The sequence below is a fragment of the Diplotaxodon limnothrissa genome, linkage group LG11 (genome assembly GCF_057381915.1).
Source record: "Diplotaxodon limnothrissa isolate DT_005_m linkage group LG11, D_limnothrissa_male_GT1.1, whole genome shotgun sequence".
Taxonomy (NCBI): Eukaryota; Metazoa; Chordata; class Actinopteri; order Cichliformes; family Cichlidae; genus Diplotaxodon; species Diplotaxodon limnothrissa.
Window position 1 is genome coordinate 25,341,117 of NC_140606.1, and position 103,468 is coordinate 25,444,584.

The following is a 103,468-nucleotide window of genomic DNA, read 5'->3' on the forward strand; positions in this document are numbered from 1 at the left end:
CGATCTGTAGGCGGGCAGATTTTGTTAACTAGGTATAAAGCTGAGTGAGATGTTCCCACCTGCCTACAGTGTACACTAAGCTGACTTCTCATTGGTTTAACTTCATATTTACCATACAAACAAGGAGCGCTTTTAATGGTGTCGTGTAACTTTTGGCATGAAAGCCGATAAGTGTTTTTTGAAACATTCGAGTGTTCCTTAAAAATACAGTTTATGGAAACAAAAATAGCCTGAAGCTGGATAAAGAGGTGAATATGGTTTTAAGAACAGTTGACGGAGATCTAACGGCTGTTTGCTTGCAGAGCGCTCAGCAAGGCATCCAGACCTTGCGTGTGTGGTACGTCAGCAGCAGGAACTGCAGTGCTGTGGTCTAACCAGATGTGTTGCTTTGTGTGGCTGTGTGTGTCCTCATTCTGTTCCGGGTGAGAAAAGGAGTGTTTGCACGTGTGCATGTGTGTCTCCGTGCGTGCATGTAGAAGACAGATGGCATAAAAGGCACCAAGAGCAGAGAGTATGAAGTGACGTGTGGGACTGTATATGTCAGCATATTTCTGCATGGATCATGAGCATGTGTGTGTGTGCTGCTGTTCCCAATGAGTCAGTGTGATGGAGTGCTATGCCAGTTAGGCAACCTCAGCAGTGTTTTCATTATTGCTGCTCCCGGTCGCGTCAGACAGTGGCCTACCGGACCAATCGAGTGATGAACACACTCGTACGCACATACACATGTACACACGAATATAATAAAAAGGTAAAGATACTGTAGAAAAAGAAATACATCTCCACTCTGCTTGCTAATTTTGGAAGTTCATTTGTCTTGTGAGTGTGTGTCAGATGTGTGCATATCTATGTGTGTGCTCTTCTGTGTCTTCTGTCCCTTAGGCTTGTCCACTGGATGTGTATCTGTGCCCTTATCCCGAGCATGGTTTTGACAGAAAGAGGCTGCCGTGTACTCATTATGGACTCTCTCAGATATTGTTCTCTCAGTAGGGTTGTGTGTTTGTGTCTGCATCCACACAAGATGTGTAGGCTAAATGGGCATTCATAATATATACAAGAAAGAGCTTGTGTGATATAGAAATGTAACAGGCATGCCAGACCTTAAATTAGACTAACCATGATGTCACCAACTGGAAAAGAGGGAATACAAGAGCAACAATATGTTCAAACCTTCTCCTCAAGAACGTTGCCTTTGAGCAAAGCTCTTAACCCTAAATGGTCCAGGAGTGCAGTGTTGTGGCTGACTGTGTGCTCTGACCCCGGCTTCCTGATGTTTTATTTATGGTACTGCGGTTTTGTCTGTTTGTGCATGCATTTGCCCACAGAGAGAGGCTTTTAAGCAGCACAAACATGCTCCCATGTAGTCCTCAAAATCTCAATATGGATGACACCGTGTGCCGGGTGAATGCCGATTTGTTGACTGTGGCTGGAACGGGGAAGGGAGTGACAGCGGCGGAGTTCATCGGCAATGGGAGACGCGTGAAAAACATGTCAAAGATAAAAAAATACAGCATGAATCCCCCCACCACCACACACACACCTCCACCCACAAAAACAGACATGACGTGTGCAGTTCCATGAAGGAACTATTGCCTCCTGCGAAACTACACGGCTCACAGAGGTCACCCTCATGACAGGAAAATAGGATGTAAACTTTAATGACATCCCCCTGAGCTGAACAGTAACGTTTCTTTTGTGATTGTGGTTCGATTGTTAAAAAAAATTGTTCTAACTTCACAGTATTTTTGAATTTATTTGATAAGGTTATGATCTCTGAATAGGGATGCTGCTGCTGGGTCTTTTGGCCCTTTTGGCGCTACAAGACAACTTTAATTCCATTATATTCACGACACACCAAAATGATCAGGACAGATAAAGAGCACTACAGCCCAGAAGAAAAACGTCTATATTTAACTTTGGGGTGAGCTGTGCCTTTAAGCTTAGCTGTCTTCCAACCACTGAGACTTTTCGATGCCTATAAATAGCACTCGTTTTGAAACAGGTTTTGGGACAATTTGTTTAGGTTATGTTAATTTACCCTGAATTATTAAATCACACACTTACAGGCAGGAGGAGTGTTCAGTTGGGCAGAAACACAGATGCTAATGCTGCAAAAGAGCTTAAGTTTGCACTTTTCCCCTTAAATGTCACCTGTCTTGTCCTCCACAGACTCCTTCTTTTTTCTTTATCCTCAACTCTGTTTCACGTTGCTCTTTCTTTCTTCCTCCCTTGCTGCTGTGCTCTTGGTGAGTCTAATTTAAGCTGTAACACGTCAGTTACACTCGACTTTAATTGCCCTAGTTATACTGTATGTGTCTTCGGCACGCATTTACACATCAAACACTCTGCGTGGATGTGCGTATGAACCGATGACTAATGTGATGGGGAGAGAGGAGATGAAAAGGGTGGTGTAGGGGGTGGGAGGCAGCGAGTCTCTAGAGTCATTTGACTGGGGTGACCCTAACGGCTGATTGGATAATTCCCCGTCCATCCCATGATGCTTAGAGGAAGGATAGTTCCCAAGGTTATGCATGACAGTGCGCAGGAGAACATGCAGTTGGCAACTTAACTGCACACATGCGCACAAACACACACAAGCATAAACAAGTGAAGCGGAACGTTATCCTGCAGGCAAAGCTGAAGGGATTGTCAGATTTCCATTTAAACTTCCACAGATATTTTACAGTGGCAAATCTGAGGTCATCATCATCCACTGACGACCAAGGTGAGACACAGAGGGCAGTGTGGCCCTTGGAGGCAAACTTGTGGAAGAAAGTATTTTTTGGTTTTATACAGTACTGTGCAAAAGTTCAGACTTTCTTGAAATTTTGTAAAATTTATATTGAGTAATAGATCTCCAGGCTTTTTTGAATCATAAACATAACTCAGCCTGATAGAAATAAAATAATATTTTCACTAAACAGCTCCCAATGTCATGGTACTGGGTCTGCGACCCAGTGTTGTGTGTCGCAGACCCAGTACCTAAAAAATATCTACAGTAGATGAACAGTAAGGAAAATAAAATTAAAAAACACTGCAAAGATGTGACACAGGACTTGAGAAGTGCAGTTTACTGAAGCCTCATCAGAAATGGTCTCAATGGAAAGGTGACCAAATTACAACATACAATACTATCTGGAAATTATCTGATTGGCAACAGCTACATTTTTCAACATAAAAACAACAACATAATGATCCCAAACACACTGCCAATGCACTAAAAGCATAACTGGATAGGAAAACAATTAGTCATAAATTGGCTTCTGCAGAGCCAGGACGCCAACATTATGGAAGCAGTGTGGGATCATCTTGAAAAAGAATGGAACAAAAGGCAGCTGAGATCCAAAGAACAGCTTTGAATGTCCTTCAAGAAGGCTTGAGAGCTATTCCTGAAGATAATAAGAAACCCAAATGTTTAAACAAAACACTTATTTTCTATTTTCTTAGCAAGATACAGAGAAATGACGGGGGCAAGGCTCAAGACTTTTTCACAATACTGTCCCAGGAACCAGCGATTTTAAAATTCTATTACTTTTGTACTTTTGTTTGTGTGGATCTATTAATCTCAATCTCATCTTCTTAATATTATGTGTTAAAGGGGAAAAATGCATCATAAAGTTGGATTTTCATTGTGTCAAACATGCTTTCAGCAGCAGATAATGGCATACAGCCCACATTGAAATTCCAGTAACAATCTCTGCAGCAAGATAAGATCGAGATCAATATATGAATATAATGGGATAGATGTCTTTGTGTTCTTTGGAGCTAACTGTGCTTGAGGATTATATTGATAAATTCAAGCCCTGGTAATCTGTTTCCATGAGGATTATGGAGTACTTCGGGCATGGCTGCGGGCTTGATCAAATTGACACGAACATCTGGACACACCCTGGCAGGCTAATAGGGACACACACATACACACACAAACGCACACCTCATCAACGTAAGTAGCTCTAACCCTCAAATAAATCATGATTCATTAGATTATGTCATGTCAGCTCGCACATGCTAACATGTTGTGCTGCTAAATCAAGGCTTGTTTCCTCTGACTGAATGAGCGGTTTAGCCATTCATGTGTCATTATTCAAGTATTTCCCTGGCAGCCATTTGAATGTATTAGTGTGTCTGTGTGTATGTGTATGGGAAGACAAGGTTGCGCGACTGCCCAGAAATGTGATTTTGGATTGAATGAAATTAGGGATGATAAAGGGGAGGGAGTCTGGATGAGAACCCAAGAGGCACTCAGTTGTTCAAATGTTGTGCCATCACGGGGGAATAAAACATCTGGCACTGCGCTGTGTTGACTTCACTGGCTGGTTTTACTCGTTCACTCTGTCAAACATAGAGTGAAGCAAAGTGTAACCCAGGCTGATTAGGGAGCCAGTGTGTCTCAGTGCAGGAGTAGCTCTATTGTAAATAATACTCATAACTGAAAGGCCAAACTATTGTGGGTTCATTTTATTTAAACAGCCAACTCTTATTTATGTCTAAGTACAAGCTTTGTTTTTGTGTGCTTCAAGGAGCTTTTGTCTTGATGATTTAAAAAGATAATAAATTGAAAGATGTCTTAATAAACTACAGACACATTAAAAATTTAGATGGAGACAATGAGAGCTCATGAATGGTTTAATGAGTATGTTTAATCAAGCCTCAGATAATCTAGACTATGCAAAGAATCACTCAAGTGCTGTGATAGCCCAATTCACTGCAACTTACCATAATGACAAGCTGTTGTTTGTATCCAAGAAGCACAAGGACCTTAAGCTCTGAACATCTGCCAATCATCTGCCCATCATTGCTTACCTGTCTGAGCTATGGGCAGATTCTTGGTTAGTTTAGTGGAGTTTATTAACTCAGCTGAACATGAACAGATCGAGAGGGATATTTTGGCATGCAGACTAAAACACCCAGGGATCGTCCAACCAGCCGCTGAATTGGTAGATGGTATCCTGCTCCTGCGCTAAAGCACTCCACTGGGCAGTTTTGTTGAACCTCATGCTAAATCGAAACATTTTCAGAAACTTTATAAAGCCACCTCTAAAACAAATTCAGCAAACAGAGTTAACCAAAACCTAACCGTACCTTTAAGCCAAGTTGAGGTTACCAGTGACCTGGCGGGTGTCAAGCAGGTGGCTTGAAAGTAAAAAATTGGGGGCTAAAGATGTCAGTAAAAAACTACAATACCATTATGAAGGTTAGGTAGAGCACAGGAAAGGATCAAATTCAACTTTACACTTAAAGTTGTCACTGCAAACAATTTACAAGTGTCATTTTTCTGATAAGAACCCTCCATAAAGTATTTCATGACAGTATATTCATGTATACTGATGATTCACATTTTCTCTGATAACAACAACATTTGAGTCGCGCACTTCAAAACCTTTAATTGCTTTATGACACAAGCGCTAGTTTTTCAAATAAGCTTGAGCTTTGCTGCAGAGCCTTTTTTAGAATTTCTTACTGGAGATTTATTTCTAGCATTTGTTACTGAAGACTTGATGACATTTTAGAAAAATATTACACAGCAGAGGGAGTTATATAACACAGAATAAAGGGCACTTCCCAGAGTCTGCATACATTTATGTGGTAAATGGAAACCCCATAATTAATGTCATTAATAAACATTGTATTAGCAAATAAAACTTTGGAAAATCTAAAGACTGACAAACCTCAACACGTCAGTTACACAAAGGCTGTGACAAACACTGTTCCTGTAGAAGATGCTTTGTTGTAGATATTAATTCTTGATGTAAGGAAAGAACCTCAATCCTTAAAGAGGAGCGCATTATCTAGTAAGCATTATTAAAGCTATTAGTTACTACTTACGAAGCCTTTACAGAGAGCATCTGGATACAAGTGATCCATTGTTTAATTTATGCAGCAACTTATAAAATTTTTTCCACATCTAACTTGTCATTCATGGAGAATCATCTGATTAACCATAAATCATTAAATGTCAGCAGTGTTCGTGGCATCATCACTTGTGATTGACACTTTTAGTTGTAGTTTTAACCTAAAGGCTGAAGGCCTTTCTCATCTCATCCTGCTGAGTGAAGCTTATCGTAACATATTCAGATATGCCAAAGGACTTCCTTCTATATCGAATAAAGCCAATAAAACGTGACTTTTCTCTCTCTCTGCTCTGTCTCTCGCCCTCATCTTATCCAGGTGGAGCACCTGCTTTAGATAAAGAGAACATGCACGTCCGTGCACACCCACCGTCCCGCCTGCAGCTGCAGTGCAGGCCGAACGGCTGCGATTGGAGAGAGGAAACCCGCCCCTGTTTGATTGGACCAGAGCTGGGACTCAACATAATATCACCTGCATAAGAGGAGGACTCTTGTGTTGCTAGGCTTGTTGAAAATGAATATTTCTTCAGTTTACACAAGGAAAAAATAAATAGATACATAGATAAAGGATCAATAAAAAGACAAAATATGAAAGGAGGGGAAAGACGTGTCATGAGGACAGAGCTACAGATCAGCAGTGAGGCTCAGATGAATGTGTAGTGTAACAGCCACTTCTCAATGCATCACTCTCACATACTAAATATTTTAGCAGAGGCTGGATAACATCCTGTCAACAGCTCATTGCTGATAATAACTGAGTAAGTACTTATGACATGATAACATCATTCATGGAAAAGCATAAGAGAAGCAGGGAGACTTGAGCTCACTCGGGGAGATATTTAAAGGGCATGTTGGACATCCCACCTATTTAAATGAAAAAATGTGGTGACAGTTAAAGGGAGACATTCAGTAAGTACAGAGTGAAGGGAACCACTGTTTAACCGTTAGAGATCAGGACTTCCCCAGGAAACACAGTTGCACATATCGCACACAGAGAGGCTATTCACCCAATGTACAATGGGCAATATTGAGGTTACTGCTACTATTTTTCTCTGTACGAGATACACCCCTCCACTCACACATATTCATACAGTGTTTTATTGTTTCTTTCAAGTGTTGCTGACATGTTACTGCCTCGGTGAGCACAGTAAGCTTTTCTAAATACAGATACTTTCATTTGGAAGAACATTGTTTGGTTTTTCTAGGTCTCTAAGCCCGAAGCATGAAATAATTTCCATAATTTTCTATTTTTTTTATTTGTTTTGAAAAATGAAGTGTTTATTGAACCTCCTGGCAGATAAAATAAATAAAAAAGATTAAATATGAATTTGCATATATGGGTTTTAATTTGTATCATATTTACTACATCCAGCATTATTTTTATTATATTATTATACATCCAGCTTTCCTGTTTTCTCCTATCACAATAAAAGCTGAACAGTCCACAAATGAGTTGTGATTCATGTCACTATGTAGACTGGTCCAGGACCAGTGTTACTATATGATATTTATAAATGATGGTAATACACACGTGCATATTGTCTTAATGCACATATCATATATTATTGTAAATATCTGACTAGTTGTTCTTTTTCATGCTTTTTGGACAGCCATGCATGCAGACAGCTCATTTGCCTGTAAAGACAATACAGATGTTGTGATAACATTGTTGCCATTAATTAATTTGTCCACAATAATTGGTTCAAATCTGTGACAATCTTTTGTAGCCTTACAGGAAGATTAAAGCAAAAATAACAGCCTCCAGTTGTTACAATCAGAAGGCTTTTGTTTTTCCTGATACAAAGCATGTGTGGAACAGCAACAACCAGCCAATCAGATAATCTGGTCACTCGACACTGCAGCACCTACAATCTTTGGGGAATTATTTATAGTCTCACTTGACCCTGCATTAAATGTCTTTTAAGGTTAATACATTTTCTTCAAGAACAATCTGTCACTGGTCATTTTTTTTCTTGAACGTTCACAGATTCACATACGTTTTTTTAATAGTAAAGCATGTAACTAAACCATTTCAATAACCCTGTCTGTGGGTTCAAAGGAAGCCCATCTGCGAAACAAAGTTAAAATTTGAACCAATCTGATGTGATCCAGGCCTCCCCCAGCTGCTGTCTGCTGGCCTCGTCTGCCCTCCAAATTCAGCTCCCCCGTTAATCCTCCAAAGCTCCTCTTTCTCTTTCACGGCCTGTGCCCCTTATCTACATCACCCTCTCTATCAGTTTCTCCCTCTTTCCACTCCCCTCTTGACTCACATGCCTTCCCTTTTGCGCAGGCGTCTCGACAGTGTCACTCACCACGGGGCCGGTGTTGAATCCTCCCTCGCCCTCTTGCTCTCTCCTCAGACATCGTGTTCTTCTGGCCTGGTGTTTACAGAATTGAGAAGTGAAGGCGTTTAGAATGGGGAAAAATATAAGAGTGAAAGCTGGAGAGAGAAATGGGAACAGATAATTCCTGGAAGTTTTCTTTTGAAAAGACAGGACTTTTCAGGTATAATGTACTTGAAAAACTTGCTCACATGGCCTTTAGTTTTTACTGTTGATAACATATGAGCACAGATCCTGTGCACATGGAGATGGGGAGCTCGTTTCATTTCATTCTCCTGTAGCTGCTTTAAGGTTCAGTTCTAAGTAGCAGGACTAAATCAAATCTCTTTCCTCTTTTATGATCTTTTCCTTTCAGTCTGCTGCTTAAATGCTACTGCTAGCTTTAATCTGCACTCCTAAAATAGATACTCAAGATCCTTCAAGATGTTCTGTGAGTAATCCCTGTCAGGCCTGTACTTATAAATGTGTCTTTACTCACCAACCAAGCTATCAGCATGCAACCAAACATGCTCATCATTGTCATGCACATGATGAGCCCAGGCAGTGTTTGTCCATCGGATGAGGCAGCTGGTGGCTTGCAAAGAGCACTCAGGATCACTGTAGCTGCATGAAGTGAGTTTCTTTCTGAGCCTTTAACATCTTGCCACACATTTGCTTTACTTCGCAGCCAAGGTCACCCGGTAATTCCCTGCTTACCTACTTTACTGGGAGTCAAATTAGTAGTCTCCTCCCCCCCCCCATCTTCTCTGTCCACCCCGATTCTTTCAATCCCTCTCTTCTGCCTCTATTTTTAACCAGCTTAGCAGCACTGAAGGCATGGAAGGTTTATTCTCTGCCTTCTTCACTCATTACCTAAATGCCAGTTCACGAAGTCTAGTTATGAGAACCCTGCTAGCACACAATAAAATCCCAGGTACCACTTGAGCTTTCACTGCTTCTGCAGAGTGAGCTGACCTTGACGTTAAGTTTTGAATGGCCCTCCGAAAAAGAATATATTATGTCGGGAGTAATCCCATTACACACCGAGTACTTCCTAGAATCACCATGTACCTGTGTGATCAGAATTTCAGGCAGGGAACAGATTGCAGAGTCATGGTGAGTGCTAGTCAGGCCTCACCTTCATCTGCAGCACCTCAGGCTAATCTGCAGCAGACCCGCTCAGTCAGGACACTGCTGCACACCGTGCCAATTAATACAGATAAGCTGCAAGACACAAGTAGTTTATACATATGAGTCAGTGGTGCACGAAAGTGATGCATGTAATCCTTATAGTCAGTTGGAACACATATTTGGCCCCTTTTGGTGTAGTCACAGTGCTGCAAGTGAACCATGCGGATCCAAAAACGATGCTCTTAGGTAACAGTGCACGTAGAGTTTAAATACAGGATTGGAGGGAATACAGCTGGAGATAGAAAGAGATGAGTCAGACAAGAGGGGGGGGGGGGGGGGGGGGGGGGAAGCACAGAGTGTGCCTACCACCGTATCAGGTGAGCTAGAGCTTGCTGCAGTCCTTAAATAGACATTTTTCACTTTGCTAAAAAAGCATGCTGCTGTTTGACTTGAAATATTGGAGAGGGTAAAAGCGGGGGGAAGATGATGCACAGTGAAAATTCACAAGCGGGACAATCCCGCAGCATTACTGCCACATGGCCAAGGCTACGTCAAGCTGAGCCAACAAGCAGCCTCGGGCTTTGGATATTTTGGTCAACTGTCTCTTTTTTGTTTCTTGTTTTCTTTTTAAAGGCAAGCCAACCCATTAGGAATGAATCTGATCATTAGCTACACTAGGATTGTTTTTCTAGTAACAAATCTGTTAAGCCAAAACCAACTGTATTTTTATCTAAATCTTTTCTTCAGTGGATATGAAGGATTTCAAGGTTGGTTAGCAGGCACTCAGTGAAGTAAAACTTGTGTAGGTGTGTGTTTGGTGTGCCTGTGTTGCACCGATTCTCTGAACAGGTCAGGGAGGGTAATAAAAACAGGCTTATCTCTACTCGTTAGGCACAGGAGATAAGAGATGCAGAGGGAGACGCTGCAGATTTGTGCTGTCGTAATACAGGGCCAGACGAGCGAATCCCAAATTGCGCCGCCAATGGAGCAGGATGACAGGAAAGGGGGGATGATGGGAGTGAAGGATGGATGGAAGGAGAGGAGGCACAGATAAATGCAACAAAAGCCCAGCCTGTGTGGGGAAGTGGAGGATAGGCCAGCATGTTAACCTTAATCCCTTCAGGGAGAGGCGTAAACACACAGGAAGAGAACAAGGGATTGAGTGGAAAAGAGAGGGATGTGAGATCTTTGTCTTCCTGCTCTCCCCTTTATCCCCTCTGTGTGTGATCAGCCAGTTGCAGGCAGCAGTCGGGAAATCCCTCTGTACTTATCTGAAGCCAGCCTCTTAATCACAGCCCTCATCTCACTTGGCTCTTCCTGCTCCCTCTTTCTCTTTTCCTTTTTATTCCCCTCTCCTCACCTTCTCACTGTCATTCTCCCATACTCCACTTTTTGGACTCCGCCATCTCTCCTTGACTCATCTCTCACTGAATCCTCTTTTGCTGACGACTCGCTCCACATTTCAGCTTTCCAGACAGTGACTCACTTGGACTAAGTTTTTAAGGAGAGCTCATCTGCCTCCCGAATTTTTTGTCGCACACACTCCAAAGCATTTTAAAATGGAAATGCGAAAAGAACAAAGGTGGAGCTGGAAAAAAAATCAAATCTAGCCACTAGCTGCAGAGCTGCAGCTGGGACTCATCCATGCATCCTAAAGCTCAAGAGATTCTGGTGGTATTTTCAACTTGCTGAAGTAGGTCTGCAGTAATTTCAGGCAGCTCCAGCGAACCATCCAGCCACATCTCCTCTTCCGTCACTCCTACTCCTCCCCCTCCTCCCGTGTGCCCAGTGGGAGAGTGGTGGTCTATGGTTGAGTGGCTGGCCAGGCAGGCATCTGTGAGCAATGGAGGGCTCACATATAGGAAAGGGATAGATGTCTATACGACTGGATGGTCCCTGAATTGATCCGCTCACAGGAATGGAGCTGACCTTTAACTGAGTTTGCATCTCGCTCAACAAAACAAACAACAAAAAAACACCACATGGTTTGTTGGATGAGCTCTTCTCTACCTCGGGGCTCCTCTCCACTCAAATTAATTTGATCATATTTTGTGCGCGCTGGGTTTTTGTGTCTAATTTTATTTTAAAATATGTATGTTGATGTGTTTCTGTGTACGTGTGTGATGTTTGTTTGGAAAGAAAAGCGAGGGGGGCCAAAGGGCAAATGGCAGACCAGCGTCTCAGTGTAAATACATCATCCTGAGTGACAAGAATGCAACACAGGATGTCAACTGTTTCTTAAAACAATGCCTTGTGTCGGTACAGTTTTGTGTGCATGGGCGTGCGCCCTATTTGTGTGGGTAATAGCTTGTCTGGTTGGATGTCCTTGGCGAAGAACTGCACAGATTTAAACAGGGCCAGCAGAAGTACGGTGTATATGTGCACACACACACTCTCTCTGGCGTTCTCGCTGTCTCTGTCTGCAATATTTCATTAGCGCAAGACATGGATGGTGTCCAGGGCCAACACAGAGGGCACGCTCTCAAGTCAACTCATTCACACACAAACACTGCACCTCAATCCTTACAATTGGCCTTTTCCTGCAGCTTTTTCGCCTCCATCTAAGGTTATCTGAAAGGAAGGAACAGGCTCCTACCTGAAACCTGCTGAGTAAAAATGGCATTGGTGGGATAATGACGCCTGTGAGATAATGCAAGGCAAAGCAGAAAGAGGCGGTTCTATAGAGGTTTGAAGGAGCGGAGGAAAAAAATATCCCAGCAACCAAAAATGTGGAGGGAGGTGTGACAAAGAAAACCAGATACGGCAGTGGAATGAGGAAGGACTAACACAAAATACTGGGAAGACGAGGCAGGTTTCAGGTTTTAAATGATTAGATGAGAGTCTGTGCTTTGGTGTTACAGAGACACAGCACCACCATGTGGCAGTCTGAATGCACTGCGTCGAGGTGATTTTTATGCAATTAGCTGAGCAATTAGTTTCCTGCAAAGATGTCAGCTGCAGCAGCTGAACCCCGGTAAGACCTGAATGCCTGCCAGTATGCCACATCCAGTCCCCATCTGTGTTGTCTGAGATTTCATCAAGGCTCCCTCGTCTTTTTATTGTTCTGCGCAAATCATTTCTCCTTTCCCATTAAATGAGAAATATTCCCACTGACTTTGAAAGTGTCACAGTACAATGTTCCCTTTCTCCTTTGTTCAGCCCTCATAAAATGAAAAAAAAATTGAAGTAATTATTTAGCATTGTTAATTTTACTGGTATAAAATCTGTTATATGGCTGAGCTAAAGCAAAAGTATGTTTTACAAGCTTGGGACACTTTTAAGATTCCGAGTATTGCATGAATAATTAGGTTTAATTTCCCGCAGCCTGTCCTAAATTGTCTCTCCAGCATAGTAGCTCATTGTTCTTTTCTCTGTATTACAGAAGAACCCTTTTTTGTGTGTGTGAATTTGAGTAATAAATACAAAAATTGAAATATTTCTTTTCAGTGCATTTTAAGGTACAGGGATGAATAGACTTCTTAATGCTTGTAGGGAATGAAACACGTTTCCCTCTTCATGTGTGAGCACTGTGGAATTTTGTCCCCTCCAGAAGGAGAACAACTACTTTAGATGCATTGAGGCCACCACATGTTCGTTTTGCTCCCAAGATGTGAGGAGTAGGAGTCTTTGCTCCAGAAGTAATTACAAACAATAGAAAACTTTGTACCCAGCAGAATAAATCCAAACAACATAATTAACTGATTGTATTTATTATTTCGTTAGAACCCGTTTGTTTCATCTTTAAAGGGCTTGCTGCACTTACTGATTGCTGTGCTTTGGATACTGCAGGTCCAGCGCTCATATTTAATTTGACACTGTAAACTATGCTATCCGTTTAAAAGAGAAAGACGCGCCAAAAGCAGGACTGCAAACTGTGTCGATGGCGCGCTGATTTATTTCTTTTAAATGGAAATCTGCTGGTATTGCAGCTTCAGTTTGCCCCACACTCCACCCATCATTCACTCGTAAATGCTACAAAGTGACAGTATTCAATCAAAGCTGAAGCACTCCCCAGTACAATATCTGTATTATTTGGATTACACATTAGCAGGTGGGAATCAAGACTCCCTCTGCTGTGCTAAACACTAGTGATGGGTCGTTCGCGAACGAAATGGCTCTTAGAGCCGGCTCTTTGACGCGAGCCGTCACGTGGGTTTTTTTTTTTTTTTTTCTTTCTCTCAGCCTCTCTCTCGCACTTTTTTTCCGCTTCACTCTGCACGCGAGCCTTGTGCTTTACGCTGGGCAGAGGGGGGAGGGGCGGTAGTTACACTCAGTAGCACAGGAACAGAGCCAGAGAGAGAGAAAGAGACGCAGGGACAACAACATTAGAAAGGTATAGTAATCATCCACAACTATTTTCGGTTGCAGATGATAAAGGATTGAGAAAGTTTATTCATGCAGGTCCATATGACAGAGAATATGCATGTTCTTTTAGTTTTCATATTATAATTTATATTTAATTGTGTTGTGGTTTGCAGTGTTTTGTGTTCTTTTCACTTTAAATTTGTGAAAGGAAAAAGCTGAAAATTTAAATAGTTAAAACTTGAAATGTGAATAGTTGATTTTTGTATTATATGATTTATTTATTACATTTTATGTGGAGTGAATAAATAAAAGTATATTTACGGTGGCCCCTAGAGACAAAGCACATACAAACTTCAAATCACGTACGAACTCTGAAGCATGTACAAACTCCAAAACACGTAAAAACACGTACAAACTCCAAAACACGTAAAAACTCCAAAACACGTAAAAACACGTACAAACTCCGAAGCACGTAAAAACTCAGAAGCACATAAAAACTCAAAACACGTACAAAAGACAACAGAAGTGCTCCAGGATGCTGGGCGCAGTGTTGAGCCTTTGTTATCTTGTGGCTACACAAGCCAGCAAGTACCAACGACCGGATTTGGTGTGTGGTAATAACAGGTAAATGAACTTTTTTTTAAATTATTTGAATATATATATGAGTGCCTGTGTATAAATACACAAACAATACACACATGCTTTCAATTGTGTAATTTAAGTGATCTAGTAGCTCTGCTTTGGAAGTTCAGTTCATGCTAGAAATGTGTTTTGGAGTTTGTACGTGTTTTGTCTCTAGGGGCCACCGCATATATTTATATATAAACATATATAAATAAAACCACTTGTTTTTACGTTAGTAATTCCTTTTGTGCATAATTTTATATTATTGTTAATAATAAATTAATTAAAGCAACAAAACAACCTGAAGAGCCGGTTCGGAGCCGAAAGAGCCGGAAATCCCATCACTACTAAACACTCAGGGATTTTCAGTCCACACTGCTCCCATCTGGTGAAATGGAGGAATAACAACTGAGGGCAATAGAATGAATTGTTTGCAATGAAGACCAACACCACAAAGTCAAATTTATGTTTTTTAATAAGATCAGAGTTTACAGTTTACTTTATTAAATGGAAAAACAGTCAGAATGACTGAGATAATACAATGCAAAAAGGAGTAAAACAGATTTAAGCCAACTTTATTTCAGAAAGTACTTCAATTTTAACAAAAGTCGGTTAAATAAAATAAACCCCTGGTTGGCACCAACACAAAGAGACATATTCTGACTAAGCACAATTGACCTTTTTAACCCTTGAGCCTGATAATGGACGGCGATATGAGAATACAAACAGGCTCTTTGCAAACCTCTGTTTCAACTTCATAATTTAATCCTCCACTAGAGAGATAAACAATGTAGACTTCATAGACATAATCCAGATTTGCCCTCAACCAAATTCAGCATGCTAGTTTATATTATGATGCTACGACTAATAAAAATAGGTACAAAATGCATTTTTGGTTCTTCATTTTTTAGTAAGAAATATCCCTCATATTGCACTGCCAGTGCTGAGAAAAGCTATGGTTTAAATATTGAGGGATGGATCCACTTTAAAAAAAAAAAGAAAGAAAAGAAAGGATCACTCTCAGTTTGATTCCAAAGGAGATGAATGACATTACATTTGCAAAAGAAAGGCAAAATCCAGATGCACAAAAAATAAGAAAGAAAAAAGTCGGTAAAAAGAAAATATTTAAATCAAAACATAAAGTGCTGCAGCAGCAGTAAACCCCCACTGACTGCAGTTTAAAACCTAATGTCGTCACGGTCTGCTGGTGTCTTCTAAGCACCACCTGATTAACTGCTGCTAATTGCTTCTCCGCGGGGCGCCTGTTTTATTGAGACTGAAACCAACAACGTGAGACATAAGACTAAACAGAGGTATCGCGTAAAAACCCACATACTGTGCTTCTTTTAACCATGCCGCCTCAGTAAAATATGTATGACAGCAATGCAAACAGATTCAGTATCAACATCTGCTCCTTTCAACAGTGTTCATGAGCTGAATATGAAAAAACAACAACAGCGTTTGCTTTATGTACAGTTTAAGAATAAAAATCTCATTACATTCCTGCAGCTGTGCTCTACAGCTGTGTGCACTGGCGACAGTTTGTGTCTTGCTGGCTCAAGTTGATGGACGTTTGCAACCAGCAACACAAGGCTGGACGTGATTGCGTCACAATAAAGACTACCTGTAACCTGAAAATTCACAATTAAAGCATCAAATGTTCACATTCCCACGTACCTACAGAAATATGAATTCATTCATTCAATCATTCGCATACGCTCATATTTACACACATTAGCAACTTTCTGTGGCTTTTGACAGCCCTCACACAAACATGGCAGACGACACGAAGCTTTCACCACGGCTGATGTTGGGGACGGGGTGGTAGTCCTGGCGGTCGTCCTGGCGGTCAACGTCTACGTGCAGATAAGGAGGAAGGACCTCATTATTCCCTGGATCATCCCAGCCAGAGGGGGCACCAGACACGTAATGCATTCTGTTGTTTAAACCACCGTTGTCATAATCGTCATCCTCATCTTGATAGGCATCCAGGTCCTGCCAACAATAAGGAAAGATAAGCATATCATACAACTACGAATTACGAGAGTTTACCGAGTATGTATTTGTATTAGTGAAATAGGAGGTGGTTTCTATCATCACCTTCTAAAAAAGATGAAACATTAAGTTAGACTCAGATAGCATCATCAATGAGATTTCTTTCAGTTCTTTCAGATAATAAATACTTTCCAGAAAACCAGACTATCACCAGCAACGATAAAAATAACAGGTTTTTATGGCATTGATCAAAACCAGCACAGCAAGTGTTTCACCTCTAGTCTTCTAGTTAATAATAACTGGGGACCAAAAGCTTATCACAAGTATCAGAGGCATATACAGGATTTTAGGGTGGCACAGGAGGAAGCAAAAACAAAGCAGGGGTAGGAAGGGTGGGGTGGGGAGCCCAGGAAGTCAGAATATTTAAACAGAAATAAAATCAGTGAATTAAACAGGCTGCTCATGTGCAGCCCTGTGAACTATTACAGATTAATTATCGGAGCTGCACAACAATCTAAATCTAATCTTGTGCCAGATAACTGTTTTACAAAGGGGAAAATAACCAAAATATATTGGAAATATTGAAAATAAACATACTAATTTTGTGAAAAAACATTTTTCAGAATCATAAAAATGATCATTTTAAAATATCATTATTGATTTATTAATATTTATATCATTTTTGTTATCTGTTGATGATTTTAACCACTTAGCTATAATAATGCAGTTAATCTGCACAATAACATCACTAAGGGGTTTGTACCTTACACTATTTATTTGAAAGTGCAATAATTGCAATAAGTTTTACAAAGAAAAAATACAATTGCTGTTTGATTGTTGTAAAGTACAATGTGCATGCAATGACTGAGTACACTAAATACATTGAACATATTTTTCTTGGGACATCTCAGGCTGTTTATCATCTGCTTTTCAAATGCAGTGGTTTTACTGCAACCGTGTTAAAAAATGTATGCATTCGTTTTACTGCTCCTGAGATCAAACTGGGATTTATGTAGCCAATTATCTAAAATGGTCCTGAACATTTGTTTTGGTTTGTTTTTTTTACCAAACCAAAAACAGATGCTGAAAAAAGAGAGTACTCTGAGGAGATTCTGTTTTGATAGGATCTCGAAAAATATGCATTTAAGTGTCATTTTCACATATGTACTCAGCATGCATCCTTACCGTGACTGGCTCTTGACTCTGGGTGGAGTGGAAGTCGTTTTGCACCACTGGGGCATTGCTTGAGTTCAGCAGCTGTCGACACACAATTAAACAATCATTATACAGCACGAGAACAAAACTGTTAGTTGTGATATGTGCCGAGTGACCTGACAGATGTCAGGATAGTGATACTTTTGTCCTTCCAAGGACTTTTCAATTAGCGACTCACCATGTTAGCAGAGTTGGTGGAATTAAATGTCTTATTTGGGGGAGGGGGCTTGTACTTTGGTGGACGACTGCACAAAAACACACAATTCACACATTTAATGACTCACAAAAGCATGAGACACGCTGCATGGCATTTCATCTAATGGAATCATTTGCAAATAACAAAAAAAAAAAAAAAAAAAAAAAGAGCAAACACTCATTGAAATCAGCAACAGTGAACTGAAGTGAAACTCAGTCACTCACAGAGATACTTACTCTCCAAGTACTTTGGCTTTGCGTTTGCGGTACAGGGCAATGACAGTTCCAATGATGGCTATGAGTATAATGACCCCTATGATGGCTCCAATGATGATCCCTGTAGTAGGCCCCCTCTCTGGAAGACGGGTCTCTGGAAAAATATTATTAATATGTCAAATACGATTAGACCAGACTACAGATGGCATGAACGCCCTCTTTCTCTCAATAATGCCGCCTTCTAACAGTTGCACCAGAGATTGAGATTGTTCACCCCCAAATCAAATTTGCACATTTTCCCAGTAGACTATATTCCTATTTATCCATCTAGCATCTTTTTGTTTTTGCTAATTGCCCACTTGTGTGTGCAAAAAAAACCCCCAAAACATTTCTATTCTTAAAGAAATAAAATAAAATAAAATAAAACCACTTTGTTATGGGGTCCACAAATTGCTCCTAGTGAAATTCAGCAGCAGTGTCTCTTTCCAGAAATCAGCAGCATTTACTTAAAGAATCTTTTTGTGGTCTTTTTTATGCACAAACTATTTTCTACCTCTAGTCTACATCCAGTAATCAAAAGAAGTGTGCAGCTAACTAGCATTACAGCCCAGTTGAAGGGGGGCAGACAGCATCAGTGTTTACATCTTGTCACGGTGTGTTGAACACGAACCTCTCCTAATGACTAGATGAGTGCTTTATTCTGCACAGTGATGAGGTTAAGGGGGTTTGATACAATAAAAATAGTTCCTGCGTGAAACTGCAGGTCATGAGTTGTATAGAGAGACACGGCAGCTGAGTTTTTCCAAATTTGAGTACTGCAAGGTGAGTGCTATTTATTTCCATTATATTTAAGAGAAGGCAGACATTTTTATCGCTGATATTTTCCAGACTGTCCAAAATTATATAGATGGGTTTGATATTTGGGCTCACTGCCCCTTTAAATAGCTTGTAAAGAGAACAAAACAGGTAAAGAATTTTACAAGAGAAAAACGAGGAGTAAATCTCTGGCTTTGTGTTAGATTAGCACTCCATGATTTTTGAATGACTATTAAGTCAATGAAAGCAACTTGATAGCTTAACATAGCACAAACACACACACACAAATACACCCCACCACCTCACAAAAAAGTATTGGAATAGTAAAGCCAGTCAAGTTGATCATTCTGGAGCTGAGAAAACCAGTAATTCAAGGAAAAACAACAAGTAATGGCAGAAAAACACTCCACTCAGTCCATAACATTGTTAACGACCTGCAGCGAGCAGGGATGGAAATATCACAATCTGCTGTGAGAAGGAGACTCTGAGAACAGCAGTGCAAAACACTCATCAAGATTAAAGAAAGTGGAAACTGGAATTTGTAAAGAAGGTACAGAGATGAGTTACAATAATTCTGCAACAAAGCTTCTATGGACCAATGAGACGGAGATTAACCTCTACCAAAGCGATGGAAAGGTCAAAGGGATCTGCTCATACATACAAGCTCATCTGAGAAGCATGGTGGAAGTTGAACCATGGCTTGGGCTCGCTTCGATTATGGCCGTTCACCCACCATGTTGAGCTTTACCATTTCTTTATTTGTTTTCCGTTTAGAAGTGGTTAATGTTCCTAGATTATTTTAATCGTACTTTGTGCTGTTCTTACAGTTAATACCGAGTTTATGTTCCTCTATGCTTCCTCACTGCGACCCGTATATTTATATATAGTCCCTATTTACTTATTTCCCCATTTTATTTTGGTAGCCTTGTAGTTGTATTTTCCCCAGTAAATTTCCGCTGTATGTGATGTGATGGTTACTTTACCTCGTGTGTGTTTATAACCTATTCCTCTCTGTAGCCTTTTGTCTCGTCACCTGTTTCTTTTGCCTTTTTTTCTGTGGTCCTTGGTTTCCAATAGTTCCCTGTAGCCTAGCATTATGATTTCTGTAGTTTCCTTAGTTTCCAGTGTTTCCTGTTGATTCAGATTGCCTTCAATAAAGAGTTGGTTTCATAAAATCCCTGCATACCCACGAGTCTCCATCTGGGATCTTTTTCCACCACCATTAAATGCAACAGCCTCCGGAAGAGGCTCAATCATTTGTATTGATGATGGTAGCAGCAGAATAAATGTAAAAGTTTACATTTGTCATTTTGTCTGTCAGTTTACAGAGAAATGCATCCAAATGAATCAGGAGAAACTTTATTTTGCAGCAAGACAGTGATCCAAAACATGCTGCCGCCTCAACTCAAAACTTCATTAGGGTTAACAAATTAAAGGTTTAAGACAAGACCAGTCAATCACCAGATCTTAAAACCAACCGAATACATATTTCACCCCCTGAAGGGAACTACTGCACTACTGAAAGATCCCCTTGAAAGGCATAATCAGTGTCTGTGGGTCGTAGGCTTGATGGACAGATTAATTGGTCTTGCTCTTGTCATACTTTTGGAGGGTGCTATGGCTACACTCTCATAGAAAACAAACAAACAAACAAATCAACCAACCAATCAGCACCTGTGGCTCTCATATTTTATTTTGAGATTGCTATTACTACAACTACAACAACAACAACAACAACAACAAAAATTATGACCCACAGTTAATTTTCAATTTTCAAAATGTTGTGAAATATCAAAACAATTGTCTCAGCACAACATGCGTTTATGCTAAAGTAACAAAGCACATGAGCAGCCATAGAAATCATGATAGGAGAAAGATCTAAACCTACCCAAACCTCAGCCACCATAAAACTATTATTTAAGCTTCTAGACTAGAAGCTGCCTACTGCAGGAGCATGCATACAAATATGGAAAAATGGAGGTTAAGGGGTGTTTTAGATTAAAATGAAAGAGAACAAGTTGTTCAAACTGAAAAAAGAAAAAACAACAATTGTCATTATACTTGTGTTGTTCTGTTTCTGGGATGGTAACCTCCTGGTGTTCTCACTTGCTGTCTGGCAGCTGCTCAGAGCCAATAAATAGATGTGAGAAGAAGGCATTGGCTACGAAGCAGCTAAGAGCGGCGGGAATAGTAAAGTCAGTGACCCTGTAATTTATTCAAGGCTGAAAACAAGCGTCAAAGACTCAACATTGATTAGATGAAGCGTTTTTAAAACCTCTATAGCAGCTTGATTGTTATAATATGCATGTACACTGATGGGTTAGTCTGGGTGTTGGATATATGTGTGAGTGTTGTATGATGTGTGTTTGTGGGATGGGAGTAGGGCCAGGGGGTTGTTGAGCTGCGTGCGGATGCTTCATCATATCACGCTAATTTGTATCTAGTACCTTGGACATGATTTGTATTTCAGATTTAGCATCGTGTCTACCTGCCTGGAGACTTGGAGACTTGCAGATGGAAATTAGCTGGTAGCTAAATCCGGCACAATGTATCCCTTCTCCTCTGAGATTAATGTTTTTGTTCATGGTCCCTGACAAATAAATAAACTTTTTTTTAAAAAGGCCAGAAATATTTTTGTGCAACGATCTGTGCGCTCCCCCCACTCTAATATTTCTCCTCCTATTTGTTTTCAACGAGTCCCACCTCTCAGTTTGGGAACAACTGACTTAACAACATTACCATTAATTAGAACTCGTGTACTACAAGGCTGTAAGTAAGATAAATGAAGTTGTTTCACATTGTCAACCCGATCACTAAGAGTGGCTTTATAATTAAAAAAAAAAAAAAAAAAAGAGACGGAGAGACTAATCAGTGAAGAAGAGTTTAGAGATGCGTGTGTGTCTGTGTCTAGATGTAACACTGTAAAGTACAGACGGGGTCTTGATTAGAGTGTCGAGTCACATGGCTGATTAAGTCGAACCAGCGGAGTCGTGCAGAGGTTCCTCTAATGAACCATGACCACGCTGAGCATGAACCACGAAGTGCGCACACGCAGCGCGTGTTTACTGAAGGTGCAGCCCAGCTCATTATCCCTCGCATTCCCAGGGGATTATGCTAATGAGGAGGTGGTAAAGGGCAAAGAGGATCTGAAGCTCATTTGATGAGAACAAACTCTAGTCTTAATAATTGGAAGGGTCATGATTGAACGTCTAATTACGATTCACTTCTAACAATAGTCTACTTTGAATACCTCGTCAAATAATTCCTCATTCTTTCACGCGTACAAATGTGACCTGATAATCATGTCTCGTCCTGTTATTCATTACACATCATCTGAAAAATCACTGACCCCACACGTTCTTTGGGTTTCCTCCCTCTTAATACTCTTTAATTGTGGTGAACATTTAATAGGCTGTCATTTATTAAAAGAAATAAATCAGCGCGCCATCGACACAGTTTGCAGTCCTGCTTTTGGCGCGTCTTTCTCTTTTAAACGGATAGCATAGTTTACAGTGTCAAATTAAATATGAGCGCTGGACCTGCAGTATCCAAAGCACAGCAATCAGTAAGTGCAGCAAGCCCTTTAAAGATGAAACAAACGGGTTCTAACGAAATAATAAATACAATCAGTTAATTATGTTGTTTGGATTTATTCTGCTGGGTACAAAGTTTTCTATTGTTTGTAATTACTTCTGGAGCAAAGACTCCTACTCCTCACATCTTGGGAGCAAAACGAACATGTGGTGGCCTCAATGCATCTAAAGTAGTTGTTCTCCTTCTGGAGGGGACAAAATTCCACGGTGCTCACACATGAAGAGGGAAACGTGTTTCATTCCCTACAAGCATTAAGAAGTCTATTCATCCCTGTACCTTAAAATGCACTGAAAAGAAATATTTCAATTTTTGTATTTATTACTCAAATTCACACACACAAAAAAAGGGTTCTTCTGTAATACAGAGAAAAGAACAATGAGCTACTATGCTGGAGAGACAATTTAGGACAGGCTGCGGGAAATTAAACCTAATTATTCATGCAATACTCGGAATCTTAAAAGTGTCCCAAGCTTGTAAAACATACTTTTGCTTTAGCTCAGCCATATAACAGATTTTATACCAGTAAAATTAACAATGCTAAATAATTACTTCAATTTTTTTTTCATTTTATGAGGGCTGAACAAAGGAGAAAGGGAACATTGTACTGTGACACTTTCAAAGTCAGTGGGAATATTTCTCATTTAATGGGAAAGGAGAAATGATTTGCGCAGAACAATAAAAAGACGAGGGAGCCTTGATGAAATCTCAGACAACACAGATGGGGACTGGATGTGGCATACTGGCAGGCATTCAGGTCTTACCGGGGTTCAGCTGCTGCAGCTGACATCTTTGCAGGAAACATCTCAGCTAATTGCATAAAAATCACCTCGACGCAGTGCATTCAGACTGCCACATGGTGGTGCTGTGTCTCTGTAACACCAAAGCACAGACTCTCATCTAATCATTTAAAACCTGAAACCTGCCTCGTCTTCCCAGTATTTTGTGTTAGTCCTTCCTCATTCCACTGCCGTATCTGGTTTTCTTTGTCACACCTCCCTCCACATTTTTGGTTGCTGGGATATTTTTTTCCTCCGCTCCTTCAAACCTCTATAGAACCGCCTCTTTCTGCTTTGCCTTGCATTATCTCACAGGCGTCATTATCCCACCAATGCCATTTTTACTCAGCAGGTTTCAGGTAGGAGCCTGTTCCTTCCTTTCAGATAACCTTAGATGGAGGCGAAAAAGCTGCAGGAAAAGGCCAATTGTAAGGATTGAGGTGCAGTGTTTGTGTGTGAATGAGTTGACTTGAGAGCGTGCCCTCTGTGTTGGCCCTGGACACCATCCATGTCTTGCGCTAATGAAATATTGCAGACAGAGACAGCGAGAACGCCAGAGAGAGTGTGTGTGTGCACATATACACCGTACTTCTGCTGGCCCTGTTTAAATCTGTGCAGTTCTTCGCCAAGGACATCCAACCAGACAAGCTATTACCCACACAAATAGGGCGCACGCCCATGCACACAAAACTGTACCGACACAAGGCATTGTTTTAAGAAACAGTTGACATCCTGTGTTGCATTCTTGTCACTCAGGATGATGTATTTACACTGAGACGCTGGTCTGCCATTTGCCCTTTGGCCCCCCTCGCTTTTCTTTCCAAACAAACATCACACACGCACACAGAAACACATCAACATACATATTTTAAAATAAAATTAGACACAAAAACCCAGCGCGCACAAAATATGATCAAATTAATTTGAGTGGAGAGGAGCCCCGAGGTAGAGAAGAGCTCATCCAACAAACCATGTGGTGTTTTTTTGTTGTTTGTTTTGTTGAGCGAGATGCAAACTCAGTTAAAGGTCAGCTCCATTCCTGTGAGCGGATCAATTCAGGGACCATCCAGTCGTATAGACATCTATCCCTTTCCTATATGTGAGCCCTCCATTGCTCACAGATGCCTGCCTGGCCAGCCACTCAACCATAGACCACCACTCTCCCACTGGGCACACGGGAGGAGGGGGAGGAGTAGGAGTGACGGAAGAGGAGATGTGGCTGGATGGTTCGCTGGAGCTGCCTGAAATTACTGCAGACCTACTTCAGCAAGTTGAAAATACCACCAGAATCTCTTGAGCTTTAGGATGCATGGATGAGTCCCAGCTGCAGCTCTGCAGCTAGTGGCTAGATTTGATTTTTTTTCCAGCTCCACCTTTGTTCTTTTCTCATTTCCATTTTAAAATGCTTTGGAGTGTGTGCGACAAAAAATTCGGGAGGCAGATGAGCTCTCCTTAAAAACTTAGTCCAAGTGAGTCACTGTCTGGAAAGCTGAAATGTGGAGCGAGTCGTCAGCAAAAGAGGATTCAGTGAGAGATGAGTCAAGGAGAGATGGCGGAGTCCAAAAAGTGGAGTATGGGAGAATGACAGTGAGAAGGTGAGGAGAGGGGAATAAAAAGGAAAAGAGAAAGAGGGAGCAGGAAGAGCCAAGTGAGATGAGGGCTGTGATTAAGAGGCTGGCTTCAGATAAGTACAGAGGGATTTCCCGACTGCTGCCTGCAACTGGCTGATCACACACAGAGGGGATAAAGGGGAGAGCAGGAAGACAAAGATCTCACATCCCTCTCTTTTCCACTCAATCCCTTGTTCTCTTCCTGTGTGTTTACGCCTCTCCCTGAAGGGATTAAGGTTAACATGCTGGCCTATCCTCCACTTCCCCACACAGGCTGGGCTTTTGTTGCATTTATCTGTGCCTCCTCTCCTTCCATCCTTCACTCCCATCATCCCCCCTTTCCTGTCATCCTGCTCCATTGGCAGCGCAATTTGGGATTCGCTCGTCTGGCCCTGTATTACGACAGCACAAATCTGCAGCGTCTCCCTCTGCATCTCTTATCTCCTGTGCCTAACGAGTAGAGATAAGCCTGTTTTTATTACCCTCCCTGACCTGTTCAGAGAATCGGTGCAACACAGGCACACCAAACACACACCTACACAAGTTTTACTTCACTGAGTGCCTGCTAACCAACCTTGAAATCCTTCATATCCACTGAAGAAAAGATTTAGATAAAAATACAGTTGGTTTTGGCTTAACAGATGTGTCACTAGAAAAACAATCCTAGTGTAGCTAATGATCAGATTCATTCCTAATGGGTTGGCTTGCCTTTAAAAAGAAAACAAGAAACAAAAAAGAGACAGTTGACCAAAATATCCAAAGCCCGAGGCTGCTTGTTGGCTCAGCTTGACGTAGCCTTGGCCATGTGGCAGTAATGCTGCGGGATTGTCCCGCTTGTGAATTTTCACTGTGCATCATCTTCCCCCCGCTTTTACCCTCTCCAATATTTCAAGTCAAACAGCAGCATGCTTTTTTAGCAAAGTGAAAAATGTCTATTTAATTATATAAATTCTCAGCGTTTGATCACCGCGCCACCATTAATGCCTTTGAAGGAGAAAACATTTGATTTAGAATTCTCTTTTCTGCAAGTTCGCCTTTGTTGTTTTTAAGATGTCAGTGGAAACTTACGTTTCAGGAAAAAGCTTGCCCTTAATGCAAAGTTTCAGCGTAATGAGACAAACGGGTATCGGCTGAAATTCGACCCTTTTGAACTCAGATGAGACACAGGGCTATAGTCCCAGCAGGCACAGAAAAACACAAGGCTACCACGGTCAGAGCAGAGAGCCTGGAGATGAGATTAGGATGGAATGAATGGATGGCCTCTGAAAGAGATTAAGATAAAGAACAGTGCATGTAATCTCATTGCTCACTAAGAGAAAAGTGAAATCCTACCCTTTAGATTCTGGGGCAGGGGTGCCCAATCCCGGTCCTCGAGAGCTACTATCCTGCAGCTTTTAGATGCATCCCTACTCCAACACAGCTGAATCAAATGGTTTGATCTCTTCAGCATGCCATCATGTTTGGCAAATGCCTGATAACAAGCCATTCATTTGATTCAGGTGTGTGGGAACAAGGATGCATCTAAAAGCTGCAGGACGGTAGCTCTCGAGGACCGGGATTGGGCACCCCTGTTCTGGGGTAACTTGGTAAAACACACGCCCTATCCATCTATCGGGCGTTCATTCAGCCTGATCTGTGTATACACTTGGTAATACAGTAACCTAACGATCAGGTGCACAGATAACTGCAGAATTGAGGGAGATGAAGACAAGAAGAGGAGGAGGAGGGGCAGGAGCAGAATGAGGCAAAGAGGTGAAACAACAAAGGTGGAGAATAAAGTACAGCTAGTGGCTATGCTAAAAGGGCACATGCATGAGCTGCAGGCCTGAACACACACACACAAACGCGCACACCCACTTAGACCTGCACACACGCACTTAAATTATTCACAATCAATGCAAGTGCTACAGTGTTGAGTGTTGCAGCTACCTCTGACATGAATTTTCCAGCAGTTGAAGACCTACTACACCCACCACCACAATCACCATCACTGTCATTTGCTATTCACTGCACTCATGATGCCATTACAACTCATTTCAACACAAAAGAAATCACATCAAATTGATTGTGCTTGTTCGGACAACACAACCAGCCGAATGGCTCAGGGAGGACAGACCTTACTGATTTGACTGAAGGAAACGCTGACTGAATTTTATGTGTGTGTGTGTGTGTGTGTGTGTGTGTGTGTGTGTGTGTGTGTGTGTGCGTGCACGTCTGCAATGCTGTTGCCAGGGGTTTTTGGATTGGGCAAATCAGTAATGCTGGTCATTTCTAATCTCCCGTGATTCCCAGAGCTCAACCTTGCGCATTTAGACTGTCTGAGGATTAAATTCACGTCACTGACGTACATTAAGTGTACACATTGTGTTTGTGTGTATGTGTAAGCGTCTTCTAAGTGTGCCTGTGCATTTTGACATTTTAAAAAGCTGTGTCGTGGTTAATGTGATAACTCTGCATGGTGTGTGTGTTTTGTGTGTGTGTGAGAGAGATGCTCTCCCTCTCTGGGGACACAGTGTGTTCCCTGCCACAGTGCATCAAAGCACACTCGGTTGCCTTGGGAGAAGGCATCTCCATCTCTTCTTTCTGTCGCTCCCTCTCTCTCCACCCCGCTCGCTTTCTTCCCGCGCCTCAATCATTCCCTCTGCCTCTCCTTCCTTGCTTCTCTTCCTGACAAGGTCGCCGCTCTACTCTTGCCATCTCCCCGTCAATATTTACAGTCCACTTTGCGCTGGCACCGAGGTGGTCGACTCCAGCCAGCAGAGAAAGCAGGGCTGCATTAGCCAAATGTTGCTGTCCACTCAGAACATGAATGATATGTTGTACTACAAACACACCGTTTCTCCCGCACACACACACGCGCTCTCTCTCTCTCTCTCTCGCTCATACACATATACACACAGAAAAGGTGGGAGGTAAAAGGTAGAGCTGGAAACAGCAAGCAGATACTTAACAGAAGAGTAACAAGTGCTCTAAAAGCACAGGTCAGTTTGCCATTACGTCGATTGGAGCACATAATTTTGTAGATTTTAGCACTCTCAAAAATCCAACACATTAAAGCAATTATGATACATTACACTGCTGTCTCAAAAACAAAGTGGCCCTATTAAAATTCTACATGTTGGATATTTAACATACCATTAGTTTTAGCGCTTGCACTTTCATTAGAAGTTTTGCAGCGCAATTATAATGATATCATGATATCTGCTGTAACTCAGATTACATCTCAGCATTTACATTCTGCATCACTTCAGAAGAGGAAAAAAAGATACATTTATACAACAAAAAGGAACACAAGTGACCACAATCACTAAACTGGCCTTCTGATATTCACTTTAAAGGAACGGTTTAATCAGTTTTTGCTTTCTGGCTGATGTTAAGATGAGTAGATCAATACCACTGTCATGTCTGCGTGTTACTTGTAGAGCTGGGTAGCGATTAGCATAAAGACCGGAGGAAGCATGAAATCATCTCCGTCTGAAGGTTAAAAAAAGAATCTGATTACACCTCTGAAGACTTACTAATTACTATGAACAGCGCTAGGTGACACAAAAGAAAAATGGTACAAAAGTACTTTTAGAAACAGTCAGGGGCTTTTCTTTTTTTTTGATAGTAAACCATAGTGATACCTGACACTTTAATGAGCGATCAGGAGCATCGGATGCAGAGGGGAAAGCAGCTACTCATATACATCCACATACATATCTGCCTATGAGACCACAACAATGGTGAGTTTATGTGAACTGAGGCCAATCTTTATCCTTGTCCAGTGGCAACACTGTGACAACACTTTTGAGCAATAAAGGGGTGGTGTACACACACCTGTATGCCCACTTTAAAAAGATAACTAAGAAAACAAATACCATTAAAACAAGACATCCAATTTTAATTTAAAAACCGGGGACAACAGATGCAAATTAGTCTGGAAGGCTGCGCCTAATTTATATTTATTCTTCGTTAACAAATAAACACAGTCGCCTACACATACTGACCGACACTTCTGTTCATTACCCGATGATGAGACTTCGAGAAATGCTTCAGCGTTGCATGAAAAATCAAAACAAACTAACATTTGAGCATGTTATATGTCCTACCGGTTTTGCTAGTAGGAGGACTGTTCAGGTTATTTCTCCCCTTTCTACGCTAAGCACATCACATCCTGTCCCTGCAGCTCCAGGCTTGGCACAGATTCTTGAAATCTGTTTGATCCTGATGTTTAATTTGCAGCAAGGAAGCAAATAAACATATTTGACCAAAAAAAAAAAAAAAAAAAAAAGTCCAAATATTCCTGAAAGTGAGACAATCTAAATAAACAGCTGCAGGTTTCCTGCATTTTTATTAAATGTGACACACAAAAATGTGCGTTTCCTGAATGTGAACGCAACCAGGATATTAACTACCTCTTACATTACATAATATTATATATTACAAAGAGAAGGGGACATAAGCATCAGCTGTGATAGAAACAGACGCCTGGAAGGGAACCCATCAAGCCTGAGAATATACTGTAACTTACAGTAAATGTTGCAATCTGAGAATATCCAGCCACCTAGTTTGCCTCACGATGCCTTTAGGCTTCCCATCCATCTTCCTGGCCTGCTTTTTCTGCTCTCCACCCTCCAAACCCCACTCTCACTTCCTCCGCCAGTGTCACCGTGGCCTTGAGGCCAGGCAGTCAGAAGCAGCTGGTATGTTTACCTGCCCTCGTAACCACTGCTAACCTCTGGCTAGAAGGGACTCTCACCTCATTACCCACCCCACTCAGCCACACATAAAACCTCAAACTATCCTCTTAGATTTCTCCCCTGCAGCCAGGATGCTTCACTGTAATAGCCTCTGTGTACTGCAATCCATTCAGCAGCCCGCTGTGCAAAAGTGGAACATATAACAAGGGGGAATGTAACGTCGAGGACTTGGCTACTGCTCCTTTCCCTCCATCTCTCTCTAAAGTATTGGGAGAGTCAGTTCGTTCAATTCTCTCAACTCTCGCTGACTCACAAGCGAGTGCGCTTCATGTCGCCCTCCTACCAAGTTCCTCACACAGACTCCCAGAAAGGAAACAATGCTCAGAGAAGAAGAGACAGAGATGGAGAAGGAGGGAGGAGAGTGTAGAACATATAGGAAAAAACACAGAGCTCTGAGAGAATAGAAGATTCAATCTGGAGGGTGGAGAAGCAGTTGCTGAGAACGTGTAGGAGGAAAAAGAAAATATGCGTGGAACAAGAAAAGTTCCAAACGTTCTCCTCTTTTCAGCTTGATAACATAGAAAAGTAATGATCCCTTTGCAGAATTTGTTGTATTTTTTTTTTTCTTTTGGGCTGGAATAATGATTTCCTTTCGAGTGTTGTTTACAGTGTTTGTACCTGGTGTATTGTTGACCGCAAAATAGGCAGGCTAAAAGAGCCTCGTGCACAGTCCTGAGAGTGCCATAGCAGTAATAGGCTCCATCTCTCCCTCAAACGGCCTCTCATCAGCTCCTGATTAATGACACACAGAGCCATAATGGTTCTGCGTGCTCTCCACATTCATTCACTTTCCTCTTCATCCAGCGCCCCTGGAGAGAAACCACAACAATGCGAGGTGTCGAGACACACAAAAACAGCGCTCTCGACGAACCCGAATTCAAATGCTCATTAAGAAAGACGTTTCCCCACTTTGCCATTCAGTTATGCATTGCCACTGGGAGCCAGTGGACACAGAAACAATAGAACACAGAAGAGATGGAAGGTGGAGAAGAAAACATTCACAGTTCAATTTGGCAATAAAGAATGGTTTCATTAGTGTTTAAATGTGGTTGATTGGCTGTTTGGCATAGAGTGCTACTGATTCATGCATGGTAAAAAGGACGCAACAAATATTCTGGCACAAAGCCTACGTGCGCACACACGCTCACTCGGTGCATCCATGCACTTCCAAGAAAGTCTAAGCTTCTGTGTAAATCTGTGAAAATAAACTGTGACTGGAAACCAGAAATGTGTACCTCCTTTGATTTCTGCCACTGCAGGGAGAATCCTCAAAGGTCATCATCGCTGTGTCTAGTGTTTAGAGCTCAGTCAATAGTAAGTCGCACAGCAGCACAGCTGTAATTCACTGTCCTGCATCTTTTAACATGCAAATACAAATAAACGTAGGCAAGCATGCTGGGAGGCACACGTGTCAAAGCTCTGTATGAGGGGGGGGGAAAAAAAGACAAACAAGTGCCAACAGCCAACATCTAAATTGATGCACTCTCTAATGCATGAGCAGAGATCAAAACATTTACATTACAGACACGCTTTAACCCTCACATGTCATGGATGAAAGATACAAACGGCTCTACATACATCAAACAACATTACACCAAGTAGCCACTATTAAAAAACATAAAAAACAAAAACAAAAAAACCCTCGCAGCATCGGTAATGAATAAATCATTCTCATCTGCCACGCACTGAACACACAGAAGACTATGATGCTGAGCTCATCGTTCCAAATCCAGAATGGTTGCAGGCACAGGTTAGTTACTGGAAATGCTCTTTTGTCTGAATATTCATACGCGTGTAAAACTCCCCCATCGCAGAATGTCGCCTGTTAAGATGCTCCTGCTCCCCCCCCCTCCCCCTTCTCTGTGGGGGTGTCTGTTGATCCGCGTGTTTGTGTGTTTCACATCAGCAGAATTTATGTTCGCTGTTTGAGCACGCGTGGGGGTAATCAATAGTGTTTCAGTGAAGGACACTTAGGAGCAGATTGGAGCCCAAATTCAAGCTAGCATGAAAGACAACATGACAGAAACACTTGCTGCTCGACCTGAAGAGGCTCAGTGTGACATCAGCTCTGGCTGTCAAGACACACACACACAGATTTTACACACACATTTAGACATGCTTGTAAACTCTTAAGAGTGTCTTCAAATACAGTTAAAACATTTACACAGGGCCACATCAAAGAAGCCAAACTAATGAGTTATTGACCGCTGAGCCTGCGCACACACATACTACTGCATGCACTCTGCAAATGCACCTACTCCATGCAGAACAGACGTGACCAGCGTCCTTTTCAATACTAGGAAGGGTGTGCTATAATGGGAGCACGTGCGAGCCTGCCGGTGTGTGCGTGGTTGCGTGTGCAGGGCTGACTGTGTGTACACAAGTCATTATTAGAGGTTTAGTGTGTGCTCACCAGTCAGTCAGGCTCCAGTCAGAGGAGTCAGCTTAAGGGCTCATAGCAGCTCCCTGAGGAGACACTAAATACCATCAGCCGTTTAAATCCATCCATGACCATTTTAAATATGCAGCACACACTCGCTCCATTTTTAATAAGGGCTCGGAGCAAGAAAGGAAGAGGAAAAAAAAAAAAAGAAAGAAAGAAAGGCGAGAGCAAAGACAGAGACGGACAGAAAGAGGGGGGCAGACTCGGGGAGCAGCAAGAGGGAGGAAGATGAGGGAAGAGGAGGAGAGTGGAGTCTGTTGCATTGATTTCTTGGCAGTTTGGCACCGGCCCTTATTCGCCTGGAAAAGCCACAGATGTGTCAAAGCCAGTTAGGCACGCAACAAGAGAGGGGGGACGCGTACACACCCAACACAGTCACATGCGTGTACGCACACAGCACATGTGCAAACGACGAACACACAAACACTCACAAATGAAATGCTCGTAAATAGAGAGAAGAGACAGTGTGTTCTCCGAGTGTCTGTGAGTGTGCGTGGATTACAAAAGCACCTGTGTGAAATGAGGGAGTGAGAGCCAGGGATGATGCAAGGGGTTTTGATGCTTTTCTGAGGAAAACCAGGCATTTCTCTCTGAAGGCAGAGTCAAAAATAGATATCTTTACACACACCTAGATGGGCAGTAAATTTCTCCTTAATCCCTGGCTTAACTTAGCTCAAAAATGTGTCTGCCCTGCTTAGCTTTCAAAGCACACCTGACTGTGTGCGGGTGTATGCACACCGCAGCGGAACAGCAGGGGAAAGTCGGATGTACATTTTGATCTGAAGGCGGATGAGACATTAGGATCAAAGTCTGGGACTGGGGAGAATCAACTGATCTTAGCTGTGAATCCACGAGCAATCTCCAGACAGACTACCTGATTAGCTAGGCATTTGAGGCCCATATCTAGCAAGAAAAGTGGAGGGAATACCAATAACAAACTCCAAGTCTGGTCTGTGTGTACAGTCGCAAGGAAAAGTTTGGGAGCTTTTCGAATTACCAGAGTTTCTGTATTCACTAGTGGGAAAATGTGGTCATCTATATAACTATTTTAGACAAACACAGCTTGACTAAACCATGAGATGTACTTTTCATGACTATATATATAACACAGTGAGAAATGATTTACTGTGCAAGCTGAAAAACTGAGCCTCTTTTGCAGAACGTCTGCAAAAAGCGACTTTGAGTTAGGAATTATAATTAAGGAGATTGAAAGTGTGGGTTACAGAGGTGCTATAAATAATGGCACACAAAGACAAAGTCTGCCCTTCTGAACAAAGATTCGTTGTTTGTTACCTTTGTTCCACTCATACCTTTTATAGGGCCTCAGAAAAACAGCCTATATAGATGTTTGTCCTTTTGTAGATTAAGGACTGTTGCTATTGAACAAGAAAGGTAAGAAGAAGCCACCACTTACAGCAGAATCTACAGAAATCCTTACATTTTCCTCAAATCTGTGTTCATGTTTCCTTTATGAAACTTCCGTGTGGTCCTCAACATTTCAGGAAAGATGTACTGTCGACAAAACTTCAGCTTTTTTGGGGGAAAAAAATGCCCCCTGTGCCATGTGTGAAGCAGAAAAGGCACTACAGACTTGAATCTTAGTGATGCATGGTGGAGGGAGCATTGTGGTTCAGTGCTGCCTCAGGGCAGCCCTGAAACTGCAGAAAGTGACCCAAAGCACACAAGTAAATCCACAAACAATAGCAAAAAAAGTTTGGGATGCTCAAGTCAACAAAACTGCCCTTAACACATCTGTGAAGCGGTGCATGACCTGCAGAGGGCAGGTCACTCAAGACAGCCTATAATATTGATGTACATTTCTTGTAGCTGCTTACAAGATGGAGGCTGTTGCCGTTTAAAAAAAGAAGAAGAAAAAAGGTCTGCAAAAGATGAGTCTCCAAGTTACAAAATTATTCAAGGGATTGTTGCTTTTTCCAGCAAGTTCTGTTCTTTAAGTGTGACTTGGCTCTGATTCAGACTGAATTTCATCGCTAACGAGTGCAAAAATCCAGATTATTTCAAAAGGCTCAAAGATTTCTTCTGGCAACTTTAAAATCACATTAATCAATGTCAAGTTTAGAGAATTGATTATTATTGCAATCATCTTTTACAACTGAACTCAGAAGACACTGAAACACAGACGTTAGCTCTATTAACCCTTTCTAGCCCAAAGCCTTTTAATTTTTCTCATCTCCATTTTCGTTGTACTAGAGTAATTAAAGAGGGATAAAACAATGCGTCCACTGCCCTGATATTACTAAAGCTGTTATTCCTGAACATTATACCTAAATGGCCAGTGTGGTTATCTAAGGTATATACTCTCCCTGGTCACTTCACAAGTAGACCTTGTGAGTATTAAGGTTTCATCAACCTTCGTCTTCAGAGCTGTTTTAATTCTTCGTGGCACAGATTCAACAAGGTGTTGCAAACATTCCTCAGGGATTTTGATCCAAACTGACATGGCAGCATCATACGGTTGCTGCGGATTTCTCAGCGGCGCATCCATGATCAGATCATTCCACCACATTCCAGACGTGCTCTACTGGACTGAGATCTAGAAACTGTGGAGGTCATTTGAGTACTTGATACAACTTCACCGATATGCTTAAGAAACCAATTAAGATGATTTGAATTTTGTGATATAGTGAGTTTTCCTGCTGGAGGCAGCCATTAGAAGATGAGTACACTGGTCATATACAGGGATGGACATAATCAGAGACAATACTCAGGTAAGCTGTGGTCTTTAAATGATGCTCAGTTGGTGCATCGGGGCCCAGAGAGTGCCAAGAAAATATGCTCTGCACCATTACACCGCCAGCAGCAGCCTGAACTGCTGATACAAGTTAGACTGAATCTATGCTTTCATGTTTACGATCCTGGAAGTCCAGTTCTGATGAATCTATGCGAGCTGTAGCCACAGTTTCCTCTTCTTAGCCGACACTGAAGGCCGGGGTAGTCTTCCACTGCAGTAGCCCATCTGCTTCAAGCTTCAGCATGTTGTGCATTGAGAGACTTGCAACAAGTGGTTATTTGAGCTACTGTTTTTCTTCGCATCAGCTTGAAGCAGTCTGGCTGTTCTCCTCTGACCTTTGGCATCAATAAGGCGTTTTTGCCGAGAGAACGGCTACACACAGAATATTTTCTATTTTTTGGACTACTCCCTGTAAAGTCAAGAGATGGTTGTGTGGGAAAAGTTTCAAAAATGCTCAGACCCGGTCGTTTGGCACCAGCCATGCTAAATTCAGAATCGCCTTTGTTCCCCATTCTGACGCTCAATTTGAAGTTCAGCAGGTTGACTTGAATGCATCTTCATGCCTGAATGCTTTGAGTTGTTGACGTGTGATTGGCTGTAATGAACAATAGTTGAGTGTACCAGTGAAAAACAGGTATGTCATCGATGAACACAGGAAGTGTTCATCAGTGAATCCTAACTATGAACAGGTAACTAGTTTGTTAAAGTTTAAAATAGTAATTTGAATATTTGGTCCTAATGGACTAATAAGGAACCCTCTGAGCTTAGACTAAACTTTAATGTTTTTAACCCTTAAACACCTACTATGTCATATTTGATACAAGTTTTTGAGACCTCTACATAATCAGTGTTTTTCTTTCCGACAAATCAAAAAAAAAATAATTTGTTAAATACATTTTTAAGCAATAAACAAAAAATAACATTAAAAACTCAGATGTGCCAAATATGATGCATATATGCAAATTCAGAATGCAAATTAATATTCAATGAATTTTAAAAAAAACTGTCAGAAGGCTCAATAACCACTCCATTTTCAAAAAAAAAAATCTAAATTTTCTGGCAATTATGTCACGTTTCAGGCTTTAAAGGGTCAGCCAGTTTCAAAACCAAACCAAACAAAAACTATTAATTCACTCTATTTTGTTAGTTTATGTGAGATAATATATATATATTTTTTTTATGTATTTCTGCTATTAGAACCACTATTGTCCTGATTAATGCCTGGCACCGTAAAATGTAATTAAATACTGATGATGCAAATTAAGTTGACCAAACATCTATAGTTTCTGATGATAAATATATGACTTGACTGAGTAATCGCTGTTGTGTCATTTTAAAGCGATATCACGGATAACAGCGCAAGCGAAGCAGGGGTCACGGATATATTTTGACTGAGTGTTTAAGAGGTTGATGGAGTCACTTATGAACGCTGCTGTAGGTTTTTCTCTGCCTCCCGAACCAATAATGAAAAACAACACTTGCAAGCCGAACCTTTCTGCAAGGCACTTCACAACACTTCAGTGATGCCTACATGTCAACAGCTTTCACTCAGCGGGAATAATGTCAGTTCTAATGGAACAGTGGCTTGCCGAACCCCGTTTCCTGTTTTGGTTAAACGCACCTATAGGTCGGGCTCCTCTCGCTCCGGGTGACAGGTGTGTCACAGCGGCGTGGCGGGAACCCGGTGATCCCAAATGACAGAATGAATGACCGGTTAGTCAGCTCGCCGTCTGACTCACCGGGCGAGAGAATGAGAGCTCACTCACCGTCACGCTGACTGCATCTTATAAATGTGGCTCTGTTCTCAAAAGATGAAAAGGGTGGATGTGTCACTCTCAGTTTACACAGAGATACACACGGAGATGCTCAGACTTACAGAGACACCCCGGCACCCGAGATGTAGATTAGACATGGTATGTTTATTACCCTGTGAGCCACAGAAGAAACCAGCGCCGAGACCTCCCTTCATTCGTCTGTCAGTAAAGGCACAATAGGACAGTCACACTTTCTTTGATGCAGCACTCTGGAATGTTAATCACCACAGAAACCCATTATCTTCACATCCTCTCGGTCCCTCCCTCCATTTGTCTTCTTCTTCTTCTTTTTAAAACCTGACAAACTCCATGCTCGTTACTAGAAAGTACCATTGTTTCATTGAGCGCACATGTAGAGGGAGACAGAGACATGAGGCAGAGGAGATAAGAGGAGAGGCAGCAGAGAGGGAAGGCCTGCCTGCCTGACTGCTGACATAAATTGGGGATCGTAAAAAGTGTCGTCCCGGAATTAATCTGCGAAGAATGAATAAAGTGAAGTACCTCAGGGAGAGGTGTGCGTGTACGTGTGTATGTGCATAGGAGCAGGGAGTTATTCTTGAATCCATAATGGAGACAACAATGGAGAGAAGGAAACACGAAAAACACGACTCCTAAAATCATTCATAAAGCTTGATGATCTAGATTCACGAGGATGTTATTCGTCCATTCGCACATATGCAAACGCACAACAGAGATCTATTCTCAACACGTGGGATTGTTGTGCCTCAGCTGTGACATACTCCTCGCCCGTCTTTCTGCTGCAATGCCTACAGGAAGTGCCACATACATCATGAATTTTATGCATAAGGCTGAATGTCAACACTGATGCATAATTTTTGCAGTAAAATGCTAAATGTCACCAAACACCAGGCTCTGTTTCGACTGATGGCGGGGCTCGTTTTACCAGAGGACGTGCTCGCAGCCACCAGTCGCCACGCCAGCCGTCACACCAGGACTGAAAGGCTACAACTGTACTTTGCGCAGTTGTGGCAGCAGCGGAAGAGCAGGCGACAAGGGAGATTGGGGGACAAGGAGGGTAATGAAAGCAGATTCGAAGGAAAAGGAAGATAGACAAGAGGATTTTTTTTTTCCTCCACATTTTTACTACTTCTTTTTTTTAAACAAGCAAATGAAGTGGAAAATGAGGAACAATATCAAACTCTTACACATGATTAAATTTCTTAAAGCATAATTTTACCCTTAAGCAACTTGAAGGCTTTAAAACTTCCTGCCTGACATTTCGTTTATCTTTTCCCTCCTCTGAATTCCAGGCACGTGAGGAATATCGAACTTGGCATGTCTGGAGACTTCTGAATCTCCACTCACATTTGAAATAAACTTCGAAGAGTCAGAACAATGTTTGGCTGCACAACATGAGTTTCGAATGACTGACCCACTGGTGGGCAACAAAGTTCAGCGCATTAAGTATTAAAGGCTCCAGGAGTTGCAGTGCTTTCTAACCAGCGAGATAGTTTTGGGTTTATCTGGCCACATTCTGCAATAACCCTCTTGGGTTTCTTTGGCCATCAACATCTACACCAGATATTAACATGAGAGTTTCTATATAATTACATGCAGTTCATTACATTTGTTTTAATGCTTTGTATTTATAAGCAGTTTCGCTTTGCCCATGCAGCCCACATGCACACCATCAATCTCAGTATGCAAATTATGAAACTGTTTGGTGTACTTGCTGACAAACTTGGCAAGTCCCAGGTCGAGGGAAGCATAATTATTTCCTCAATAAACTCTTGTCAGGAAAGATGTTATAGCTAGAGCTGAAATGTGTTTAAAGCAGGGCTAGACGACATGAGTTTGGCATCACTGGACAAAAAACGGAAAAGAAAAAAAAAAATCCATAATAGCATTTGAGTATATTGTAATTAGTCTGAGAGATAACTTTACTCCTACATGTCTAAAAATCTAGGGCTTGATTGGAGACTTTGGCCAGTTAGTTATTTTGAGATCTAAACAGGTGGATCTTGTTATGAAAAGGGGAGGGAAGGAAAAAATTTTGTCATACGCACCAAAGTGGGTTCCTTTGATAGGACAAAACAGAGAGGAGAGAGCTGAACGAGGTGTCTGTTCAATTCAAATGAAATCTGTAAACTCTTTGCCTGCAGGACTAAATTACTGGGAGAATGTGGACTTTGGACACAGCTTGCCTTTCACACCCAGCTGATTCTGATCATCATCTCCAGATGGGGTCTGATATTTTTTCTTCTTTTTTTGGAAAATAAATAAATAAATAAAATAAAATAAAAAAAATCACATGGCGGTCTCCATGCATTTCCTTCTTGCGCTGACAGATGCTGAGATATCCAGTTTGTTCATTTTAGGTGTGAATTGTACATGAAAATTGCATTCAGATACTCAGCTATCTTTGAAGATTCATCGCCCTGGTGCTCTGGGAAATACACAGCTATAAACAGTTTTTATAGGTACTGCATATTTAACAGGTTACACTTAAAAACATGCTCGAATAAAAAGCTATCTGCATGGCTGGATATCAGAAAGGGTAAGCAAAAAATGAAAAGACACTTGAAAATGATCAGTTGACCCCTCAACAATTTCTAATACATCATTCATCATTCTTACCTACTTTATACTCATTACAGCCAAAGGCAAAGGAAAATAAACACACACAGAGAGAATTTGAGGACAGAAGGAAGGAGAGGACACTGTGAGAATAAGTAGCCAGTGAAGCAGTTATACAGATTAAAGTCTTCCTTCAAGGCAGGAGACCACCAGCTGAGCTCCTCAAATGAAAAACTAGACTATTAATATGTATGCAGTGAGCTGGCATTGAGTATTTAAAAAACAAAAAAACAACCACATTCACCGGGACAGACGGGAAAAAGGAGGAATGTCACATATGCATAGTCACGTGCACAGCACCAGGTAGTTACAGAGAAATGTGATATTCTTTACTTTTAAAGCGCAAAGTCTTTGCTTTTGACCTTTAAGGTTGAAGGGCTGAGTAATAAGAAGAGGGGCAACTCGGCCGGGCCTGCCAGAGAGGCTGCTGAATGAAAGATGGGTGAGAGCCGCAGAGACGGGGAAAGTAAGAAAGCAGGAATGTGAAGGCACCGTCATCTCATGTCACTCTCCCCGCTCAGCTAGCCCCAGCTGCTGTTCCCCCTCCTTTTCTTGACCATTGTCACTCATGCTTCCAATCACCCCGAACCACTTGTGCTGCCATCCAATCCCTTCGCTTGCTCTCTCCTTCCTTTTCTTTCCCTCCTTTTCTTCATCCACACAAATGAGTCAGTGAAACAGGTCAAGTGTTACAAAATTTCCCCTGCAGCTCAACCTGCCTAATACAAGGCCTGGCTCATTGCACCAAAACAAGTAATACGCTGCCTACTCACTGAGAGGGGGGGCTCACACATACACAGAGGGATACCACCAACACACAGCGAATATAGGCTCATGCATATGCAACTATTATCCACATGTACGCCAACTCGCACCACTAAACATCAAATTCATCTTCTATAGCAATATTTACCATTTTCACACTACTGTTTGAGTCAAATTTCCGCTGCTTATGATCAACAAAGACTTTCGGAGTCTGCACGGAAAGGAAAGCAACACATGAGACACCAAAAGATGTTTCTTCGAAATAAGAAATCATTACGTATCATACGGAGCGCTCAGATGACTGCATTTGCAAAAGTATTTTCTTGGCCCAGCTTCGAAGTTTAGTTTTTGTTTTATTTTAAGTTCTTTCTGCTTGCACTGCTTGTTGCTAAACGAAGCAAAATGACAATAATGTCTTGGTGTTTTGCAAAACGCAAATTTCTTACACCTCACAGACCAGCAAGAAACAATCTACAGATAAAACAGAAAAGATAAAAAAAAAAAGTGGTTGTGGTTATATGAATAAGACCGCAAATACTGCAGTAAATATGCCACAGAAAACCTTCTAGAAGCCATATTTGTGCTGCTGCAGCCTTACTACCTTTGCCACCCATCAACCCTAATGAATAGCAATTGGGAGAAGAAAACCCTGAAGCACTTGAGTAAAAGTAGTATTAACAGAGAGACAGCAAAGTAAGGGGCCTTAAAATAGGACAAATCACTAGAAGAAGAAAAAAAACTTAAGTTAACACACAGACACACACCTACACTTACCCTTTAACTGTGCCAGACACACACCATGGAGTTTGTCTCCATATATCAGGGGACCTATGGAGGATAAACGACCTGCGAGCAGTACCTGGAGAGTGTGTGTGTAATATACAGATAAATAACTGGGAAATGGAAACTATAGGATGATACACAGTCTCCAGAAAAGAGTGTAAACCCAAGTGCTAACACAAGACGATAAGCAGACCAGAAGCACGGAGATTGGACCACAGCAAGCACTTGTTTATAAGAGTTTGCCTGAATCCACTGGGAATGGTTGTCATTTGGGAGGGTAATGACTTAGGAAAATTGAAATGTACTGGAACATAAATTAATCAAAAATGTGAGCCTTGCATTCTTGCACCCTCTGAGTGCTCTGTGCCGTCTTTTTTTTGCCATTTATACCCTGTTGTTACCTCACAACAAAAGGAGTTCCAGCTCTTAGACACAGTGAACAGACCATAATTCTCAGCGGTTGTTTCCATTTGCCACTTGGGTTAAATCAGAGGTGTGAGGCTGCGATGAACCTGTTATTACTGTCAAGGTGGCAAAGATCATATCCATGTTTATGTGAGCGATAATCGACTTGTGTTTATAAACATTTCACGTACAGCCCCCGAGATGCCAAACGCCAAATTTGAATAACATTTAATTTCCTTCGGAGATAAGACCCTTTGTCCATTCAGGACCATTTTATTCCATCACTGCCCTAAGCTGACAGTTAAACGGAGGGCGCAGCGGCGCTGTGCTTCGCATGGCAATGCTGAGCTATTTTCCAAACTCCGATGCTTTCTCCCTCTCGCTTGCTCGCATTAGACATTAAAGTGTACTTTAGCAGTGAGTCAGAGCTGTTACCCATGATGCCTTGGCTGTGGGGTTGAGTGACAAGCCATGTAGTTGAAATCACTGAGGACTCTAGAGTAGAGGACAAGTTAACAAGGGGCCAAAGATATACAGGAGAACCCCTAGCAGGTGCTGTAGTGTGGTCAGAGATCGTCATACTGGCTCACACACACACCCACATCCCCACACTCACAAGTGAAAAGGCCTTTTCTTTTTATAATGCCAACTCTCAGCTCAACCGCAAGTGATGGGAGATGTGTTGGAAATGAGAAAAGGGGAAGTGGAGTTTTACACCCCAGTACGAGTTGGACGGCGTTGTGAGAGAGCTCGAGAGCGCGTACACACACACACACACACACACCCCCCCCGTCTGGTGTGGACTAAAAGCGAGGTACGTTTAGTCCACAGCAGACGATGAGGAGATAGGAGTGCAGGAGAAGAGGATGAGGCAGAAGAAGTGATTACAGGAAAAGGAGATGTCTCGATAAGATGACAGACACATGAATGAGGTGTCAATCTGTAGTTATAAAAGAGGAGCCGACACATGCACATGAGCACACACGAGCACACACGAGCACACGCTTAGTTTTGTTAAGGTCTGACAGCGCTGTCTTTGGTATGTATTTCACAAAGAAAGCAGAAAAGACTTGAACCCTACAGGGGAACTAGCCAGCGCAGATAACATCACTCTGGACTGCTGATGAAGGCTCACAGTCTAGTCCACTCTATCACTTCACAATACTGTATGTATGAACAGACCTGTATATACACAGCATACAACCCACAAAGCCAACGGAAAAAAAAAAAGCATAGTAGGGATTTTCACAACAACCATTTCTCCCAAAAAACACTCAATGGCGATTATTCTGACTATGAAACACTTCAAGGGGACACAGCATGAACATTCATCGCCTGTCAGCCCTGAAAAAAACATTTACAGTACACACCCACGCTGAAAAAAAACCCTACATATATTTGCATGCATGTTCTTCACCACCAGGCAGACCCACATCTGCACAGCAGTTACACATATAAGTGAACAAGAAAGCAAACACACGGCATTTACTGTGGACTTGGTTGTCCCAGAAGAATATCTCATGTCCCCAAGACCAAATATTTACAGACTTACTTCATTTTTTATCTCCATTCTCATCTTGCATTCTGTATGTTTGTATTAGAGTGTGCAAAGACGTGCATGTGCCAGTGCGTGCATGTACTTTGTAGGAGCTGCCTGTTGAGACGGTGAATTAAACAGAAAGTGCATTTGATCTGCAAAACACTCCAGGGCAAGCAAACACACGCACACACACACACACACACACACACACACACACACACACACACACACACACACGCACACTTGCATACAGCATCAAAATCATTTCCGTCACAGAATCTATTCTTAGGAGCAGCAACAAACCATTCTTTCCCTGATATAAATCGCTCTTATTCATCCCCGCATAGTCATGCACACACACACCGACACGTGCACACTCACTTCGCTCAAAGCTACGCTCCCTGGTGGTCATACCGCATTCACATAATGTTCTTTGTTTTTATTTTCTAGAACAGGATTTGTTCCAGGTAAGTCACAGCATGAAGACCTTTTGGGGCTTATTTAACTCGTGAACATGCATGCACAACACACGCCGGAGCTTTTGTCTGTGGTGGTGGCTGTTTGTGCAGGTGTTTTGAGGTCAGCGGCGCTCTCTGAACGTCTAAGCTTCGTATTCCATGTCTCTCTCCCTCTCTTCATTGCGTCCTCAGATAGATGCATCCACACCCCAGCACACACAATCTGAACAGTGAGAAGTTAAATCAACACAGCTGCAACAACTTAGCCCTGATCAGCCTCCACCCTTCACTTGGCCATCTCCACTACATCTTTAATCAAGCTACTCCTCCCTCTCTGTTCTGCCTTTTGCCCTCTTGCTCTCTCGATCCTCTGACTCCATCCTCCTTTCTTCTCTTCTCCCGCTTTACTCAATCTTGCATTAGTCACTGTTAAATTTATATACCTGCTAGCTCTTTGGAGCTTCTGGCAGTGCACAGGGCTTCAGATCTCACTCCTCCACCTCCTATTTGCTCTCCTCACAACATCATGCTCGTTTTGCTCTCTATCCATACTGCCACATCTCACTCCCCCTCTCCTTGCCCTTCTCTGCCCTCCCAGCGTTTGCGCGTGCATGCTCCACCCTTAGGGAGAATCGTGTGCCCAGCAATGCAGCGCAACTGCCCAGTTACCTCCAGCTGCGTCAGCACGAGACAGAAAGCGTAAACGCCAGGGGCCTACGAGGGAAACAGGAGCATTCATCTCCCCCCGTCTGTCTGCCTGGATTTTTATAAGTGTGTGTCTGTACGTATGCATACAGTAGACACACATGTGAACACAACTGCATGACCAGGAGCCAGAAGATCGGATGTTATCATTTACCGCTTGTGGAAGAGGAACGATATGATTTCCAATTTCCTGTTATTTACAAACGTGGCTCCCTGTGCGCTCTGCTTTCACCTTGCGTGACATGATAATATTCTTTTAGAGGAAATACTACATTTGCCATTCAGGTGCTTTTAAAGCACCCCTTCTGGCTTGAAACATTCATTACTACAGCAATGAAGGTTATACCTTGAGACATTTTTATTTAAGTTGATGGAAAACGCATTTTTACTTCAAACTGCAATTTTCTTGACTTTTTAAGTATCAAATAAACAGCTGTTTCTGGTGTGAATAGTGAATAAGTGCTCGCTGCCTGATCCAAAACAAACTCAACTAAAGTAAGATGCCAACGAGATTAGATTCCAATCCTTCCCACATAGCAAACATTGCTACCAAAGACACCAGAACCTGTACCACTGAAAAGTACCTAAAGCCAGTTTAGCGTTCACAAACTACAGGTCGGGCAAACAAATTAGTCTCTCCACATAGCGACTCCTAAATTATGAACAAGCCCCGAATTTGTCACAAATGGACTCACACAGTGTGAAATTAAGAACTCCACTTGAGAGATTGTTTTAAAAAATATTGATTCAAATTTCATTGTGATAAAACAAGGGAGCGTGAGAGCAGCCAGTATCAGTAATCTGTGGGTGTGTGTGAAATACTGGAATTCAACAAGTATTACCACGATAGACTGTATATGACTTTGTACACTCACTCTAAGAGTTTAAGCACTGAATCAATAATTTCACATCGTATCTGGAGATTGTGATGTCAGGACTGAAATATCTCAAAGATTAGTTTGACTGCCTTGACATTTTGCAGATATTCATGGTCCCCAAAGGAGAAAAAAGAAGATCCCGCTGACTTTGGTGAACCTTCTGACTTTTCTGTGCCAGCATGAGGTTCACATTTGGTTTTGAATTACATGTCCTACCAGCGACTGAAAAGGTTCTCATTAAATTTGGAAATAGAAATGGACTGGCATTTGAGACTACAAGCCACATTTGACCACACTTTATTCTCATGCTGTAAGCACTTTATCTACCTCACGTCCAGGGATGATTTAGACTCACCAGTTAACCTAATGTGCATGTTTTTGTTCTGTGGGAGGAAGCCAGATCAGCCACATGAAAGGCAGAGGAAACACATGCAAACTCAACACAGAACGGCCTGAGCCAGGGGCTCGAACCAGGACCCTTCTTTCTGTGAGGTAACAGTCGTAACCACTATGGTGGCTGTTGGGTGATAGACAGGAAATGCAAATTTCCAATCAAACTTGACTGCACTTTGCACTAATTAAAAAGAATTATATTATTCTATAGTCACTAGCTAAACCAATCTAGTGCAAATGATTAAATAAATACTAAAGAATGCTAAATAATGGTAATATCATCATCATCAGCAGCAGCAGCAGCTTCTTATCAAGGCTCCTGCCAGTGATTATTTCCATCCATCTTCTTAACCGCTTCTCCCGTTCAGGGTTGTGGGCTTAGCTGGAATCGATCCCAGATGTTATGGAGGAGATAGAGTGAAACTTGGACAATTTGCCAGGTTATCACAGAGCTAAAACCTACTGATTTTACCATTTTCAATCACTACTTGTAGTATGCAGGACTGTAGGAGGAAGCTGGAGTACCTGGAGAAGGCCCCTGCCAGCTGGAGGGATTCGAACCTAGAACCTTCTTGCTATGAGGCGACAGTGCTAACCACTGTGTTGGCTGTTAGAAGATATAATGGATGAATGACTTGTACCAAATCTATAAAATAGTGGGAACTGAGAAGCAGAGAATCAGCCACCATTGGTTTCCACATCTCCAGTGAAGCTGGATTTAACACGCATGTTGGTCTTGACTTGCTTTTCTCACATCTATTAAAGATTTTATTCAGCAGGTGGGCACTGAAGATTAGCATTATGAATTCAGTACCTGGTCAAATGAGACCACAGCCTCTGCTTCTCTTCCTCAGTTATGCCGCTGAATAATGGCGAGAAAAACATGGAAGCTGACCTTTGGAGACAAAATATCATCACTTCATCCTATTAAATTCTTTGAAAACTTGTCACAATTAGCATGCAAATATCTTCATTTAGAAAAATTTTTTGTAAGGCCATGCTGACCTTTGACCACTAAACTTTCATCAGTTCATTTTTGCATCCGAGTAAATGTTTGTGGCAAATTTGTAAAAGAAAAAAATTCCCCTGAGCTGTTTGAGAGATATCATGTTTACAACAATAGATGGATGTACAGACAGAGAGAGGACCTGAAAGCATAATCCATCCTGTCACAGCTATTACTGGTGTGGAAGCATAAGAAGCCAATCACAATATAGCCTGAGGTGAAGTCTTTGACTTTCGCGTTTTGTCAGAAACCCAAAACATATTAAACGTGCTTTTACATCAGACAAAGATAAGCAGCAAATCCCCACAAAGCTGCAGTGTTTGCTTGATAAATAATTGATAATTCTCTGTCAATCAAAAAATCATTAGAGCTCTACTGTACTCATTAACTTTAAGCTCAAAGCGCTGCTTTGCAGAGAACACATAACTGTAGACTCTGTGCTCTTATTGTTCAGTAGGAACACACAGGGAAAGAAAGCATGTGGACAAATTAACAAACTTCAGAAAAAGTAATCCAAACCCAGAGACATTATCGCACTTGTCATCTCTGCCAGAGTTGTACTGCTGCCATCTTCATGTCTTGCTTTCCTCAGGGGGTTTCCCTCCAACAATCTGGTCTTCAGCAAAGAAACGCATGCTTTGGAAATAGATGCTTTGGGTTCAGATGACTGACTTGGCCACTGAAGTACATTCCACGATTTCAACATACAAACTCATTAGATTCATATTTTGGATAATTGTCCTAAAACTGGAGGGTCAGTGAGGAGTAACAGATAGGAGTCAAAACCAGAATGCAGAACCCAAATATTTAGAAAAATCACTCTCAGCTACGAAATAAGCCAGTTAAAGATCTAGTGTTTGCTAGAAACCCTCGACTAACTATAAACACACACACACACACACACACACACACACACACACACAGCTGGAGGTCTACTGATTCACCACAGGCAACAAAGATAAAAAACAGTCACTTTAAAGCTCATAGAAACACAGACCTACTTTCATAATTGAGGTTAGAGGCAGACTTGCTTTAATTCCTGTGAAGGCCCAGGTCACCACATCCATCACTCATACATCGATGCAGCAGGCTTGGCCATTCATCACTCACTCTGGGATTTATTAGTCAAGTCTGGAGCTTGAGGGTGAGAGGCTAAGTGATGAGCATTGTATTAGCCGTTATCAGCACAGAGAGAGAGAGACCAAAGTTGGTCTGTTTGCTTATACACACACACACACACACACACACACACACACACGATCGGAGTGTTTAATCAGAGCTGTGGCTGCCAGAGCTGGAAGTTAAATATACAGCCATGCACAAACATTCATGTGTCAAACAGTACACACCAAAAAAAGAAGAAGAAAAAAAAATCTGATAACACTTAAACACTTTCACACACACAAACATCCTGTGGAAACCCAATCTGTCTGAAACCAGCATAGCACTCAGTGGGCGCCTAACCACCAGAACAGACTTGTTTAGCACGCTGGATGACCAAAGAACACACTTTTTAATACGCACACCCACAATCAACTTGTTGGGAACAGTGCCACTACCAGCCAGCCGAGTTGCCCGGGGGGCACCGCACCATGTCTCATCGTTGAAAGCTAAGGTTGAACGCAGTGGTAGTGCCTGGCGTAGAGCTGTCACTTTGACTCCTGATCCAGGTTATTTGCTCTGAGCGCTAATAGGCCAGGTTCTGCGTTACGGGGTCACTTCAGTCACATGATGGGCATACTTTTTTTTCCCCTTCATGTGTAACAGCGAGACAAAAACGCATGCACCACACAGGCTTTTATTACTAGCTGTGCCTTAAAAGCCCAGCAGCAAGGCTTTTAAGGCACAGCTAGTAGTGTTTTACATTCAGCTAGAAAACCAAAGGAGTCAAAGTGTGTAAGTGTGTGTAAGTGTGTATGTGTGTGTGCGTGTGCGTGAGAGAGATAGTGAGCGAGTCTGTCTGTGTAAGTGCTCTCTATCTTGCCAGCCTCAAATCCAAAGCAATTAGAGAGGCCAGATGGTGGGCTGGACTCACAGTAAATAGCTGTGCATTGACAGAAGAAGCCTGCAACAAAAATGAACTGTGACAAGGAGCCAGGATGACACACAGATACATGACGGCATCAAAGCACCAGGCAAACACCGAGAACTCGCTGCCATCACTGCCATATACCAACTGTCACCATCACAGGCACGTTAAAGAGCAGAATTTGCTTGTGTCAGTTTTTGTTTTGTGGGGAAACAGCAGCGCTTTTTAATGTCCAAACTAAATGAGGCAGGTGCATATGCATGCATCAACACACGCACACAGCATATTTAAGCATAAACCTACACACAGTTAAACTTCTGCATGCCCTCTTGTTGAAATTTGACCAAACCTGTTTGGTTTAGGCAGAGCTCAAACAATGCAGCCTTTGAGAGGCGCTCCATTCACCCAGTTTCAGCTTGGCCTGCACATTCCCCAACTGAAAACACAAGCTGCCTCCCTCCAGGAAAACCACTGAAGCTACATGCCCACATTCCTGCTCTCTACCCTTTTCTCTACGCTTGTACAGCTTTTACATGAGAACTGTTGAAACTCTGCTGAATATAATAGTATTCCTGCACTCTGAAATAGGAATGCATCAGTGCTTTCATTATCTCCAGGCACCGGTGAAACACCTAATAGAAAAATGTGCCCTTTAAACAACTACAGCATCTGCTACCTAGCCATTACTAAGGCAGCAAGTTTACTTCTGCCAGCCAAGTCACATATACAAAACAGAACGGGAGGAGGTGGAGCTCAGGACAATTATAAACCACGAAATGGCATCTCCTGTTCCTGCGCTCATTTTCCCATAAGCCTGTTATCACACTTCTGTTGACACACACTCACAGATTTATCAAAAGTGAAATGAGACAAGCAGCCAGACCAGGAAATGAGAGTGTGGGGAAGGGGAGAAAAAGCAGGGGTGTGTCTGAGATCTGAAGGATGGGTGACAAGAGACCGAGAAGCTACTTCATATCCTGATCAATTAATCTATAAATTTAATCAGTGTGAATCAATGACTGGCGTTTCTATTCAATCTGGGTGCTCAGTCATCCAGCTAACCTCAAGTGTCAAAGAGACATGAAGGTAAGAAAGAGGAGACACATACCACACACAGCAACACCGGAACATTTCAAAAATCAAGAAATCTTTAATAGTAACTGAATACGGAAAAATAATCTAGAAAGACATGACAAAAATGGCAATACCAACTCTAATCTGTATTTTTACTTCTTTTTAAGACCAAAATAAAACTCAAATAAAAAAAAAAAAAATACAAAAAAGAAAAGAAAAAAGAACAACTTTACACAAAGCAGTCAATAATAAAAAGCACATTTTGGGTAAGACTGTTTTGTTGTGTGTTTGTATACAGTTTCACTTGTATAGAAGAAGCACATTTGCCAGTTTTGGCAGCAATCACAGCGCAGCAGTCAAGAATAAAGCACTCATAAAACATAAATTATAAAGCACTGCAAAAATAACAGAAGAGAGGAGAAGCGGTAAACAGGAGAAAATAAATCCTTCATGCGTGCTGTCACTGAGTAATACACAAACGTGACACCATAAATTAGTAATTCTTTTTTCTGCTAAATATTTATATATTTATACTATGTACACCGGAAGCTTCTCTTTTTTTTTTCCTTTTTTTCTTCATTTTTTACTTAATGCATGTGAGATGGGAGATGTTAAGGCTTTGATTACTCATCAGATGTTTGGAGCCAAAGAAACGATAAGAGCACGTTGCTCTCAGGAAAAAGAAAAAAAAAGGAAAAAGAAAATATTGGATATTCTGACTATCTAACCTTGTGCAAGACCTGGACCAGGTTTGCAGATTTCTCTTAAAAGCATTTTGTCTGACAAGCCTTACTTGGGCACCGAGGTGGGTGGCAATGGGATGTGCTCGTGTGTGTGTCTGTGGAGGCGGTCGCAGTAGCAGAGGTGGCTGAAGTAAAAGACAACATTTTGGAGTCAAGTTAAAAAATAAATAAAAAAATGCGACTCTTCTAAAAGCATTCAAAGGGCTCTGGGAGGGGGAGGAGGTCAGCGCGGTGGCATTTTTATGAAAGCGATATTTCCCTCTGCAGAACAAGACCAGAACGGACAATCGCTTTCCTAAAAAGCCTGTGTCTGTGATACTGGGTGAAAGGTGTGCGTCTCCCCCGAATGTGTAGTTGTTTATGTTCTACACAGTCACTGATTCGGGAACAGGCTGGACACTTTGGGGGGCAGAAAGCACTGGAGCAGGGGGACACATCACGGTACAGCTCTTTCCACACTAACAGAACTCTGTATGTGTCCTGACAGAGCCGCTGTGGAAGAGGCAGAGTAAGACGAAGTGTGTTCGTGTGTGTGTGTGCAGCTACGCGAACACATTTGTGTGGGCTTGTGTCAGGAGATGGCAGAGTTGTCAGGTAGAAGGTGTCTTCTGCACAGTTTGGCTGTGGGAGTGAGTATAATGAGACTGACTGAGGGGTGTTTGTGTGTGGGCGAATGCATCTCAGCACTCTGCGAATGTATACGTACAGTATGTGTGTGTGCGCCGAGTGAGTGAGTCTTCTCGAAATGCACAATAATATCTTCGGTTTGCCAGTTTTCCATGGTGACAAAGGGTGGCTACTCAAGTTACAGTCCAATGGCAGCGAGAGATGTCCTAAAGCCGCCGAACACACTGGCACACAGATTTGCACGCACACACACCGAGCGCTGACTCAACAGACCGTTGCTTGCGTCGTTACGGTCTATCTGATGAATTGAGTATTGTGTGTAAGTTTTTGCATTGTGCAGAGTTTCTGTCAAGGAGAAGGTGAAGCCAATTGTCTTCCAAGAAATGTGTGCTTATAAATGCAGATAAAGTTACCTCGGATAAAAAAAAAAAAAAAAAAAAAAAACCAAATTCAAGCATATGCATCCCCCCCCCCCAAATCAAATTGGCCCTTGGATAAATTAAACTCAGTCAGTTCAGTATGTTATAAACACCCAAACTACTGAGGTATGCGTTAGGTTAAAAATTACATTCTGAATGCCTTCTGAGGTTTAGCCGACCCACAAACGCTTTCCTCTTTACTTCCATAACATCGGAAACACTGGCTCCATCGATCTGATATTTACATTTTCATAAATATCCACATTTTCACAAGAAAAATAAAGATGCTTACGTATATAGTACACAGATAGCTCACACCAAAATGTACATACAACAGTTTTGTCCCTTTGTCAGTATTCTTTTTTTGACCCCCCCCCTTCCAAAAAAAAAAACAAAAAACAACTAAGTGTTGCACTCATATTTCTTTGTATTGGTGACACATACAAGTGTAAAAATAATACATTTTCATATTGAGTGTGAGAAATCAGCTGCGTTCGGCAAATTTACTGTACCCCAGGTTGGCAGGAGTTGCATTTAAGTATAAGCTAAGGCCATTAGACGATAATCCTATTGAACACACTGGCTTACAATATGCTAGACAGCGCTCAAACACGAAGCGCCGTCTCTATTTTTGTCATCTGTCTCTCTCTCTCGCCACCTCTCTGAAGGTTAACAGCCATCACAAAGGCAAACAAGGTCTGCCTCGCCCTGTGCAGATACTGGGTGAGTGTTTATCTCTCACATCTGTAGTTCAAGGTTAAAAAAAAAAAAAACAGCCACGATAAGAAACGCAAGCACAGTCATCTTTGCCCTTAGGAATGGGTCACCCTGCATTTGCCCTTATGACCTGCAGCAGAAGCCAACCCATTTCTTAGAAGGTCCTTTACAGGAGGTCAGGTACAGTCATCAAGACCCCTTTCATTGGATTCCCAGTGGGTCCAAGGACAGCTGATTAGGAAGGGCAGGGAACGCAATGATTAGAGGAGCTTCGGTTCTCTCTACGATTGTCCATCACAGTCGCCCAGTGGCTATGCAGATATGGTGACGCATGCAAATGTACACACACCGAGCCTCAAAGACAGCGGTGTACAATAGCCATGGAGTAATATTTGCCCGAGCGGGCCTCCGGTGGCTCGTTAAAAGGATAAATTAACAGTCAGGAGACAATCGGCCCTGAACCTGCATCATAAAAAGGGCCATTTCGCCACATGTTGCCTGTTAGTCAATATGACTCCCATAGCTTTGCTGCGGATGCAACCTTTTATGTCTCCCGATCAATTCACTACATTTAACAACACTGGCTAATGGAAAGAAATATATGATCTCATTGAAAATCTGTCTAACCTAATGCCATTGCACTCTGGAGGTGGGGCTCTTGTTACATCTCACCATTTACTAAAGCGGGAGAGGCAGCTGGGGTGTCTGTGCAGTGGAGTGAACATGGCCACTCCAGGTGGATTAGTCACTCCTGGCATGTCAGGGCACACCGGGCTGGAGTAGAGTAAGTGGGGTGTCTGACACATCAGGAGCGGTAAAATACTACTTTGCTCTCGGTAGCCCTGACCTCAACACCGCCCTGGATAAATCATAAACTCCCCATAAACACTGGAGAGAAAGGGAGAGAAGGATGCGGAGAGAGAGGAGGAGAGACGGAAGCATGATGGAGAGATGGAGATGGGAGGGAGAGAGGAATCGCCACGTCATAAACGATAAGTGGTGGCAATCTGTTGGTCCCGGCTAAGCGAGCGACTTCACGGCTCATTACCAATCAAGCTCCTCCTGTCAGGAGCGCTCTGAATAGACGAGGATGAGGAGGAAGAGAAAAGAAGAGACGTGCTCCTTTCTAGTCCTCCTGCCTCCTGAATCCCTCTCCCCATCCTTTGACCCTGTCAGATCAGCTACACCTCATTCCCTCATCTCTTGTTTACCGTCTCTTACCTCCAGGCACAGTGCAAAAGTTTGCTCGTGAACACCTTGTTAGGAACTTGGTTCAAACTCTCAGCAAACTTACTTTGTTAAAACCTAACTGCTTTTCTATTTGCTCGCCACACAAAGACCTCATGTTCTTTAAATTTTTTGCTAAGTTCAAATTGAGAGTGTCTACTGCCTGTGATAGTTGGCAGAGTTGTTTTGAGAAGAAGGCAGAGAGAGCAGAGCGAAGTCACCAGCAGACATAAGCAAATACATTTTTACTGTCTCGAAATTACCTGATGGTTACTGTCTATACTTTCAAACTGACTCATACCGCTGTCCTCCACTTCCCACCAGGTGTCACAGCTCAACACGTTGGCAAAACAAAAAGTTTCCCACAGAAGTAAAGAGATTTGCAGGCATCAGGTAACTGCTTGACAACTTATTCCACGGCTACTGTTTTAGTGAAGATAACAGCGAATATGCAAGTGAGATGCCTCCTAAGCTTGTAATCACTTTTCCATGAACCTACTCCCACATTACATTGTTTCTCTTTAGCCTGTCTGTCAGTCAATAGGCAAGGTCCCAGTGATAGCGAGAGCACGAGCAGAAGTGGTGGGAGGCATGTTGTTCTTTTCTCCGTTTGATTTTTAGTTCTTAGGGACCACATAACAACAACAACAACAACAACAATCCTTTTACAACATCCCACCACACCCTCTTTTTCATTCTGTCCACTGTGATTAATGATAGACTATAGTTAAAATTGATTTTTTTTGTTTTTCAAAAATAAAAGTGGTATGATTTTCTTTTCACCATCAAACAGGGACAAGACCCCACCGCCACAAAATCCTCAGGAGGAATTCTCCAGCTCGCCTTTTTGCCTCCTCCTCCTCCCCTTCCTCCAATTCCTCCTCCTCTATACGTAAACTGCAGTCCGTGAGATGACCGAGCCATCACGCTGGGACTCCATGTCATCATCGTATTCTCCAATCATCTCCTGATCGCGAATTGAGCGAGGCAAATGGATGGGGCCACCAGGATTGTAGTGATCATAGTTCTCTGCTTCGTCAAGCTCGTCAAACTTCCTCTTCTCCGCGTCGTCCAACTCGTTGCTTAGCAGGATGTCTTGGGCAGTGGGTGTGGTGCTAACCACTTCAGGGTGGCCTCCCATGGTAATCAGCTGGTGGTTGTTTTTCTCTCCAAGGGCCTGAATGGGGGAGCTCTCGCTGTAAACGTAGATGGGGCCGTTGTTGTTGCCGCCGCCGTTTCCCGCACCTCCATTTGTGCCGTTCTTGCTCGCTTTCTTGCCGCCCCCGAATATGCGCGTCTTCATGTCACTGCCGCCATTGGCGCGGTAACCCTGCTGCTGCCTGCGCCTACGGGTGACGAGCACGGCGATGAGAGCGGCAACCAAAAGGAGGGCCAGCAGGGAGCCAATCACAGCTCCCGCCACCACGCCAGCATTGGATGGGTTCTTTGGGGGCTCTGTAGGAGGGAGGCAGGGAGGGAGAAAAACAGGGAAGAAAAAGGATATGGTTGAGAAAGGGTAGAAAGAAAAAAAAAGAAAAAAAAGAAAAAGGTTCGACCAGTGGAGAGGAAGACAAAAAAATTAAGACAGCCAAAAAAAAGTTTTGGTTTTTTTTGTTTGGTTTTTTTAACCCTTGTATGGTGTTCGGGTCTGTGAGACCCGTGTTCAGTTTTTTTCAAAAGAAAAATTAAACAATTAATTATTTTTTCACGTGTAAATGTGTTGTGTCTTTCCACTCACTCCACTTGATTATAACTGATTTATTTATAACATTAATTCATAAATGTGATCTAACAAAGGTAAAGGGAAAAAATTAACCATGTTTGCTGTTCATATGTCTTGTAATTGGGATGAAGTAAACATCTGTTGAGTAATTTAACATAAAATTGTTTGATAGTGTTAATTTGGAAAGCCAAAACTCTAGCGGGTCCACCAGACCCATGAACACTGGCTGAGTAACAAAAATACGAACACCACACAAGGGTTAAAAAAAGAGCAAGATGGCAAGAAAAAGGTTGGATGATGTCAGTGGTGCTGGTCTGAAATGTATGCAGTCAAGTGTGTAAGAGTGCTGAGGTGTCAGTACAGTCAAGTGTGTGTGTGCGCGCGCGTGTGTGTGCACGACGAGCATCCTTCTACTTTGACATTTCCTCCTCTCCCTCAAAGCTGCTGCTGTCCCCATTCCCACAGCTACGTCACAACAACGTCTCAACCACCCTCCCCCCTGTGTTGCCCTTCGATAGCCAGGGTCTGTCCACAGACCACCATCAAAAGGCAAGGCAGGGGGTTAAAAAAAAATGTGCAACACACACACGCACACACACTTTTATTAAAGAGCATGGATCAGTGTGTGCAGAGCAGAACAGGTGGAGGCCGTGCAGAGGAGGATAATGATGAATGAGGAGGAAGGAAGGGTGGAAATTAGATGAGGAGGAGGAGAAGGTGGTGGTGGTGGAGGAGGAGAAGGTGGTGCTGGAGGAGGAGGCGGCGGATTGAGTGAGTGACAAAGCGACACAGCGGAATGACAAGTCTTCCTGGAAGCAGTGTATGAGCGCGGGCACAGACTGCTGCCCCTCTCCACTTCTGTACGCCACAGGCACTGGTTGAGTGCGCATCAGTCTTATATGTGGGTCCATTTTTCCTCTGGCATTACACATACACAAGAAAAATAAGTCACTTTAGTTCATTTTAATATTGACAAAGGCTTTGTTAGAGTGCAAACTAGCTCAGGAGGCTATGACTGAAACTAGGGCTCTGCAATCAAACACACAGCATCCCTGTTTGTGCGTCTTTGTACAAAAAACTCCAGGGATAAGCAGTGCTGTCTAAATCAGGGTTGTAAAGAGGTCCCATGTGACTTGTCAGTACTCTTTTTCTGAACTTGTACTTTCTCCTCCCCTGATATTCCCCTTCAGTAATACTAGTGCTGTATTTTAAAGCAGGTATTTCAACGGCAACAAATTCAATTGCTTCTGCATGAAAGTCAGCTAACAGTTCAGACTGGGGCTGTGTATTAAATGAAATGCTTCCAGTGCCGATATCAAAGCTATTCTAATGTTCCAGTTCAGACTTCAGACAGTTATAAAGGAACGTGACTAAATGAAAACATTAAATTCAGGAAGTTCTAAAATCTTTTAGCTGATTGTGTCACGGGCACAGACTAGCCTAGACTAGTAACACTATTAACACAAGCAGGATGTTGCTGCTTTGTACGGGCTTCGGGGGTCATGAGTTCAGGGCTCTAAGTGCTTTCAGGGACTCTGACAACTCCCCACAAACACAACCTGTGACCGTTTTCCCATGTGCTGCAGTGTCATCTCTGACTCAGTGGGCAGCGAGAATAAAACCAGAATAATGTTTGCATTCGCTGTACGCCAAAGCTTTGGATAGAAGTGTTCTACAAACGTTAAAGGGAATATGCCGACGACATAACGAGTGGTATAACTCAGACAGGAATAACAAATTAGAAAGACAGCTTAGACTTTATTCCGTAAGCTGTTCCTGCAGCATGCCTTCTTGGAAGATATAAAAGTAAGCCTGCTTGAAGTAGGAACGGAAAATGATGTCTCAATATACATTATTCCTACTTTTACAGGGTTCAAAGCATTCACGTTCATGTCTCCGATTTCTCCGATCACTGGCTGCCCTCTCCCCACACTGGAAGTTCTACACAACGCCCACTGTTTTAAAAAGGCCCAAAACATCATAAAAGACACCTCACATCCTGGCCACTCCCTGTTCGAACTGTTGCCCTCAGGCAGACGGTACAGGGCAATCAGAGGAAGGACTAATAGACTCAAACACAGCTGTTATCCAACTGCAATAACACATCTGAATACTACAAAAAAATGTCCATCACGCCACTCTTGTGTTAATCTATGCACGGTCTGAAGCATGTGTGTGGGAATGTATGTGAATGTTTTACTGTTATATCTTATTAGTATTTTAAGTATTCTATTTTATTTATTGAATTTTATTGTTTTATTTATATTTTGATATTGCTAGGGATGATGCAATGATCGGGGACCATTCTTAATTTCGTTGTTCTCATGACAATGACAATAAAGTTTCTGATTCTGATTCTGATTATTTATTGTACTCATTACTTCGTGATGCCTCAGAATGAAATTAAAGGCTTTCATGTTGCTCTTTCTGCAACAATGCACTTTGTTGAAACATGATGTAATGGAATATAGGCTGTTTGTTATCTGTCACTCCAAAGTGCTACCGCTCCACTCAGGTTTGAGCGCATTAACTACAGAATAAAACCAAATAAATTGTGGTGAGAAAATGTATTTTTTAATTTCAGACTCTGGCAGAAAGTGATCAAGAGCCCTCGGTTAAGCCGAACATCCTCTCTTACCGCTCTTGCTTTCCTTTCCACACTCTGCACTTTCACCAGCCGCGGCAGAGGATTAACCGGTAGACGCTGCCGTTGAAATCCCTGCCTAAATTCGAAAGTAGCAAATCAGCTCGATTCTTATTGTCGGTTCCATTTGAAATCCAACAGAAGCCGGCCTCTCTTGTTAACTGTACAGAGAGCTGACAGTATTACTCGTGTAACACTGATTCGTGTCAAAAGAGAGAATGGTAGTCTACTGCTGTCTACACCTGTGCTTCACTCTTTTCTTCCTCTCCTCAGTTCTGCTACCATTTTCTCCATCTCTGCCTCCACTTCACTAGCTGTCTCCTGCACACGCTCCTTCAGCCCTCCAAATCCATTTTCCCTGTCCAATTTGCGTTTGTATTTCTGTCATGTGTTACTTCTCTGTGCTCTCCTCCTCTGTGCTTCACTTTCAACACATGCCTAGGGAAAGAATTAATAATGCGGGTACATTTTTCTTTCCTTTCGTATATCTTCTCACACTACTTTCCCCTTGCACACAGATCCCCCCCCCCCCCCAAGCTGTGCTAAACATTCCCCTTCACACACACATGAGAGTGAGAGCTAGCCCTCGGTGTCCACTTGTAACAGGAACACAAGAAATGCATTATCACCTCCGACTCTGTGGAGCTCCACCACATGCTACGTGGTGAAAATCTCAGTGCCAAGTTAGGGCCCGATGCTGCCACACACTGCTGTCACATCAAAGGGAATTACGCTGAAAATCAAATGCAAATTCTCTCTGAATTCTACTCATCTAATTATATTTAATGCGTAACTCAAGTCAGTTCTTAAGAGTATTTTTTTTTCAAAGTCTGCGCTGGTAAATCCTTTTGTGGATAATACATTATGTTTTATTCTACCCTTCTGGAGACAACATTTAAAAGATTCACAAAAAGAGATGTAAAGGAGCCATCACAGACTCCAAGTGCAGACTCAGTCACAACCTAACAAAGCACCAGTGGAATTTGAGTGAGTGACGAGAGGACACCTCAAAGACATGCTGACGAATGAACCAGATGAAAAACTGCAATATGCATGCTGTGTAGATAATGTGGGGAGAAAACCAAACATGCAGTATGACCCCCCCCCCAAAAAAAACAAAAAAACAAAAAAAAAAACCCCAAAAAAAACAACAACATAAAACTCACACACACAGAGACACACAACATACTGTGGAAGCCAAAAAAAACAGCATGGTCCTTATGAAGTCATGTCCAACACAACTGTACGCTCCAAGTGACCGCGAGTAATGAGAGAGATGGAGCAGAAGTAACGTTTGCTGCAGCCGTCCAAAAAACATGCATGGTCTCATTCACATACATACACACGTGCTCCATGGTCATCACTGCTCGGATGTTGTGCTGGGCTGCACCTAGAGCATCCCTTAGTAGTATTCTCTGTCAGTATGTTAAGTTATTGAACACAGCTGAGTGTGTCTGTGCGAGTGTGTGTCTCCAGAAATGTGTGTTTGTGTGTGCTAATTAGGGGTGGGAAGGGGGCCAGTTGCAGGCTGGAGGGAGACTTGGCTCCATCAGACCTGTTCTCTGGCTGTTTTCGCATGGCCGGAGACACACAACGACAGACGCAGACAGATACAGGCGTACACACACAGACACACTCACACACTCTACCCCACGGAGGAAAATAGCCAAGCCCCTTGCCCTTGAACTGTCTCCTTGGATGAGTCTGAAAATGGGAAAAATGCACCGAATTGGGAGGAAATCTCTTTTCCGTTTAACTGAAGAGCCCTTCAGACCATGTGGGGGATTCAATCTAGAGCATTTAACTTTTTTGAGGTTCAGCTGAGCCACCCCTTTAAGGAATGATGAGGGAAAAAACCAAGAAAAAAAATGGATGGAATCTGGGTTAGCCACACAAGAACCCCCCCTGAGAGGAGCCCAGAACGGAGGGATGGAGGGAGGGATGGAGACTACTAAGCTGTGATTAAGGAAGAGCTACTGGTATTTAAGAGTTAAGCTTAGAGAGAGAAAGATAGCACAAGCATGAGATGGAGAGAAGGAAAATGCTGGGGGCAGGAGTCTCTTTTCTGAGCAAGAAGATCAGCGGCAGACTTGCGGAGGCTGAAAGACAACCTGAGAGAGATAAGGAGGATGAGGAGAGAGCATATGCTAACTGAGTGGATGAGAGATGCAATGAAAGAGCAAACTGCAGTGAAATAGATGGCATCGGAGAGATAAATCGAAAGAAATGCAAGAAGAGAGAAGGCTAGGATGTGTTTGCGTGCCTGTGTGACTAAGCAGCAGGATCGAAGATGAGAGGAGGAGAGGCAAGGAGGAGAGAGGACATCCATCCCTCTTGCTGCCTCCATGTGCACAGGACAAGACCGAGGGCAGAAGACGCGAGTAAGCACACAGACACTAGTGTGTAAATTTGTGTGTGTCATGCAGCTGTGGGGTAAAGGGGAGTGGGGGGACCTGCTATGTAGCAGGTGCTGGCCATTTCACGCCTGTCGGCCCCTCTTAGCCCCGTTTGTCTACACACGTTCACATTAGCATCCACAGGTCTGAACTGCAATCCCATCTGAAGGCATTACACATCTTTCTTAGACTCCTTAATTTCTCTTTAATAGTACCGACCGTCTTTCTTTAAGTGCACTTCTCTCCCTTTTTGCTATCTAGAAACTTCTTTTCCTTTGACACTCGCTTGTTGGTTTAGTCACCTATTAAGTGTTGGCAATTTTAGCTCGCATCTTATCCTCCTTCTGTGCCAATGAGTAAGAGAAGAGTAGGATGGAAGGAGGAGGTGGTCGGTAGCAAGAGAATAAGACCAACTGTGGGAAGTTCAACGCAGGTAAGGAACAAGCAGACCCGAAAGAAAATGAAAGAAGAGAAAGAGGGAAGTGGGATGAAGAATGGGGGAGGAGTGAAAATGTAGGATAAAAGACAGAGCAGGAGAGGAACGGATGGTGGAATTGAGAAGAGAAGCAGCCAGGAGCTGAAGCAGCAAAGGGTGACTGATCCGCTCTGAGAGGCTTGGAGACGGACAGAAACACACGCTACGCTGAGAGATAGCGGAGGCCAATAGTGGTGGAGATAGGATGCAGCAGCACATGATTCCCATGAGTTTTAAATGCTGTCAGCATCGCTTTCTCTCTCTCCATTCCTCGTGCCCTTACTCTCTGCTTCTTTGACTGAGGATTGCATGCTGGCACTGATTTATCTTGGTGTGGCATGTTCCCCATCTTTGTAGTCTAAAAGCAGCAGCCTCTTTCTCCCTCTGCTCGCTGGATCTTTGTATCTCACTTGCTTGTGTCTTGTAATACACAGCAGGAGTTGGTGACATCCTTTTGTGCTACAGAAGCCATTTACACTACCTACTGTATGCAGCAGTACAGAATGGCCCCAGAGGAGTGGTGGTGACGCATGCTGTGGCACCATAAGGAGCCAAGGGACTTGACGAAAGATGTAGGGGGGAGTGAGAGAGAAACAAAAATGAAATCGGGAGAGACGGAGCAAGAGGACTAGAAGAAGCAAAAAAAAAAAAAAAAAATATGTTGAAATGAGGCCATGGAGGAGCTGGGTGGCTCTTAAGATGTAGTCACTCTCTGCCCATCATGGAAAAGGTTTACCCCGATGTCAGCAGAAAATCACTTCCGGCTAAGTGCAGGCTGAAGAGTGAAGGAGGATGTATTTTGTATGAGGTGAAATACAGAAGTGAACACTGTTGAAAGGGGTGGCTAAAACTCTCAAACAGCAGCAATTGGACTGTATGACCTGCTCTGGAAGGTTCTCTCCAAGTGCTTACACCTGAATACATGCATGCATTTCACAACCTGCAAACATGTACCCACACACACCCAAAGTATTTTAGTTCATGCATCACTGCAGCCATACTGCAGACTATTCTAAAATCCACTATATTACAAAGTGAACCGTATCATTTTGAGCCAAATGTGTCACTTTATGTGTTGCTTGCTTTGCGTTAGTGTTTCATGTTGTTACTGATGGCACAGAGTATGGCTGAGAAGCAAAAAAGAAAGAATAAGAAAAAGTAGAAGTGAAAATATCTATGGGAACCGTCTAGTTCGTGTGCAGCTCTCACAATATTGAACTACCATGAAAAACCTTCAGGGGAAAAAAAAATAAAATAAAAAAATGCAAATGCCAAAAGATGTACTAAGCAGCTGACAGACCTTGGGTATTGATAAAGCATGGAAACTTTGATAATAGAGTTTATTAAGCGCATGCAAAGATACACAAAAAACTAACACGCACTCTTAAAAGCAGAGAGGGGAAGGGTTTTATGACGTTGAAGAACAACAACAAGAAAGAAAAAAGAAAAAAAAAAAAACACATAAAAGGAATGCACATGCAAGCTCTGATCGCTCAGATTCCCTCCCACACACACACGCGCACTCACTCACACAGACACACACCATGGACTGAGCAGCTGGACCCCTTAGCCCTACACTAAACACCCAAGTTAGCCCTCAGCACAGAAAATGTGTCCGTTTGTGTGTGTGAATATGTGACATGTGAGGTGCATGTAAGGTGCATCCAAGGTGCATCCCTAGGGAAGACATGAGAGCAGAGGACACCAGGAAATGTGTAGCCTGTGTGATAAAAGTGCACTTTGTTCCAGTTCGCGGTTCAGATATAAATGTTTTTATGTACAAGCTAAGGGAAACGTTTACATGATGAATGAGACCCAAGTGAGTCCCAAGAGTGGGCTTTCTCACTTTACTTATGAAATGTTCACTGCTTTATTGATGCCTTTACTGTGTACAATTTATCAGCGTGCTGGGGCATTTGCAAGTTGCGCAAATTACCCTTCGTATTGGTTTTAATCCATTTAGAGCCACAGAAGGGTTGACTTGCAGTGACAGGAACAATCATAATGTTAATTCATTATGTCACAGGGAAGTGCACAAATGAGATTGTTTCCACTGAGAAACATCACACGATGCTGAAATATGATATTTAAAATGTTATCTAACTGAAATTGTAAAGACCACTTAAGCAGGTGCCTAATTTTAGCATGCTGCGCTGATCTGTGACACTTAAACTCACCTCTGACCAGGATCCCAAACTGTTCTTTGGTCGTCCCGATTTGGTTGTTGACCTCACAGAAAAAAGTGGTGTTGACAGACTCGTCCACATTCTGTACCTTGAGCACATTTTCACTGACCTGCACTGCAGGTGGAAACTCTCCTGTCGTCCTAGAGGGACAAAAGTGCATATCGGTATGAGAAAGAAGAGAACAGGAAAAGAAAAATAGGACATTTGACACTGGGGACAGAGAGTCGGACATTTACAGAAACGTGCTGCGTTGTACTGTTTCGTCATATTAAGCTAATCTTGATCAGCAGCACAAAACCAATCAGTTTGCCACCCTTCCCTAAAAGGCAATCCATTATAACACACTGCTGGAGATACAATGGGGACAGCAGGAAAATCAGTGTTGCTGGATCCAATCCCAAAATCTCATTTCTTCTATTTTAAACTTCCAGACTTTTTTTTCCCCCAGATTTTGTCACAGTTATGTTAATAGCTGATAATACAGAAAATGGAGACAGACGCACACTGTGTTTCTCATTATGCAAGGGTTAAATCTCAAGTCACAGAGTCCATTATGACAAATTATTCAACTATCTCCATAATCAGAGCACAGTTCTGTAGTTGCAATAATAAAAGCTCTAATTATAGCTCTGTGAGGACTGTGAAGCTGGTGATGAAGGGTAAGAAAGGGAAAATGTGACTAAAGAAAAATGGGAGAGACGGACAAAGAGATAAGACAATATAGATTTAAGGATGTGCCAATACTCACGACTTCCACTGGATAGTGGTTGGAGGGGGGTTTGCATTAGCCTTGCAGGTGAGCGCCACATTTGTGCGGCCGATGTACCAGTTGTTGTCATAACCTTCTATGGTTACCTGGGGAGCAACTGGGGGAAGAAAGAATGAATGGGAGGAGGAAATTTAATTTATTAATTTAAAAATAAAGAAAAACCCAATACAATGAGCTCAATTAATCGGGTTAGAATAATTGCTGATGGATGTATGTGCACTTGTGAGAGGTCTTACACTGAACTGCTAAATTCATCTTGAAGCTCTCTGGTTTGACCAGGGTCCTGTGTGATACGACACAGGTAATTTCTTTCCCGTTGTCGTTTGGCGTTGGGACCATGATGTACTCGCTGATCACCGTCAACGTGTTGTCAGTCCCCGGCTGCTGCTTCGTTGTGTAATTGCCATTGGCTGTAGTCACCCAGGAGATCTCGGCAGCGGGTTGGCCATTTGCTGACTTACAGCTTGCCACAGTGATTGGCTTAGTGCCAGCAACCACTGTTACAGGGGAGGCCGAGTTCTCGGGTTTAGCTGATGGATGGATGAACGACATGACGCAAGGGTGGAGAGTGGAGACAGGGGGAGACACAGAGTGGCAGAGAGAAGATTAAAGGATGTAGAGATAGATAAAATGGAAATAACACAGCTGAGGGAAAAGATATTGTGCACATTTATAAACAATCTGAGACACCAGCCGGGCAAAAGCAAATCTAAAACCCGATCTGAATGCGTCCTCTGTTGCCCTGCTCAGCCTCTCTCAGCACAGTAAACATTGAAGTAGGATCAAATATCTATTATGTTTATTTTATGACAGGATATATATTCTTACCACAGAGGAGTTGTCAGTGCACTTTGCTTTTTTCAAGCTTTTTGGAAATTAGTTTCTAAATGTATAACTTGTTTGAGAAATTTTACCAGCTCTGAGTAACTCAATACATGAAATTAGAGCTACGAGAATGTCATTTTCAACTCTTCACACATTTAAAATCAACGTGACCACATGGAATTGCCTGTTGTTGCCAATTCTCTACCACAGAATCATGTATACCTGCAGACAAACACAATAAATAACTATGTTGCTTATTTATCATTTGTTTTGTCCATAATACAGGTATGGGCAGAACTCCTTTGTTTTGTGAACATGTGTAAAGTGGCACTAAGGGGTCAAACGGACTGCAGCTTAAGAAAACACCAGAAATGATGCAAAAGTAAACAAAATTATAAAAAAAAAAAAAAATTTTAAAAAATTTAAAAATCTCACAAAACATAAAGCAAGTGTTTCGGGGGGAGGGGGGTTCATGACGGACCAACTGCGGGAGTGACATAAATCAAAACATGCAAAGGATTTTTCTGAGACACCCTGAAAAGAAGCGAAGTATTCATCGGTGATGTGACGGACAAAAGGATGGAAGGTAACGTGTTTTAATTATACTGAGTCATTTAATACTGTACATATGTTTGCTATTAGCGGTTTACTGTTAGCATGTTACTTCTGCAGCTATTCCATCACGTTCCATGTTTTTATTCAAATTCCATTGTGTTTTGTAGCTTGTGCATGTTTCCATTTGCGTTTTTTTTAAGTTGCATGTGGCCCATCATGCATGTGGGCATATAAGGAAGTTAGATTTGTAGTAGCGCTTATGGATATTTTCTAAAATGCAAACGTTCTGGCGACCAGCCCATGCCATACCTTGCCCTACTACATCTGGAAAATGCTCCAGACCACCCCCCATTACCCTGAAGTACACTGAAAATGGATGGATGGATGTTCTATCATACTTTACTGTTTTATGGTTTTTCCATTATGCTTACAGATAAGTTTCCCCTTTGCTTTCTTAATCTCCAAGCTTTTATAACAAAGCTGTGACACCATGAGTGCAATGGGTTCCCACACTGATTACAAGTCATGTTAACATATAGCCACATTAAAAGCAATTCTCTCGTCATTGTTAAAAACAAAAGCTATCTCATGATATACATCAAGATTGATTCACTGCTCAGGACCGTACTGAGATCAATTCCTTTCATCAAGGAAGCCAATCTCATTTCTAATAGTACTACTACTACTACTACTACTACTACATTAATCTAAGTCAGGTTTACTTCTTTTAAACAATTTATCCCACTTTTCTGTATAAATGTCTTGCTGTATAGCCTTTTGTTAAGTCTCACAGGGGAAAAATAGAAAGCATCACCAGCACCGATCCTCCAAGCATCAGTGATAACAGTGAGGTGAGGTATCTGTGTCGAGCCCAAAGGATACTAAATGAGAACACGTACCCCAGCCACAGCCTGTTCACCCTGCTTTCCATCTGGCAAGCGATACAGACACATTTGTTTCCTGTTTCTTTCCTTAGGCTGCAAGACTAAATTCTGAATTCATCCTCTGCACTTCAAGTCAAATAATAGACTTTATTTTTATGACTTACGGTCATAAGAACATTGAATTTTGCTCTAGTAGTCGTGCAATAAGAATGAATTCTAAATTTAAGCACAAATTCCTCCCTACTGAGAAGACATTAAGATCTTTTATTTGTATTAAGATAAATGTGTTTACTTTTAGTCTGCTCACACTAGTTTTGAGAAAAGTTTTTTTTAAGACTAGAAATGTGGCTTTTCTAAAAGCTTGATTTAGAAATTGCCGAATTGAAACTCTTCTGCTGACAGATCATTTCGTTTACTTTAAGTAATCTTTTCCCCATTTTATTCCTTTTTTTGGTTATTGATAGCTTGAGTTTTTTGGAGTGTGTACACTCAATCTTTTGCTCCCAAGAGTTAACATTGATAAACAATTACCAGCACCAGTGCAAACACATCCAAACCCTAAATCTACTGTCACTCTCCCTCCAAACCTTAAATCCATCTGTCCCCTCTCTATTCCTATCACACACCACTGATGCACAATTTCCCTGACTGGCCAAATGCATTTCCATATACAATTTCTACATCACTACATGATCCGAGTTATCCTCACCTCCATCTTCTCTACCCTCTTCTTAATTGCCCTCTCTGATACTAGTGTGGGATCAGAGGAAAGCAGGCAGGACAGGAGCTGACAGTAGGCATGACAAGTAGCTAGATCAATATACTGCCTAGGGGGAAGCATGGGGGCATGATGCTTTGGAGAGAGGGGAGCAGGGCAGAGGCACTGGTGCTGGGCCAAAGTTAGACCAATGGTTCCATTGCATTAACAAAACACAATTGATCTGACAATACCACTTATAATAGCAATTAAGCCCAGCTGCATATGCTTTTAACCTATATACTACCTTTGGGGGAAGGTTTGAGCTGGAGGAAAGCAGACAGAGTAAGAGGGAAGATCCTTTGCATTCATACAGTTTGCAAGTTACATATGCATGTAGGGCTGTGCGATATGACAAAAATCTCATATCCCGATATAAGAATTCTATCTCCAATAACGATATAAATCACAAAAATGTAACATTTTCTGTAAATTCTGTGAATCTCGACTTGCGGGAAGTGTTTCCAGCTGTGCGTCATGTAGCTGGAGTCCAGTGTTTTAACCGATCTATGAAACGATAAATTTTTAGACATGAGTTGTAAAGGCCGCCGTTTTCTTTGTGAGTATTTATTACACAGCGTGCTGCGGGGAACAGCCTGTTCTAACGTTTGAGTCTAAGGTTTATTTTTTAGCACCTGGCGGCTCTTTTTTAACTTCTCATCCGTAAATAATCTGCTCTGTCACGTGATTCAGTTTATTTTGAAAAGCCTCAACAGGATCTTGAGCTTTATTGTGAAAGGTTTATGTGGAACATAAACAAGCGGATGGTTTTACCGTCGTTGTTGCTAACCACAACGCATAAAAACAGGCGCTTGTCCGTCTGTAGTGTGGTTATATAAAATATAAGAGAAAGAGAGAACTTTAAGAAATTAATATAGCCACTACAGTGACCATCAAAACGATGAAAAAAAATATTGCCGTAAAGAGTTTATTTTGCGACAGCACGAAACAAACGATAGCGTAAAATGAAACGATAGACGTTTTTATATCGTCATCTGATATATATCGTTAAATCGAACAGCCATATATACATGGGTTCCCTACAAACAGATGAGCGACAAATTTAAGGAAAAGAAAAACACACTGGCTTTAATTTGCCTTGCAAAGACACAATGAGTCTCTAGAAACTTTGGCAAAACATGAAAGTAGGTTTTTGGTTGGAAAAGCCAATTTAACTGACAGTGAAACACAGTTGGGCAATTCCACTTTTTATAAATGGCTTGACTACTCAATTAATTCATGCTGTGAAAGTCTGTGAAAAAACCTCAAGCTTCAAATCTTTCAGAGGAAATGGTGCTGGGTTCCTGTGCACCTGACAAAAAGCCGCTGGGGGAAGGTTTGAAAAATGCTTGTTGTTGAGTGGTATCCTCGTGTAATACATTTAACAGGAAACATTCAAGTCCTTGGGAGACAAAAAGCTGCAATGGCTTTGAACCCAGGAGTGCATGTTGGCAAACAGCAACGAATGCAACAAGCTGGGAAGTTACCCCTTGACAAATAGAGCTGTAAAAGCCACGACTCAGCGTGATGCACAACACACAGGGTTCAGGATCTCTTAAAAATGAGTTTGTAGGGTTTCAGGAAGTCAATCCCAGAGTAGGGTAGCGCTGGTGTTGCAGATGTTTAACACTCGTGTTCACGCTAGAAGCTTTTTAGGTTCAGTAGTGCAAGAAATTTAACTAAAGATTTAAAAAAAAAAATGCAAAAAAAAAAAAAATCTTGGATAAAGAAATCATTTTTGTAGTTTTGCTTCCGTGCACCACAGAGAGGTTTTAAAAATCAAACAATCAAGATGTGATTGAAGTGCAGACTTTCAGCTTTAATTCAAGGGGTTTCACAAAAGTATTGCAATGACTGTTTATAAACTAAAGACACTGTTATGCCCAGCCCCCATTTTCAGAGGATGAAAAAATAAATAATAGGACATTTTAAACATGGGGATTGCTTCATAATATGATGAAAATCTTTCGTAGTCAATGACTGCCCCAGGTCTAGCGCTCATTAGAGTTTTATACTTAACTAAAAAGCTGCTCTGTTGGGTGAGCTCAGGTGACTGACTTAGCTATTGAAGAAAATCCCATTTCCTTGCCTTGAGAAACTCTTAGGTTGCTTTTACAGTACGCTTTGGGGCATTATCCATTTGGATTGTGAAGCGCTGTCTGATCAGTTTTGCAGCGTTTGGATGAATATGAGCAGAGAGTATAGCCCCGTACTCTTCACAGTTTCTGCCATAATATTGTCTCCACTATGTTGAACAGATAATATGGTATCAGATCACAAGTTGTTTCTCTCCTCCTCTGCACTTTTCTCTTCCTATCATTTTAGCACAACTTCATCTTGGTTTTATTCTCACAAATAATCTTTTCAGGTCTGTGTTGGCTCTTTTTCTGACCAAGTCTAATCTGTTCTTCTTGTCTAAAGTGTAACCAGTGGTTTGCCCATTTCTGTAAACTCAGTATTTTCATTTATAAAGAGATTTTTGCGCTTCACAGCATGCACACACAAAAAGACAATGATATACCAACCTGCTTTAGAATGTTCTTGGTGAAATGTCGTGTTGTGTTTAAGGTCTTTGGGCCCTTTTCATTTTCAGAGCTGGCCAGTGAACCCATTCTTGTTAAGAATGTACCAGAGATGTGATTTGACCACTTCTAAAGTTTTAAAAATGTCTGTTACTCTTACTAGTTTTATTAGAGGTGGTTGGGGGTGAAAGTCTGCACTTTAACAACATGTTGGTTATTCGATTAAAATACTGTGGTGGTGTACACAGGCAAAACTACAGTACAAGAAAATTAGAGACCAAACTGTACCTGGACACTTGGCTAGGTAAAATTATAATTGCAATAACAATAATCATCTTCTGGCACATCAAATACCATTCTTTTTTTTTTTTATAATTTTAAATAAAATTGGCATTCTTCAAGAAATTACCTGAAATTCCAACTGGATGTTATTCATGAAGTCTTAAGAGTAAAGATGAAAGCATGAGATGGGAAAAATCCCTCTTTCTTATTAAATTCTAACAAATCTGTTTGCTTCACAAACCACATGTCCAATTTTTTAAGTGGTTCAGAGGTTCAGCTTCTTGGAGATAAAGCATTCATGCCTCTGTGCCATTAAGCACCGAGGCTTTTTCCTTGATTCATCACATCTTTTCTTAAGCTTAGTGCGTAGAGTACATTAGTGACCTACCTAGCATGACCAGCTGGGTGGTGCCACGGACATTTCCGCCAGGGTAGGTAGCAAATTCGCAGGCATACTTCCCCTCATCAGTCATCCTAACATCAGTAATCTGGATAGAAGGGCTGTCCACCTTTGGAGGACTGGGCACGAAGCTGACTCTGCCTTTCACAGGTGAGTTAGGATAGCTGGGCTCATTCCCGGGGAGAAACACAGCTATGTTGACTGGGTCTTGGGTTGGCTCTGGCACGTACATCCATGTGACCTATGATAGCACACACCGAGAGGGTCAGTGGACGGGAAGCATAGAGAGACAATGAAAAACAGCAGACCTCATTCATCATGGCATTGATAAGCGACACCGCGACAGCGTTTTAAGATATCCACATTTTAATGTAAACTCCACAGGGTTGCGTACACGGCATCACAATTAAGTGGGGAGTAGGTATGAATATGGATGCGAGTTTTTCAGGAGAAGTACTCTCTCGACTGTTCTTAGCAGAACCATGCAGAGCTGTGCACTTCCAGCTTCATTGAAATGCAGCTAAGAAATGCACCCATTACCATATTCAATCCCCTAAAGCAAAATGTAGCTTAGCATTGTTTGTTTGGAGTAATAAAACATTAAGCCTAAATGTGACAAAAACCTATTGCTGGCCTCTAGATTATTTCTGTGAGCCATGATTTGTTAGATTAAGGTACAATGTGGCAAATAAACAAGGCACATAGAGCAATATTCTGATTTTTCTTGGTTAATTTTATTGAAGAGAATTGCTTTTTCCACCTCAGACACAGTTTTACGGACCCGCAGAATCAAATCAGTGAGTAAATGACTACTTTATTTACAGGAAAATTGTCATAATTTGAGTTAAATATCAAATCCACTTCAAGTCGGATACCTGCTGGCTTCAAGTGTAAAAGCAAATTGTAACTGCAGTCCCAATTTCACTGAATTGTATTGTGTCAAGTCAGCACAATGAGCTCCAGTTTTGGGATGACACAGACATTTTTATTTGAATTTCACACAACAAATCTAGTTTGCAGTTGAGAGAGTATAGTGGTGCAAAGAGGTAATCAAATACTAACCAAGGGGAAACACAGATGCATCATGGGATTGTATATCTTACCATTGAAAGCTGTACCCCAGTGGGATCAGCGAAGGCACAGCGCAGGTTGACTGTCTGGCCAGGATACGATGTCACCTCTTGGTCTACTTTTACACGCTGACCTGAAGCTCCTGAACAAAACAAAGACAGACAAAAAAAAAAGAAAAAAAAAGCATTACTCTCAATGTTTCCCTTTAAACACAAACTACAGGAGAAAGCAAAGAAAAGGAACAGTCTTGGTACAAAGCAAAGATAAATGAGGACACTATGGAAGTGTGTGTGATACACAGGACAGCATTACTGAACTCAGGCAAGTAGGCCAAGAGTCTGGTACCTCTCCATGACAGTGCGTGCGTGGACAGATTGGTGGTGGGGGGAAGCGAAGTTGTGTGTTGGGGGAGAGAGAAAAAAAGAAAAGGAGGAGGAGGAAAGCCAGTTCTTTTTTACCCATAGGTCATAAATCATGTGGATGGGTTATGCTTTTCTATAGCCTGCCATTTTCTGTGCCGACACATTCCTGTGTAACAGCAAAGAGTCAAAATAAATATGCTTTTCTTAGTGCGTTTTGTCAGTGGGTGTGTGAGAAACAGAACGAGCGAAGGAGCTTTAGAACGACAATCTGTGCAAGTGTGTGTGTGTCCGTCTCTGTGTGTGTAATCCAGGTTTCTGTGAAAAATGTAATTACTTGTATGAGTAAGCGCGCATTAGTGTATGTCAGCAAGATGGCACCTGTTTTAAGTAAGAGTGGATTACCGGCGGATACACAACTTCAAATGTCTGCAGCCAGGCCTACATTTCCATACGAGTGTGTGCGCTCGCAGTGTGTTTACCGGGAAGCTACAGACACAGACACACATAGAATGAGCAAAACACAATTTCCCCTAAAGACAAACAATTACTTGAAAAACTAGTTCCACTAGTTTGTGCTGAGCTCAAGCTGTTGTGTTGAAACTAATATGATCTGCTGCACTGGCAGAACACACACACCCACACACACACACACACACGCACACACACACACACACACACACATATATAAAGGCACCCACACACAAACGAAACCCGTACGCAAGAGATAAGAGGAAAGGGCAACGCTGTCTTTCTCGTTTGACGAGCAATAAACACCACACCTTCTCTTCTCAAGGGAGACCTGAGGTATCAATACAGAGAAAGAGAAGAGGCAGGAATGAGTGAAGAACCGAGTGGGAAAGTGGAAGAAAGCAAGCCTTTCCTAGAATAACACCAGCTCTCCCAGGACCAGCCCAATTTACAACCACAAAACAACCCCCTTGTAGCCACAGAGGAACCTCTGGACAACCACTAAACAGCCCGTGGGATCAGCAGCGAGCCTTATTGGGCTGAAAAGATGAACAAGTTGTTGTTTTTTTTAAATTTCATTTTGCTTGAAGACTCATGCACGAGCATAGCTATGCAAGTCGACACACGGCGAGCATACACACACACACACACACACACACGGGGGCATCAAATTACTGCTTTATTGTCAAGCACCTGGCCTGTAACGTTTCAAATGTCTAGAGCATAGAGCTGGGCGATAGAACGATAACGATATGTATCGCGATATAACTTTTACTCGATAGAGAAATTAAGCTATCGCGATAGACCTCGCCGCTCGTCCTCTTAAAAAAAAAAAAAAAAAAAAAAAAGGTCAGCCAATCCAAATTAAGCAGCGCAGAGCCGAAACAATCACAGCCGCAGCGTCACGTCGCGTGACTTGTTACGTACAGTGCCAAGTGCCAAGCCGCACGTGTGTTTGTTTGGGAAACAGCCAGCGGGTAATGGAGCCAGCGCATAATGGAGGAAATGAGTGTGCCGACTAGAAAAATCAACCGAGCGCGACCGAAGAGAAAACAGATGATGGTTCCAATGCCGGAGAGATTGTCGAACGGAAGAGCCATAGAAGTTCCGTAGTGTGAAGGTATTTCGGCTATTTCAAGTCTGACAAAAACAGAGTAGCGTGCACTGTAAATTGTGCCGAAAGCAAGTCTGGAAATACAATAAACTGGTGCATGCGTCACACTGTGCGCCACGTTATTGTTTCGGTGAAATGAATTTCTACAATACTGTTACTGTTAATTCTACTCTCTGCAGTGTTTAAATGCTTACATATACACACAGTTACTGTCCCTCCACACATACGACTCGGTTCTGCTTCTATGCCCCAGCTTTGTTTACTTTTTCCCACTGAGGCTTCTAGACTTCTGATTGGCCAACATTTCTGCACGGTTAGGAATCTAGCGCCACCTGCTGCTTTGGCATGTTCATAGCAGCGTTTTCCTTCATTTCTGCCTTTATGTGTGGACGGGATTATTTTTTAAAACGAAAACGGAAAATCTCCGTTTTCAAAAATACCCGTGTACGTGTGGACGTAGCCTCAGTCTCTGACTGGAAGCGCTAATTCGTCATTCGGCTTTTGTCAGACTAAAGTAACTGTTAAAACTGTTTGAAAAGCTAAGCTATACAACAAGGAGAGATTGAGAATTTCCTTTTAGTTCTCAGTTTATTTGATATTGACAAAAGTTAGTCAGTTTTGTCTGTTCTTCTGTAAAACAAACTAAGATTTATTTTTAGAATTAATATTTTGTTTCTAAGTGGAATTGACAATTTAGTCTGTTTCGTTTGTTCTATTTTGAAACTTAAACGCTTTAGTGGCTGCCTTTTGTGTAGTTTGCAATATTTGCCTTTATTTATCTGAAAAAGTCTCATGTTCCTTAAGTACATCTACCCTGTTGAACTTATTATGGGAAATAAATATTTAAATAAAAACAAGCTGCTGATTATTTCACATTTTACTTGTGAGCAACGGCACATTTAAATCTTACAAATATAGTTATTTGGCTTATATCGTGATAGATATCGTTATCGCCTGAAATGAAAAAAACATATCGTGATATGAAAAAATCTCATATCGCCCAGCTCTACTAGAGCATTATGTAAAGATCACGCTACACTCCTTTGTCAGCCTACTTAAACAAGTCAGACTAATACAGATTAGGTTTGGGAGTGGGAGCCAGACTGTGGTTATAAAAATAATGTAGCAGAGGAGGAGAAAAGAGGATAAAAGGTTATTGAATACCTTGATTACTAGTCTTGATTGTAGTATAAGGACCAAGTGGCATGTCATAGGTCATTACAGCGTGGGATTGACAATAACTTACTCCTCATTTCGTTTATGTGCAAATTCATACACACACATATCTATTACGTCCACACAAAAATGTGGGGGCAAACTGAGCCGGGCCTGTTGCCTGTCATTTGGAGGCAATAAAAGGAGAGCCACCACGGGTCAACTCCTGCCAGAGCTCAGATGAGAGACAGGGCCAGCCTTATGAGACTTCCTACAGCCACGGGGAAATGAATATTACACACAAGACATACAGAGACTTGCACAACCTCATTCTTAGTGAGTCCCCAAAGCCCAGCCCAAAGGCTCAGACTCCGTGTCATTAGAACAGCAGACGGGGAGAAAGTAAAGTCAGTGTGTGCATGTTCATCTACACAAACAGACTTTTGGAAATGATGAGACAAGGCAGCATTAAAGAAAAAAAAAAGTAATCGAGACACATTTTGAGTGCATCAGTCACATTAAAACACAAGACAGAGAGATCGGAGGCGGAGGGGGACAAGAACTAAGGGAATTAGTGAATAGAAGACAGTTCAAGGGTAAGAGTGAGAAGAATAGGGGAGAGAAAGAGGGTTGGAGGGGAGGAGAGTAAGAACAGAAGCCTTATGTCACTGCTGCTCTACTTTACAGTAGCTCTGCTGCCTGCAGGTGACATACAAGCATCATCAAATGCACATGAACAAACGAAACACATGCACACACAAACTGCCCTCCTCAACATCCTTAAGTAGTCAGATGTCGGCATCCTAAGTACTGTCACCTATCATTATGTCTTTTAACACCCACATGATGTGCACGCACAGACATACACATTATTGCTGATGGCACTGTGACAGCCCTGCCATATTAACACAGTCCTCTCTGATCCTCTGCCTGGTCACGCTGACATTTCCCACCGTCCATCAGTGAAGAGGGAAATGAATCAGAGAGGAAGAAGGAGAGGAAGTATGCTGGGAGGACGGAAGGATGAAAGGAGGAGACGAGAGACAGGCTGGGAATGCCAAAGTGATGGAGGATGAGAGCGGAGGAGGGGAGGCGAAGTGCAAGAAAAGTGGGGATGAAAGGGTGTGAAGAGAACGCGATGCCAGGAATAGAGAATGAAAGAGGGAGCGAAGAGAGTGTGGCGAGAGAAGAGGAGAGGAGGAGGAGGAGGAGGAGGATCTTAAAGGGGAGACAGTGTGAGCTATGAACAAGGTTAATAGGAGACAGCTGAGGGACAAAAAAAAAAAAAAAAAGCAGACGAAATAAGAAGAGAGAGGGGGTTAGCAGAGGGAAAGAGGCCATGGGAAATGCAGTGGGACCAACTAAAAATGGAGAGGTGGGGGCGCAGGTAACGAGAAACAGAGCGAGAAGAGGCAGACGAGGGGAGAAGAACGGGAGGCGTGGACCTGTGAGATGCCAGGTACACTCCACACCTGACCTTGTGAGAAGCACTGTGGATGTGAACAGAGAGCGAAAACTACAGTGAAACAGTATGAATAAACGAGCGGAAGAGGGGGGGGGAAGAGCGAGCACGAGCGAATAAAAGCCAAATCGTAATTTTCTCTGCAGCCCATTTGAGCCAGTCGTGGCTTATAAAACGAACATACGCTTATCAGCCTGTGTCCGCCTGCCTCGCTGCCTGGCTGGCTGACGCCTAATGGCATTCATGTCCTCCATGTCTGATCCTCACTATAGTTGAGAAAAGCAGAGCGTCAGAGGGAGTGCAGGCCATCAACTAAAATATCCAATATCCTTCAGAGCTCAGTGACGCTGTCATTTCATCAAACTAGGGGCTATGCCCTGTCAGGTGGGCTACAATGAAGCTTCCCCATTGTCCATGTTCCTGAAGATTGCTTCCCACTGGTCCACTGTGCATGTTTGTGCGTTTTTGTGGGAGACAGAGAATGTGGGTGGCTTTTCCTTTGGCCTTTCTAACACATTCCTGTCTCAGTAACCACTCTGAGATTTCATATTTCGTCAAGGCCTTTATGAATTTCTCCATTTCCATTATTCTCCCGTGGTTGTTATTGTTTTGCCCAGGCTTTCCACTCCTTCAGCATAATAGCTTTGATATGGGAAACAGGGAGCGTCATCACTTTTCTGTCCTGACAGAATCTGTCGCCGCATGCGCCTTCTCTGATTTGATTTTCCTTTTAAATACTTTCTCCCACTCCCCGTCGCAGGTAAACTGAAGATAGATCCACAGCCCTTTTCACAAATCAAGTTTGGGACATTTGCCACAGTTACCCTTTCTTACACTTCACTTCAAATATGTTTGCACCACTGAAAAGGGAGGGAGAGGTGACGGAGATGCCTGAAAAGAGTGTTTGGGAGCTAACGCACATCGCACCACATGATAAAGGTTTTATTCTAATTCTATATTAGGCAAGAACAACCAGTGTTAAAAGTCTAAAATTAACAGACTGTAATCCTCACTCTGGGGAAGAGACTGGGAATCACTTTTTTTTTTATATATATATAAATCTATCTTGAATGTTACTTTCCTTACTTAAAAAACAAAAAAGTATATGCTAATGTATACGATTTATTAAAAGGAGACAAATCTCTTGCAAAAATATACAAGCCGAAACTAGCTTTAGTGAAATAATAAATGTCAATGTTATTCTTTCAATGTATTTGCATTAGTGTCACTGCAGCTCAATTTGAGCCTTAAGACTACTACACACTGCTGTCCTTTTCCTTCTCTTAGTCTAAGTGCACCTCCTGAGTGCATTCAAGCAAGTGTTACACCAAACATAAGAGGGAGAAAGCAAGAGAGACGCTTTGATGAGTTCTTCTCATTGGTCATCTCAAGCGATCGGAGTTTTCAGTTGCGTCAAAGACGTGCCGAGAAAAGCTGCTGTTGTAACTGGATGAAAAGCCTCCAGACTGACCCTACAGGCCATATTTGCTCACCTGGTGGCAAATTATCACCCTATCTGATCCAGCTTCTTAAGTCAGGATCAGACCAGTATCATATCCAATAAAGCAGCGGTCCCCAACCTTTTCCGGTTTATGCCCGACAATATTTTCACGGACCGGGCTTTAAGGTGTCGCGGATAAATACAACAAAATAAAACTAGCACCGGTACCGAAAAAAAGAAGATTTATTTATAACACATGTGAAAAGACCCAGGAAAACCGAGTTAACGATAAAAACGATAACGAAATAACGCTGAAAAACGATAAAAACCATACATTTCACACCTGAGCTTCAACTCTCGCGGACCGGTACCAAACGACTCACGGACCGGTACCGGTCCGAGGCCCGGGGGTTGGGGACCGCTGCAATAAAGCAACCAGTGGATCCCTACAATAGACTGGACGTGTGTAAAAATGACTCACACTGCCACATTGTTTGACCACATTACTAAACAATATCCAGAAGAGGTTTGGGGCATTCAAACTTCCTGAAAAACAAGAAACTTAGCGGTTTACAAAATAGTTACGCACCATCCATCAGATCGTTTTGCCTCTTCATTGTTCAGAGATCTGGGTTATATTTCTCAATGCAACAGCGTCTTCCAGTTTTTGCGCTGGCCTTGGCTTCTGAATGGGCGCGCTGCCAAATAGCAGCTTTCTGAAGTTGCTGATGTGTAATTTTGTTTTTTGAGACACTGGCACAGAAACACAGATTCAATTCTACATTTATTACTGAGGCTGTTTTGTACAGTGAAGTTTATAACATCAGGGCAGTGAGATTTGAGAGTGAGAAACTGTTACAATTAAGCTAATGACCAGATTCAAAGTGGCTTTCATGCATTTCATGCATGTGAGGTCGTGTACTATTTACCTTTGTTTTATACAGTAACACGGTTTTGATATGGGTTGATGTACATGTGTACACTATGAGCTTGAGCCTGGGGATGCAACGTGATAACAAACCATTTCATTTCTATTCCTCACCAGGAGCTCTCTCTCTCTTGGCTAAGATTCAGCCTCACAAAATCTTCCCTTTATTGTTTGAGATGAAAGACTGTAATATTTCAGTTTTTGTCACTGGAAACCAACTGTTCATCTTCTTCAAACTCTGTTTGAGTGGCAAAAACTCATAAGCAGAGACAGTCGAACGTGTATTAAAGCGGAGAGGTGCCATCTGACGTTTTAGCTAAAATGACCTGCCAGTGTAGCTGCCCTTAAAACTGATTTCTGTGTGGTGCTCCCATTGTTGTGTCCATAACAAAATGGCAACACTGCAGTGGATGTGTGTCTTGTCCTAACTGCTTCTGGTCTGTTTTAATAGCTGTTATCAGCTGGAGCCTGGAACAGCACCAACCCAAACCTGCTGTCTGCCACTGCTGTCAGACATCACTGCCTTCTCTGCCTTATGGTCGAATAGTTAAATGAATGCGGCCACACATACAGCCACGCAAATCTACAATGAACGTCCACACGTTGCACACGCACACACGCGCGCGCGCACACACACATACACACACGGGCACTTTGGTATGCAGGGAGCATTGTCTGGACGGCTTAGCTTTGACAGGCGAGGCAGTTTGACAAGCCAAGAATAAAACTAGGAAATGAAGACTTGAGATGTGTCTTGTCTTCTCATTGACCTTTCCACTGGGCTTACTATAAGGAGCCAATCGATAGCACATGAGAAAGCTACATTTAGAAGTAGCCACTGTGCATTATGGACATCTCCAATGACATACTAATATTCTATTCATGCTGCTTTTCCAGTGGGAAGTCCCGAGTCAAAGACGCCAGTGTTAAAAGAAAAGAAAAAGGAGGCACACTTCAAAGACTTTAAGGTTATCAGAAGAGATCGACATTTAAAAAAACTCCACTAACTTGTAAATTTAACACAGAAAAACATTTGGTGTTACAGCAAGGTTGCATGCCGGAGACAGGAGGTAAAACCAACCTCTGTGATGCAACAGGAGTAGGAAGGAAAAAAAAATAGGTGCAAGAAGAAGAGAGTACTAGATTTCACTTTGTTCACAGTGACATGATGAAATATTTGATAACTGACTCTGAACATTGACTGTGGAAAGAAAAAGGGGAATCAGACACACAGGCAGAAAGAGGAAGGAAAGCAGAAACACATGAAATGTAACAGAAGAGGAGAGAAGGAAAAATAAAATAAAATGGGGGTTTGGAGGGAGGGACAGAGAGACACGAATAGGCTTCAAAGTGCCAAGGAGAAATGAACAGCTGGAGGAGAAATCTGCACCGGGAAGTGTGTATGTGTGTGTCTGTTTAGTAAGCGAGTGCATACACACATGCATTTGTATACTGATGCATATTCCTATTTAGTTGCCTGTTTATAACAAACATGCCCTAGGACTTGAGCGAATATCATTTGCAAAAATAAGCATTTGCCAATTCAATTAAGTGTATCGTCTTAATGAAAGAGACCCAGCAGGGAAGTATAAAAACCAAAAAATAAATATATATATTTATACACTTTTAAAACTGCGTGCATTTTAGTTCAGAAACCCCAAACCTCCACATACACAGCTGGACCGTGACCTTAGTCTTGCCTTGAGACTGGTTTATGCACTATGCATGAGTTCAGGAGTAAGAGGAACTAGCAGCGTAGAAGTATTCACGGTGGGATCTCCAAACCATTAAACTGCACGGGCTTTAAAATGAAATTACATACACAATAGCTCATGCATGTATGTCTCTATGGACCCTTCTCTCCCTCTTTATCTCTCCCTTTCTCACACTCCTTCATCCTCCTTTCTCAGTTATATACATAAAGAATGTTTCGGGTCAAGCGAGCTACGCCAGGAGAACCGGTTTGAAATACGAATCATGTGTGTCGGGATGAAATTGGAAAAACAGGAGTTAGTCATTAGAAATGATAGTGGAGGTATTTTTCGCTTTACTGCACCGTATCACACCTTGCAACAGGAGGATGAACCTTACACAACACATTGAAGCACTTAGCATCTGCCAAAGCGCCACATACAGGAAGCAGAAAAAAAGAAAGAGCTGTGTGGTTGTGGTGAGGAAAAGTCCCCCAAAAAAAACATTTCCATACACACAACTACTATGTAAAGCAAAACCATATTTAGACAGGCAGAAACAAAAACGCACATGAATGTGTGTACGCATACACGCAGGGTGGACAGGCACTCTTCCACAGGGTGAATAATTCATCCACGGTTAAGAACGAAAGCAGTGTGCTCTCCTCCGCCTCTCTTCATTATTGATAAATAAGAACATCTACACTGTACCTGACGCGGAGGGGGTGGGGGGTGATCCAGAGCGAGAGAAAAAGAGAGTGAGTGAGAGAGGTGGTCAAAGAGAGAATGACTCCGGGACACAAAGAAATAAAACGGCTGTATAAAGCAGAGGTGTATAAGGCATAAAACACAAAAAGGAAAATGGCAAAAGCCATAAGGCACAAGCTCGGTTTTATGGTACCACATGTTTTCATTTGGCGCTGGGCCTGTTTAGGGTCAGTAAAGTCTGGCTTGTAACAGGCAGTTTACTGTGGACAGAAAGGACAGTCCTCCTGAGCCAAACAAGCTGCTTCTATACTCCCTTGCGAGCGCTATTGCTTCAACTGAATAAGTGACTGAATAACTTACTGGCTGGATGGCTGACAGACACCCAGCTCCCCGCGGCTCCTGGCTCGGCTTTATCTGTTCAGGCCGTGCACATCATTCTACCTCCACCACTCTTGCCTTCACTCTGCATTGCATCGCTCACTTTGTTTTTTTTCCTCCCCATCCTTTTCTCAGTGCTATAGCACTGTCCTGTCTTTTCACTTTGGAATAAATCCTTTTCATCCCTCTGGCTCATTCTGCTCTTCCTCGCCTACTTTTTTTTCCCTATTCCGCCAGTTCTTTCTCTGTCTGACTTCTTCATCCCAACCCTGTGTGCCATCACTTCTCATGGTAATTGTAGTGGGCATGTTTTTTTTTGTTTTTTTTTATCCTGGCATGCAATACTGGGTCTTTGTGCTGGGTGACCACAGTGACAGATCTGCAGTCAGAGCCTGAGCATAAAATGTAAATCAGAGGAGTTGGGGAGGGGAGAATCACTTTTCAGACAGGTCTAGTATCAGTATCTAGGAAATATCTAGATCTAATCCCCATTATGTATGTTGCCGAAAAGTGAATGACTTTGGAAGCGTAAATCCAGACAGAGTATGGCAGCATCGCTTCAGAAACAGCCTCTAATTCATGGGTAAGACAGAAGTGCACAGCTAAAACAAAGTGCTAGGTACTTCTTCAAATGTCCAAGGCAGGCTGTGCGTGTGTCACCTCATCCATCACCGTGTAGATGCCTGTATACATCGGTCCATGGGCATGTCAGCTGCAAACATAATGTGATTATGCCTCCTATTTTCACCTCCCTAACAACACTTGGAGGTGAGAGTCTTCCAAGGAGTCAGGAGAGGATATTTCAAGCTGGGTGTGATCCAGTCCCTGAATTATAAACAAAGCTACACGTTAAAGCGCGAGGAAAACCATGACAACCCCGCCCACGCACCGAAACACAGCTGTGTTTCCAGGTTTTTAGTTGCCAGCGTTCACCTTTACCTCCCCTTGGGTAGGATGGGGTGGGGGGTTCATTTCCCAGCTTCGCTTCCCACTTCCACTTAGCCTGCTACTGATGAGCCCATTGGTCAACAAAGCTGTCAGCCAACAGCTTATTCATAGTCGAGGGGGTGAGAGACCAACCTAATTTATGCCACACATTAAAGGATTAAAATGCAGTACTGTGATATGAGGGACTGCCATTAGCACAGTCAATCTGTCAGGAGGATCACTCGGCGTGTTACCAAATCAATGCCAGCCATATGGAAGACAGAAGGTCAAGCACCAGACGCAAACAAACCTGTACCAATATTATGATAATCTGATGACTGTGTCCATCATAACGCACAGCAAAAACCAGCTGGATTGAATTACTGATGGGAGTTTTGTGTAGGAGCACAGGAAAAAACAGTCTGCAGGGAAAGATTTGAGAGGACAGGCAAGTCAGGCTCCCAAATTTCTACACCCCCATATGCTTTTAAGTGTGTCTCCTCTTGCAAAAGTTTTGCTAAAAATCAGAGCAAAAGTTATATTTAATAAGCTTTGGACTCGCTTTACTACAAGACTGTAATGTGCCGCTCAAAGGTATGGATAACTGATTAGACCACTAGCACTTTTTCAAAGTGAAACGAGGACCCATTAAAAGCAGATTTTTTTCCCCCTATAAAGATTAATCAGAGCTACAGTGTGGTGGGAACACTGCGACAATTAGTAAACATCGAGCACGAAAGATGTCGCAAAGCAGAACAAAACGATACGAGGAGAAGACAAAGATAACCAAAGCAATTAAAAGTACAACGAAGCCATTCTTTGTATGTTACTACTGCTGCATTGTATGGATCAGAGTTGCCGTCTTTCAGGGCTGTGGTGAGCCATCGGGGCAGAGGTGAACAGCCTATTGTCTTCAAGGCTCAATAGGAGGCAGGTAAGATGAAACGCTGCACACAAATACATTCCTGCTACCAGTTTTCCCGTAAACGAGGGTGAGGGAGGTGTTACTGATGAGGAAAGGAATGAGACTGTAGCAGAAAGGAAAAGAGAAAGAAGTTTTGCTCTGTAAGATCTATAAAAAGGCACTCTGGAGCAAGAGAGTGATAAACAGGTGGGGATTTTTGATGAGGTTATATTCAGGGTTGTTTTCTGGCACTCCCTCCATCTCTTTCCTTTGTACTGAACGTTGAGATCAACTTTGCTTATTCTCCAGTCACTATGACAACTTGCCTTGGGTACACGGTGTATTGTGTTGACGCTGATAGATGAATGAATGAAGAGCTAATAGACAGAAAGACATAGAGCTCAAGGAGACGGATCAAACGGGAGGGAGGGGAGACATAACCTGATATTTCTCTTCGAGTCAGTCTGTTAAATAAAATTAAACAAAATCCACTGAGAAGCTGTGGCTGGCTGGAAGCGAGCAAACACACGAGGTTAAAAAATATATATAAAAAGTGGGTACTTTGAGTAAAGTCGGGAACTATAAAATTCAGCAAAAATAAATGAATAAAACTAGGACCTTCCACTAAAAAGACAAAACATGCATGCGATTCAAATAGCACACACATGACGCAGTTAAAGCTTTGAAATAAATAAAGTAGCAACATCCTGATTCCTCTTGACCCTTTTTTGTCACAAAGTAATCTAATAAAGCAATAAACAAATAAAAAAGGTCCAAAGGCTACATGAAAAGTAGCTTAAAGTGACCAACTACCAGCACTTAGTAACAAGTGTGTTATAACACCCATCCTTAATTGCTTTTTCAGCAATTACTTGACTAATGAATTTAACGGGTCTTAACCTATTACATTTATTCCATGTAAAATGATTTGCTTTGGAAAACTTAGTTTCATTCTTACTAGGCCCCAACAATGAACCAATACCTTTAAAATGGGAGTATTTGCTGCACGTCCCAGTTTTATGAGAACATCACTTGGGTATTTTGGTATTTTAGACTCACCAAAAATACATTGCCCTTAGGAAATTTTGCTGAGTTTTTCCCCCGAAATGCAAATATACATTCTAAAAAAAGATCAGATTGTTACCAATAACAAAAATAGCCATCGTTTCCACCCTTAAAACACATTATTACCATTACGACATAATTCTTCAATGAACCGTGAACAAGTTCATATCTATTCCCCAGTGTAAGCTAAGGCAACAGCACAGTAACTCAGAAACTCACAAGATTACAGCTCCAGCACCTGTGAGGTCACTGCCACTCAAAACAAAACCTCCGCTGCCTGTCAGTCAAACAATTTCAAAGAACGCAACGAGGAAGTGATGAGTTAATTAATTACCATCTATTTTAAAAAAATAAATAAATACAGCTCTATTGTCATGGCCTGGGTCTAGGGACCCAGGGCTCAGGCATTTTCAGTGTATGTTTATGTTTATGTTTTCCGTGTGTTGTATTGGTTTGCTCTCCATCTCTCCATGTGTCTCTGTGTGAGCTTCCGGAGGTGTGGGTTCGCTGAGGAGACTGCGAACCCGGAAGTGGTCTACTCGAGAGACGGCCGCACCTGCCGCTCGTCGTCCTCTGCCAGCTGTAGCAGATTACGCTCGTCTAGGAACGGCATTTAGGACTGCAGCTGAGCTGAGGCCGACGCTGGATCCTTGAGTCAGAACTCGTCAGTACTGCCGTGAGCTTTTACGTAACCTCCGCGGAAACAGATCCCCTGCTAACCCTCTGCCTTTTGTGTTACCAGGAATCGGGAGCGGAGTACGCCTCTAAAGTCACGGTGTGGGAATTGGAGTTTTTTGGAGTCGCCACCTTTCACTTCTCACGGACATCTGCACTGTGTGGGATTCAGGGAGAATCACCACGGGACCACAGTGCTGGGATTTTGTATATAGTTGTGTGTTTTTCACCTCCTGTAAATAAATCCACTGTCCTTCACTTAGAGTCTCGCGTTTGGGCCCTGCTTTCACTGTCACTCCACGGTCTGCCATCGCAGCCCGTGACATCTATATTGAGAGCAGAACTCAGCAGCCGAGCTAGATTTTAGTAGTGAGGATAAACACCTTTTACCCGTCTGAGAGGTGAACACCAGAGGATCAAGTTTCCCCTCAATAACAGTGTGAACCCTGGTTTTAGCCTGTAATGGCTCAGCAGTCACAATGATGCTAAAATTGATCTGACTCTCAGAAGATTGAAGCCACTTCTCAGAGACTGTAAAGAGGAGCACAATAACAAACACACACACAGACACACTGGTGCAGGCACAGCAGCCAACACACGAGCTGCCGGAGCAGTCTCCTGTCAGGTCGTCATTACATTGGATGTGAGCTGCCTTTGTTTACCATCTACCCCCTTAAGGCAGAGTGACAGATAGAGGATTGGGATGTGAGGAGTAGATAGATGGGGGTATGAACAGTCAGAGATGTCCCTGCCATGCTTCAAGGACAAGACGGGCCCTTCAATATCACAGCCACTGTGTAATTAGACAGTGCTCTGTCATGCACTGAAGAGTTTCTTTTATTTGTGTCATATTAAGCGCAGCATGGGTATCCCTTACTGTGCTTTGCCATTGAGACCTAACGTAAAAAAGGGCAGCAAAGGGGGATTTGTACAAATTTAATTACATTCATAATTCGCCCATCTTTAGCTGTAATCACTCGGGGTTAAGTTAAGTAAATCCCCTTCTCAGCTAGCCACCCACACCCTCTGTTGCCTTAATAAGCGGCGTACTGCCTGGCTTTTCAGGGGAATTTTACTGGCAGCCTGAAACTCGCTAAGAGAAAGTAAACAAAGTTCTTGGTATGCAGTAGTGAAATATTAACAGATATACTCTTTCGACTGAAGTGTTGTGAGCTTTGGTTTGGAGTACTGCGGCTCACATGTTTGTGCGTATGTGGCTGTCTGCCAGTGTATGATACTGTGTCTCAGAGGCCACCTGCAGTGTCTCCGAAAGGCAGGGAAAGGAGAGGGGGGGGGAGAAAAGCGGCGCTGTGTACATCTTTGTGTGTCTGTTTTTGAGTGTTTGTTTGGCGCACCTCGCAGCCAAATCGCGGCGCAGGCAGGCAGGCAGCCCTTCGACAGGGAGGGAGAGGAGTGAAGCAGATCAAACACAAGCCAACTAATCACAGACGCTGGCTAATTAGCGCAGTCCTCAAAGGGGAACCAGGAATGAGTGATGATTCCCCCTTATGAATTTCCCAATGACGCTGTGCCGTATGCCACCATGAATACTCACGGTCACAGAGAAGGCAGAGCAGAGAGGCTAAAGTGCAAACAGAAACACCTCTGGCCTTGTTGTAATCTTATCATCTGAGAGCGAGGGGGAAAAGTGGCGCTCAATATCTTTTATCAGAGTTTCAGTCGAGCACACAACACACACACATACCTCCTTACTGTCACAAGCTTTCTCTCTCTCACACACACACACACACACACAGCAACATTTTATCTCAACATCCTCAAATTAGGCTTCATGTAACGTTTCCCATTAAGGGATTTCTGGAGCGATTAAATCCCAAGCGTGGTGACATTCCAGCCTCTGAAGTAAAGCACAGGTTGACGTTCCTGTGCGCAAGCTCTGAGCGTTGATTAGCTGGTGGATCTGCCACACTGAGCCCAGATTTCCACAAGATCAGAGGCAGCCAATTACAGATGTGACACGCACGTATTTGCACACACTCCCGAACGCGCCCTGCCACACCGATGCAACCACACGCCCATCCAGAAACAGATTTCTCCAGGCTTAAGTCATCACAGTGGCAAGAACTCCCCTCTTGCTTCTTCTCTAATATTGGATGAGAGGGTCCCTGTCAGAGGATGCTCAGTTCACCAGCCAACCCCTTACTGAGGCAGAGGCAAAGAGACAGAGATAACAGATGAACACAGAGAGAGCTAATAAAGATTCTAATAAGTCTATCCAAAGAAGCACAGGCCACTGAGGGGACTCAGCCTAAATAAAACCCACTCCATCACTCTTCAAGTGTCCAAGTCCCATTTTTATCTCTATACATCTTAAGCTAAACATAGAATTCTAATTCCAGCGCTGAGCCTGACTTTGAACAGCACAATGTCGCTGGCGAAATGAAAAACAGAAACAAACCTTCGCCATTCACATTTCTCTCGTTTCCACAGATTTATAGAGGAAACAATACTCTCCCCTCTACCCTCTGCAGAGCTGCCATCAATGGCCAACATTTGTTTCACATGATTACAGTGCGACAGTTGGCATTCATGTGGCAGACAAATACGCAGATTCCAGACTTATTGTTATGACATTAAATCCTTACGTGCTTTGAACATTAACAGCCGCATCAAGGAAGGCTGGAAAGTGAAGCAAATTGGAAAGGCTGGTCAGAGAAGACGAGGGGAGGAAAAAACAAAAAAAGACATCTGAAAGCAAAATTAAACTCGCCAATTTACGCTTGAGCAACGTCGGAACAAAAAGACACGTAGATAAATAGGAACATAAGAGACACTGGAGGGGGAGACAGAGAGATGTGAGTGTGGGGAGATAAGAGGGAGGAGCGGAGGTGTGTGGGGTAGGGAGGGTACTGCAGAGCAAAGAAACAGCTGCTGAGCATCACATCTGCTCCAAGTGGAGTCATCAGCAAACAGACAGACTGGAACCAACCCACTGAGGTAAGCCCCAGGGGGGAGGCGAGGGATGGACACAGGAAGAGTGCGGGGGGAGCGGGTGGGTGTTGATATGGCCAAGCAACAAGAGGATGAGAAGGATGCGAAGGATACAATTAAAGAGAGGGAGGGTGGAAGAAGATGAAACTAGGATGACTGTGCACAGAAGCTGAGCACGCTTTACTCTTTTCCCCAGACAGAAGAAGGTGGGGCAGGTCGGTAGATGGCTTTGCATGGAACAGGAAACTCAAATCACTTGCTGTCTTTTTCCTTCTCCTTCTTCACCCACCCTTCTCACTCCTTCCCTGACATCCTTCCTCTGTCTCCCTCCCTCTCTCCCCCTCGCCTTCTTTCTCTTCAGCAAGACTGACAGAACAAGCGATGCCTGTGAGAGTAAAGATGAAAGGCCTGTGAGGGAGGTGTATGTGTGTGCGTGTGCACGAGGTGAATGAATGACCCCTCTATCCCTCTTCCCCACTTTAGAGCCATCCTGCCCTTACACTAAAGAAAAAAAAAGAAAAGAAATACATATAACGCCACAGGGGCCATGTGGAGGTCACACCACACCGTGTTTGCAGTGTGTGTGTTTGCGTGCGCTTCACTTCTCTATTTGTACTCACACCATGTTCCAACGTTAGAAAATGAGACACATCAAACATCGCTCTAACAAGGCTGCCACAGCAGGAATACCATCTTATGCCTAGCTTCGTGTCCTGTAGTGTACACCTACGGCCTGTGGAGAAGCACCCTGAGGAGAGGTAGGGACCCTGAGAAGTGCACATTGTTCATTCATGATAGCAGCCACTGGCAGCGAGGGCAACCCCGTAGCAGAGTAAGCGATGTCATTTGGCAGCAAATGAAGGGGAAAGAGCAAAGCCGTTTCTGCATCTCTCTGAGGTCTCACAGCTAGCTCTAACATTAAGTTAGCCTGGGCGCGGGACAAAGCCCAGTTTATGTTCACGTCTCCGCATGGCGAAATAAACATAGCTGCTGCTTCACAGTTTCCTTTAGCTCGCCTTCTCCTTTCCTCTTATCTTGCCCTGTTTTGTTGTCACCCCCGCTGCCTAAAAGAACAATCTACCCACACAGCATGCCCTTCCAAAATATTTACTCACTCAGTACTGGCTGAATACAAAGGCCATTCTCTTACCCCCTCTTAGGTCTACCATTCAAACAAACTATGCATCCACATGAAATTGCAGACTGCACCTGCTCTTATTCTCACTTCGCCTCTCTCTAGATCGTGCACGCCCGCACACATTTGTTTACTGCAGAACATCCTCCTTTGCTTTCCTTTCCATGTCTAACTGGTTTGTGCCTTAGACTGATCTTTAAGTTGCAAAAGAAAACCAAGCACAGAAGCAACAGTAGCCATCCCACCTTGCCTGGAGCAGGGAGTGCGTTTCTGCCGCTCGCATCCTCACAAGCACCCCTCTGATTCAATACCCCTGACACTTTCTTAACACCTTTTCCTTTGCAGCTTGTGCCCTTCTTTCCCCTTCCACCACTCCTCTCTTATCTCAATCTGTCACCTTACATTCTCCCCGCAGCCCCCATTTCTCATTGCATCCTCTCTGCAAACCAATTTTCAAAGCAGCTTTTCCAGCTAATCCAACGTTTTCTGTTTTTAGCATGCAAACCCAAATATAAGTTCATTAACAATCAAGTGCTGAAATCAGTTGCAGTGTTGCAAAGCTCTGGCTTTTCCTGGCTTCCCATTCATTAGCATATGTTTGAAAACCCAAGTCTAAATGAAATGATCAGAGTCGATGAACTACAAACAAAGACCCAGAATTAATTCTATGTGGCGGCTGCATGTCATGCTTGTTTTTAATTTCTTGCACTTATAATTTTTTAACTAGGCGCTTAAAAATAGATGCAAATGAACGGAGAGTCAGAAGAAGCCTGGGCGCCCTGAGTAACGACACGTCCCCGGGGTGTCTACTGTTTTCGGGCGATTGTTCGCATACTCCTGTGGGGGATGCGCATGCTAATAAGTAATAATGTTCCATCAAAGTGAAATGCTGCATTGAGTCTTCCGTCTTGCAGCTCTACAGTATCCTTGACTTACACGCAGCCTTCCCATCCTCCTCGCTGTTAAGGGATATGGTTCCATGCGCTGCACCTGTGTCTCATTACCGCCACTGATGGTTCAGTAACAGGCTCCTCTCTTTCGCTCACCATTGTGCTCTCACTCTTTCCCTCCCTTTAGCTACTGCCAACATACATTTACCTCCAACAGCATGGCCTGCACTCATCTCTTCCCCTTGCTCATCCGAGTGCGTGCTTTCGCATGATCTCTGCAGCCCCATTTGTCCTGTCGCTTCTACCATTACAGTCTTGGCACGGATGTTTTTTTTTGCCAACTGTTAAGCAATCTACTGATTTTTTTTTTTTTGCTACACTGATCAATTCCTTCAATTTTTCCTCTAAGCACCCTTTTACTCGAAGAGGACATTTACAGTTTTCAGCATGCAAGCTCCTGTCAGCATTATTGTGATTTAACTTTGCAGTGCTCATATTTTCACTGTAAGAACAATTCCAATGCTGCAACTAATAATTACCATTTCATCTACAGATTAAGCTCCGTTAACAATCAGGACACACTAATCAAAGAATGAAATATCAGCAAATCTCCACCATTCTTATGTTGAAAATAGAAAATGTTTTGCATTTGTCCTCCAAATCATTTTATCAGGACATTCCAGATAAACACGTACTCTGTCTTTATTTGTTGAAAATAAACAGAAAAATCTAAACACTAATCCTGCTGTATGAAAAGGTTTTGTGATTGTGCCCCTAAGGCTTAGTTTTAACTTTACCTGTCAACAGCAATTGTTCCCAAACTGAATCTGGCTTTTCCAGATGTTGCTTTGCAAAGTTTGGATGGTGACTTTTGGGATGAGGTTGCAGGTAAGGTTTCCTTATAATGACTCTTCACATAGAACCTGTTTGTGCTGCTCAGTGTAACTGTGCACCCGCCACTGCTGCGTCAGCCAAGTCGTCCTACAGCTCCTTTGAAGTCATTCGGAGGATTTTCCTCTGCCTTTTAGCCCAGCCGGAGCGCAATTTTATCTGAAATTGTTCTTAGCCATTCACCATTCCCTTTTACTGCCATTTAATAATGACACTTCAGAAGGTGGAAAGCTAGAAGTGTTTTGATATCTTTTTATAACCTTCCCCTGCTTTGAAAGCATCAATCAGCTTCATTTTCAGATCAGTCAGCTCAGAGGAGGCCATGGTCGTTGAGTGTTAACAAACGGTTTGAAGAGTCAAGAAAATTTATCATGCTCTGGAATTATCATTAGCTCCTCCCTAATGAGTCACTTAAAGGCTAATGCTTTGGCTACATGAACCCACAGGATGTGTGGACTGTTTGTGTCAGGGTGTGCCACAGTAGGTTTTGTTTTATTCTTATTTTTTGTACTCGCTACACCTGCAGTGCTTGTTCAGCGTAAGGCTGTGTGACTCATAGGTTAAAATTTTTTTTTAAAAATTAAAAAACTTTCAGATCGTGTTGCATTTTCAGGATTTTGGATCCAAAATCTTTGCAGAAAATCTTTTTAACAGACTACAGGAGATGATATAGGGGATAACGTTCCTAAGAAAGTGCCAGCTGGTACTGGCAAAACAAACACAGACGCTAAAGTCGCTTAATGTATAGCGACAATTTCATTTAGCAAAGAAATAAAGAAATCAGTGCTTTATGACCCATTTCTGTGTAAAAGGACTGGACACACACACACACACACACAGGAAGATTGGGTGCTCTGAGAACATAAAAGTAGACCAGAGTAGCCCGTTTTATTGATTATAGCGGGAGCATAGTGTTGCAGCATCTGCTCTGCAAACGATCCGCATATGTTACGTGTTGTGTAGCCACAGGCTAATGAGCTAATTAAGTTCACAGACTTTAAGTAGAACTTTAAGTAGAACGGTGCCTGAAGTTGTGCACTTGCACTCATACAGTTCAAAAAAAAAAAAAAAAATGTTTTTAAGCTCATCAAATTAGAAGAAAGAAAAATTTTACAGCCTGCCATCTGTTCATGGTGTGTCTTTTTACTAGAAATAGAAAAAAAGAAAGAAAAAAAAAACAATACCTTAAGTTAAAGTTCACTTTGACTGTTTATCACCTTTATATCACGGATGTAATATTTCAGGCTACAAGTCTTACTGTGCTAACCTGTTATAAACTGTGAAACAACAGGCAGCCACACAGCTGGATTTCAACTCCAGTCTCTCCATTGTAACTGCAACCTCATGTACAGTAACGGTGCAGAAAACAATGAAATAAAAGCTTTGTGTTCATAGCGGTTTATGAAGAGCGTCTTCATTTTTCCCCCAATAAAAATCCTCAGAAATGATGAAAAAAATCCATAATTAAAGAGATAATATATAACATAGTGAGCAATACTAACAAAAAAAACAAAAAAACAAACACTTGTATGTAATCCAACCATTATATGACATTAAAATCAATCCCTGTCCCACAGAAATCAAGTCTAACATTCAATACAATCAGTCTGGCACGACTATCATATCACAGTCAATAAGGTATTATTTTAAGACCAATTAACCCCAGAGTCAGAATTTAAAACTACAGTGCATTTATTATTCGTGACATATTAATGTAATACTGTGTTATGAGTCCACTATGAGTCTTAAAACCAGATACTGGGCCAAAAAGATGGCTCCTGAGATAACTGCCTCTACACTGATGGTTTCAAGATGAGTAGAGGGGACTGAGTGGCTGTGAGCATTAGAAGACCGTGGACAGACTCCCTCCTACGCTGCACATATTAATTCTTCTAATGGCTCAGCTTGTCACACGTTGACACTGCATAATTATGTCATCTACAAGGGACGAGCTTTTTAAAAGGGCAGACGCACAGTGCAGCTGAGAGCCTTTGTCAGTGGAGATGTTCAAAACTGCTAATATGAGTCTTAAAAAATGGTTTACTTTTAGCTGGTGAGGCCCTTAAGTCCACAATATTGTAATCATGTTAGATCTACTGATACTGAACGGATACCAGGATGAGCAGCCCAGGTTGTCTTAATATAGATGCCAAGTCTTCCATGGAAGGACTTTTACAATAACGAACCAGCCAATTCTGTAAGTATTATCCTGAGTGACAAGAGCGTCCATCAAACCCAGAGGATCCTCTCACCCATGGCCTCTCGTCATCCATCAATCCATCCTGCCAGCCCTACCTCCATCTATGTAAATAAACAACAGAGAGGGAGGAGGAGCTGGGGGAAGAGCTGAGGAAATCAAAGTAGGACAGTCAAAGTAGAGGCAAGCAGGCCAAGTTAGGTTTAGAGAATGTAAAGGAAAGGAGACATGCGGGAGGGGGGGTTAGATAGCGAACAGCTGTAAAATGAAGAGGAGTGAGGAAACTGTAAGGAGGCAGGAAGCAAACACAATTGACTGAGGTGATGAGGAAGGGAGAGAGGACAAAGTCATCAGGAAGGAATGAGGAGGAGAGATAAACTGGAAGGAGGAGGGGGGGGACTGACTGACACAGGGACGACAGCCAAATCAGCGGACACACAAGATGGAGTCACGGAAAAGAATGCGAAGACGGGCGAGAGCGGAGGGAGGCACAGAGGAAAAACATCAATGGAGGACATTAATAATCCATCCCAGATAAAGCAATTCTGTGTAAAAAGAAAGGAATTCACTGGAGAAGGAGACTGTGGAGGAAAAGGAGACAAACAAAAGAACAAGAGAAAGTTAGTAGGAGGAGCCTGAGGGTCTCCTATTAAAAAACAAGAACAATTGCGAACACTTGTGTTAGTTTACACAAGCAGAGGAACCTTTCCTCACCTCGCCCCCCCATCTTCCCGAGGCTGTGTCTATTTAAATGTGTGCTTAAATGGCGAGTGCTACTGCTCTAATCGCGGCTGGCATCACAGCACAATCCTTCTCTACCTTTCCCCCCCAGCATTCAGTCTTCTTCTGTCGCTCAGACCCAGCACACCCTCCTCACACACACACGCGCACACACACGTACACCGCATGACTCTGCTGTGCCAGAGGAAAAAAAAAAAAAAAAATTCATGAATCACTGGTGCACAAATCAGCCGCAAGCTTGTTGCAAGAAGAGCAAACTGGGAAGAAGCGAGAAGGGGAAAAAAAGGACAGAAATAAACGGAGAAAGTGTTTCCTTTAAAAGCTTCTAAAAAGGAAGACGATTCAGGAGATGGCTTCCAGCATCCTGAGGGAGCAAGCACACACCCAGAGGACCACGGTGACAAGAAGAGAAGATACCGCCTCCCCACCCCTATCCAGCTCTTCCTAAAGAGGCCAAGACAGAAAGCCAAAGCAGCAAGTGGCCAAGTAACAAGCAAGTGCATGATACATGGATGGCACAAACATGTGTTTGCACATAGCAAACATCCGACTTTCTGTATGAAAAGCGCACCAACACCTTACGTACAAAGAAAACTTGTTAAAAGGCACCACAGTGCTCCATCCACACAACAAAAAAGCCCCGCCGTCAGCTTCCATTTCAAGAGAAACTATGCAATCATCTCTTGTTACAGAGCCACTTTCCCTCTAGGGCCACTACTGAAAAGCAGCTCTGTCCATTGATACAGGTGTGGTGTGGAGGGAGAAAGCGAAGAGAAGGGGAAGGGGGACAATGGATGGCCTTTTCAATGATCTCCCTCAGTTCACCTGGATTAGAAGGAATGGAGGCTGAAAGGAAGGAGGAGGAGGGTCTCTAAGCTTGGCTAAGAACAATGCTGTCTCTGTTTGCAGTAACACCGAGTGCATCACTTTGTCTAGCATCAGCCAGCCGACTGCCTGGACTAAAAACCATCATCCCGGGGTTCAATGTTGAACTGTTTTTGTGCAAACGCACGCTTAAGAAGCACTTAAAATGTTGTCAAACAAGACTCCTGACCCAAGATGTTTCCATTATTTGAAAGCAGGAAACACGCATGTGAATATACTGCTCCGACAACACTGAGTTCTTCACTATATTTATCTATTGTTAATTACAGACACAGATTTTTGTCCAGTGATCATTTTCCTAGATTTTTTAAAATGTCCAAACATAATGGGAAAAATAATATGGTGACATCTTCATAACCTGTTTTGCCTCATCAACAGTCCAAACCCAACAATATTTCGTTTAGGAAAATGACAACAAAATTACTAACGAGAGACCAATAAAACATCGGTCTTGAAAAGCACCTCATTCACAATTTAAAGTAGCTGCGTGAAAAGTGTGTGAAAAAAATCAAACGTATTTTTATCACAGGCATGAAACTGACGAGATCCTATGAAATAAACTGTGGTGCATTTTCACTTTACCTGAAAAATCTTTAAACATTACAACTTTCACCACACCAGCATTAACCCCCACAGCTGCACACAGTATCGTGTCATTACTTGCACACATTATGAAGCCCTTTCTTTCTATATTTGCACAAATGCGTCACGTAGCAACACCAAAAGCTTTTTTAAAATAGATAAACAGGTATCCAAAATTGTGTTTTGCCACAATCTTGACTTGCATATCTAGTAGGTAGTAGCTTAGCTAAAGTGGTGAAGAAATCCCATTGCTCTGCCATTGCTGGCAGTTAATCCTCCTACTATGTCTGTGTTTACATTTATGCAGAGATCTGCTGCTCTTTTATGGCATCTGCTCTCTTTAACGCCCTATCACGCATCTAGAAGTAATTAATAAGAGCTTAACAGCGGTAATGGTAGCAGGAGTGGCAACAGTGGAAGCGGGGGTAGGGGGTGCTGTCATGACAAAGAAAAGTTCAAGACCAACGACGTCACACGCCACGGTCACTGTGTGGATCCTTTTATGCTACATTTCCATTTCAATGCCGCGAAGGTTCAGCACATCTTAGTCCTTTTTAGTAAAAAGTTTTAAATGTGTGAATAAAATGAAAGCGTTCACGGTAAATAAGCAGCAAGATGTACTGGGGAAAACAAATGAACCGGATTGTTTTTTATTTTAAAATATTCAGTGTTTCGCTTCTCCCACACACACAAAAATAAAAAATAAAAAAATAAAAAAAAAAATCGCACAAAGTTTCAGAAGAAGAAGAAAAAAAAAAGCAAATTTTCTGCTGAAGTTTCGGACAGTATTACTTTTTTTTTTCCTCTGGGAATTAACTCTTGAGATGTAATCCCATTTCAGCCTCAGTGTGAGATTCTTGTTAGATGAGTCAAGCTATATTACCAGCCTAGTCACCGCCTGCGGGGGAGACGAGTGTGTGACAGCATCTAGCAGCAGGGGAGTGGACACCGTCATCCTGATCCTAGCATTGCACGACAGGTTAGTTCTGCTGAAATGAAATAAAATCCTGCATCTGTTTCCATTTCGCCGTCTCACCAACTCGCTTCATTCTCAGCTCTCGCTCCGTTGACTTTGTTGTGTCAGTTCTCCTTTTCTGTCCTCTGTACAGTAATCAAGTGATTCAACCATCAAATCAGCCCAACATCCCTCAGCACTCGTGTGTGTACGAAGCACGCACTGTTTTCGTGCTGATTGTCGTTCTGCAGGCTGGGCAAGGGAAAGGAGGGTGAGATAATAAGAGGAAGGGTGAGGTGAGGTGGGGCAGCGCACTGTAAAAAGTGTCACAGCAACTTAACCTTCAAAAAAAATGCCCACTAGGGTTGAGGAGGTGGTGTTGTCGCCATTAGAGGAGAAAGGAGGAGAGGAGTGCATGAGAGAGAACGGATGATTGATGTGTGCAAGAAGGAAAAAAGAAAGAACGAGAGAGAGAGGAGAAGCACTCGTTAGGAGGGGAAGGAAGGTACAGATGCCTGCAATACAAATGTCTGTAGGGAGGGTTGGGGTTGTTAAGGAAGTATGAGAAGAAAGTAGAGCGAGAGACACGAGGAGCAAATGAGAGTAAGAAGGAGGAAAGTAGCAAAGGCAGTTTGGATAGGCTTAAGCAGAAACTCCAGGCCTGACATAGGTGGAAGAGACAACTGGGGAATTGGACGGTGGGACAGAGACGGCATGAGAGCTACAGAAGAGAAAGAGAAAGATAGAAAGCCTAAGAGGATAGAGGAAAGTAACAGACATTCCAATTACAGAAGGAAAAGGGGGGATTAATGACTAAGAAACAAAGTGGAGGAGAACAAAAAACAGGATGAGAGAAGAGGAAAAAAAAAGAGATACAGTAAGGCACAGCAGTTTGCTGAGCAGATGGATCAATTATGCGGGCCAAATTACAGAAAGGAGGAAGTTGGTGCATTAGGAGAGGACGTGAACAAAGAAGGCAGAAAGAGCAGGGGAAGAATGAGTCAAGATGGAGGAGTGGAAGTAAAGGCACAAATGTGACAGGAGGGGGGGCAAGTGGCCGATTAGAGAGCAGGCAATCAGTTTAGCAGATGAATGAGACAAATCACTTCAATGAAGGAGGACCTGCTCTCCCTAAGGAGCGACAAACAAGCAAACCCTGGCACACCCTGTTGACAAAACACTGGGTTGATAACTGAATAAACCTGCTGCCTCCATTTGACCTTAATGTGATGTTTGCTTCAGGGGAGGATTTAAAAGCTGCCGTTTCAAGGCTCTGGGGACTAATGACGAGACTGCTGCTCGTTTATCAGCGTAGCGTGGCTGTACATTTTTAAACCAATAAGTGAAACAGTAGATATCAGCGACGAGATCGAACCGCAGGACTGTGGAAACGACCGCTCGCCTTGCGAAACACAAGAGCACGCTTCACACGCTTTCAGTGAAATAAATAAATAAGTAAAATAAAACCTGTTTGTGCATCGTCTCTGCAATAGCGAAATCAGTTTTCTTATCTCATACTTCCGAGATCCAATCTGTGCGAGAATACTACATTTTCACATTATGCCGTGTAATTTTTACTGTGTTGCTCTGATAAGACTAGCAGGATCACGAGGGAAAGCTGACTGAATTGAAAGCAGTCGGTGTGCACACACGGTTTTTGAGGAGCACGACTCTGTGCCCGGCTACCAGAGCCTTGACAAGACCCTGTCGCAACAAATTCAATTTCCTTCTGTGAATTGGACATGACCTTGTCAAAGTCAGATGCGATGAGGACGCAACACGTCTGCGTTTGTGTGTATTAAAAGCGGTGTGCAGACAGGTAACAAAAGGAACTAAATGCAGCACGCTTGTAACGCGTGCTGCTGGAGCTGGGGAAATCTGTGAAGGGGGACACGCGGGCAGTACTGCCAACAAAACCGGCTCGACATTTCGCAAACTGGGGGCAGAGAGGACACGCGGAGGGATTAGCTGAGGAACAAAGGGAGAGATGTTTCAAGGTACGGCCGTGTCGACAGTGCAAGCCCTAAATGTTTTCAATATCACATAAGGGCACTGCATCATCAACCATTCAATACCAGATCGATAACGCAAACCACCTTCCACCTCACAAACTCCATTTAGACACATTAAGGTGACTGCTAATGAGCAGGAGAGTGTGTGTGCGTGCGCACAAGTATATAGGGACACTGTGAGGAGGACGCAGTCAAGGGCCTCGGTGCTTAGCTGCACAGAGATCTGCTGAGTGCACTATGGGGATGGTTTCAGAAATAAAAAGGATGTGACAAAGACAGAAGAAAGAGGAGAAGGATGACAGAGGGAGGTTACAGGCCAGGAAACAATAATAAAAAGAGAAAGGTTAGTGGAGGTAGTCCTTTACTGTCTGCAATGAAGGCTCTTTAGTTATTAAATACGTGCCTAATGCTTTGAGAGCGTGAGAGAGAAGAAGAGGGGAGGGAGGTGCGACTAAATTACAAATGAGCTGATAATTCCTGGCCTCCCTGGTTCACTCCCTCACACAGTTTTCTGCAATCCTCCTCCAGCACCTCTGCCAAGACGCTGCGGTGTGGAATTTGAAAATGTCGACAACCTCAACCCCCCCACTCACCGCTCTGCCTCCGCTGCTCATCCTCTGTGATTTTTTCTACAGCAGGGTCACAGAGACACCCATCTCCCAAGCCTAGTTAATTAAGAGGATTTCATTTTAAAGAGTTTGGCTGCCTTTCAATGGATCTTCAATTGGAATTACCGCTCATTCTCTACGTCGGCTGAGCTGGAATGGGTTTGACCTGCATCTCCCTAAATTCCATCTGGGGTTTGTCAGGAAAACGCAGATAGGAAAATGCAGATTTGGCAGAAGGTATCTTGACTAATGGTGTGGAAATCTGTGTGTGACTGGGAAAAAAAAAAAAAAAAAAAAAAAAAAATCCCACTGTATACAAGATAAGCTCCTGGCATGCAACTTCAGCAAATGCTACAGTCTTAAAAGTCTCCATTATGTAGAAGCATGTGGGTGGGTAGGGTACATTATGGAACGGTATCTTGCGTCGAACCTTAATCGGTGCGTGTGCACATGCACGCAGATTTGATGTAGATAGGAGTTAAACCCAACACCTGCGCCAAGAATATCATCGACCCCAGCACAGTTGTGTTTTTAGAAACCCCTTAGCTGCACCATGCATATTAATAATGTTTGGCATTCCTTCCAAAAGAAGGATTTCTGCTCATTTTCCTTTGGATCAGATGGGACTGACTTCAGCCGTCTGGCAACTCTCAGAGCCAAACACAAACATGCTGGCTGGGGGCTCCCAGTGTGACCTCCATCCACCCAGCATGTACAAGTCAACGGAAGAGAGCAGGGAGGGACTTCAGACGCAGAGCTGCTGGCTTTGGCTCTCTTGTCACAGGAAACCCACTATCATTATTACAAGTTGCAGGATAAGCCTCGTTTAAGGCAGTCAATTAAATGAGCATGGAGTTGGGGAAAAAAAGGAACTCCTCACATCTGATGTCTGTAGAAGATAACAGGGTTGCTGATGAGGATAACACTTGCCTTCCTGAAACAAACAGTAATACACACATGCAGTGTCATTCTGTGATGTGTCGCCTCCGCCCTATTATTGGAATGTCATCTGACTTACAGTGCAGCCTCAGGTTACATCGCCCATGCATCACCAGCTAAATGTGCACACGTATCTGTGCCTGCCTCTGTGGTATACTATGTGGCCTAAAACGCAACAAGATGCAGCGGCTGGCGCGCATCGACCCCCTCTGCTCCGCTCCATCCATCCAGTCTAATAATATTTGCCAAGTCAACAATAAACTTGATGGATCTTTTGTGTCTGTGGTCACTGGTAATGAAAACTCTATGGAGCAAAGTAATCTCACTAAAACCTGATTTATCAAAATAGCTGTATACCTAAAATCCGGTAAAATGTCAAGGATCAACAATTTAATCAATTTAGCTACCATATTGGTTTTAAAGTGAAAAGTGCCTTGTGCTAAAATGTTTTCAATACGTCAGTTAAAAAGCTTCACATTTGTCACAATTTTATAGTGGGATAAGTGGTGCTTCATTTCTGAGCGACCATTAAATATTACCAAGTCCTGCACCTGGAAAAAAAAACAAAACAAAAAAAAAACAAGTAGTATTAAAAAGCTGTCTAAATCATTAGGCTCATCTGGTGAAATGCCAAAGCTTCAATCATTTCACAATTTTGTTATTCGAAATTAATTGGGACACATTTGCCAAACACTGCCCACGTATAAAGGGAAATACAATGAATTGGCATCACTCTCATGTCTCCATTAAGCCATAAATTCAAGAACACTTTTATGTCTGAATCAACAAACCTTTAATGGCGACCATAAGCGAGAGGAAGACGTTATTGATGTGTCATTTAAACAGGAACCCTCAGCGAGTATGTGTGTGCGTGCAAGTGTGTGTGTTTTTACCAGCACATATCACAGTCGGGACGAGATTTTCTTTCACACGTACAGAAGCACACACCTGACCTTTTCAAAATCCTTCTGACATTTACGGTGCTGGTGCAAAAGGGTGAGGACAGCTCATTTACATAATGATAGGACCAAACCTCAACAGCCATTAACACAAAAAACTAAAGCCAGACTGAAAACTCCTCGCTCCACTGAGACTAATGAGATACTAAGGACTTACTTTTTTCTTCCCCTTTATTAGCATAGAAAAGAAAAGAAAAAAAAACCTCCTCTCATGATCCATCAATTACATTCCTCTTAATAGACAGAGTCTAGTGCTCTTCCTCTGTTGTGATGATGAATTGTTCCAGACTTGGCAGGAATACACTGTTTCACACCATGTGGAGGGGAACTGTTAGACCTAATAGTCTGAACTATTGCACACCGAGGACTGCCAAAAGAAAGATCAGTACATTCGAGTCAATCAGTATCCACGCTAAGTACATCTGTGTGTGTGTGTCTGTGTGTGACTGAACAGGGTGGGCAGTTAATGATTGTGAAAATGCTGTGGTTTTTTCAGTACTTTGATATTCTACAGCATAATCATATTAGCTGGTGTGATTGTAGCTGTAAAAAGAATACAGCTCTGAAATCCTACAGTCATGACAGGCTATGGTAAGGTCATGTGGTTTATTGTCCTGTCTGGCTGCATGTTGTTCCTGTCATAAACAGCACGGCCTTGAGTTCGAAGAGAGGTGGGGGGAGCGAGGGAGGCCATCTGAATAACCCAATCACTACTATCACCCACACAAAAGCTCTGGACAGGAAAGAATAAAAGACAGCAGAAAAAAAACAGACGGAGACAAGAACAAGGCCTCTGTATGTAGTGGACAGCAGCGGTGGGGGAGGGAGCGCATGCTTGGTGGGAGGGAGGGAGGGGGAGAGATTTCAAATGACGGTGGGAAAGAGGGTAGCCAGGGCGTCGCCTGTCTTAATCAGTTGCTGCCTGTTGCGTTTTCCAGCCAATCCAGAAACTCAGCCACATCAATCCAACGCACAAAAGCAGCGGGCCGCTGAAAAGCCACCTGTTTTTGCTTGAATCTGAGGAGAGTCGTCAAGAATGGCTTTGCATACTTTTCTGAATGCTTTCAGGTATACAAAAGATTAAAAACACAACAACAATGGCTTATTTGTGAGCGGAGAAGGACAGAGTCTCTTCCCCCAGCCCTGACCCTGCATGCCCACCGGGTTCTCGGGCGCCCAGCCAGCCGCCCCCTGCAAACACGCAGCTTACTCAGCCATAAAGACAATACTCCCACAGCCTCATACTCCCCCACTTAAAAAAAAAAAAAAAAAAAACACTCCCCCTCACGTAAGCCCACCGTTCTTCCAATAAAAACATCTCCTTGGTAATGGGCCAAAGCCTTTCTGACCCACATCCATGGTTCGTGGTGATCTTGGGGGTCGGGGTTGGTATTATAGTTCAATTTCAGAGCTTAAACTGGCAGGCCACTTGTCTGCTGAACTCAGAAATATTACAGAAGCCAACATAATTAAAAACCTATCCAATTCAATATTGAATTGGATAGGTTTTTACATTAAAGCTGGGCCATGTTAAATTGAAAACTTTGCAGAAAATTAATGAACTTCTTTCGCTCCCAGATTGAAGCTGGAGAAGTGGAGGTAAGTGGTTGCTGTCAAACCTCTAGAGGGAAAAGTGAAGGTAAAAAAATGCAAAAGGAGACCAGTAAAAAGTTTCAGTTCCCCATAGCATATTAACCAAAAGGAAATCAGACAGAAGTCCCTTTTGGAAAAAAAAAGCGAAAAAAAATACTAAAAATGAAAAGAAAAAGCCACGTTGGTGCCTGCACAGGGAATGCCTTGCTTTTGTCCTCACTCATAAATATGTAAAGCCTTTTGTTTTGTTTTCTCCACTTTTCTCCCTCCACTAAGAGCACTTCATGTTCTGTAAAATGAAATCGGACAAAAAAGGTCCACTGCATGAATAACTCAAATACTGCAATTAAAAAACACCACAACCCGCTCACTATTGAAAATGTATACTGTAGCTGTGCCAGGACTTTAGATCTAGTCCTACATTCCTGCCCCAATTACAGGAAAAAAGAACAACAAAATACCCGGTCTAGTGAGGAAAGGCAGCGAGAATGTTGAACTGGTTTCCTGCAACATATTCATATGCTAATAGGTTAAGTGCATACCAGGAATATTTTTGGGGAGCCCTACGGTCGCGGTACCTGTACGCTACCTGAGCTCAAGCAGACTGGAAAACAGCTGAATTATTAACGCGAGCAGGCGTGGCCAGTCACTTTGCTTAAAGTAATAGACGCCAGATTACATTTTTTAAAAATCCAAGCGGTACACTGAAAGAAAATCATGCGCAAGTTCCATCTAGATATTAGCCAGAGCGGGCCATCCAGTTCTTGCCCCCTCTGTCAGTTTCAGTGTACATTAAGAGCTGTTACCAGACCAGTTTTCGTCAATGCGTGGATACAGGAATGAAAAGGAGCAGGGAGGGGGCTGTGGGGATGAAATGGGCTTTAAGGTGGGAAAAGGAGTACGAAGGATAGACTGAAACAGCGCCTAGGTTTAAAGAGGGGAAGTCACCAATGAAGCGCAGAAGGCACCTCGCCTCAACACCTTGCTCCACAGAGCCACACCTTAGGGAAACTAAACATGGCGTTGAGTCACCGACCGAAACTCGGGTCAAAGACCGATGGGCCTGGTTTACGATCAAAACCTCTGAGAGAAATAATTAAAATAAAGAGTTATCTCTCTGACCACCGCACTTGGCGTTAGTATAGTCAAAACTCAGAGAAAATCCGACGAGTTAAAGCGAAGAGTTAAAGCGTCGCCTGTACAGAAAGCAAGGAAATCACCTGCTGGATTTTCTTCGCCCGTCACCGCCCTGACAGGTGGTAGTCAGGTTTAAATTGGTCTTCTCCTAAATTATTCAAGCTCGGAGAAGAAGAAGACGGAAAACAAGCCGGTGTCGGCAATGAGCTGGACACCACTGACTTGTTATAAGTGATCTTTTCTTACCGTGCTGTAGAAGTATCGACGAAACCAAGCAGAGCAGTCCTATCATTTTTGTGCATTCAGGCCAGATTCGGGAGTCATGTCTCGCCATGGTTGATTACGGTCCGCTAAAACCCCAGGAACGAAGGATCGCCGAAATAAATAGGGCTTTGAGAAGAAAAAAAAACTTCAAATAAAGGTCAATTTCGGAGTAAAATCTCACTCAAAGAATCAGAACTTGTTTGGTTACAGGACAGGTCAAGAGTCCGACAGAGATTCTTGTTTGAAGTGTCCCTCGTTCGTCTTTAAAGCAAAATGGGCTAAAAATGAATGGAAATCCTTGTGAATTCGTCCTGGCAGCGCACAGGTGAATAGTTCCTCTCCGCCGGTGTTCAGGATGTGAAGAACTGCTGCTTTCTTTCTCTTTCTCTCTCTCTCTCTCTCTCTCTCTGCTCCAACAACTATTTCCTGCGTGTGAGCGCGCGGCTCTCGAACTGCGTGTGTGACTGAGGTGATGTCATCAGGCGTCACAGTCCTTATCCTTTCCACCCCCCTCCGAAAAAAACAATTAAGATTAGCAATGGCAGGCGGGGGGGCTCAGAGAACAACTTGTTGAAATTGCTGAAAGAATTTTTCCCTGGAATACAACCTGCACCTAGATACCATCCAAACTACGCAGCAGGTTTTAAGTCAAGGCGAATTTATTTGTACAGCCCAATATCACAGATTTGCCTCATGGAGCTTTCCAATCTGTTCACCACACAGCACCCGCTGTTCACAGACCCCCGATGATGAACTGTACCAAAGAAGAAAATGGGAGGAAAGACACCAGAGGAGTGATCTCTCTTCTTTGACGGGCAGATGCGCAGTGGAGCTGGTGCGTAAAGAACAGAGTCACAAAATTTATGTGCTTCACTTTGAGGGGGAGATTTATTCCTTCAAAAGCATCAGGATGATACGGTTTTCACGACCCACTTCCAATTTTAGGGCGCTGCCAAGTAAAATAATCTCACCAGCAATTTGTGTAGACTACTAATTGTTGCAACAGAAAAGTGACTTACAACCTAAAACTATATTTTAAAAAAACACGCCAGAAAACAAAACAACAACAACAACAACATAAAGTTAGCTTACACAATTCCTCCGAGTCATGATGAAATAAAGCAGATGATGCTTACGCCCTCTGCTGTCTGCTTCCGCGCACAGACGTGACATTAGCTCATTTAAACCCCAGAACA

The 103,468-nt window shown here is 42.6% G+C and overlaps 1 protein-coding gene across 2 annotated transcripts; it reads right to left on the reverse strand.

Annotated features, from left to right (window-relative positions):
• Positions 1-15,312: 15,312 nt before the first annotated feature.
• Positions 15,313-102,723, reverse strand: LOC146622836 (nectin-2). 2 transcript variants are annotated; one of them, XM_085366434.1, is made up of 10 exons: positions 102,255-102,723; positions 70,287-70,396; positions 69,172-69,424; positions 63,195-63,488; positions 62,938-63,055; positions 62,181-62,329; positions 17,873-18,005; positions 17,619-17,685; positions 17,411-17,482; positions 15,313-16,225 (listed from the first exon to the last, which is right to left on the reverse strand). In XM_085366434.1, exons 1-10 carry the CDS (start codon positions 102,340-102,342, stop codon positions 15,995-15,997), a joined length of 1,515 nt encoding a protein of 504 aa, XP_085222560.1. In that variant the 5' UTR covers positions 102,343-102,723; the 3' UTR covers positions 15,313-15,994. The 2 variants fall into 2 exon arrangements, with proteins under 2 accessions (XP_085222560.1, XP_085222559.1); XM_085366433.1 differs by lacking the exons at positions 15,313-16,225; positions 17,411-17,482; positions 17,619-17,685; positions 17,873-18,005 and adding an exon at positions 51,242-54,220.
• Between the last annotated feature and the right edge of the window lie 745 nt (positions 102,724-103,468).

Coding starts and splice junctions, on each gene's coding strand:
- LOC146622836 (XM_085366433.1), bottom strand. CDS start 102,342: ATGGCGAGACATGACTCCCGAATCTGGCCTGAATGCACAAAAATGATA. Junction 63,489..69,171: donor CACCCAGCTGGTCATGCTAG/GTAGGTCACTAA, acceptor TCCATCCATCAG/CTAAACCCGAGAACTCGGCC. Junction 63,056..63,194: donor GATGAATTTAGCAGTTCAGT/GTAAGACCTCTC, acceptor TTCTTCCCCCAG/TTGCTCCCCAGGTAACCATA.